The sequence below is a fragment of the Phyllobates terribilis genome, unplaced genomic scaffold (assembly GCF_046119375.1).
Source record: "Phyllobates terribilis strain yellow unplaced genomic scaffold, ASM4611937v1 Scaffold_9__5_contigs__length_417890890, whole genome shotgun sequence".
NCBI lineage: Eukaryota > Metazoa > Chordata > Amphibia > Anura > Dendrobatidae > Phyllobates > Phyllobates terribilis.
The window spans coordinates 114,621,718-114,765,896 of NW_027362769.1; the positions used below are offsets into that span (position 1 = coordinate 114,621,718).

Here is a 144,179-nt window from a genome sequence, read left to right on the forward strand (position 1 = left end):
ATCGGGGTGGTGAATGCGGTCTTCTCCCGGTCCGCCTCTGCTACAGGAACCTGCCAGTACCCACTAGTGAGATCCAAGGTAGAGAAGAAGTTAGCAGATCTTAAAGCAGCCAAAGACTCCTCTATCCTTGGTAAGGGATACGCATCCTTGTGTGTGATACGGTTGATTTTCCGGTAATCTACACACATCCTCATGGTGTTGTCTTTCTTTTTGACTAAGACTAGTGGAGCTGCCCAGGGGCTACAGCTATCCCTGATCACCCCAGCCTCCTTCATGTCTCTAAGCATCCCCTTGGCGTGTTGGTAGTGTGCAGGGGGTACGGGTCGATACCTCTCTTTTATGGGAGGATGGTCTCCCGTGGGGATGTGGTGTTCTACCCCCTTGACTCGCCCGAAGTCTAACGGGTGTTTACTAAACACTCTCTCGTACTCTTGAACCACCCGATAGACTCCCTGTTTCTGGTGTGAGGGAGTGGAGTCAGTACCCAAATGTAGTTGCTGACACCAGTCCTCCATTGTTTTCTTAGAGCCGTTACCTTCCTCCGGGTGAGATGGAGGCAAGGGTTCCACAGATTGTATAGCATTTTGGTTAATGGTATATAATTTGGCTAGCGTGGCATACCGGGGCAGGTACACTTCCCTCTTCCCGATATTGATTATGCGAACGGGCACCCTCCCATGGCGTACATTAACCACCCCCCGTGCTGTCAAGATGGTGGGCCTACTGTCTGAGTAAACTGGTTCTACCATTGCCTGGTAATCTCTACCTCTCAGACCAATAGCTGCCCGGCACCAAATCATCATTTCACTTTTTGGGGGCATGGCAATAGGGAAAGGGTCACACATTCTCACGCTACCAATATCACCGCCGGAGAGTTCCACCTGTTGCCGTCGCATCAGTGCCCGGATCTCTTTTTGGAGCACTCGCTGCTCGCCGGAGCTGGCGTTCTTGGCAACCTGCTGTAAAAGGAAAATCACCTCTGCAAGACAATTTTCAATTACATTAGTTCCTAGAGTTATCTTTGGGTGACTCTCGTGTTTGTCAATGTCTACAATGATCAGTCCCTGTGCTGCCAGTTCGACTCTACCGATTTTAATGGTCACCTCTTTAAATCCAATCTGTGGCACGGGCTGACCATTGCTGGCGATGATACTCAAGTCGTCGTCAGGGTAGCGGGTGATATCCGAGTCATTCCAGTACTGCTTGAAGAGCACGTACGGGATGGTGGTGACCTGTGACCCGGTGTCCAGTAGGGCACTCATAGGAATGCCATCCAGTACCACGGGTAAGACTGGACGTCCTCCCACATATTTGTCGCGCCAGTTCGATGGGCCTGGTGATCTTTTTCCTGGGGGTTGGCCCTCTACCCCAGGTTGTGCCAGTTTAAAGGACAGTACCTTGCCATATGTCCGGGTTGATTGTAGCGGCGGCAGATGGGTCGTCCGTCCTCGTTGTATCGGTCGCTGGGTCTCCCTCTGGCCGGTGGGGTCCTCCTTGGTCGACGCCACGGGATGTCCTCCGGTCCGGATGCCAGCTGGATCTTCCCTGGAGTGGAAACCTGTAAAGACTGCACAGTTCGGGTTAGCGCAGCAACGCTTTTAGCTACCTCTTGGACCTGATGGTGCAGGTCTGGAGCCGGGTCATTGTTCAAAGCCTGCGCATCAGCTCCCACAGGCCCTGCCGACAAGGGTGCCGCCTCCTGGTGGTAAGTGGTAGTGGGGCGTCTGTGGGTCACAACGCCACCTGGTGCCGGTTCTCGGAGCACCCGGATGGCTCTGTCCTTGAACTGTGCAAATCCCAGATGAGGGTCCTGTAAGGCCATTGCCCGCAACTGGGTTCGGTGGGCATTGCAATATAAACCCTCTATAAATTGTTCAGTCAACAGCCTGTCCTCGTCTCCCACGCCGTCAGGGTCGGTCTGCTTAATGGCTCTCAGGGCCTCTTGTAGGTTCAGGGCATAGTCCCTTATACTCTCGTATGCTCGCTGCTTGCACCCGTAGAATCTAAGCTTGATCTCGGCTGAGGTGCGGGTATCAAAGGTGTCCCTCAGCCGGGTTAGTATCCCTGCGACAGTCCTCCCCCCAGGTGGCCAGGACTTTACCTCCCTTCGGGCTGCCCCAGTTAATTGGGCCACCAGGATGCTCACTTTTTGCTCTTCTGTGAGGGGGTACACCTGGAAGAGGCTATCCAGCTTTTCTCTAAAGTCATGCAGGGTATGTGACTCCCCTGAGTACTGGGGTAGCCAGGCTGCTCCCGGGATATAGGGCATGGTGAAAGGCATGACTGCAGCAGCGGTGGCGCTGGCGGGGGTTGAGGCAGTGAAGCTCTCCTCCGTATCCGACATCCTCCTCCCCCCTAGTGGACCGTGGCCTACCTTGCGATGATCCTCTTCCATAGGCCGCGGCTCCGCAGTAGATCGTCAGGGTTGAGGACCTTCCGTCGCGCTCCTGTGACGTCGGCGTCTGCTGGGCTCCTTCCAGGACCTTACGCGACGTCCGGACGTGAGGCGGGGCTTCAGTTCTCGCGCGCTTTCGGAGTCCACGCCCCTTTTCTTCCCACGCGACGTCTTCAAGATGGCCTCCAACGGCGGGAAAACTCCACGGAAGGCGGGAAGAAGGCTGAAAATGGCGCCGGATGGCGGGAATCTTCACCGATGGCGGGAAGAAGGCTGAAGATGGCGCCGGATGGCGGGAATCTTCACCACAGGTAAGTTTGAACAGTCTTTTTCAGGCACGCAGTACCCGGTGGTTGCGGGCACGAGATCCTGCCGACTACGCCAAAAGTTGACGCGCCCCTGGGCCTGTGTCGCGCTGCGTTGCGCACGCGGGAGCTTACCCGGAGCCGGATCTGTTGAGGGTTGTAGTCTCGTGGCGGTGACCCGGTCCGTGCCCAGGGAGTCAAACTGAGCGGCGATGTATCAGCGGTAGATGTTGGACGACTACGCCACCCGTTGAGTACAGCTAAGGAGCTGCTGCTGCAGGGCAGACCGCTGAGGCCGGTGGTAGGATTGTGCAGCGTGATAGTATAACCCCCAACGGGAGGGGTATGGCCTCAGGGCAGCCGACGTGGATGATGGGGGTAGCAGGAACCACTCGGAGACGGTACGGTGTAGTTCAGGGTCTTTACTGGTGACAAAGATAGACCCTCCCGGAGTACTGGCTAGCGATTGGGGCCTGGTCAGTCCTTGAGCAGATGGGATCTCCCCTGGCCAGGCGGAGTTGTAGGCCTCCCAAACTAACTGTACTCTTCTGGCTACCTTGCTAGAGGCGGGTATAAGTAGCCCACGTCCCTCAGTGTACCGTGTGGTGCTCACCCGTATGGCCGGTGACTCGGGGCCTTCTAGTAGCTTCCGCTCCATGACGGCGGTGCTGGTCCCATGCGTGTGACCGTGCCTTCGGGTTTCTTGGCCAGAGGACCTGGAATCCCCTGCCTGACGGATTCTGCTGCTGGGTAGGAGTTAGTCCCCACAGCCTCGGACTCCGGGTCCGGTAAGAAATCTTCTCAGTCAGGGCGAGCTCTGCAGCTGCCAGCCCCTGACTCCTTGTAACACTGCTCCCACAGAGCTCCTGATGTTCTGTTCCTATATTTGCTTCTTTTCTCTGTCTCTACTTCTTCTCTACTCACTAACCCTGCCTCAGCCCCAGTTTTATATAGGGGAAGTTCTTCCCCTCCCAGGACTGTGCAGGAGGTGTGGCATGCATAGGATTCCTGACCAAGAGACCTCCCACCTGCTTTCAGACGTAATATCTCTATCACTGTGGCAACCAGACCCCTGGGGTGTCACACAGCCCCATATCATCAATGACTGTGGAAATTTGCATGTTCTCTTCATGCAGTCATCTTTATAAATCTCATTGGAATGGCACCAAACAAAAGTTCCAGCATCATCATCTTGCCCAATGCAGATTCGCGATTCATCACTGAATATGACTTTCATCCAGTCATCCACAGTCCACGATTGCTTTTCCTTAGCCCATTGTAACCTTGTTTTTTTATGTTTAGGTGTTAATGATGGCTTATGTTTAGCTTTTCTGTATGTAAATTCCATTTCCTTTAGGCGGTTTCTTACAGTTCGGTCACAGACATTGACTCCAGTTTCCTCCCATTCGTTCCTCATTTGTTTTGTTGTGCATTTCCTGTTTTGCAGACATATTGCTTTAAGTTTCCGGTCTTGACGCTTTGATGTCTTCCTTGGTCTACCAGTATGTTTGCCTTTAACAACCTGACTGTGAACAACCAGCATCTTTTGCAACATTGTGTGATGATTTACCTTCTTTTAAGAGTTTGATAATCCTCTCCTTTGTTTCAATTGACATCTCTCAAGTTGGAGCCAAGATTCATGTCAGTCCACTTGGTGCAACAGCTCTCCAAGGTGTGATCACTCCTTTTTAGATGCAGACTAACGAGCAGATCTAATTTGATGCAGGTTTTAGTTTTGGAGATGAAAATTTACAGGGTGATTCCATATTTTTTTCCTCAGAATTGAGTGATTCTATAATTTTTTCCCTTTGCTTGGTCTGAAAAAAATTACCCTTACTGAGTACCACATTTTTAATCTTGATTTCTTTTAGTGTTTCTTAAAGCCCTAAAGTTGGCATTTGAAATGACTTTAGTTTTGTGCCATGTCTGTGATCTGCTTTTTTTCAACAACATTAAACAACTGAATGAACATACTCCGAGCCCGGTGATTCCATAATTTTTGCCAGGGGTTGTACTTGTAGGCTTATATTTATTCTGTGTTGAGCCACCTACATTTTCCATGTGTATACTCGGGCATTATATTAGGTTATTGTACTTTGATTCTTATACACATTTTTCTGGTGTAAGTTCCTTGATTTCTTGCTTTATTTGTCTCAGCAGTTAATAGTAGGCTTTATGGTGGGATTAAGTCTAAAACCTATATCGATGGGTTCTGCTGACAGTCTAATGTATATGGAGGCGCGGGCCAACTGATGGTTGGGAAAAATGTTGACCAAAATTTTGGACTGCTGATCGCATTATTGTTAGTCATTGGCTTTGTCATAGAGAACACAGGTGCACTGGGCCGAACAAGCGCTCCTGTGTTTAGAGCAAATGGCTGAAGCATCGTTCAGCCAACACCCATCTACGGAATGTGTATGGCCAGCCTAAAGGCAGATGGTTGAGATCTGTCCAATAATGGGATCACTGCAAGCAGTAGGGTGAGAAAGTCAAATTCTGTATGTATCCAATGTTTCCATTTGACTTGTAGATGCCAATCAATAACTCTGGTAAGATGACTGGCCAAGGTGTAGGTCTGATAGTCCCAAGACATGTCTATTTTCCTGGTCATCCAGGAGAAGGGTCAGAGATTGTATTTGGGTTCTGGAGATTTGAGACTCCCTTTCCAACATGGAGATCTGATCTGCTAGGGAGGTTGTGGAAATGTAATTAATTAACTGTTCTGGTAGAACGTTGGTCTATTATCTGATGTTCAGCTCCTAAGGCTTGCGGCTGAGAATGTCCCAGGTGTTGTATGGTTGGACTTCCTGAATGAATTCTCTGAGGAGCGGTAACTCAGTATGCAGTGGCGGCATCGACAAAGATGGCAATGGGGAGGATACCTCACTAGCCTGTAAGGAAGATTCATAAAGGCCTCTGGAAATCGACTCCATACTGTTCAGAAGAATTAGATCAGGAGGTATTGAGCCGGCTTCAGTTGAGACACTAGGATTTGAGGTCACGTGTGTCTGAAGCAATGCTGAAGGCATAGCATCATCTCCTCCATGTTGAAGGACCTCTAAATTTGTGCCCACGATGCAGAAATGCTCCGTAATTTTTCCTGAGCGTTTCTGCATCTCCCTGGCAGAAAAAAACGCATTCGGATTGTACATGCGGATTGTACATGCGGGTTGTACATGCGGATTGTACATGCGTTTTTCCTGCCAGGGACAAGCGGATGTGAAGTGTTCTTCACATGCATTTCCGCATGCGGGTTGACAAGCGCTTTATAAAGCGATTTTAGCATCACTTGGAAAGTGCTTGACAACTTGGTCACACTATATAAATCCATGCAAACCGTATGGATTTATATAGTATGACTGAAAGAATGGTAAAAAATAAATATTATACTTACTTTCTGATGGCCCCTGGAGCCTTTATTCGATGCGTCTCGGCTTGCCGGCAGCTCGCGGTACACTGAAAGGACCTGCCCACGTTAGCGTTCGCGTGACCCGTCACATGACTAAATTATGTCATGGCAGGTCCTTGAGTCCACCGCGATCTGCTGGCAAGCCAGGAAAAAGACACCGGGGGCCATCAGAAGGTAAGTATAATGCTTATTTTTTTATTTTATTCTTTTTTTTTTACAGGTTCTATGGTACCCGGGTCCGGAGGAGAGTCTCCTCTTCTCCAGACCCAGGTACCATCCACACATTGAAACGCATGTAATCTGCATATACAGATCCAGTGAAGCGGATTACATGCATTCCAATGCAAGTCAATGGCGATGAAAACGCAGCGCTTCCGCAAAATAATTGGTAGTGCTGCGTTTTTTTCCGCAATGATAATCCGCAGCGGAAATTTCCGCAGCATGTGCACAGCACATGCGGATTATCATTGCCGCTGCGGAAACACTTAAAAAACGCATCGTGGGCACACAGCCTACATTTGTTCCTGACTTGAGTTGGGCATTGTGGCAAAAGGAGCTAGTAGAAAGTTGTTACCTGGGGCGGACATACAGTGCCTACAAGTAGTATTCAACCCCCTGCAGATTTAGCTGGTTTGATAAGATGCAAATAAGTTAGAGCCTTCAAACTGCAAACGAGAGTAGGATTTATGAACAGAAGCATAAATCTTACAAACCAAAAAGTTATGTTGCTCAGTTGAATTTTATTAAATTTTAAACATAAAAGTGTGGGTCAATTATTATACAACCCCTATGTTTAATATTTTGTGGAATAACCCTTGTTTGCAATTACAGCTAATAATCATCTTTTATAAGACCTGATCAGGCCGGCACAGGTCTGTGGAGTTATCTTGGCCCACTCCTCCATGCAGATCTTCTCCAAGTTATCTAGATTCTTTGGGTGTCTCATGTGGACTTTATTCTTGAGCTCCTTCCACAAGTTTTCAATTGGGTTAAGGTCAGGAGACTGACTAGGCCACTCCAACACCTTGACTTTTTCCCTCTTGAACCAGGCCTTGGTTTTCTTGGCTGTGTGCTTTGGGTCGTTTTCTTGTTGGAAGATGAAATTACGACCCATCTTAAGATCCTTGATGGAGGAGCGGAGGTTCTTGGCCAAAATCTCCAGGTAGGCCGTGCTATCCATCTTCCCATGGATGCGGACCAGATGGCCAGGCCCCTTGGCTGAGAAACAGCCCCACAGCATGATGCTGCCACCACCATGCTTGACTGTAGGGATGGTATTCTTGGGGTCGTATGCAGTGCCATCCAGTCTCCAAACGTCACGTGTGTGGTTGGCACCAAAGATCTCGATCTTGGTCTCATCAGACCATAGAACCTTGAACCAGTCTGTCTCAGAGTCCTCCAAGTGATCATGAGCAAACTGTAGACGAGCCTTGACATGACACTTTGAAAGTAAAGGTACCTTACGGGCTCGTCTGGAACGGAGACCATTGCGGTGGAGTACATTACTTATGGTATTGACTGAAACCAATGTCCCCACTTCCATGAGATCTTCCCGGAGCTCCTTCCTTGTTGTCCTTGGGTTAGCCTTGACTCTTCGGACAAGCCTGGCCTCGGCACGGGAGGACACTTTCAAAGGCTGTCCAGGCCGTGGAAGGCTAACAGTAGTTCCATAAGCCTTCCACTTACGGATGATGCTCCCAACAGTGGAGACAGGTAGGCCCAACTCCTTGGAAAGGGTTTTGTACCCCTTGCCAGCCTTGTGACCCTCCACGATCTTGTCTCTGATGGGCTTGGAATGCTCCTTTGTCTTTCCCATGTTGACCATGTCTGAGTGCTGTTCACAAGTTTGGGGAGGGTCTTAAATAGTCAGAAAAGGCTGGCAAAAGAGATCTTTAATCCACACATGTGAAGCTCATTATTCTTGGTGCCTGAACTACTTCTTAATACTTTAGGGGGACCAAACAGAATTCTTGTGGTTTGAGGGGTTGAATAATAAATGACACTCTGAATTAACTTTTAACGTTTTAAAAAACAAAACAAAAAAAACCCAAAAACAATATTTGCTGCAGTGCATTTCCCACTTCCAGGCTGATCTACAGTACAAATGTCACAATGCCAAGTTAATTCCGCATGTGTCAACCAGCTAAATCTGCAGGGGGTTGAATACTACTTGTAGGCACTGTACCATTGGTTCAACCTGTGCAGTCATACAAGGGTCCAAGAGGTAAGGGGGCTCAGTTCCATTTCCAGTGCGTCAATCAGCTTCTGTCACAGACATGATATTGGACTGCAAAGGGTCCCGTGTACTCTTCTGTCTGTGTCCACCCCTGGTTCTCACGTCCATTTTTGTCAGGAGCAATAGCGCTTTATAAACTGTTTAAACTGTGACTGGTAACTTTACAAAAATTGCAGCAAACAATGCAACAAAAATATAATGTGTGAGAAGTATGCACTAATAATGGAGTAAGAAAATATATTTTTGTATCCATAACATATCTCCAGGAATAAAGACTTTAATCAAGATGAATACTTTCACAAAACAGATCTCTTACATCTTCCATTGATCATTTAACAACACAGATGGTAAGAAGAAGTGTTGAAGCAGACACATCAGTTTTGTTAATGTCCTTCTAATGAAACGCTGAGATATTGTATTGATGGAACATCTTTTGAAAAATTCCATTCCGTCTTCATCGCTTCACTTAACTCATGAAAGATTGTCAATAGGCTTTAATTATCTTACAAAAAATACACACAAGAGCAGAGCTGATACTATTTCTTTGACCTGCTACAATTATTGGGTGGTTATCATAGTTTATTATTGATTTTCTTTAAATGGAACAACGCTTTCCAGAAAGATCATTAATAACTAATAGTAAACAGAGATGGACCAATATTAGGATCTGTCTCACTTTGTGTGTCTAGGCCATTTTTAGTCTAAACAAGATAGAACTCCAAGCCACGGGTCCACAACCCTCAATAGGTTGATCACTATTGAGTCCAGAATGGTTCCCCAGCCAAGGGTCACTTTCTCCTGAGGACAGAGGAGTACTTGAAAACTGCTAGTGATCCCATGAGCCATTGAGTCCGTTCCCCACCACATATCCAAGCTCCATCTTACTCCAAAGCTGCAAGATACCTTCGGCAGAGGCTTATATCCCCTGAAAACAAAAGGATCAGCCATTGAAATTCCAATGATCTGATGCTTCTGTTACATGAAATAATTTGTTGTGGGAGATTCGGGAGGCCCCCATACAAACCAGATAGTTGACTGCCCCCACCACATGGGCGGGTTTGGTCAGCTTTCATTTAATGTTTAATGCCTTTACACTCACATACCAACTATTAGGCCACTTCTCCTTTAATAGGCAGATAATGATGGCCTTTATAAGACACCTGGCTACCATGATAACCCATAGGCACTCTGCAATTGCATAGTGGGGGGGAATAGGATTAGTGTCAAATGCCTTGAAGTGAAATACTATTATGACCAGGGCTCTGGAGTTGGTAAGTCAAACTACCGACTCCGACTCCTCAATTTCCCTGTCTTCCGACTCCAACTCTGACTCCACGACTCTTTCAACTAAAAAGTTGAGATCTTTAGATCAGGAATAGAACAGACATTTATAGGACATTTCATAACTTTCCCAAATTGGTAGGAAAACATTTACAGCACATCCTGCATTGTACTACTGTACCGAAATTATTAGATATTTTAGGAGTCTGAGTCGGTCCATTTTCTACCGACTCCAACTCCGAATCCACCAAAATGGACACCGACTCCGACACTATGATTCCGACTACTCAGCCCTAATTAGGACATTGTTCCTTCAAGAGTACTTATCACCAATCTAAGGCTACCCTTTTTAACTCTTTAATAAAAGAGTGGGCAGCCCCAGATTGGTGATTTTTCTAAATATAATCTATTAACGAATGCTCAGAAGGATCCCTAATGTCCTCTGAAAGAGCTTGAATTTCTAGCTAAAATTGGGCCCGAATTTCCGCTTGTGAGATCCCGACATGCAGAGCGAGATCCCACCACTCTCTGCGGCTACTCTAATTGTGAAAGAGTGAGATTTCCCTCTTTGCACTAACAGAGCGCTGCCATGTACTTTTCTTAGCTGTTACCGAATGACATCATTAGAGCAGATCACGTTCGGCAACAGCTTGGTAAAGTGTATGGAAGCTCTGGGTTAGTGCAAAGAACGAGATATCTCTCTTTCTCTGTGAATGTGGCCATGTAGGGTTGTGGAATCAAATTCTACTTGCTGGGATCCTGCAACCTGGAAGTTCAGGCATGACTTTTGGTAGAATTTCGGCCCTTTTGGGGACATTAGGGACCATTCTGAGCGTTTTTGTTTTGTCAGGGGAGAAGGTAGTATATCTGTCACTATAGATGAGCGAACCTGAAAGTCCGCTTTACAGTTTGGGAGTCCGAGTAGGGTATAGAGAGACAGAGAAAGATTTTCCAGCTCCGACGTTTGGGTTCCCATTGTTTTCAATGGAGTTCAGGTTCAGGTTCAAGTTTGGGTACAGTTATGGTACCCGAACCGAACTTTGGACTAAAGTTTGGTTGGTGCCAGAACCCGAACTTCCACGGGTCTGCTCATCCCTAGCTGTCACACCTGGACCTAGAGTATCAACTTCACTTAAAAGCTACTTTACCAACATTAAAGAAAGGGTTGAAAGTACAAAAATAGATAATAGAGGCATCTGACTCTTCTTTCATAATTGTGCTACATAAAGGCCAAAACAGAATGACACAGTCTGCGATTTTAAAGTAGATTTTATTGAAAAATTAAAACTGCGTTGCATATCATCTTTAATAGTTAAACATCTCTTATAAGTCACAGGATAGCAAGAGTCCATTGATCACACCACACTAGATCGCTCACGTTCACACATACTGTGCCCTGACAAATCCAAATTTGGCAGTGTGACTATTGCAACAATCCCTGACATTCCTCCTGAGACAACATGGAGTCCTTTCATTTATCAGTCTGGAAACAAATAAAGTTTTCATATATGGATTTACTAATCAATGGGAACGTGTCCAATGTACTTCTGATATTGGCTTATTTAGTAATGGAAATGTCAGAAGTTATGTTTCTGGGCCTAAATATCAGTGCTAGCTGCCTAATTATAATGGAAAATAGCACTGTGAGATTTAAAGGGATCTTGCTTTAAGGGTTTTTTCTTTAAGAAGCAGAGCCACTCTACATCATGGCCTGTACCTGGTATTATATTTCATACCAGTCAAAATTGAGTAAAAAGATTCACAGGATGCTGATCCATCGGCCATGTCCATAGTCCGTGACTGCCAGACCATCGCCATGCAAACCTTCTGTTCCCTGCCGTCACCTCTTCTGACTAGTAGGCCCGGTGCAACTTGATGCGTGTATCACGTGTGCAACAATGACATCGCGCCAGACCTACTGATCAGAACAGGTGCCGGCAGGTAGGAGAGTTGGCCCGCTGGATTAACAATGTGGCCACTAGACTAGGGTCCTGAGAATCTATTTTGCTCAACTCCAATCCTATTCAAGTGAATGGGGCAGAGCTGTAAAAAAAAAACAAGAGTGATGCGTTTTCAAAAGTACTTTTAAATAACATCTAAAAGAAAAAAAACAAACATTTTTGTTGCCCATAGCAGCCAATTACATTGCTTCTTTCATTTTTCAGCAGCAGGAAGTTGCTGCATGTTTACTTCCTGCACTGGTTGCTATGCAGCAGGCTGCCTAACGACCTGTGTTGTTGTTAGGCTCTGCTTCCCTAGTAACCAGTCTGTCTGTTTTTCCAATATCTATATTAACTTTATTAAATATTCCAGACTGATAACTCCACTGCAATGAGTCCTGCTGTGTTTTCTGTACATTGGCACTTAATCTTTTATAAGTTTTATGTTTTTGTTTTTTTATATATATAATGTTTCACTTATGACATCACTATGTGCTTTCACCTAATAGGATGAGGAAAGCGAACATGTTATGACAGTAGGACAAAGCCTTTTGACAGACACTACAGGGTGGAACACAAGATTGTCACAACCAGTTAAACTTTAGGAGACATGTTGGCACACAACATTATGGGAGATGAGTACGGGTGTAGAAATCTACTATTTTAGACCAAGTTATATAGCTATAAAATGGAAGTGGAGAATTTTCATACTTGATTGATGTCCAATAATATATGGTACAGCTACCAATCCCAGGATGTTGGTAAAATGAGGGCCCTTGGAAATAGGTGGACGGTATGGCTACTATAAGTTTCTTACACAAGCTGCCTATACCAAAGTGACCCTTGTCTCTCAGTGGGGTGCTAGTAATCCCTATGTATCTCTACTTCTTTGATCAAGTTCGAAGATACGGTATATAAAGTGGACCTGTCACCAGGCCAAATATTGCCAGACTTTGCTCTTATTTTATTCCTGCTGTTCCCCTGAATATTCCATTTTATTCTTTATTAAACTCCACCATATGATTCCCGAGATATGGACCTTTTTATTTACTGTATTTTTTTTTGGTCTTTAGTAATCGTATGGGGCTCATAGGGAAATAATGCAGAGCAGTCTAAAGACACGCCCCAGAGGATCCTGCCAGCCACGCCTGCTTGGTAAAGACCATAAAAATTAGCTTTTAATTTTCTGGAACCATAAAAAAGAAAAATTAGTAATACTAAGGGTAACAAAAAGAACAAAAACTGGTCACTTTTGATTTGGTGACAGGTTTTCTTTAAGTATAGTGATATTATAGTCCTGTGACAGATGATGGACAGCCGACGACTTCTAGCCACATGAGATGTTAGGCCTAAGTGATTAACCTAAGATGCTGTACAAAAAGATAAGAATAAGTAAGTGGCAAAAATAATATACCAAAAGAAAAAAGTTATTGCATTATTTGATTACATGTCTTATAAATAAAAAAAACTATATTAAAGGGGATTTCGCCATTACTCTATCTGAGAGCTGCACTTGATAGAGCGGAATACGTCATATATACTATTCTATGATTTGATTCAATATTTTTTCTATAAAAGCTGAAAATGATATCAGGACTCATAGCCTGTGAGTCCTCACTCTCCCCGCCCACAGAGAGTGATTGACAGCTTTTCCTGTATATGTTTGTATATCTGTAGAGCTATCAATCAATACGTGTGGGCGGAGGAAAGCAGGACTCTCAGGCTTTCTCTTTAAGCAGCTTTTTTATATGAAACTACTGAATCAAACCATAGAAAAGTATATATCTCCGAGCTCAGCATCCACTGTTCTATCCAATACTGTCTAATCCACTTTAAGCTCTGGGTCACTTTTTATTATGAAGTCCAGTTGCCAGTGCATTTATTAATTAAACTAATTAAAGCCTGGTTTAATTTCTGTCCTTTTATTTTAGATCTGCAGCTTTTAACAAAGAAGGGTTGACATTGTCGATGGAGTATTGACCAACAATAAGGAAAACTCGATGGCTTCAAAATGGATGTAAATAAATGATCAACGAAAAGAATGTTGTGTTCGTCCAGCATATTGGAATGAATTAAATGTATAAATTCAATGCTGATGAATAAAGTGCTAGAATTTTAATTTTTATGAGCCTACATACTAGATTTTTCAAAGGGGGACACCATTTAACATTACTTATACCCCTTTTCATGCAAATGAGTATTAATAGAAGCTAAATCTTAGTACCCCTTGATAAACCTAGACATATATTTCATACTTCTGAACTACATTTGAGGGCACTATAGTATAGATACAGGTTCCACTATATATTATTTTTGATTTCTTTGGCTCACAAAGACACTAAATTACAATAAACATTGTTTAGAACTTACCTCAATAATATATACTATGTATATTCATATATATAAATAGAATACAATACAAATGGAGGAAAATACAAGACACCTCTTTAACATGGTAAATCTCTGCATATAAATAAGCAAGTATTTTTATATACCTATATTTTAACAGTTAAACTGCTTTAAAACTATGACATTTAATCCCAGTACACAAAGTTTTTGGACAATAATGTACACAATCTACACAAAATAATCCCTAGAAATACAGCAAGAGTATACCTGTTACAACGACTGTGCTACTATAACCCCCAAGATACTAAGACGGGGATGCACAACTATTTACTAGTTTAATGCTTTTCCAACTAGTTTTGTCATGTAGAAAAGAAAATCGGAAAAAGATCTATATTGAATGCAGGATTCTATCTCATCGGCATAAGGATTTCTCGTCTGGCAAATCGAGATCAATGACGAAAGAGAAGGCAAACGTCTGTAACATTTTTCATTTAACTCTTTTTTTTCATGTATTTTTAGGTCTCTACAAATCTTTATCACATCTTCTCGTGCTTTTATGTTGACTCAGTGGGAAAGACCTAAACATGTTTGTGCATGATGAAGAGGCAGTCTAATGTATAGCAGATGGCACTTCTTGTGATCACTTTATACCTGGAAAGGAAGTCAGGTGCTCTCTCTGCAAGCTTGCACAATACTTAAGGAGGAGGGTTTTAAGAAGGGAAAATCTAAAAGTCGAACACGACCATAAATGCTAAAACACATTTCTGCCAGGTCCTTCACTAGGTGCTTACAAGACTTTTTGGTGGTGGCCATGGTACTCTTGACTTTAGCCTATCTTTAGAAGTTTACAAACTAAATAAGACATCCTGAACTCCATCTTAAGACAATGTAGCCATTGCCTTCATATATTTAAATCAGTGAGTTTTTGTGCATCATTGATCAAAATGGTGTTGTAAAATGTTGGAGGTTTTTACTATGTGCACGCAATATTACACTAGAGAATGAATATATATGCAAGTGCATTGATGTCTCATAAGTTTCAATTTGCCGAACAAGTAAAACCTTGGCTTAGGGAGCCATTTTGTATAACCCTGGTTATCAGGTCTGGCACGATGCATTTCTTACTTATTAGAATTCCTGCTCTATTAGCATGTACTGCTTTATGCAATGGCCTACACTACATATGTCAAGGGCCGGCCCTGTACATAAATATTCACACAGACGTACATGTGGATACATATTACAACACTCATGTTACCTTGGATTTTGTACATATCTGACAACCTTAACAAACACAATTAATGCCAGTTGTCACTGTATACGTTAGATAATATTTTCGGTTATACACTTCAGCAACCTATGTTTGTTAAGGTGCCAGTATTGAGGGAGGGGGTTCCTTAAAAATGTTTCCTTTCTTTCACCAAAAAAACAAAATACTATTCAACCATTTGGGCGATGGAGTGGGTATTTGGTACATTTATTACAACTCTTGACCCAATCTCTCAATTTCTTCCACCAAGAAGTCAATGTCTGATTTGGTGGCTGCAGGGTTGGAGATGACCATCCGGAAGAAATTTGCCTTGTCTCCCTGGGGTTGATATCCCACCATTGTTGTTCCAGATTCCATCATTAGAGCTTTTATCTTTGGAGCAACCTTGAAGAAAACAGATCCATATTTCAATAATTGTGACTGGCCAAAGGATCCGCTGGGGAAATTCAAGTCTTTGCTATCAATGGAGTTGCTGGAGTTTATATAGTTGCCCAAGAGATCAGTAAATACATTTACATTTAACCACAAGGTATATACTGTACATAAATTGTTATGTGTTTTAGTTAAAGAAAATCATCAGCACTTACTTCTTGCAGGAAATGTATATTCCAAAAATTAGCCAAATGTCAGGATTGTAGAAGGAAAAATTTACCATATGATGATAACATACATTTTCTGCAAGAAGTTAGTACCCAGGGTTCAAAGCATTGAATTTTCATACTCCAGAAGGCTTCCTCCAGACTAAAGGTGGGCAATTAATTTTGCTGAGGGGCCACATGAGAGCATGTGACTGTTGTGGAGGGCCGAACCAATTGGCTGAAATTAATGCTGCTCAATATTAATATTACCATATTAAATATAATTATTTTATATTAATATTAATTATATAACTTAATTTTGAGCAGAATTAACATTGATATCCCCTTATATACCATATGAGCCTGCACACAGCCCCCCTATATAACGTATGAGCCTACACACAGCCCCCCTTATTAATGTATGAGCCTACACACAGCCCCCTATATACTGTACCGTAAGAGCCCCCACATAGCCCCTATATAACGTAAGAGCCCCCACATAGCCTCCTATACATAGTATGAGGCTCGATATAGCCTTCTATACACAGCTTGAACCCCACATAGCCTCCTTATACACAGCGTGAGCCTCACATAGCCTCCCTAACTACAGCATTAGCCCCACATAGCCTCCAATGTACAGAATGAGCCCCACATAGCCTCCCATATACAGTGTGAGCCCCACATAGCCTTTCTATGTGCAGCGTGAGCCCCATGTATCCTCCCAAATATATAGTATGAGTCCCACATAGCCTCCCTAAATACAACATAAGCCCTACATAGCCTCCCTAAATAAAGCATAAGCCCCACATAGCTTCCAATGTACAGAATGAGCCCCACATAGCCTCCCATATACAGCGTGAGCCCGACATAGCTTCCCTATATAGAGCGTAAGCCCCACATAGCCTCCCAAATATATAGTGTGAGCCCCACATAGCCTCCCATATACAGTATGAGCCCCACATGGCCTACATATATACATTGTGAGCCCCACATAGCCTCCTATGAAATTACATAATCGAGTCCGCTGTCTCACAAGGTGAATGGTGGAAGAGGGGGCCGACGGCCCCTCCTCCACCAATGTAATCACCTCTGTCTGCATGCAGTGGATCCGGAGAGCGGTGACAGTGAGTGGCAGATAGACAGCAGGTGGGCGGGGGAGAGCATGGTGTGGCCCGTGGGCCACTATTTCAGCCCTTCGCCTAACTCAATCCATGGGCCTGACTGGAACAGCCAGAGGACTGGATGTGGCCCGCAGGCTGCACTTTGGCCAGGTCTGCTCCAGACCATTGGTGCAGCCTGTGCCGTCACATAGGGTACCCAGAGATAAGGGGGCCACTACCACCTCCAAAGTCGGTGGAAAATTCCATTATGGTGAGCACTTATAATCTTCACGGAAGACAGAGATTAATATGGGTTAAACATCCTCTATAATATACAGCATAATATGTTGTATCTGTAAATAGAATTTCATACATTTTAACTAGAGGATGTATAGAATATATTATTTAATACATCAGTCCAAATTTATTGTGCCTGCAGCAAGTGGTCAAAACCATGGCACTTAATTCAAGCTTTTCCAGAATTGTAGTATAGATGTGCGGCGTTTTCCACAATTCTGAAAAATTGTAGCAAAAAATACGATGTGGCTGAAACCTGTAGCTCAGCTCCAATACTAGACACAGCCAATAGACAAGAGTGGCGCTGGGTTTGAAAATAAAAATTAAAGCAGACTCTTGGGGTTGAGCAACATCAGAGACAACCATTGGACTAGAATGGTGTTTTTTATTACAGAAACCTCCACTCTTATCCAGAATATTATCTACATATGCATCAAATCTCAGTATAAAGGAAATATTTCATAAGCTGATTGATATAATTAATTGATAACATTCAGAAACCTTACCTTATGAAGTTTTTCTTGTCTTTCCTCACTTGGAGGTACGTCTCTGAGACTTGGGGGGATGTACCAGAAACAGACATTTGTATGTTCAGGCTGGAAAAATATATATGTCTAATTCAATAATTTAATAATTGACAACATAGCAAATGTTCTTATGTCCCCAGATCATGATAAGTATAGAATTTAATAAGATTGAATAAAACATAGCAAGAAACACAATAGGTCAACATTTCTAGGGACAGTCACCAAGTGGCCAGTGTTTGCTCTTATTTTATTCCCGCTGCTCACCTGAGTATTCCAGGTTTTTTGTTTTTTATTTTTTTTTAATCCACCATACGGTTCCATAGATACAAGCCTTTTTATTTAGTGCTAATTTTTATTGTCTTTACCAAAGGGGCTTGTCTTTAGGCTGTTCTGCTTTATTACCCTGCGAGTAATGCCCCCTTGGTAGACACTATACAAATTAACATGAAATAAATTCAAATAAAAAAAGACCAAAAAAAACAAACTTCAAAATAAAATAAGAGCAAAAACATGGTCACTTTTGATTTTGTGACAGGTCCATTAAAGGCACACAAACCCGCCCCTTTTGACATCCCCCTACTCCTCCCATGAACCACCTTCCAGGAATGACGTCAGACCACCTGACATCAATGATGCCTCTTTTGCATGGGTTGGTGTTAGGAGGGGCAAACACAGCAATAGCCCAAGGCCCCTATCCCCAAAAGTGCCCTCAGCCTTTACAAGCTAGAAATTGCATTGATAATGCCAGTCTTACATTATCAGTGCAGTTTTAGAGTTTAGAAGTGTAAAAGGAACAGTGATGACATTGATGACATTGAAGGAACTGAAGAGGAGGAGAGAGACTGGTGAGTCCTCTACATTGCGTATGTGTTTTATGCAATGTGTGTATGTAGCATATTGTGTGGGTAGCATTGAGTGTGTGTAACATGCCGTGTGTTTTTAGCATGGTGTGTGTAGTATGCAGTGTATGCGTAACATACAGTGTGTGCAGCATGAAGTATGCGTTTGCAATATGCAGTGTGTGTAGCATGAAGTGTTTGTGTAACAAAGTTTGTGTGCGCATGGAGTATTTGTGTATGTAACATAAGTTGTGTGCATGTTTTGAGTGTGTAGCATACATTGTATATTTGTGTGTAGAATGGAGTGTGTGTGTAACATGCAGTTTTTGTGTAACATACAGTGTGTGTATCATGGAGAGTGTGTTTATGTAACAGTGTGTGTATCATGGAGAGTGTGTTTATGTAACATAGAGTGTGTGTATCATGGAGAGTGTGTTTATGTAACATACAGTGTGTGTATCATGGAGAGTGTGTTTATGTAACATACAGTGTGTATAATGGAGAGTGTGTTTATGTAACATACAGTGTGTGTATAATGGAGAGTGTGTTTATGTAACACACAGTGTGTGTATAATGGAGAGTGTGTTTATGTAACATACAGTGTGTGTATCATGGAGAGTGTGTTTATGTAACATACAGTGTGTGTATCATGGAGAGTGTGTTTATGTAACATACAGTGTGTGTATAATGGAGAGTGTGTTTATGTAACACACAGTGTGTGTATAATGGAGAGTGTGTTTATGTAACATACAGTGTGTGTATAATGGAGAGTTTGTTTATGTAACATACAGTGTGTGTATAATGGAGAGTTTGTTTATGTAACATACAGTGTGTGTATCATGGAGAGTGTGTTTATGTAACATACAGTGTGTGTATCATGGAGAGTGTGTTTATGTAACATACAGTGTGTGTATAATGGAGAGTGTGTTTATGTAACATACAGTGTGTGTATAATGGAGAATGTGTTTATGTAACATACAGTGTGTGTATAATGGAGAGTGTGTTTATGTAACACACAGTGTGTGTATCATGGAGAGTGTGTTTATGTAACATACAGTGTGTGTATAATGGAGAGTGTGTTTATGTAACATACAGTGTGTGTATAATGGAGAATGTGTTTATGTAACATACAGTGTGTGTATAATGGAGAGTGTGTTTATGTAACACACAGTGTGTGTATCATGGAGAGTGTGTTTATGTAACATACAGTGTGTGTATAATGGAGAGTTTGTTTATGTAACATACAGTGTGTGTATCATGGAGAATGTGTTTATGTAACACACAGTGTGTGTATAATGGAGAGTGTGTTTATGTAACATACAGTGTGTGTATAATGGAGAGTGTGTTTATGTAACATACAGTGTGTGTATAATGGAGAATGTGTTTATGTAACATACAGTGTGTGTATAATGGAGAGTGTGTTTATGTAACATACAGTGTGTGTATAATGGAGAGTGTGTTTATGTAACATACAGTGTGTGTATAATGGAGAATGTGTTTATGTAACATACAGTGTGTGTATAATGGAGAGTGTGTTTATGTAACATACAGTGTGTGTATAATGGAGAGTTTGTTTATGTAACATACAGTGTGTGTATAATGGAGATTGTGTTTATGTAACACACAGTGTGTGTATAATGGAGAGTGTGTTTATGTAACACATAGTGTGTTTTTTGCATTCACGTTTAAAAATATCAGCAACACAGATGAGCCTTTGGAGGTGTAAACGTATCGGCAATCAACCAACGAATGAGCAGAACGCTCATTCATTAGGCGATTGAATCAATTATGACAAATCAACAATCATTGTTCTCAGCAGCACATTGCCCAGTGTAAACAGTATGTGCTGCAGATTGCATGATACTGTATGGAGACAGATTGATCTATTACTGATTGTTCTGTCCCCAAGCCTGTGTAAACAGGCCGATAAGCAAACACCGAACGATTTGAATATAGTCGATCGGCGCTCAATTAACAATCTAAAATCAGCTTGTGTAAATGTAACCTATATATTTCTGTATGATGTCACAATGTATTAAAATTTGGGATCCTGCTGTAAAGTTTAGCCCAAGGTGAGCACTTTGTCTAAAACTGTCTTACTCTTTTAGACCAGCTGGCAATTATGACCATTGAAACCCAAAAAGTTTTTATTTGTGGCAGATCAGAAACTGAATGAAGGTACCAATATATTTACCATAAGGAGCTCTTCCATGGTTGTCTGCAATAGTCGTAATATTTACTTCTAATGTGTGAGGACTTACCTCTCCTTTGAAGACCATCTCAAAATCTTCCCGATTGCAGATCTTCGAATATAAATATTCTGACAGCTCCAAGCATTTGTTGATCTGCTGTTCGAATCCTACAGTGCCCTGTTGGGAAGGAAACAATCGAGAATAGACTTAGACATAGCGTAAGACGAATGAATGAATGAATGAATATACATCTTATATCTATCTAGATTAATGTCACTGGACCCTTTTGAAGTCATAAAAGCAACGATTATAATGGATAAATTGCTTTGTAACTTGATAACACAGTTACAGAAAGGTCATTCTTTTATGCAGGTAGACATAATTTATACAGCACAGTGGTTCAATATTGGAAACATGGGTTCCAAATTGTCCCAGTTAAAGGGATCCTGTCACATTGTACATGCAGTCCGATCTGTGGTCAGCATGGTAGGAGAAGCTGAGCAGAATGATATATAGGTTTGTCGGAAAAGCTCCAGTATAATTTGCATTTTATTCATTGAGGGCGGTCCTAATCATTGATTGACAGCTATCTCTGCATGCACAATCACCCAGGGAAGACTGTCAATCATTGCCTATGACCGCCCACTGGACTCAAATACATACAAACAAAATGAATTTCCATACAAGTTATACTGAAACTTTTCCCTTAACAATATATATCAATCTGACCAGCTCCTCCTGCTTTACAACCTCCTGCCTGCAGATCAGATACCATTGTCAACATAATAGGTTCCTTTAATATCTATGTTTATATTTGTCCTTATGTTTGTGGAGTTGTCTATCTATACTCTAGATTCCTGAAAAAGAAGAAGGATGGGCACTGCTACAAATATGTGTAATGGGGTGCTACAGTAGCCTAATAGGACTACAACAAAATAATAGGAAGAGAAAGCACAGGCTATAGAAACTATGCACACCCACAATGTTCTATAAAAAATCACAAATCTTTATTGAAATTTTTATACAAGACCATCTACCACAGTACATGAAATAAAAACTTTTAAAAATAGGCAAAACATTGCTCTATGCAATATCACAAGTATGGGGAAGAGATATCAATATATTCATTCAAAGCAATAACCCCCTTGAACCCGCAAGTAAATAAAGTACTACTTATCAAATCCCAAAGTATAAAGCATGGTCACTGAAATACAGTACAGACCAAAAGTTTGGACACACCTTCTCATTTAAAGATTTTTCTGTATTTTCATGACTTTGAAAATTGTACATTCACACTGAAGGCATCAAAACTATGAATTAACACATGTGGAATTATATACTTAACAAAAAAGTGTGAAACAACTGAAAATATGTCTTATATTCTAGGTTCTTCAAAGTAGCCACCTTTTGCTTTGATGACTGCTTTGCACACTCTTGGCATTCTCTTGATGAGCTTCAAGAGGTAGTCACCGGAAATGGTTTTCACTTCACAGGTGTGCCCTGTCAGGTTTAATAAGTGGGATTTCTTGCCTTATAAATGGGGTTGAGACTATCAGTTGTGTTGTGCAGAAGTCAGGTGGATACACAGCTAATAGTCCTACTGAATAGACTCTTAGAATTTGTATTATGGCAAGAAAAAAGCAGCTAAGTAAAAAAAAACGAGTGGCCATCATTACTTTAAGAAATGAAGGTCAGTCAGTCCGAAAAATTGGCAAACTTTGAATGTGTCCCCAAATGCAGTTGTTAAAACCATCAAGCGCTACAAAGAAACTGGCTCACCTGAGGACCGCCCCAGGAAAGGAAGACCAAGAGTCACCTCTGCTTCTGAGGATAAGTTTATCCGAGTCACCAGCCTCAGAAATCGCAGGTCAACAGCAGCTCAGATTAGAGACCAGGTCAATGCCACACAGAGTTCTAGCAGCAGACACATCTCTTCAACAACTGTTAAGAGGAGACTTTGTGCAGCAGGCCTTCATGGTAAAATAGCTGCTAGGAAACCACTGCTAAGGACAGGCAACAAGCAGAAGAGACTTGTTTGGGCTAAAGAACACAAGGAATGGACATTAGACCAGTGGAAATCTGTGCTTTGGTCTCATGAGTCCAAATTTGAGATCTTTGGTTCCAACCACCGTGTCTTTGTGTAACGCAGAAAAGGTGAACGGATGGACTCTACATGCCTGGTTCCCACCGTGAAGCATGGAGGAGGAGGTGTGATGGTGTGGGGGTGCTTTGCTGGTGACACTGTTGGGGATTTATTCAAAATTGAAGGCATACTGAACCAGCATGGCTACCACAGCATCTTGCAGCGGCATGCTATTCCATCCGGTTTGTGTTTAGTTGGACCATCATTTATTTTTCAACAGGACAATGACCCCAAACACACCTCCAGGCTGTGTAAGGGCTATTTGACCAAGAAGGAGAGTGATGGGGTGCTACGCCAGATGACCTGGCCTCCACAGTCACCAGACCTGAACCCAATCGAGATGGTTTGGGGTGAGCTGGACCGCAGAGTGAAGGCAAAAGGGCCAACAAGTGCTAAGCATCTCTGGGAACTCCTTCAAGATTGTTGGAAGATCATTTCCGGTGACTACCTCTTGAAGCTCATCAAGAGAATGCCAAGAGTGTGCAAAGCAGTCATCAAAGCAAAAGGTGGCTACTTTGAAGAACCTAGAATATAAGACATATTTTCAGTTGTTTCACACTTTTTTGTTAAGTATATAATTCCACATGTGTTAATTCATAGTTTTGATGCCTTCAGTGTGAATGTACAATTTTCAAAGTCATGAAAATACAGAAAAATCTTTAAATGAGAAGGTGTGTCCAAACTTTTGGTCTGTACTGTATATCATAATAGCATACCACATAATTTAATTTATCAATGGCAGAAAGTACATGCATGTATGATATAAAGCATGATCATTAAGTATATCACAATAGCATACCACATAATTCAATTTACAAATTAATAAATTATTTACAAATAACTTAAATTATGTGGTATGCTATTATGATATATTTCAATGACCATGCTTTATACTTTGGGATTTGATAAGTAGTACTTTATTTACCTGCGGGTTCAAGGGGGTTATTGCTTTGAACGAATATATTGATATCTCTTCCCCCTACTTGTGATATTGCATAGAGCAATGTTTTGCCTATTTTTAAATGTTTTTATTTCATGTACTGTGGTAGATGGTCTTGTATAAAGATTTGTGATTTTTTATAGAACATTGTGGGTGTGCATAGTTTCTATAGCCTGTGCTTTCTCTTCCTATTATTTTACTCTAGATTCCTCCCACGCCTAAAATATATTACTTAATTCGAACAGTGGATATTCCTAAAAATTACAGGAAAGCTAAAAAGAAAAAAAAATTAAAGGCAATTAAAAATAATCCTATTAAATTTGAAAACCAAAATAGAGTCTTAGAGCCTTATTTTATATGATCAGGGGTAAAGGAAATCCCTGAAGGTCTATAACAAAACTTATAAAGGAAAGCTAGAGTAAGTGGACTTCAAGTGCGCTGCTGATTCGGAAAAGAATCATAGAACAAATTAATAAAACGTGGTTTATTTGTCAACGCGTTTCGGAGTCAAATCCGACTCCTTCCTCAGGACAACCACATGTGAAAGTGGCAACACTGATTACACTGAATCTTGTGGTCAGTGTAATCAAAGAAGGACTGTGTGGCAAAGAGACATATATTATATACACATACAAATACTAATTAAATGTATGTAAATTTTTGACTTTGCAGTATGTAATAAAAATGCCTTAAAACATTCTCTCTCATTATTCTGGCATTTGGCAAATATTAAAAATTATGGTAATCCTAATTGACCTAGAATGGGAAAGATTTATTCTGATTTCCTGTCAGATATTGAGAAAAACATGCAGATGTGTCTTTTTATATAGTGTATGTAAACTTCTGGTTTCAATTGTATATACATACAGTACAGACCAAAAGTTTGGACACACCTCATTTAAAGATTTTTCTGTATTTTCATGACTGTGAAAATTGTACATTCACACTGAAGGCATCAAAGCTATGAATTAACACATGTGGAATTATATACTTAACAAAAAAGTGTGAAACAACTAAGAATATGTCTTATATTCTAGGTTCTTCAAAGTAGCCACCTTTTGCTTTGATGACTGCTTTGCACACTCTTGGCATTCTCTTCATGAGCTCAATTTTTTTCACTTTTTTTTTTTTTTGCCAGGCCGCGCCCCCCCCCCAAAAAAATATGAAGGCTGCAGCCGATCACTGGGCACTGATTGGCTGCATCACTTGATGCCACCCGGACAGAGGTTTATTCTGGCGGGGAAAGATTTCGGAGGAACAGCACCAATTCGGGTGGTGAGTATTAATTCTTCTTTTTCTCATCTCCCTGGGCCCATTAAAGGGGTTTTCCCGTGAACAAAGTTCATTTTAAAGTTGATTTTAATCAATAGATCTTATAATAATAATAACTTCCACAATTGGATTTGTTTTAAAAAAATGTTCCTGTACTGAGATAATCTTATAAATGTGCCCCTGCTGTGTACTGTGTGATGGTTGTGTCTTACCATACAGGGACATGGTCTGATCATACCACAGCTCCTGGGCAGGGGGGAAGCAAACGAGGGTATACGGATGACTGAGCATGGAATGGCAGGTGATTCTTTTTATGAGATAAAGCATTTCCCTGCCTTTTTCCAATAACGTTTTACCTTAAAGAAAGAATTATTTGTATCCCCTGCTGTAATGTCTGTATACTTTTTTGTTTCCTCCCCTGCCCAGGAGCTGTGGTATGATCAGACCATGTTTCTGTATGGTCAGACACGGACATTACACAGTACACAGCAGGGGCACATTTATAAGATTATCTCAGCACAGGAACATTTTATTTAAACACATCCAGTTGTGGAAATTATTATTATCCCAAGATCTATTGATTAAAAGGAATTTTGTTAGTGGGACAGGTGGTCTAATTGTGAACAACCCCTTTAATGAGAGATCGGCAATCTAGCCTGGGGGCATAGAAACTGCTATGTTTGCTGCTCTGTAAATTACCACTATGTAGATGATGATTTATTATAATATATTATCGGTTTTATGAATACAATATTGCTAATGTAATCATATTTTTTTACCTTTGCTTTCCACATCAACCAGAATTTGAATATATCCACATGGCGGCCACATTGTATTGCTTTGTCTCCAGTGTCGTATGATATGTCATATTGCTTGTCTTGCTGGAATAGGTATCCTGCACACATTTGATTGCATCCTTGTAGTATACCCTGGGGAATAAAAAAAATTATATCATACAAAATAATTCTAACCATTGAAAAAGTGCTAACTATAATATTTTCTATGAGCAAACATACATTAAAAATAATAAAACCTGAAAATACATTTGTCAACATAATATTTTTGGTTGCCTGTCTCACTGTATTTTCTTTATATTTCCCTTATTAGTAAAAACCTCTTAATTCTGTATTAGCATTTACTAGAGCTAACGCATTTCACAATCATCTTATATAAATTCCTACCTTTTCCCTTAAGAGAATTGCAGAACATTGGAGTAAAACACCCATCATCTTGTGGGGATTCCAAGTTACCGAGTCAGCTCTGTAAAAGAAATAGAACAGCAATTCTAATCTCTGACCACACAGTACATGAAATCTATCGTTCTCATAATTATTGAAAATCTCTGTCACAACATTCTTTAAAAACAAATTGACTTTATCATTTTTTAAGATTAAGTCAGTAGCAACCTGAAAAAAAAAATCTCTAAATCAAGTTTAAGGGGCTTAGGTTTTCAATTAAATTTGTTTTATTATATATAAGATTATTTTGTATGGGTTCTGTCCAAAATGACTTTGCCCAAGATTCCCCAGATCTCAATCTGATGGACATCTGACCCATTTCTAAGGACATTTTAAGAAGACCTGTCACCAGTTCACAGGTGGCCAGTTTATGCTTTTATTTTATACCCGTTGCTCCCTTGAATAATTTTTTTTTTTTTTTAATCTGCCACACAGATCCATATAATGCTAATTATTATGGGTTTTACTCTGGTGTTGTGTCTTTAGGTTGCTCTGGATAATGAACTTGTGAGCACCGTCCCATTAGTAAAAATTAGCATACTGGGTGCACTAAATAAAATGCCCCATATCTCTCGAACCATATGGTGGATTTAAAAATATATAAATAAATCAAAAACAGATTACTCAGGTGAGCAGCGGTAATAAAAATAAGGGCCAAAACCGGCCACTTATAACCTGATGATAGCAGGTCCTCTTTAATGGATGATTCAAAGAAACTGTATGATATATATAAACTTAAAGAAGACCTTTCACAATTTTTTTTGCGTTGAACTGAACACACAATGTAATGGTGACTGCAGAGCGGAATAAAACTTTAGGTTTTTTTAAAGCGCTTCTCTCCATTGAAGAGATATTAGCAATAAAAGTATTTGGCACCTAATGAGTTAACGTCTTTAAGTCCAAGTGGGCGTTATCAGACAGCTTTCACTGGGGGCGTGTTCTTCTTCACCTGTATGATGCTGACCAATCATAAGCAGGTAGTAACACTCAAAGGAAAGAAGAACACGCCCCCCCCACCATAGCTCAGAGAAAATGTGTGAGATGTATAATGACAGATAGCGTTAGTTGGAGAGTAGCTTTTCTGACGAGGAGCATGAAGGAGCACGCTACTGGTAAGATGCGGCAAATTCATTAAGTGGCCTCTTCGTACTCCAGCAAGCCCTTGATTAAGACTGGGGCGCGCAATGCCAAACTTAATGAATTTTTTCCCTTATAAGTTTAATATTAGGCCTAATGGCCCATATGAAAATTGCAAGATTTCAGATTTTTTTTAATTTTAGTGGTAGGGAAAATAATAATAAAAAAAATAATTTGTTTTAAATAAATCTAACATAAAAACCTGATTTAAACAATAGATAATTTTCTGATTTTTAATTGCTTACACCACCTCTTGGTCAGGTTACTTTACACCAGAATTTTGTGCCATTAATGAATCTGGTGCATTTTAAGACTTCGCTTAGCTCTTCAACTCTTTTTGAAACTATCGAGGAGGATGCAAAAAGTGTTTATAACACATAATTAATTTCTTCTAAATTTGTGGGAAAATTTAGCAGAAACGTTGGAGTACATTCAAAACGCGACGCTCTCTATCTCATCTGTCTTTTAATTTTTTATATGGAATAATGAAATCATTTTTTTTTACCAGGGGCTGGAATTCATCCTATATGTTTTTCCATAATTGGTTTATGCCATGCTTATCCCTATAGACATTTCTATACTATGTGAGCAGAATATATGGGTTATAGTCTTTCTTAAGGCTAGTGAAGAAAAGTAAGCTGTGATCTTTTTTCTATGTAATTCATGTGCGCTGGTTCACTAAGCTTTCCTACATATTCACTGACTTTTCTTTTTATAGCTTGAGGCTTCCATATCCGAAAAACATTCTTCATAAATGAATATACAATGTGCATCCCTTATATAACACACAGCAGCAACGTGTTCAGATTGTGCCTTGCCGACAGCGCTTCCACTCTCATAGAACAGACCGCTTGATGTTTATAGCAATAGATTGTGTCTCAGCTATTATCTCAGCAACCTTATTCTTACTGACATTTTTTGTCAAGTTTCAGTGGGGCAAATAAAGAGGTCATGTCGCGGTTGATTTTCCCCAGGCAATGGAAAAAAAAAAGGCAAGGGAGTAAGTTTGGCAAGTCAGCTGCTGTCCCATCAATACATGCTAATGAGAAGAGTGATATCAAGCATGTCACTTTGTATCTCATGATAATAAAGATACATTATGGCAATGTCTGCACTCTGCGCTTGTTATCTCTATCGAAGATGCAAAATTTGACTTTTTCTCACTTTTGAAAATAAATTCTATTCAAAGGTCATCGATGACGGTCAGTTCAAAGGCCGATCATGTGTCTGCTTATGCATTTGATTGCAACTGCTTTCCTCTTTGTGCATATACTGAATGCAATCACTGCAAGCGTCAGATAGATAATAGAACCTTTATTAAATAGTTAAATATTTTTACTCTGCTGATCAATATTTTTGTAGAATCATTTACATCATTTTCACAAATAAACTGCCTTCGATAAAGATATTTTAAATTGACAAACAAAAGCTGTTTGGTTAAAGGGAATCTGTCAGCAAGTTTTTCCCTGATTCCAGTGATGTGTCACTTAGTTTCCTGGGTGCAGCAGTTGTGATATAATTACTGTTACAGGCTATTAAGTGACATATCACTGGAACCAGGCTCTCTGCCTCTACATCATGCTGCTCTCTGATTACATAGTGAAAACCTGCTGACAGATTACCTTTAAGTTGATGACATAGCAAAGAGCAGGCAGGGGAGACAGTCATCCCTCCCTAGGGAGGCACAATGTAAGACACAGATGGGTAACTGAAAGCTCCTAGGCCTCAGTGTCAAATCCATTACAATACCCATGACTAGTCCATGTTATTTATAGTATTGGTCAACTCATATGGTATAAAATACAATCTAGGGCCCAAATGTGACCACAACCTCTGCACTCTCTTTGGTTAGAACTCTCATAAAGACTTGCTTCCTAACGCAATCAGGTGGAAGGTATAATGCTGGCCATACTCTTTAGCTGTCAGCCTAAAAATCCTTTGGTAAACTCAACGGCTATCTCTCCAAACTCCCCCATACATAGGAGTTCTAGACTCGGCCGAGTGCTCTTGTGTCCTCTATGAGAGGGCCATTTTCAGAGGAGTCTCTATCGAACAAAAGGTTCGGAATCTTCTCTCCATTTGTCAGAGGAAAGTCTACATTAAATTGTGGACCGATCCAGCTGAAATTGGCACGTTTAGTTCATTTCATTAAATGTGTATGGGGACATTAAGTCTGGACTCTTGGAAATCATACAGATAGATGTAATTGTCAAAGAATAGATAAAACCAACTGGCCCATTCCTAGAGTCCTACATTGATTATAGAAATCAGTGCAATGGGAAATTACATGTCCGAAGTCTTTGGTTGTTCAGGGGTAACTTTCTTCTGGCCAGCAGAAGAGAGCGGCGTAAAACTATGGTAGGTATTTGCCGTAAAACCACTTTATATAGACATTGGGATTATCACTTTTATGAGTGCTGTGGTTAATACATTTTGTAAAGTTTTTGCTTGTTTTTTTGTAACATTTTTGTAAACTTTTGGCACTGCTTTCTTACTTTCCAACAGTCCTGATAAGTATGGCATTATAGGTACCATTCCTAAAGGGGAGTGCTCACGTTGCACGACTTTTATATTGGCACCATGGTTATCACTTCTCTGTAGCAGGCAATATCTGCAGGCAATATATTGAGTCTCACTTGCATTGGAAATGTATATATGCAACTAACTGTATCATGAATAGCTAATTTCTTTATCTGTTGGAATTGTGTGGTGGAAGGAAACTCCAGAAAAAAAGAAATTAACACACATAGTCAAGAGTCAAGCAATAATTCACTATACAATATATCTGAGCTATTGTGTGTCATATGAACTAGTTCAGATTCTTTGCCACATGATTAATAAATTTCCAATTTTCTATTTACTTGCCTTTCTATCCCGTTCAGCTTATGACGATGCTTCCTGGACATGAGCAGTCCACCTCCCCACGCAGCCTGCGCCAAGAAAATACGATTAGTCACATTACACGGACTCAGAAACAGTCACATTACACAGGCTCAGAAACAGTCACATTACACAGGCTCAGAAACAGTCACATTACACAGACTCAGAAACAGTCACATTACACAAACTCAGAAACAGTCACATTACACAGGCTCAGAAACAGTCACATTACACAGACTCAGAAACAGTCACATTACACAAACTCAGAAACAGTGACATTACACAGACTCAGAAACAGTCACATTACACGGGCTCAGAAACAGTCACATTACACGGACTCAGAAACAGTCACATTACACAGGCTCAGAAACAGTCACATTACACAGGCTCAGAAACAGTCACATTACACAGACTCAGAAACAGTCACATTACACAAACTCAGAAACAGTCACATTACACAGGCTCAGAAACAGTCACATTACACAGGCTCAGAAACAGTCACATTACACAGGCTCAGAAACAGTCACATTACACAAACTCAGAAACAGTGACATTACACAGACTCAGAAACAGTCACATTACACGGGCTCAGAAACAGTCACATTACACGGACTCAGAAACAGTCACATTACACGGACTCAGAAACAGTCACATTACACGGACTCAGAAACAGTCACATTACACGGACTCAGAAACTTGTTTTACATCTGAAAAATGATGATTACTTACATCTACATGGAGCCATAAATTGTACTTTTCACATATATCTGCTATTTCATCAATGGGATCAAATGCTCCATATACTGTGGTCCCAGCAGTAGCATTCACATAAAGTGGAACATGACCCTGCAAGGAACACAATAATATTGTAAGTATGTACAGCACTCGGATTAAATCCAGAAAGTCATCTACTTAATTTAAGAATCAAACAGCCACAAAATTACTGCACTTTCGGAACTCGCTCAATATTGGTTTTACGGGATTCTAAAGCGTAATCATCATGTATTGAAAAATGATGCGTATTTATATAGAGTAGTTGTATGAAATAAGAAAACAGTATCTGCTTATTTTCCAGGAACAGCGCCACTCTGGTCCTTAAGCCACGTTCACACGTTCAGTATCTGGTAAGTATTTTAGATCAGTATTTATAAACCAAAATCAGGAGGCAAAGTATAATAGAAACACGTCACTACTTCTGTATTTATCACCCACTCCTGGTTTTGGTTTACAAATACTGATGTAAGATACTGACCAAATATTGAATGTGTGAACATGGCCTTACATTGTGCCTGGTATTGCAGTTTAGCTTTATTTAAGTGAATGGAGCGGAGCTGCAATACCAGGCACAGCCCATGGTTTAGATCTAGTAAACCCAGATCATTGTCTTCATATATAAAAATGCTTTCGCTAGTCATACAGAGATAATTAGCGACATATAAAGATTACAGAGGATACATACCTTTTGTTTAGATTCAATGATTTTGGCCTCCAGGTCTTCAGGAATGATCTTCCCTCTGAAATTAGTATAGTAATTGATGAGCATGTAATAAAACAGTCTTCTCATGAGACTTTTAGAACTCTCTTATTGGCCAATATACTTAAAAAAAACTTTGCATTAATCAATAGTACAAGCTGATATAAGAAACTTTGTAATATATCTTTATCAGAGCAATATGCTGCTTTCTCCACTTATGAGCCACGTCTCCCCCTCCTTCCTGACTCTTGAACTCATTCACTCTAATAAACAGTTCAACTCCAACTTGCTCTAGATAAAACAGGCTGCCAGCTGACAGAGGTAACAAGTTACAGATCATATTAAAGTCTATGGAAAGAGGAGGGAGAAGATGAGAAGAGAAACAGAGGGACAGAGATGGTGCTGCTGTCTCATTTAGCTTATCCCAGTGCAGGGTTCACATCTACACAGCTCAGTACTTGTGTATAATGTATCCCATGCCTATGCTGCTTCTGTCTGTATGTGTTACATAAGAAAAGAAGAACAAAAGTCCTTCTGACAGTGTGCACAGTGTAAGGGAGACATCAAAGCTGCTATTCTCCTCCCACCAGCACAGAGTCAACTGAAAATTAAAGACAAAGCCCGTTAAGGGGAAAACTGATCAATAAGCTTATTCTGAAAAGTTATATACTGTAGGTATCCTTTAAATACTTGTGAATAGCAATGTAACTACACTATATGTTACATTTTCAATATAAAGTCATTATTTACCTCTCATTGGATTTTACCAGGATCACGTTCTCGGTCCCAAATCCTAACGCTGCTCCAGCCTTCTTCATTGAATAATGACTCTGAAAAAGTGCAATTAATATATAGGGTATAAGAGAATGGAGCCTGGACTTAGTAGAAGGACAATTTGGGGTAACTTCAAGTATTTGTTTTTATTTAGGTTCCAGTTCAATATATATATATATATATATATATATATATATATATATATATATACAAATCTAAATTAATTTGTTAGCAAAAGATAAATCACTTTTTAAAAGCTGAGAATCTTATTTTTGGGTTACTATGACATACTATACATCATATGTTTGTAAAGAATAATCGAAATAATCTACATAGGGAACTTCTTTAAAGGGAACTCGTCATCAAACAGAGTTTTAGGCCCTGATTCATCAATTTGTTAGAATTTTGACAACTTTGAAAACTTGGCATTTTCATGCCAGTTTCTCCCAGCTTCGCAAAAATTGGCGGGGCTGTAGTGGGGCTGGGGTGGGGCAGGGGTTGGCCGTGGCATAACGACACAGCTCATCTAGTTCATTATGAGCTATGATGTTCCTTATGGCAGAAATCTTACTCCAGTCAGAGACTAGAGTGAAATGTGTGTCAGGGTGCATGGAGTCGCATGCCACTTGTCAGACTCTCCTAGTTGTGACTGTCTGACACCAACATGCCCTTTCATCAAGACTGGCGAGAAAATCATCGGTCTTGATGAATCGGGGCTTTATTGTTATTCAGAATAGATTTCTAGAGAAGTCACTCTCTGATATCGGCATTAGAACAGGAAGGAAAAAAATAAAATTGTAAAGTACTACACTATCTGGGTCCTGATCTTCTCTCGCGTTATGTACAGTAGATCTGGCATCAGCTCCAGTGGTATCCAGCCCATGATCAGTGTCCATATGAAGCCGAGGCAGGTATAATTTATTGCCCATGCACTGCCCCGGATATTACACTGTGTTACAAATTATTATGCAAACAATATTTTCTCAGATTTTCCCAAATTACCTATATTAATTGCAGTCATTGTAATTTTCCAGTCAAATAACTATTAGAGTACAATTGAAAGGTTTTTGTACAAACTGCCTATGATAACAGTATATTTTTAAAAAAATAAAAACTCAGACTGCACTCAAAATGCATGTTCCAAATTATTATGCACAGCAGAGTTTTCAACCTTTTCATTTTAATAAAGAACAAAAAAATGGTCATTTTTGAAATTATAAGCATTAGCAGGTTATTACAAACTGAAATCAAACAGTTTTCAACTCAAAACTTTATTCTAGGTGATGTTACATTTGCACATAGGACCCCTTGTTCGAAAGGAGCTTCTGAACTCTCTCATTCATTGAATTTGTCAGGTTTTGGATGGTTTCTGCTTCAATTGTTTTGCATGAGGACAGAATGCCCTCCCAGAGCTGTTGCTTAGATGTGAACTGCCTCCCGCCATCATAGACACTCCTTTTGATGATGCTCCAGAGGTTCTCAATGGGGTTGAGGTCAGGGGAGCATGGGTGCCACACCATAAGTTTGTCCCCTTTTATGCCCATAGCAGCCAGAGATGCAGATGTGTTATGTGCAGCATGAGACGGGGCATATCATGCATGAAAATGATCTTGCTGTGGAATGCACGGTTCTTCTTCTTGAACCATGGCAGGAAGTGCTGTTTGAGAAACTCAACATACATTATGGAGTTCATCTTTACCCCTTCAGGGATCCTAAAAGGACCGACAATCTCTCTCCCCATGATTCCAGCCCAAAACATTACTCCACCTCCTCCTTGTTAGCGCCATAGCCGTGTTTGCATGGGGTGTCCATCAACCAGCCATCCTCCACTCCATCCATCTGGACCATCGAGATCATTTCATGCATGATAATGCCCCGTCTCATGCTGCACATAACACATCTGCATCTCTGGCTGCTATGGGCATAAAAGGGGACAAACTTATGGTGTGGCACCCATGCTCCCTTGACCTCAACCCCATTGAGAACCTCTGGAGCATCATCAAAAGGAGTGTCTATGATGGCGGGAGGCAGTTCACATCTAAGCAACAGCTCTGGGAGGGTATTCTGTCCTCATGCAAAACAATTAAAGCAGAAACCATCCAAAACCTGACAAATTCAATGGACGAGAGAGTTCAGAAGCTCCTTTCGAACAAGCGGTCCTATGTGCAAATGTAACATCACCTAGAATAAAGTTTTGAGTTGAAAACTGTTTGATTTCAGTTTGTAATAACCTGCTAATGCTTATAATTTCAAAAATGACCATTTTTTTGTTCTTTATTAAAATGAAAAGGTTGAAAACTCTGCTGTGCATAATAATTTGGAACATGCATTTTGAGTGCAGTCTGAGTTTTTTATTTTTTAAAAAATATACTGTTATCATAGGCAGTTTGTACAAAAACCTTTCAATTGTACTCTAATAGTTATTTGACTGGAAAATTACGATGACTGCAATTCATATAGGTAATTTGGGAAAATCTGAGAAAATATTGTTTGCATAATAATTTGAAACACAGTGTATTGGACTTGACATATAATGCCCGGACTGCAAGACATCAGAGGAGACTGGCCACCTCTTAACTCTTTACAAGCATTGCACCCTATTTTATAACTTTGTTTCCTTCATACACCATGACATAATTAAAGGGAGTCTGTCAGCACAAAATGACTGTTAGGCTGTGTGCCCACGATGCATTTTTAATGCGTTTCCGCAGCGTTTTTGCAGCTGCGGAAACGCATTTAAAACGCATGGTAGAAGGGCAGCAATGTTCCCCAATGATAATCCGCATGTGCTGTGCACATGCTGCGGAAATTTCCGCTGCGGATTATCATTGCGGAAAAAAACGCAGCACTACCAATTATTTTGCAGAAGTGCTGCGTCTTCGCCGCCATTGACTTACATTAGACCGCATGGATTACGCATCACTGTATATGTAGATGCGTAATCCAAGCGTTCTAATGTGCGGATGGTACCCGGGTGTAGATGAGAGGAGACTCTCCTCCACACCCAGGTACCATTAAAAAATCTGTAAAAAAAGAATAAAATAAAAAATAAATGTATGCTTACCTTCTGTCGGCCCGCGCTACGCTCCTACTTGCTTCCGGGCACTTTGCAGTGAGTTGAAGGACCTGCGCTGACGTCAGAGTCATGTGACGGGTCACGTGACGCTGACGTCGGCAGGTCTTTCAATGCACTGTTGCCGTCAAGGGATAACGGAGTGAGCGGGACACCGGGGGCCATCGGAAGGTAAGTATATATTTATTTTTTTATTTTTACCACTCTCTCGGGTCACACTATATAAATCCATGCCGGTTGCATGGATTTATATAGTGTGACCTAGTTGTCACAAGCACTTTCCAAGTGATACTAATCGCTTGGAAAGCGCTTGTCAATCCACATGCGGAAATGTCAGTGGGTAACCGCTCCATTTCCGCATGTCCCTGGCAGGAAAACGCATGTACAATCCGCATGCGTTTTTTTCTGCCAGGGAGATACAGAAATGCTCAGGAAAAATCCGGAGCATTTCTGCATTGTGGGCACATAGCCTAAGGCTTAGTGCCCACAATGCAGAAATGATTCAGAAATTTTCATGAGCATTTCTGCATCTCCTTGTCAGAAAAATGCATGCGGTTTTTACATGTTTTTTTTATGCGTTTTTGCATGCGGATTTGCCATGCGTTTTTCCAATGCATTGTATAGGCAAATCCGCATGCAGAAACGCACAAGAATTGGTCATGTCTGGATTTTTTCTGCAAGTAAAATACGCGCAGAAAAAATCCTGATCATGTGCACGGAACTTGCAGAATGTCATAGGAAGTCATGGGATAAGGTATGTGTGGCACCCCAGGAGTCCGGTTTGCCACAGTGGCATTGCCTCCCTCACAAGGGGGTGATGCCATGCCTGGAAGCAAGGAGGGGTCCCCTAATCAGGTTTTACTAGCATGCAACACGTTCCTGGCTCCAGACCAGCAAGGGGTGCTCCTCCTCTTAGCAACTGGGATCTGGAGGCGGGGTTAGTTAGTGTGAGGAGAGCAGAGAGGAGTTGAAGTCAGGACAGCGACGAGGAAAGACCTGGGGAGTGGAGCTGCACGGCAGTTCACCCCAGAGAGGAGCGTAGAAGAACCGGACACCGGAGTCCGAGGTTGTGGGGCACTGAAGGCCCAGCAGCAGAAACCGGAGGGCAGGAGACTGCAGCTCTCCTAGCCCCATCAGACACCCGGAGGCTCAGCAGCACAATAGGGCCCAGCACCGCCACGTGGGAGCGACACTCCAGGAAGGCCCGAGCTACCAGCTATACGAGTGAGGAAAAAGACGTTTTACTCAGGGACGAGGGCCACAGCATAGCTGCAAGCAGCAGAGCCAAAGACATTAGCGCAGAGGGAAGGCATACAACTCCACCTGGCGAGGTGGATTCCCAACTTGCTTCCAGGCCGCCCGGACCTCTACTACCAGCTGGTACCCATGCCCCGGTCTGCCTAACCACCGCAAGTAAAGATAAGAGGAAACCGCCATTAAGTTGTGGACTGATTATTAACTGCACCATCCTCTGCACTACACCGCACAGCAACATCTATAAAATCACTACTTCCTGCCCTGGAGCTTAGCTCTGCCTGTGGAGAGCTGAACCAACTCTGCTGCGTCACCACTAGCTCCAGAGGTTCTGCACCGCAGTGGCGGCTCCATAGAGCCGCATACCACAGGTGGCGTCACAAACATTATATAAAAACTATAATCCCCTTTCCCAAATTCCCCTTTTATTGACCGCCCTGGGTCACGGACCGTGTCACCGCCACTGTGACATCTCCCCTAGCAACAACTGGCCCGGCTACCGAGAACCCCACGGCCCAGGGGGCGCGTCATATGCAATGTGTTTCTGGAGAGTTTCCACGCTGCAAATCCGCACCATAAAAACGCACCAAAAACGCATTGTGGGCACACAGCCTTAAAATAAAGCACAGATTCTCGGTGCACCCTTGGTGGGTCCGATCAGTTCAGTGCAGCCTTACCATCAACTTGTTTTCCATCTACATCTGCATTTTCTTTCTTGATTGACAATTCAGGTTTTACAGGGGCCAAAGGATGGTGGAGATAGGTGAAAAACCAATAGATAGGAAGGTGCACTGAACTGTTGACCACGCCAAGGGTGCTCTGAGCACCTGTGCTCGGTTTCAACAGTCAATTTGTGTTGACAGCCTCCTTTTAAAGGGGTGGTCCGGCACCTAAAATGTATTTTCTAAATATCAATCCTTAAACCCTAACCACTTTTGTAATGAGCTTTTTTTACACAATACCCTACACTTCTTCTTAGCTATCTAATCCCTAAATATTTTTTTTTCTACTGTGCTTCCAGTGAAGTTTTGTTTGAGAAGAGTCTCAAACATGATGTCACAGGAGGCTGGGGCTGCACTCATTCCTTGCCATGTCCATCGCCGCTCCTGGAACAGGACGTAACAGGTCAGCGCTGCAGTTGCTCATACTCTATGACTAAGGGCGCATTGTTTGCCAGAAACATGTCAGAGTGATCTCTGTTACCTTACCACTGAATTCCCATGTGGATTTTTAATTGTATGCATCTTTAATAAAGTATGAAGATTTTTTTATATTTGGATATTCCGATCCATTTTTTCTTTTTTTCGTTTGGACATTTCTGTTGGGTCAGCAGTATCAGAATGGCACTCCTGAGGATAAAGATAGGTGTTTCTTCAATGTGAGCAAGATTAGATGTTTTTTCCTTTTCTATGCTGCAATTACTCAGCAGTTCCTTGCATCACTGCCCCCTTTGAAGACATCTTGGATCCTGCGTTATGGATACTGTGGCAGATGTGAGTGCAGTGCTGGCACTCTGCTTCTATCTCCACCACTGCCGTAGCTTCTAACTGAAAGAAGATGACGTCAGGGGGCAGTGATAGAAGTAGAGTGCTGGCGCTGCACTCACATCTGCCACAGCGTCCATCACCCAGGATCCAGAACATCTTCAGAGAGGGCAGAAATGCTAGAAACTAGTGAGTGACTGCAGCATTGCCCCCTGTGACATCTTCTTCCAGGAGGGGCGATGGACGATGTGGGGAATGAGTGCAGCCTCAGCCTCCTGTGATGTCATATTTGAGACTCCTATCAAGCAAAACAACACAGGAAGCACAGTAAAAAAAAACTAATTTAGGGATTATATATATAGGGAGAAGTGTAAGGTGTTGTGTAATAAAGTAAATTACAAAAGTGGTTAAGGTGTAAAGATAGATAGTTAGAAAATAGGTTTTAGGTGCCGGAGCACCCCTATAAGACAAACCTCTTCAGAAAGATATTGTTGTCCTGTGTTACACTATGGCAGCAGTTTAGTGATGTCTTATATGTTGCCAGGTTCCCTTTAAATGTGTTGCTACATGGTTACGATTGTGCAATACCTCTGTGTATGTGCTAGATTAATATTGACTGCTGCCATGTTGATACTGTATGTCCGGGACAAAACTGCACGGTTATTGTATTTCATGAAAGAGGAATTTTATCAACATTTTTCTAAAATTCTCTCATATTTGTTGTTCCCCTGCACAACTTTTAAAGGGAATGCATGTATATCACAATATATCAACTTACATGTTCTGAGGTAAAGATGATTAGTTTGGGGACAGCAGCCATGCCTTTGGTTTTCACATCAGGGAAGTACTTGTATCGGGCAGCCATGATACTGTACATATTGGATATTGCTCCTCCTAATAATGGAACATAGTAATGGAAGCAATCAGAAACGCAATTGATTTGCTTTATTATTATTGTCATTTCCATGGCTTGTCTAATGATCTTAGGGTCAAGGTGGAAGGCACAGATAAATACTTAAGATATATGGCACATAGTAAGGTATACTGGAATGCCAGCTATGGCAGCTACTACAAGGCTCATGTGGAGAAAGGAAGCAGGTGAGTTTGTCAGACTTCTTCTTACTAAGGGGCTAACTTTTATCAGACTACACCTCTGAACAAATCCTGCAATATTACTAAAGAAAGGACAGACTTCCTGGCCAAACGGTGAAGCAGCACTGCTGTCCTGCAAAGAGGGAGAATGACCCTGGGGTGTACCTGCCATAGAGACAGCGCATATGATTACTATGGGATGCATTGAGATACTGAATGGCTTCCCACAGTTACCTGCAGCCACCACTAGAAGGGGCTCACTGCATACAGAATTATACATAGGTGCAATACTAGATATATAAATGTGTATGCAGCAAAACTTCCCCTATTGGTGGCTGAATGGAGTCAAAATTCTATAATGTATTAAAGAAAACCTGTCATCAGAATTTTGTTAAGTAAAGTACAGGCATTGTCAGGTTGGCACTTTTACACTGATTAAAATGATACCTGGGTTGAAGAAATCCGTCTTTTGGTTCTCGTTCTGTGTTTGCAGTTTTGAATTAATGAGATGCTTGTGCTCCGGGGCAGGACTGTGGACAGGGCTTTTTTATGATGTGGCCTCATCATCATCATTCTAGGCTTAAAGGACAGGTAACTGAACCTTCAGTGATCTGTATCCTATCTTAAATACTGTGCCTGCACATTTAATATTGTGGTCATAAAAAAAAAATTTGGCTCCAACAAAATGGCACCAGCAGCGCATGCACAGTAACATCTATCGACAAGCAATGCTAACAATCTGTGCAAGCGCCACTCACCAGTGGGCAGCACTTGTGCAGATTGAGAACATCGCTTGCCGACAGATTGTACTACTGCGCATACGCAGCCGCCGGCGCCATTTATCAGAGCCTAATTTTTTTCCTCCAGCAAAATGACGGCAGCGCATGTGCAGTAGCATCTATCGGCAAGCGATGTTCTTAATCTGCGCAAGTGCCACCCAGATTGTGAGCATCACTTGCCGATAGATGCTACTGCGCATGCGCTGCCATCATTTTGCTGGAGGAAAAAAAATTTGTGGGAGCCATGTATATATATATATATATTTATTTATTTATTTTTTTTTTTAAGATCACAATATTAAATGCACAGGCACAGTATTTAAAATAGGAGGCAGGTCACTGAATGTTCATTTACCTGTCATTTAAGCCCACAAAGATGACGATAATGCCAGAACACCAAAAAAAGACCCACCCACAGGCCGCCCCAAAGCACGAGCATATCATTAACTCAAAACTGCAAACACAGATTAAACAAGAACCACAACACAGATTTCTTCAACCCAGGTATCATTTTAATCAGTGTAACAGCCCCAACTTGGCACTGCCTGGAGTTTACTTAGAAAAATCCTGCTGACAGGTTTCCTTTAAAGGGTTATTCCCAAGATTGTAAGTGATCCCCTATCCACAATCAGTGATCCCAAGAATGACTTTCTCTGGTAGTCACATAGACAATAAGGAAAGTGGAGGTCCTATGAATAGGGGATAACTTACTAACTTGGGAATAAAGCTTTAAATCAGAAAAAGAGCTAAGGATTTTGATTCCTGTGTACCCCCCTGGTGAAAACATCCTGCCCTGGGATAGTAGCTGTGCTGGTGAACTATTGTCATTTTCAATTCATAGTATTCTTAAAAATACACTTTTTAGGTTGTTTTAGATGAATGTAATCCAATGAATTAAAGGGTAATTAGCAACACTATAAATCACAGGGTAGGTGATAACTAGCTGATCGCGGTGGGTCTGACTGCAGGGACCCCCCACTGAACCCAAAGCTCTGAAATGCCATTAGAAGAGATACTGTATGCCCACTGCTCTATTCATTGTTTATGGGACTGCTCCATTATAACAGTGCATTTCTAATCCCCATTCTCATGAACGGTTGGGGTCTTTGTGATTGAAGCCTCAGCAATCAGCAAGTAATCACTTATTGTTTAGATAGGTAATATGATAATTTGCTAAATTGGGAATAAAGCAGATCTGTATCCAGATTTTACAATGCAAACTGCATACATTATTTAATAGATCTCTTGGAACTGATTGACAGTTTCTCAGTGTCCCTCCTCCCTGCTGCTGAGCTCTGCTCAGTAAAAGCTGCAGCTGTCAGACAGGCTGGGTTGGCGGAGACTGAATACACTTGGATTCTTGAGCTATATCATTCTATAGCTATAAAATGCTCATCTTAAAAGGAATCTGTCAGCAGTTTTTTTCTATAATCTGAGAGCACCATGATGTAGTGGCACAGATCCTGATTCCTAGTGGCATAACTTGAAGCTCATAGGCCCCAGTGCAAAAGCTCCAACGAGACCCAATTATTGCAAGTCTTTAATACCATTGGTCATTTCATATAGGCCAATGGGATTTTTGGGGCCCCTTAGGCTCCAGAGCCTGGCTGCGAATGCAACCCCTGCACCAATTGTAGTTATGCCACTGCTGATCTCAGTGACGTGTCACCTACTGGGCTGTGTTTTCCTGTTTCAATAAAATGAGTGTTTTGTCAGCAGGAGATTATCACTGCAGGACTACATCTCTTGTACCTCCTGGTCCAACCACACCCCCTTCACTGATTAGCTGCAGGAGATTATCACTGCAGGACTAGGTGTCGCATGCAAGACAGCCAGGCTAATCTGTGTAACATCCCTCCCCTCCACTGATTAGCAGCTTGCTGTCAATATACAGTGTACACAGAAAGCAGTCAATCAGTGGTGTGGGTGGGGTTATACAGGACTCAACATTCCGAGCTCTGCTAGATCTGCCACAAAGAAAACTGTGATTCTATCACAATAGCTGCACCAAGTAAACTAAGTGACACATAGCTTGAATCAGGATCTCTGACCCTACATCATGCTGCTGTCAGATTACATAGCAAAAACCTCCTGACAGATTCCTTTAATATCAGGAATATTGAGTAATTCTGATATGGATTTTCAAAGTAAGTGCACCGGCCTCATCAGGTCTTAGAGATCTATTTAATCATGTATGCAATTTGCATTGTGAAATCTAGTGATGGCTCTGTCTTAAATAACAAGGAGTTTACATATAGATATAAACAGAAGTGGACATTAGCAGTGCTGAACTCTATGTCCCCGTCACTTATCCCTTTGAACTCTCAATGATCCATGTGTCCGTGTCTGCAGGATCGGCTGCTTCATCTCGCCGTTATTTATTTTGCAGTCTTGGCGTTAGGCTGAAATCATGCCTTTTAGCCTCTGTTTTATTACTAGTACATTCTCTGCTTCAGAGCTTTCTGGTTTGCAGTACAGATTGGAAATAAACTCCCCATTACTTTGCAAGCAGTAAAGTCACTCGGGAAACCTACCAGGTGAAAAAATGCCATCTCCATCCTTTCCATTCCAACCAATTATTTCCCTCATTTTCCGGAGTGTTATTTGTTCCATCAGGACAAAAACTGGAGCAATTTCATATGTAAACCTTCATAAAGCAAATATAGATGTATCAGGCAAGTCGAGATCTATATCATTTAATGGAAATGGTTTGTACAAGCAAATGAAATTGGATCTTGGAAATTGGAATATTTGGTGCTGAATCCGAAAAAAAAAGGGACATGTCTTATACAATGCTGAACCTAAACACAACTGAGAAATAATACTAATAGGGAAAAAGGGTTAAGCTTTACAAAACACACAAACCTAATTAAAATTATTGAATGCAGTTTTAAAAATCCAAATGTAATTATTTATGTCGTACCCACCGCCCGGCCACCCCCAAGGACAACTCTGTCTCTACAACACAGGGAAGTCAATATCTGTCTGGAGTAATTATAGACAACAACTTTTTTTTTAATTACCCATGACAAAAACAAAAAGATGTTCCGCCAGCTGGAATGTCCATGTAATAGGCGAGGGGGCCGTGTGTGGTGTGCAGCCGCTTGTCATGTACCACTTTCCCATGATGGAGGGGTCTCATGGATCTAATGTAATCAAACTCTACAGTACATTTACAACCCTTCATTAATACTAAGGGGAAGGATCAATACAAGTGAGTAATACCTTCATTTAAATTTATAAGAAAGAGTATCCAGGGACTGGAAAAGTGTAAAAGTATCACAAGATGGCATTGATTGATGTATAGTGTACAGAAATATAATAGATAGATTGATAGGTAAATAGATAGATAGATATGAGATAAATAGATATTGGATAGCTAGATATGAGATAGATATTGGATAGAAAGATATTGAATAGATAGATATTGGATAGATAGATAAATAGATAGATAGATAGATAGATATTGGATAGATAGATAGATAGATAGATAGATAGATAGATAAATATCAAAAAATTGAAGACTGCACTCCTATGGAAATTCAAGTGATTTTCGACGTTGCGACGTTTCGGCTTTGTGTTTGAGCCTTTCTCAAGCCTTGTCTATCTATTGGTTTGGTCTATGCCAGGAGGACGTGCACCCGCTTGAAGTTAATGTGTTTGCTGGTGCTGTTTGGATTCTATTTTTTTCTAGATAGATAGATAAATTGATATTGTATAGATAGATAGATAGCTAGATAGACACAAGGGCAGACATATCTTTTGTGCAACTTGTGTGGCCGCAAAGGGGCCCAAGAGGTCAGGGGGCCCATTACCAACTCCAAAACTTGTGGAACTGTGTATTATGATGAGCTATTGGACTGCAAAGGGTCCTCTACTGTCTCTATCCGCCAGTTGAACTTTGTTGAACAATATCAACAATCTCAAGGTTACAAGTTCATATCCAGAGATCTTGATAGGATCTTGACAGGATAGTCCGGATGGTGGATAAGCAGCCCCAATCAAGTTCCAAAGAAATTCAAGCTGTCCTGCAGGCTCAGGGTGCATCAGTGTCAGCGCAAACTATCCGTCCACACTTGAATGAAATGAAATGCTATGGCAGAAGACCCAGGAGGACCCCACTGCTGACACAGAAATATAAAAAAGCTACACTGCAGTTTGCTAAAATGTATGTGAGTAAGCCAAAATCCTTCTGGGAAAGCATCTTGTGGACCGATGAGAGCATGATAAAGATTTTTGGTAAAGCACATGATTCTACTGTTTACTGAAAACGGAATGAGGCCTACAAAGAAAAGAGCACAGTACCTACAGTCAAATATGGTGGAGGTTCAAAGATGTTTTGGGATTGTTTTGCTGCCTCTGGCACTGGGTGCCTTGACTGTGTGCAAGGCATCATGAAATCTGAAGATTACCAAAGGATTTTGGGTCTTAATATCGTGCCCAGTGTCTGAAAGCTGAGTTGGCGTCCTAGGTTATGGGTTTTCCAGCAGGACAATGACCCCAAACATACTTCAAGAAGCCCCCAGAAATGGATGGAAACAAAGTTCTGGAGAGTTCTGAAGTGGCAGCAATGAGTCCGGATCTAAATCCCATTGAACACCTGTGGAGAGAACTTAAAATTGATGTTGGGAGAAGGACCCTTCAAATATGAGAGACCTGGAGCAGTTTGCAAAAAAAGAGTGGTCCAAAATTCCAGTTGAGAGGTGTAAGAAGCTTGTTGATGGTTATAGGTAGCGATTGATTGCAGTTTTTTATTCAAAAGGGTGTGCAACCAAATATTAAGTTGAGGGTGCCAACAATTTTGTCCGGCCCATTTTTGGTGTTTTGTGTCAAATTATGTCCAATTTGCATTTTTCCTCTTTTTTTTCTGTTGCTCCAATACACACAAAGGAAATAAATGTGTATAGTAAAAAGTGTAATTGTAATAATTTTCTGGGAGAAATACTTCATTTTCTGGAACAATTTCAAGGGTGCTAACACTTTTGGCCATGACTGTATAAATAGATAAATCAATAGATAGATAATTACATAGATGTACACACAGCTAATGGACAGATATTCTAGCTAGATAGAGGTAAGGCTGCTATACCATCATTCAGCAGCTAAATGCACCAATAAAGTATATTGGAGATAATTCATCAGCAGGTAGACATTATTAATTTCATGTGAAGGTCCCTTTAAATGTTAAACAGATTGCTGCAGTTAGCATTACCTGGTTATGCATTTTTTTTCTATAAAACTGTGTCAGAGATAAAGTTATAATGGTAAATGAGAGCCTTATATTTCTATCAGATCCACTTTATTTGCAGACTGTACAGAAATCAATACACAATTTAAAAATGCCGACAGCTGAATTGTGCGAATGACTGCGCTGACCCTCAACTTATATACATAGAAGTATATAGTAATTTGCACATATCTAGAATGTACAGTAGATGCCCATTTACAATTGTCCATAAAACAACGCAAAGTTTGTGGCTACCTGATTTGTAATTTCTTGAATTCTAAATGATCGATATACCATGGCATTGTTAGATCCATTCTTCTTTGCTGATTCATTTTTAATATGTCATTATATCAATATAAATACTGAGCTTCATTTCCCTGCATAGTTATAAGATAACTTTGTAGCTGCCTGCAGCCACCACTGGGGGGAGCTTATGAGTTCCATGAATACAGTGACTGATGAACATTAGGAAATGAGCTCCTTAGCTCCCTCTAGTGGTTTCTGCAGGTGAACAAAATGTTAATATTCATGCAGTGGAACAGATTAAAATTGCTGTATTATAGTGATTAAACTTTAGCCTCCACAATGACATACTAAAATGGTAATCAGAATGGAATTTTGGATCTATTCATGTAGAAATTAATATGTTTTTAAAAAGTGAACTAAAAAGTGCCCCATACAGTCAGATCTGGCACTATATTTATTACAAAACCTCATGTTTAGTACATATATGACCAAAATTCAGGAACATCTGACCACAGCATATTGTTTTTAATCCATCATTTCAGCTGAAACTCTGCTGCAGTGTAAATTCCCTACTCCATCAATGATTTTTATGGTCCAGTTATGGGATATGCAGGAAAGGGGGTTTAAAGGAGTTGTACGGCAGCATGATATTGATGACTTAAAAATTTCTATAGGTCATCAATATGAGATCAGCGGGGGTCCTATTCCTGTCGCCCCCACTGATCAGCTGCTATAAGCTCCGCTCAGTACTGCAGAACAACGCCTATTCTTTTTAATTGGAGCTGATCTGCAGCACTCAGCAGAGCTGCTACACATTAAATGGAGCTGTGCAGTACAGCTCTAATCAATGTGTACAAGGCTGCCGGAGATACTATTGGATCCCCACTGATCTTATAATGATTCATTGTGTCTATATTAGCAAATAAAAGCAAAAACAAAATTCAAAATGCTCTTATTAAAGCTTAATTAAGTATTCATGAAATCAATAAAAAAACCAAAGTAAATGTAATTGAGGTAACTTACATGTTTGTATTTGCTGTTGAAGTTAACCATTCCCCAGCCAAACCGATCACATCCAATCCAGTAGACAGCTGGTTGAAGAAACGGGGATGACCTATAAAGTGAGTAATAATATATTATAAATGTAATTATTTATAATCACAGCCACTTAAGGGGAACCTGTCATGTTGAAAATGAAGTCTGATCTGCAGGTAAAATATTATAGAGCACGAGGAAATGAGCAGATTGATAGACATTCTAGTGGGAAAGATTCAGTATAACTTGTATTTTAGTCATTGAAATCACTGGTGTTTGTATGTATATGAGTCCAGTGGGCGGTCCTACCCAATGACTGCCGCCTACTGGACTCATATGCAGACAAACGCCAGGGATTTCAATGAATAAAATAAAATACATAACAAACCTATATATCATTCTGCTCGACTTCTCCTTCTTATGCTGTCCACAGATCAGACTTATGGCATAAACGCTCAAAGGAAGCCATAAATGTGATATGAGCACTGCCTTTTGGGCATCAGTAGTGGGCCGTTAACCCCACATTGAACTTCATGAAGCCACAGTTGGATGAGATGAAATCTAACATTATTATGATTATGATGCCAGGGTTCACCAGTTAACCAAGAAGGCCCGTGTTTAGTTGTCCTCATCTACCAATCCCATGACCTTTGGGCCATTTTCCTCACCCGGTTGTTGGGTTGAGGTTGTCATTGCACAATAGCAAAGGGAATGGGACCAATGTGGGTCAGAACCTTTTTCCATACAGGTTTGATTGCAGCCACATGGACTGCCTATATGGTATGTACATCGTTAAAGGGGTTGTCCACCTTTAGGAAACACCATTTTTTTTTGTATATATGTAATAATTTTTGCAATTGGGTTTAATTAAAAATGTTGCACTGTTTGCCTTCTATAGCCGTTGTTTATTGCTGGATGCAGAATGAGTTAACTGTGAATCTGTCAGTGAGCTCATTCTGATGGTCCAATTGGAAAGTTTCTAACTTTTATTTGTCTTTTTTTATTATTTATGAGCACAGGCCAAATCAATCTAGAACGTGCAAGGAAAACAAAGAGCCTGTAAAAGGCAAACGATGCAAAAATTTTAATGAAACTGAACTGCAAAAATGATTTTTAGACCCAAAGACATGTATTTAAGTAAAGCAAAAAAATTGTCCCCTTTATAAATGATGATAATTAATATATAGCGACAACCTATTCCGTAGTATGATATGTAACAATAGGAGCAGTGAAACAGAAGGGGAGCGATGGCTTTTTCTGATCATATTCCACAGGTCTGAAAAGTTTCATATTTATTGGGGAGAGTGAGCGGCAATGTTATGGAAGGACCTAATATCTGGGAAAATAAAATGTATTTAGCAAAAGGGAAAAAAAAGAAAAAAAATTCCATAAAATGCGAAATGTTAAAACCCATTCAGGCCATATACTCCTCCATAAATCAGACGGCCGGGTCATGAACAGCTTGTGCAACATTATCAGCAACCTAATCTGCCTCCACTGACATGGCAGCCGCTGAAAATCTCACTCCAACTCCGGCTTTGAAAAGCTTTTCAGGTTATTAATGCTAATGACGGCAAAGATTACTTAGGAGTGAGTACTAGAAGCACGGCCATTAGCCGAGACTCAACTGCTTTAATTAGCTGCACATTCTGATTACACTTAATGATGTGCAGAGAGAAAATGGTGCAGCTCTGTGGATATTACCGCCATATAGACATCACTAAGACCGCAGTCACATTGTGTTCCTGCTCATCGGTAAATACACCTGGATGAGGAAGGTCAGACTATAATGGGAACATCTGCCGGGGATTCCTGTGTTTACCTGCAGCAGGTGCACTCCGACTATTGTTACTGTGCAGCCGCACCCAGACATTACACGGTGAGTCATATAGGCCTGGTATATGGCGAACAATGAGGCGGGATGTTTGCCCTATTATGTTTTACTAATAAAACGTCTGATATGTACATGGCGGGGCTGTGACAGCCACCTGCCGCAGCTACAGAGACCAGGGAACACCCACACTGCGCAGAAAAAGTATCGGGACACATGTCTTAATCATTGGATTTTGTATATTAATTCAGTACCATTGCCCCCGGTGTATATCATCCTGCTCCTTGCCCCCAGCGTATATCAATCGGCCCATCGCCCCCAGTGTATTTTAGTCGGCCCCTCTCCCCCGGTGTATATCATCCGGGCCCTCGCCCCCGGTGTATATCATCCAGCCCCTCATCAGCAGTGTATAACCTCTTGCCCCTCGCCCCCAGTGTATAGCATCCAGCCCCTCACCAGCGGTGCATAACCTCTGGCCCCTCGCCCCCAGTATATAACATCCGGCCCCTCACCAGGGGTGTATAACCTCTGGCCTTTCAACCCCCCTGGACAACATCCGACCGGCCCCCTCGCCCCCGGTATATAATATCCGGCCCCTCGTCCCCAGTGTATAACATCTGGCCCCTCATCCACTGTGTATATCACCCGGCCCCTTGGCCCTATTACATATCATCTGGCTCCTTGTCCCCGGGGTATAACATCCGGCCCCTCGCCCCCAGTATATAACATCCGGCCCCTCACCAGCGGTGTATAACCTTTAGACCCTTGCTACCAGTGTATAACATCTGCCCCCTCGACCCCGGTGTATAACATCCAGCCCCTCGCCCCCAATATATAACATCTGGTCCCCCATCATGTCATCTGCATATACTAATATTCGACAGAATGGGCGGTGGTGCAGAACTCACTGATACTGACGCGCCCCCTGGGCTGTGGGGTACTCGGTAGCCGGGCCGGTCGATGCTGGGAGATGTCATGGTGGCAGTGACCCGGTCCGTGACCCAGGGCGGTCAATAAAAGGGGAAAAGTAATAGGGGAATGAAGTTTTTATAGAGATAATGTTCTGACGCCACCTGTGGTGTGCAGCTATATGGGGCCTCCGCTGCGGTGCAGATCCTCTGGAGCTGGTGGTGACGCAGCAGAGTTGGTTCAGCTCTCCACAGGCAGAGCTTAGCTCCAGGGCAGGATATAGTGATGCTATGAGATAAATGTTGCTGTGCAGTGTAATGCAGGTGATGGCGCAGATAATGACCAGTCCACAACTTAATGGTGGTTTCCTCTTATCTTTACTTGCGGTTGTTAAGCAGACCGGCGAATGGGTACTAGCTGGTAGTAGAGGTCCGGGTGGCCTGGGAGCAAGTTGGAGATCCACCTCGCCAGGTGAAGTTGTAGCCCTTCCCTTTGCGCTAATCTCTTTGGCCCTGCTGCTTGTAGCTATGGTGCTGCCGTCATCCCTGAGTAAAACGTCTGCTCCTCACCCGTATGGCAGGCAGCTCGAGCCTTCCTTATGTGTCGCTCCCACGTGGCAGTGCTGGGCCCTATGGTGCTGCTGTGTTGCCGGGCGTCTGATGGGGCCAGGAGACCTGCAGTCTCCTGCTCTCCGGTTTCTGCTGCTGGGCCTTCAGTGCCCCACAACCTCAGTCTCCTGTGTCCGGTTCTTCTGCGCTCCTCTCTTCTGGGGTGAGCTCCTGTCTTCAACTCCTCTCAACTCACTCTTACTAACCCCGCCTTCAGATCCCAGTTGCTAAGGGGAGGAGCTCCCCTTTCTGGTCTGGAGCCAGGAAAGTGTTGTATGCTAGTATACCTGATTAAGGGACCCCTCCTTTGCTTCCAGGCATGGCATCACCCCTTGTGAGGGAGGCAATGCCACTGTGGCAACCAGACTCCTGGGGTGCCACATTCCCCCCTAGTTAAATTCAGTACTCCCGGACTGAGGACACCTTTAGAGTTAACAATTAACAACAATAACAATTCACATTACAAATAGTTTACAAAATCTCAAAAAGCAAAAATCACAAAAACCAAACTAGAATTGAGAGCAGTCATTGAGGCGCTTAGTCATACTCTACAATCCGGGAATTGTCTTTTTCCAGGCTCTTGAAGGTTGGTTGGTGGGAACTGCCTCAACCCACTTTGTGTATCGTCCCTAGGCGTGGCTTCAGGGCACTCTATTGGTGGGCCTGGTTTTCGGCCACACCTGCAGTTTATTTTCAAGGCCAACCATTAACTTTATTCAACATTGTCCTGACCACACCTAGTCCTGTGGTTCATTTGTCCATCAATATAATAACTATATATATCCATAATTACTTAACGGTTGCAACTATATAACATATACTATTATTTTATTACTTTTTAGTCCCTATAACGGGCAGGGAGCTGACCTATGGTACTACTGTGTAACATACCTGGCGGCGTCCTTGCATAGTGGTCCATCTCCCACTGTGCAAGAGCGCGCACTTGATCTCCTGTCCAGAATGTCTCTCTGGCTTCCCTCCATGCTGTCTGTTTGTGTCTGTTTCTGCTGCTTAAGGGCGGCGCCCGATCACTTCCTGCTTTTTGTACCTGCTGTGGGTCACACCCCTTGTGCGTCCTCAGCCTATTGCTGTCTGTCACCTGGTATATAGCTCAGCTGCTCCCATCTATCCCTGCCTGAGCATAGTGTTTCATTCAGTGTGTACTTGCACTCTGAAGGTGCCAGGTCCCGTTCTGTGTTCTCTTGTCTGCCTATCCTGGAGGCTGTATTTCCAGGCCTGTCTGAACACGCTCCTAGCCTGTTCCTCCTGCCTTCTAGGGGCCGATTACCTAGACCCGTTCCTGTATCTTGTCTGACCTGTCTGAACACGCTTCTAGCCTGTTCCTCCCGCCTTCTAGGGGCCGATTACCTAGACCCGCTCCTGTATCTTGTCTGTCCTGTCTGAACACGCTCCTTGCCTGTTTGTCCTGCCTCTCTGGGGGCCGTATTCCCAGACCCGCTCCTGTATTCCGCTGCAGTGTCGGTCTCCTCCGTACACTCAGTTCCAGTCTGAACTTTCTCCTATCCTTTACCTGTTTTGCCTCTATGTCCGTTCCCTTCCTTTTTCTGCAGAGTCTGAACTCGTACCTAACTCCTGCTTGTTGTCTCTGTACTCCCGTTTGTGAGTTTGTGGTCCACTCGCTACTTCTCTGCAAGTACTCTGTGAGTATCTGGCTCTGCCTTTCCCTTCCTGTCTGTTCCGTGTGAACAGAGCCCTGTCCCCCCTGCTCAGCCTTGCCAGCTCTGACTCCTTTGCTCACCGCTCCGGCGGTTCTAGCCTGCTCTTACTCCTTTGCTCACCGCTCCGGCGGTTCTAGCCTGCTCTGACTCCTTTGCTCACCGCTCCGGCGGTTCTAGCCTGCTCTGACTCCATGGCTCACCGCTCCGGCGGTTCTAGCCTGCTCTGACTCCATCGCTCACCGCTCCGGCGGTTCTAGCCTGCTCTGACTCCATTGCTCACTACTCCGGCGGTTCTAGCCTGCTCTGACTCCTTTGCTCACCGCTCCGGCGGTTCTAGCCTGCTCTGACTCCTTTGCTCGCTGCTCCGGCAGCCTTGCTCCGCTCTGACCCTTTTGCTCACTGCTCCGGCAGTCTCGCTCCGCTCTTATCCTTTTGCTCACTGCTCCGGCAGTCTTGCTCCACTCTTGCTCACCGCTCCAGGCGGTCTCGTCCTGCTTTACTCTTGCTCACTGCTCCGGCAGTCTCGCTCAGCTCTGATCCTTTGCTCACCGCTCCAGGCGGCCTTGTCCTGCTCTACTCTTGCTCACCGCTCCAGGCGGCCTTGTCCTGCCCTGTTCTCGCTCACCTCTCTGGGCGGCCTCACTCTGCTGTGTTTGTCCGCCACATCTGTGGTTCTGTTCCTGAGTCCCAGTGTGTACTGGGTCCTGTCCCGCCAGTGTCCCTACCTGCTAGTGCCTCCCTGTCTGCACTCTAGCTGTGCTTGCCTGTACCCCTCTGCCTGTATTGTTCCTGAGTCCCAGTGTGTACTGGGTCCTAACCCGCCTGTGTTCCTACCTGCTAGTGCCTCCCTGTCTGCACTCTAGCTGTGCTTGCCTGTACCCCCCGGCCTGCATACCCGCCTGCCTGCATACCAGTCGTGCCTGCCTATACCCACCAGTCTGTGCGCCAGCCTAACCAGCCTGTTCCTGTATTCCCCTGTGTGGGTCAACAGCCGTGTCCGGGGTCTGTCCTGGAGTAGCACCTGGTCCCTCTGCTCGGTTCCTCCTTGGTGCACTGGCGTCGTATGCCGTCGTGCGACCCTGGTCGGATCGGGTGAATACCTAGTTACGCCCCTCCAGGCATTCACTCTCCGGCACGGTCCAGTGGAATCACACGCACACGCCGCTCAGCCCGGGCGTGTGCATTACAGCATGCTCAGGCCATGGTTCCCGTTGAGCCCCACGGCCTTCGCTCTCTGAGAAGTTTTCCAGCGAATACATGCATTAAAATAAATAAATAATTTTTTTTTTTCCCTTTAGCTGAGTTTCAGGCGAATTACGCACCCGTCCAGATGGATCTATCTGCTCTCTTTCCTGCGGATCCGCTACGTTATTATGGGGATCCAAGACAAAGTCGTGCATTTGTGGAGCAATGCTTGCTACACTTCAAGTTCTACCCTCTATGTTTTCCCACCGATCGGGTTAAGGTGGCATTCATTATGTCTTACCTGGCGGGTGATGCCTTGGAATGGATCAACCCCCTATATGAAACACAGGATCCGATCCTCCTGGACCTAATGGCCTTCCTGGTGGCCTTTCTAATGGTCTTCGATGATCCTAACCCGGAGGCTCCTGCTGAAGCTTCACTTCCCAATATCCCGGAGCAGCCCCAATGGGTAATGTGTGTGGGTAGCGCAATAGTCCTCCAGCCTAATGAGACTACTGCCCACCCAGAATCCTCTCAGGGTGACTACGCTTTCCGGAATACTTCTCCCAACCTCAAGAGGCAGTCCAGACGTGCTAGGCGTAGAGGCAAGCCGTCACGCCAGGGTCTGTCCTCCCTGAGACCTCCTGACCCCAACCTTGAAGTCCCTACTGAAGCTTCATCTCCCTGTATCCCGGAGAAGCCCCAACGGGTAATGTGCGTGGGTAATGCACCAGTTCTCCTGCCCGAAGAGACTTCTGCCCATCCAGACTCCACACAGGGGAACTTCCTGCACCCGGCATCAGATGCTTCACCCACTTTAACCGGTGTGCATGTCCAAGGATGCTCCAAAGCTGTGGTTACCTCAGAGTCTGTGCACCTCTACTACCTGGCGGAGGACCCCCTGTTGCCTCCTGAATCCTCCGGGATACCACTCGATGACAAATGGAGAGAGACTTCTCTACACCCGGTACTCGATACTTTGTCCGCTTCGTCCTGTGAGCCTGACAATGGGTACTCCGAAGCAGAGGTTACTCCCGAGTCTCTACACCCCTCCGACCAGGCGGGGGACCTCCAGTTGTCTCCAGAACCCTTCGGGGTGCTACCTGGAAGCGAAAGGACAGAGACTCTCCTATACTCTGTACCTGATACCTCGCTCGCTTCGTCCACTGAGTCCATCCTAGTGTACTCTGAAGCAGAGGTTACCCGTGAGTCTCTACACCCCTCTGACCAGGCAGAGGACCGCCAGTTGTCTCCAGAACCCTTCGAGCTGCCACCTGGTGGTGAAAGGACAGAGACTCTCCTATACTCTGTACCTGATATCTCGCTCGCTTCGTCCACTGAGTCCAACCTAGTGTACTCTGAAGCAGAGGTTACCCATGAGTCTCTACACCCCTCTGACCAGGCGGAGGACCTCCAGTTGTCTCCAGAACCCTTCGGGGTGCCACCTGGTGGTGAATGGACAGAGACTTTCCTATACTCGGTACCTGATACCTCGCCTGCTTTGTCCAGTGAGTCCGACCTAGTGTACTCTGAAGCAGATGTTTTCTCTGAGCCTCTGCACTCTTCTGACCCGGCGGAGGACCTCCAGTTGTTTCCTGAATCCTCTGGGGTACCACCAGATAACAAAGAGACAGTGACTTTTCCTCATTATGTACCTGATAACCCGTCTATTTCTTCCTGTGAGTTTGACAAGATGTACCTCGAAGCAGAGATTACCCCCAAGTCTCTGTCCCCCTCCAACCCGGTGGAGGACTTCCAGTTGTCTCCTGTACCCTCTGGGGTGCCAACTGAAAATATGTGGAGAGAGACTTCCTTGTGTGCTGTTCCTGGTACTCCACCCGTTTCATCTGTTGCTAAGGGTGGCTGGATGGGAGGTAGCATCCTAGCTACCCAGAGGAGACCAGTTTTTCCGGTGGACAGTGGAAGTGATCTCTTCGAAGTGAAGAATTGGCCCTCGAATTCCCTGCGGAAGATTCTGGCAGGCCTGAAGAAGAGGGGGCGTAAGGGGGGGGGTACTGTAACATACTTGGCGGCGTCCTTGCATAGTGGTCCATCTCCCACTGTGCAAGAGCGCGCACTTGATCTCCTGTCCAGAATGTCTCTCTGGCTTCCCTCCATGCTGTCTGTTTGTGTCTGTTTCTGCTGCTTAAGGGCGGCGCCCGATCACTTCCTGCTTTTTGTACCTGCTGTGGGTCACACCCCTTGTGTGTCCTCAGCCTATTGCTGTCTGTCACCTGGTATATAGCTCAGCTGCTCCCATCTATCCCTGCCTGAGCATAGTGTTTCATTCAGTGTGTGCTTGCACTCTGAAGGTGCCAGGTCCCGTTCTGTGTTCTCTTGTCTGCCTATCCTGGAGGCTGTATTTCCAGGCCTGTCTGAACACGCTCCTAGCCTGTTCCTCCTGCCTTCTAGGGGCCGATTACCTAGACCCGTTCCTGTATCTTGTCTGACCTGTCTGAACACGCTCCTAGCCTGTTCCTCCCGCCTTCTAGGGGCCGATTACCTAGACCCGCTCCTGTATCTTGTCTGTCCTGTCTGAACACGCTCCTTGCCTGTTCGTCCTGCCTCTCTGGGGGCCGTATTCCCAGACCCGCTCCTGTATTACGCTGCAGTGTCGGTCTCCTCCGTACACTCAGTTCCAGTCTGAACTCTCTCCTATCCTTTACCTGTTTTGCCTCTATGTCCGTTCCCTTCCTTTTTCTGCAGAGTCTGAACTCGTACCTAACTCCTGCTTGTTGTCTCTGTACTCCCGTTTGTGAGTTTGTGGTCCACTCGCTACTTCTCTGCAAGTACTCTGTGAGTATCTGGCTCTGCCTTTCCCTTCCTGTCTGTTCCGTGTGAACAGAGCCCTGTCCCCCCTGCTCAGCCTTGCCAGCTCTGACTCCTTTGCTCACCGCTCCGGCGGTTCTAGCCTGCTCTTACTCCTTTGCTCACCGCTCCGGCAGTTCTAGCCTGCTCTGACTCCTTTGCTCACCGCTCCGGCGGTTCTAGCCTGCTCTGACTCCTTTGCTCACCGCTCCGGCGGTTCTAGCCTGCTCTGACTCCATTGCTCACCGCTCCGGCGGTTCTAGCCTGCTCTGACTCCATTGCTCACCGCTCCGGCGGTTCTAGCCTGCTCTGACTCCATTGCTCACCGCTCCGGCGGTTCTAGCCTGCTCTGACTCCTTTGCTCACCGCTCCGGCGGTTCTAGCCTGCTCTGACTCCTTTGCTCGCTGCTCCGGCAGCCTTGCTCCGCTTTGACCCTTTTGCTCACTGCTCCGGCAGTCTCGCTCCGCTCTTATCCTTTTGCTCACTGCTCCGGCAGTCTTGCTCCACTCTTGCTCACCGCTCTAGGCGGTCTCGTCCTGCTTTACTCTTGCTCACTGCTCCGGCAGTCTCGCTCAGCTCTGATCCTTTGCTCACCGCTCCTGGCGGCCTTGTCCTGCTCTACTCTTGCTCACCGCTCCAGGCGGCCTTGTCCTGCCCTGTTCTCGCTCACCTCTCTGGGCGGCCTCACTCTGCTGTGTTTGTCCGCCACATCTGTGGTTCTGTTCCTGAGTCCCAGTGTGTACTGGGTCCTATCCCGCCAGTGTCCCTACCTGCTAGTGCCTCCCTGTCTGCACTCTAGCTGTGCTTGCCTGTACCCCTCTGCCTGTATTGTTCCTGAGTCCCAGTGTGTACTGGGTCCTATCCCGCCTGTGTTCCTACCTGCTAGTGCCTCCCTGTCTGCACTCTAGCTGTGCTTGCCTGTACCCCCCAGCCTGCATACCCGCCTGCCTGCATACCAGTCGTGCCTGCCTATACCCACCAGTCTGTGCGCCAGCCTAACCAGCCTGTTCCTGTATTCCCCTGTGTGGGTCAACAGCCGTGTCCGGGGTCTGTCCTGGAGTAGCACCTGGTCCCTCTGCTCGGTTCCTCCTTGGTGCACTGGCGTCGTATGCCGTCGTGCGACCCTGGTCGGATCGGGTGAATACCTAGTTACGCCCCTCCAGGCATTCACTCTCCGGCACGGTCCAGTGGAATCACACGCACACGCCGCTCAGCCCGGGCGTGTGCATTACATACTGGTTGATCTATGCAGTACATTTGTTGCCAATGACCTACCCGGGTCTCTAGTGTCTACCGCTGGTGTAGTGGGCTCAGTGTGAACTACACTACGGTTAGTTTGAGGTAACACCGGTAGGTTTGGTAGTCTTCTACGAACTCTTTGGCTCACTATGGGTATGACAGATTCACCGCTAGCAGAGGGTAGATTCTCCTGATCAGCTGCTGATGAAGCATCTGTTTCTGGGGCCGTTTGGTCTCTCTGCTGTTCTAGAGTCTCTGCGGCTTCCGGTGAGGCTACTTGGGGAAAGGTCAGGACAGGTACCATGATTGCTTGGTTCACCTGCGTCCAAGACCGGGGAAATTCTCCAAGGATGGTTTGAACCGTCTCTTCCACCTTTTCTGTGTGCTGGAGGCTGTTTTGGTCTTCTTTGTGTCTCAATTGATCAGGGCATATCTTCAGGTGGTCTCTTGAGACTGCTGCTGAAGTCTCTCCTCCATCTTTACTGATGAGGCATACCTTGGTGTTGTCGAAATTTGAAGGTAAGATAATGTATGGCTCAACCTCCCACTGATCATCTAATTTATGGACTCGCCTCTTCCTTTTGAGTACTTGTTCTCCAGGTGACAAGGGAACTGCAGGTGCGTGCTGATTATAAGTTCTCTCCTGCCTCTGTCTCGCCTGGGACAAACTTCTCTCTACACATTCTTGCACCTTGCGGTACTGTTGCTGCTGCTCCGTATCCCAATCTGCATCTGGTGATGTTGTATCCCATGTCTAAGTCAATGGGTATCTTGCCAGGTCTTGCTCTCATCAGGTAGGCAGGTGTACAGTTGGTGGAGTTCAACGGGATGTGGTTATATAGGTCTACCAAATCTGGTAACTTCTCTGGCCACAGGTTACGTTCTTCAAGTGGCAACGTCTTCAACAGGTCTATAACCACCTGGTTCATTTTCTCGCACAACCCGTTGGTCTGAGGATGATACGGCGTCGTCCTTATTTTCTTGCAACCGTACAAGTTACAGAATTCTTGAAACACTTCGGCTTCGAAGGCTGGGCATTGGTCGGTCAGCACTCGTTCAGGGTAACTGTGCGGGTGACAAAAGTGTTGTTGAAACGCTTTGGCTGCCGTCTGAGTTAGCTTGTGTCAGCAACTCCTTGACTAGGTGGACAGCCGGGTCACTATCCTGCGTCTCTGCCCATCCATGGTGGGGAAATGGGTTAAACGTGGCCTCTCTGTTGGTGGAGTGCTTGTTCCTCACACAGTGGGAGCACTGGGTCACCCCGTGATGATGGAAAGCAGGTATCTCTATCTCCTCCAGTTCTTCCGGGTCTTCTCCCCCATCTGGCAAGTTGGGCATCCTGGACAGTGCCTCAGCATTAGTGTTTTTATGCCCCGCCCGATACTTGATGGTAAACTCGTAGTTGGACAATCGGGCCATCCATCGTTGTTCTAGGGCACCAAGCTTCGCAGTCTCCAGGTGCATCAGAGGGTTGTTGTCCGTGAAGACTGTAAATCTGGAGGAGGCGAGGTAGTGTTTGAAGAGCTCTGTTACAGCCCTGACTATGGCTAAAAACTCCAATTTGAAGGAACTATAGTTGTCGGGGTTCCTTTCCGTAGGACGGAGCTTCCTGCTGGCGTAGGCAATCACTCTCTCTCTGCCCTGCTGTACCTGGGACAGCACCACTCCCAATCCCACGTTGCTGGCATCCGTATGGAGTATAAAGGGTTGGCCATAGTCGGGGTAGGCCAGGACTTCGTCTCCCGTAAGAGCCACTTTCAGTCGAGAGAAGGATTCTTCTTCTGTTTTACTCCACTTGAACGGAGGATTTGGGTTCTTGGCCTTCTTGGACTGGCCTACTAAGAGTTCCTGCATGGGTGCCGCTATCTTGGTGAAACCCTTGATGAATCTCCTGTAGTAGCCTACCAGCCCGAGGAACTGCCGCACTTCTTTGATAGTGGAGGGTCTTGGCCAGTCCTTGATCACGGTGACTTTTTCAGGGTCTGGTGCTACACCTTCGGCGCTTACCACATGACCTAGGTACTGCACCTTGGGCTTCAACAGTTGGCACTTGGACAGCTTTACTTTCAGGCCATAACCAGATAGGGCTTCGAACACCTCGGCAAGGTACTCCAGGTGGTCTTCGTACATCTTGGAGTAGACGATTATGTCGTTTAGGTACAGCAGAACGGTTTCGAAGTTTTTGTGTCCTAGGCAACACTCCATTAACCGCTGGAAAGTTCCCGGGGCGTTGCAGAGCCCGAATGGCATGCAATTGAACTCGCAGAGGCCCATTGGTGTCGTAAACGTGGTCTTTTCTCCGTCTGCCTCTGCCACGGGAACCTGCCAGTACCCACTGGTGAGATCCAAAGTGGAGAAGTAGTTAGCGGATCTTAGTGTAGCTAATGATTCCTCAATTCTGGGTAATGGGTAGGCGTCCTTATGTGTAATGCGGTTAATCTGCCTGTAATCAACACACATCATCATCGTACCATCTTTCTTTCTAACGAGAACTAATGGAGCTGCCCAGGGGCTACAACTATCTCTGATCACCCCAGCCTCCTTCATCTCCCGTAACATTCCTTTGGCACATTGATAGTGAGCTGGGGGTACAGGCCGGTACCTCTCTTTAATGGGCGGAAGATCTCCTGTGGGGATATGATGTTGGACCCTTTTTACCTGCCCAAAGTCTAGTGGATGTTTGCTAAAGACTCGCTCATATTCTGGGACCACCCGGTATACTCCATGCTTTTGGTGCAAAGGGGTGGAGTCAGTGCCTACTTGTAACTTCTGACACCAATCCTCCATCTGCCCCTTGGAGCCATTATCATCCACCTGTTTGGATGGAGGCAAGGGTTCCACTGCCTTTATTGCATTGTTACTGACAGTGAACAACTTAGCAAGGGTAGCATACTGGGGTAAATGGACCTCTTTCTCCCCACAATTCAGGATGCGTATCGGTACTCTCCCCTTGCGGACATCGACTACACCCCTGGCTGTCAAGATGGTGGGCCTACTATCAGAATACACAGGTTCTACCAGGGCCTGATAATCTTGACCCCTGAGACCTATTGCTGCCCGACACCATATTAACATTTCACTCCTAGGGGGCATTGCAATGGGGAACGGATCACTCATTCTGACACTGCCAACTTCTCCAGACAGCTCTACCAGTTGTCTCTGCATCAGGGATCTGATCTCATTCTGCAGAACTCGCTGCTGACTGGAACTGGCAGTCTCTGCGACCTGCTGCAACAAAACAATAATTTCCCCAAGACAATTCTCTATCACATTGGTGCCTATAGTTATCTCAGGATGACTTTCTCGGCGATCAATATCAACAATAATCATTCCTTGTGATGGCAATTCTACTCGGCCAACTTTTATGGTTACCTCTTTATACCCCACCTGAGGCAAGGGCTGACCATTGCTGGCATAGATGTTAAGATGTTCATCTGGACTGCGGGTAATGTCTGAATCAGTTCAGTATCGTTTGAAAAGGATATATGGCATCGTTGTCACCTGGGAACCAGTGTCTAGCAATGCGTTCATCGGGATGCCATCAAGCACGACAGGTAGGACCGTTGTCCTGCCACGTACTTGTCTCGCCAGCTTTGTGGGCCTGGTTGTCTTACTCCTGCGGGTTGGCCCTCTGCTCCAGGGGGTTGATCGTTTAAATTACAGAATCTTGCGAAGTGCCCCGCCTTTTGACGGCGGCGGCAGATGGGTTGTCCGTCCTGGTCGTAGCGATCGCTGTTTCTCCCTCTGGTGGGTGGAATTCTCTGTCGTCGCCAGGGGACGTCATCTGGACTGGAAGCCAGCTGGATTCTTTCCTTTGAAGACACTTGCATGGCCTGCACGGTTTTGGTTAGCGTAGCCACACTTTTGGTCAGCTCCTGGACCTGAAGGCGTAGGTCTTCAGAGGGGTCATTATCTAGGGTCTGCACGTCAGCCCCCACAGGTGCCGGGGAAAAGGACGCCACTTCCTGGTGGTATGTGATAGCTGGGCGCCGGAGGGGTGCAGTGCCACTTGGGGTTGATTCTTGCAGCACCCGGATGGCTCGGTCTTTAAATTGCGCAAAGTCCAGATCAGGGTTTTGCAGAGCCATAATGCGCAGCTGTGTCCGGTGAGCGTTAGACAGGAGCCCCTCAATAAACTTCTCAGTAGGTAATTTGTCCTCATCTCGCACACTGCCGGGGTCTACCTGTTTAATGGCCCGCAGTGCCTCCTGCAGGTTTAGAGCATAGTCCCGTACACTGTCCTGCACCCTTTGTTTGCACTCGTAAAAGTTCATTTTAATCTCTGCTGCTGTGCGGGTGTCAAAGGTATCCTTTAACCGGGCCAGTATTTCCTTAACAGTGCTTGTGTCCCTGCCCGGCCAGGACTTCACCTCCCTCTGGGCTGCACCGATTAGCTGGCCTATGAGGATGCTGACTTTCTGCTCCTCAACAGGGGGTACACTTTAAACAAACTGCGCAGTCTCTCCTCAAAGTCTCTCAGGGTGTGCGACTCCCCTGAGTACTGGGGCAACCACGCCACCCCCGGTATATACGGCATGGATAGTGGCATTACAGTGGCGGCGGCCGTGCCCATGGCTGAATCCTCTCCCAGGTTGAGCATCTTCCTCCCCCCTAGTGAACCTTAGCCAGGTCCTGGGTTTCTGCTGACGTACCAGTATGCTGCTCTGCAGGTGGGAGGGAGGGATCTCTTACCCGGCGGTTCCGGATCGGGGCCTCCTGCTTCCCCTCGGCTGACGGAAAATGACGTGATAACACAGTTCAGTAAAGTCTATGGCACACAGTGTGATGCCTCTACTCGAAAAGCCCTTTGTTTTACCCTGGGAGATGGGGGACTCGGAGTCGGATCCTATGATGTAGAGATGGGGTGCAGCCGTGGCCCGGACCGGACCCGTGCTCAGGGCCGTCACATTAAAAAGAGGATGGTGTGGGCTTATCTGGTTTGAGTGGCTGATTTACGACTACGCCACCTGTGGCATCTGGTGAGGGCCACCAGCGCCGCTGCAGTCCGCTGAGGCATGGTGTTATGTCGGCCAAAGTTATTACTACTCCCCACAGGCGGAGCAAGGCCTCAGGGCAGAGGGACAGGATGGAGGGAGGGTAGTAGTAGAGGAGAACGGATGCCGCGTCGCGCGGTGTGGCGCAGAATAAACAGTCCGGAGGCCATAGGGGTGAACTTCCAAGGCTTTACTCACTTTAGGCAGAAGGAAGGCGACTTCCTGCTCCCTGCGGAGTCCTGCGGTCACCAGGGACGGGGGTCCGACAACCTCCGAGTAAGTCCAGCATTCAGTCGGGACCCTACATCAGAGTGTTCCTGAACTACAGACCGAATCCTTTCCTGTCCGTGTGTGTGCGAATAGGCCAGGTCTCCCTCTGAGCTCCTCTCAGAACAAGGGTACGGGTGGCAGCTCTGCTCCGTCGATACCTGGTGGGATCCTCAGGGCCTACCGGGCTTTCCCGACCAGGACATGGAGTAGCAAGGTCGGGTGTCGGGGGCCGGTACCCCTCTTGCAGCCGGACTCCCTCTGAATATATCAGCATGGCGAGTACAGGTGGTGTACACCGCTCCGTCTGCATCCTGCCTGGAATCCATTTGCTATGGAGCCACACTCTTAAGCTCCGGGCCTTCTTGGTCCTGGTCCTTGACCGGGTCGAGACATTCCTTGTCTACAACCTACCCCTCGTCCCAAGGTCGGGGCACGAGGGCTGTGTCTCCATCCGATGCAGGCCCACACAGCACACAGGATCCGCGTTAGGGTAGGAGATCACAGTCACTCAGCAATTGACAGCATAGAGACAGTCAAAGAGCGATTGAAGACAGTCAAAGAACCATCAAAAGACCAAGAACCAAAAATGGCTTTCTATTAAATCTAAAATTTAAAGTGTAACTAAATTGTAAGTCCTCCACCCTCACCCACTAACTGGTTCCCCTCACTCTTGGTTCCCCAGTCTCCCTGTAACCAGGAGGGCAGCACCTAGTGCGTTCTAGCCCCCTCTGGTGGAGAAATGTGGTGTTGGATGCAAAGGTTGGGTCACAACTATCACACTGTTCTTACCTCAGAGGAGGAACACTACACCCCATTAAAGAAGTGCAGCATCCCTGTGGCGGTTGAACCCTCAGGGACGCCACAACAATACCCGGTTATACCGGGCTTCGAATCCTGTTCGTGATGCCAAGTTGACGCGCCCCCTGGGCCGTAGGGTACTCGGTAGCCGGGCTGGTTGATGCTGGGGGATGTCCATGACCCAGGGCGGTCAATAAAAGGGGAAAAGTAAAAGGGAAATGAAGTTTTTATAGAGATAATGTTCGTGACGCCACCTGTGGTATGCGGCTATATGGGGCCGCCACTGCGGTGCAGATCCTCTGGAGCTGGTGGTGACGCAGCAGAGTTGCTTCAGCTCTCCACAGGCAGAGTTTAGCCCCGGGGCAGGATATAGTGATGCTATGAGATAAATGGTGCGGTGTAGTGCAGGTGATGGCGCAGATAATGACCAGTCCACAACTTAATGGCGGTTTCCTCTTATCTTTACTTGCGGTTGTTAAGCAGACTGGGGCACGGGTACTAGCTGGTAATAGAGGTCTGGGCAGCCTGGAAGCAAGTTGGGAATCCACCTCGCCAGATGAAGTTGTAGGCCTTCCCTCTGCACTAATCTCTTTGGCCCTGCTGCTTGTAGCTGTGCTGCGGCCCTCATCCCTGAGTAAAACGTCTGTTCCTCACCCGTGTGGCAGGCAGCTTGGGCTTTCCTTATGTGTTGCTCCCATGTGGCGGTGCTGGGCCCTATGGTGCTGCTGTGTTGCCGGGTGTCTGATGGGGCCAGGAGACCTGCAGTCTCCTGCCTTCCAGATTCTGCTGCTGGGCCTTCAGTGCCCCACAACCTCGGACTCTGGTGTCCGGTTCTTCTGCGCTTCCCTCTGGGGTGAGCTGGCTTACAGCTCCTTTCCCCAGGTCCTTCCTCGTCGCTGTCCGGTCTTCAACTCCTCTCAACTCACTCTTACTAACCCCACCTCCAGATCCCAGTTGTTAAGGGGAGGATCTCCCCTTTCTGGTCTGGAGCCAGGAAAATGTTGTATGCTGGTAAATCTGATTCGGGGACCCCTCCTTGCTTCCAGGCATGGCATCACCCTTTGTTAGGGAGGCAATGCCACTGTGGCAACTGGACTCCTGGGGTGCCACAATACCAGCGTGGTTCTGTAATAGGAGCCACCGGGGTAACAAGTCTGTTCATGACATTTCTTCTCTCCTGAATCTTCCCCCATCACCTGTGAGTGATATTATTGAGAAATGGAAGGAACTGGAGCAACTCAGCCTTGAAGTGGAGACCATGTAACGTTACAGAGCGGGGGGCTAAATGCTGAGGAGCAGAGGGCCGAAAAGTCACCAACACTCTGCTGACTCCACAACTGCAGAGTCCAGACCTCCTCTGGTATTAACATCAGTATACTGCGACCACTCGAGCTTCATGGCTGAGCAGCTGGATGTAGCCATACATCACCAACCACAATGCCGAGCATCGGATGGAGTGGTGTAAAGCCTCCACCACTAGACTCTGGAGGAAACATGTTCTGTGCAGTGATGGATCGCACTTCTCTATCTGACGCCTGATGGACGAGTCTGGGTTTAGTAAATCCCAGGAGAACATTACCTGCTTGACTGCATTGTGCCCACTGTACAAATGGTGGAGGAGGATATTACTATGGGATTGTTTTAAATGCCTTGACCTCGGCCTTTCAGTTCCAGTGAAGATAAATCTCAATGGTTCAGCAAATGACATTTTGGACAATTATAGCTTCCAACCTTGTGGGGACAGTTTGGGGAAGGCTCTTTTCTATTCCTCATGACTGTCCCAATGCACAAAGCAAGGTCCATAAAGACATGAATGGGGGAGTTTGGTGGAAGAACATGACCATCACAGTGCCCAGACCTCAACGCCATCCAACACCTTTGGGATGAACTAGAACGGAGAATTTGATCTTGGCATCTCCTCAAACATCAATGTCTGACCTCACGAATGTTCTTCTGGATGAAGGGGCAAAAATTCCCGCCGAAACCTCCAAAATCTTGTAGAAAATGTTCCAAGAAGAATGGAAGCTGTGTATGCTTTCCCATATAGTGTACATTATACAGATTCACTATTTGATTGTTTTAATAATCTTTTTTATCTGAGAACCTTGCAACCCCGAGAACCCTAGCGACATGTGATCAACTGCTCATTTCCCCCACTGTGGCCATTATACCCCAAGACCAGACAACCCCTTAAGGTAATATATGAGTTTTCATTCTAAAATTCACATTTTTGAACCACAGCCTGTTGATGGGCACTGAGGTTGTTTTTTGGACATTTTAGAGGGGAAAGTATTGATGGGTACAGGATTAAGATTGTGGGTTCAAAATTTGAAAAGGACAATCTGGTTGTGGATTTTGTATGTTCTCTTCATGCTAGCGAGGTTTTCTTACTATGCTCTAACATATAGATACATTGACCCTCATAACTTGAGTACGCCTTAAAAAAATGGAAATTAGATTGTGACCCCATTGGCGATATAGGGGTGTGCTACAGAATATGCCAGCGCTATATAAATAACCTGAACTAAATAAGTAAATTCAATAGGGTCTTGTCTGTCATTTCCAGCCTCCTATGGGTAATCTTGCAGAAAATTGAAATGTGCCATGAAATACCCTCCGCTGTACAAATACGGACATTTTTCATTTTTTCTCTGTAATAAATTCATACTTATCGCTATAGTTAAGCAGCTTTAGACCAAGAAACGCCTAGTGCAGATATAATTACTTTATATTCGATCTGTCAAAAGCAAACAAAAAACACATCGGGAAATGCATCAACTCCGGATTTTAGGAGCATTTTGATTCCTTTAAGGAACGTTAACCATGCAATGATTTGTCATTTTGAACTTGACGTATTAAAACTATTCTCGTTGAAGATTTAGACTGCACATTACCTGAATAGCTTCATCTGATTATCTATAAAGAGGATAATGAACGCGGAGCTGTCTCTTCACAATGAGAGTATATGCTTCACATCCCACAGAGGGTCTATATATCCAGGCCCCTAGTGTACAGGATAGCGCCATCCATTCACATGTGATGCCATTTAGCTTAATGAGATGTTTCCCTTGGTGTATCTTAAGTATGCTTTTGATGAGGATTATACTCTTCTTAGTAAAGTGTTACCAAAGGGAGAGGCCTGCGTTTCTGAAGAACATAGATTGCTTCTACAGCAAATTTTAGAAAGACTCAGCAGATGTTCCAGGATGTTGGTTCAAAAGGCCAAACTGATCCCATAATGGCCAAGTGATTAGCGCTGCCAGAACTACCGGCAGCATAAACCTGGGACAGGCTTCATCATTGCAGACATCTAGTTTATAAGGAGCTGGGAGCGGGAAGAAGGGTCCACTGGGCAGGTTCCTACTGGCTTCTCCCTGCCTGACTCTGCTTCTTTGACAGGTCTGTAAATATATACTAAAAAAGGAGTGACCTGTCCAAGTCCAATGGGGAGAAGCTGACAGTGGCTGGTCCAGATGACTGTTCTCAACTCTCCTGGCTCCTTTTTATATCACAGTGTTTCCGAGTGAAACCTAGATGCTTGTAATGAGTGAGCCTGACTCGAATTAATGCAACCTATGGTTCATGCAATATGAATCACCTGGCAGCACAGCCAGAAGAGCAGCCCATGGGTTATCATGTGGTCTTCCCATCTAACCAGGGGCATAATGACTGCAGACTGCAGTCGCAGATGCTGTGATCGCAACCGGGTCTATGCAGGTAGGGGCCAGCCTATGCCAGTGCAAACTTCAACTGGGTGTGTGTCATCGGAAACACATTCAGCTGAAGTGTATTGCAGCGCAGAGACTTGTCGGGTCCGTGTGCTGCAATACACACTGCCGGCCAATCAGAGGCCAATAGCTGACATTCGCATGCATATGACTGGGGGTGCATGGCAGGGACATCATGTGCTCTTGTCACATGCACATTGAAGTCAGCTGCCGGCTTCAGAAGAGGACACTGCGTGGGGGAGTGAAGAGAAGGTGATATAATTGTTTGTTTTTTTCTATGCATTAAAGAACAGCTGCAGAATGGGGGACATATATACCAGGATGGGGGAAATATATACCAGGATGGGGGATATATATACCAGGATGTGGGACATATATACCAGGATGGGGGACATATATACCAGGATGGGGGATATATATACCAGGATGGGGGACATATATACCAGGATGAGGGACATATATACCAGGATGGGGGATATGTATATCAGTATGGGGCCCAGGATAAGGGACATATATACCAGGATGGGGGATATATATACCAAGATGAGGCCCAGAATAAGGGACATATATACCAGGATGGGGGATATATATACCAGGATGGGGCCCAGGATAAGGGACATAGAAAGGAGGGCATAATATATTCATATATATATATATATATATATATATATATATATATATATATACACATACATATATACATATACAGTACAGACCAAAAGTTTGGACACACCTTCTCATTCAGAGATTTTTCTGTATTTTCATGACTTTGAAAATTGTACATTCACACTGAAGGCATCAACACTATGAATTAACACATGTGGATTTATATACTTAACAAAAAACTGTGAAACAACTGAAAATATGTCTTATATTCTAGGTTCTTCAAAGTAGCCTCCTTTTGCTTTGATGACTGCTTTGCACACTCTTGGCATTCTCTTGATGAGCTTCAAGAGGTAGTCACCGGAAATGGTTTTCACTTCACAGGTGTGCCCTGTCAGGTTTAATAAGTGGGATTTATTGCCTTATAAATGGGGTTGGGACCATCAGTTGTGTTGTGCAGAAGTCAGATGGATACACAGCTGATAGTCCTACTGAATAGACTGTTAGAATTTGTATTATGGCAAGAAAAAAGCAGCTAAGTAAAGAAAAATGAGTGGCCATCATTACTTTAAGAAATGAAGGTCAGTCAGTCCGAAAAATTGGGCAAACTTTGAATGTGTCCCCAAGTGCAGTTGCAAAAATCATCAAGCGCTACAAAGAAACTGGCTCACATGAGGACCGCCCCAGGAAAGGAAGACCAAGAGTCACCTCTGCTTCTGAGGATAAGTTTATCCGAGTCAACAGCCACAGAAATTGCAGGTTAACAGCAGCTCAGATTAGAGACCAGGTCAATGCCACACAAAGTTCTAGCAGCAAACACATCTCTACAAAAACTGTTAAGAGGAGACTTTGTGCAGCAGGCCTTCACGGTACAATAGCTGCTAGGAAACCACTGCTAAGGACAGGCAACAAGCAGAAAGATACTTGTTTGGGCTAAAGAACACAAGGAATGGACATTAGACCAGTGGAAATCTGTGCTTTGGTCTGATAAGTCCAAATTTGAGATCTTTGGTTCAACCACCATGTCTTTGTGCGACGCAGAAAAGGTGAATGGATGGACGCTACATGCCTAGTTCCCACCGTGGAGCATGGAGGAGGAGGTGTGATGGTGTGGGGGTGCTTTGCTGGTGACACTGTTGGGGATTTATTCAAAACTGAAGGCATACTGAACCAGCATGGCTACCACAGCATCTTGCAGCGGCATGCTATTCCATCCGGTTTGCGTTTAGTTGGACCATCATTTACAGGACAATGACCTCAAACACACCTCCAGGCTGTGTAAGGGCTATTTGACCAAGAAGGAGAGTGATGGGGTGCTACGCCAGATGACCTGGCCTCCACAGTCACCAGACCTGAACCCAATCGAGATGGTTTGGGGTGAGCTGGACCGCAGAGTGAAGGCAAAAGGGCCAACAAGTGCTAAGCATCTCTGGGAACTCCTTCAAGATTGTTGGAAGACCATTTCCGGTGACTACCACTTGAAGCTCATCAAGAGAATTCCAAGAGTGTGCAAAGCAGTCATCAAAGCAAAAGGTGGCTACTTTGAAGAACCTATAATATAATACATATTTTCAGTTGTTTGACACTTTTTTGTTAAGTATATAATTCCACATGTGTTAATTCATAGTTTTGATGCCTTCAGTGTGAATGTACAATTTTCAAAGTCATGAAAATACAGAAAAATCTTTAAATGAGAAGGTGTGTCCAAACTTTTGGTCTGTACTGTATATATATACATACATATATATACATATATATATATACACACATACATACATACACACATACATACACACACACACACACACACGCCAGGATGAGGGACATATATACTAGGATGGAGGACATATATATACCAGGATGGGGGGGGCCTTGGTCCAAATCTTGCACTGGGGCCCATTGGACTCTAGTTATGCCACTGCATCTAACTCTAAGGCAACTTCATTCTTTAAGCAGTTGCTATTGTCTTCCGATAGCTCTTCAGTTGAATTGTTTCTACCAGGTGGGACAGGGCTTTCTGAGTATATCTCCCCTGCGTAAGTCTATGTCTTTTTAGGCACAAAGGGCTAAATCTATTTTCTACAAATAAAAAATTTACTTTTTTAAAATTTTGGTTAAATGAAATAAAAAAAGGCATTTGTAAAAAAAAATCTATACATTAATAGATTTTGCATTGTCGTTTTATATATAAAAGACAATGCAAAATCGATTACGGTAATTTATAGGAATTTTTTTTACAAAAGACTTTTTTTTATTTAATTTAACCAAAATTTAAAAAAAAGTAACTTTTTTTTTCCCAGAAAATAGATTTTGCCCTTTGTGCCTAAAAAACAAAACCACAATCATAAAGATTAGAATAATTTAGTTTACAACTTTAACATTATTTATTTTACTTCCTTATATAGCGCCATCACATTCCACAGCACTTTACAGACCTTATTTTATTGTTTCTCTCTATTATGATGTCCATTGTATTTCCCGGATGCCACTTCTCCTATGCTACAGTTTATTAATTACAGATTTGTGACCAATTTTACAGATGATAAAATTGGTCTGCATTGCATTGTTACACTCACGGTTAGGATAGAACTAATTTTCCAGTTCTGCTACAAATGTCCTAAAGTAAAACCTTTCCATTTCCTATAGTGGAGTTGTCTCTCAGATATCTTTCAGATGATGTTTTTACATGCTACAATCATTGTGATTGGCAAACAGATTTTTATGCACAACAGATTGGATTTCTGGCAGTTCAGACGGATTTCAATCAGATCGACTGCCCATTTTCTTAGTAATTTAGATTATTAAAGACCTGATTGGACTGAAATTGGTCTGATATCTCAATGTATAAAAGCACTTTTAAACCTGGCTTAAAAAATAAGTAGTCGTTAGATGGCTGTTGGCCAAAAGACCTTTCTGCCGAAAGCCATCTCAGTCGACACCCCCGAACATAGAAGCGCTCGTTCGGCTGAGCTCTCATGTGTTCTCTACAAGAAAGCCACCATCTGACATGTCGGCTGGCGGATTATCCAAGGGAAAACAACACGATCGGCAGTCCGCAATCGGACATACCCAATCATCATCTCTCCTGACCTTTCACATTAGACTGTCGGCCAAACCTGTCGATATTGGCGGGTCTATATTGGCGAGTCTAATATGTATGACCTGCTTTAAGGACTCCATACACATTAGAATAAAGTCGTCCGAACCTGCTGATATTGGTGTACTCTACTGACAGTCTAATTTTTATGGGGTGCCCAACAGATGATGTTGGAGGAGATAAGGATCCGGCATGTCCAATTTGGTACTGTCGATCCTTTTGTTCTCGGTGACATGAGCCACCACCAGAGGAGTTTAGAGGAGGCTCTCTTGTAGAGAACACAAGAGCGCTCAGCAGAGTGAGCACTCCTGTGTATGGAGGAGTCGGGAGATATTGCTGCAGGCGGAACGATCATCTGAAGTATCGTTTGGCTGACAGTCATCCAATTTGTATTTGGCCCCTTAGAGTGCTTGTGTTCATTTGGTCATTGGGGAATACAACGAAATTACCATGAACCTGATACCGAAATCAATATTAAAGAATGCAATACATATATAATCATGTATAACAGTTCAACAAATAACGTACCTGTCCTGACTCCATACTTCAAAGTATCTCTGCAGTCCACCAGGATCTGCTCAAGTGACTCAGGGTTGTCCGAAAGCTCCAAGTTGAAACCCTCTATTCCTTCCAGAAGCTGGTGTGGATGGTGAAAGTCTAGGACTTTGGTGGATCTATCAAAGGTTTTCCTTACATAGTTCATGAGAATTTCAACCACCTCCAGAAGGAACTGCATGGTGGGTTCTTCTCCATTCTTGGCAGGCAGTAAATCTGCAGAACAAACAAGCTATTAGCGGGCTGGCCTTTAAATCTGCAGAAGCAGAAGATGGATCACCACGTGGCGGGTGTCAGCTAGGTGCTGGGATCTTTATATATGACTTGGGCTAGGGGAATACAAATTGTCTGCACAAAATACTAAGTGCGCGGTCACCCATCACCCTGACAGTTGTAGCCCTTTCTCATTTGGAATTAGCCATATTTCTCCGTCTAATCTCCTCTCACTACCTGTCATCTCTGTGCTACCGTCATTAAGTATTGAAGACTTATGCAGACATTTTGGGTTTACAAATATAGAATGTATTTTTTCAGAGGCAGGATTGCAATTTGATATAAAATTTCTTCAAGGCAAAATGATGCAAAATACTTGCCAAATGGGACATAATATTTCACAACAGAAATGTAGAAGAATATATTCAGAAATAGCATTGGCTCCAGTATTGCAAGGCTAAGAGGAGTCATATCTGCCTATCCTACCTGAAAAGTAATGTACTGATAGTAAAAAGCTGTCAGGACTATGGTTAGTATACAGAATAATGTACAAGGAAATTTGAGGACATTGTTACTAACTAGAAGAATTACCAACCTACCCAAACTTAAGCCTTCGAATAAGTGCAGCACTGTGTGCAATATACATATCACAATGATAAATTCTACAAACATTGCACATCAATGATAAAGGTGAAATAGAAACTTTATTATTATAATACATAGATAACATGCATAAAAAAACAGGATAATATGTAGGGCATATTCACACAGGAGCATGAGCTGCAAACTACATGGATAAATATTAATATACAGTTGTGAATAGGTGGTTAATTTAGTTATTTCTTTATTTTAGTTACTTATATAGCACCATCATCACTGTTCCCATTGGGGCTCACAATCTAAATTCCCTATTATTATGTCATTAGAATGTGGGAAGAAAGCAGAGCCCCCTGTGGAAACCCAATCAAACACGGGGAGAACATAGAAACTCCTTGCAGATGTTGTCCTTGGTGGGATCTACACAGACACGGGTAGAAGGGCAATGTGAAGTAAAATCTAGCAAAAAGCAGAAAGTGTAGTAGCAATGTCAAGAGTATACGTTGAATAGCTAGTAAGCATAAAAAGCAATGCACAAAAATAATGTGATGCATCACAATCCCAAAGTATGTTTCGCCTATAGCTTCCTCATGGGGGAAAATCTACCTAAACTTTTGTATTGGGGAAGTTCTCCCATGAGGAAGCAATAGGAAACGTAAATCAGGGTTGTGCTGATTACTGTCTTGTATTTACTTTTGTGCACTTTTGCATCCTGATGTATATTTTGCCTATAGCATCCTCATGGTGGAGTTTCCCCTATGAGTAAGCTATAAAAGAAACATACATCAAAGTTGTGATACATCTCATGGTTTGTATTAACTTATGTGCACTTTTGCATCCTGACTTACAGTGTAATCATGGTCGGAGTTTCTCCTATGAGTAAGCTTTAAGCGAAACGTACGTCGAAGTTGTGCAGCATCTCTTGATTTGTATTTACCTTTTTGCGCTGGTTTATTTTTTTTGCTTACTGGCTATTAAATGTATGATTTGGTTGTTTCTATTCTCCTTGTAGTTTTCAGGGATTTACTTCATGCTTCCCTTCTACAATATATTACAATTATATATTACATAATAGATTAACCACATTATTCACAGTGTATTACTAAATTATCCATGTAGTTTGTAGCTTATTTTTCAGTAGGTTGCCCTCCATATTATTCTTTTTTTGTGTATTATGATAATAAAATATTTTACATTTACTACTGTATATTGTGCAATATTTGCAGGAGTTTAACGATGCATTAATAAAGTATTAAAAGTTCAGCAGATAATGGTTAATGTTTTTGCATAATGAATACGTTCTGCAATTTTTCAATATAGTTTTTAATTAGTTACAATTTTCAAGACCTCTGCTTGTTGGAACCATAAATGTATAATTATAGTAGATAAAAAGAATGATGGAATAGCTTATTTGCTATATCCGTAATAGCCCTTTAAATGATCACAACAATAAGATACTCTTAGGCTACGTTCTCACGATGAGCTTTTGGGGAGTTTTTGATGTTGCAGATTTTCTGCACCCATTAAGTGAAATAGGTTACGTACATTTTTTTTTTTTTAAATACGCAGCGTGAAAAACTCACCAAAAACTTACAGTGAGAACTTAGCCCTATAAGAAAATTAATGACGTCTTAAAATAATTATATGTAAACAGTCCATCATTTATAAAACCACGATTGTATGAGTAACCAGCAGAAAAACGATAAAAAAGTTTACTAATTGAGTGAAAAAAACACATTTAGAATTTACTTTTTTTGTTTTTATGAAAATGAGCAAAAAAAGTTATAATGTTGAACAAATATGTAAAACTAATATAATAGTTTTAATAGTCACTCAATATAGACACAGAATAAAAAATACACCATATTTTGAACAGGAAAGGACCAGTTTAAAAATTTTTGTTAAGGATTTAAAAAATTGTCCATCATTATTGAGAAGCGTTAGCATCCAATGAGTGGAAGAAGAGTTGAGTCTTACCTCTGGCATACAGGTTGGAGAAATCGGTCTCGGTACGCTTGAACCTAGATTCTTTCTCAATATTCTCGCAGACCAAGAGATTTTTGGATGACTGTCTCTCCTTGAAGGAGCTGACGATTCTGCTCCTGTCCTCCAAGCTGTTATTCCTCTGCAGGAAGCCTACATTATTACAAACAGAACAAGTCACGGGCAGGCTCTTGTCATCCCTCAGCATGGTGACACAGGGATGGACACAAATTCTGGCTTTGGAACAGGAGATCAAATGTGAGGTTACCCCCGCGAACTCCTAACCAGGCCTATAGAAAGGGCTATTTATGGGCTTATCGGATAATAGGAGGCTGATCTACAAGTGACATCAGCCGACATTGAAAAAAAAAAAAAATCCAGTCATGCAAAGGACAAATGAATTCTCCATCATTTGGCGCAGAGGTAAATTCTTATTAAGTTGATCAGACAGATTCCACTTCACTAATCAGCCACTGGGAAGCGGTTCAGGATGAGTCAATGCTATTACAGCCTGCAGGCAAAGTTTATGGACTGAGCAGACAGATAGAGGGGCTAGCGATGTGTGATTAATAGCCGGACCACTTTCACTCACCCTCCTGTTGCTGGTTCCTAAAGAAAGGATAATAAAATCCTTATCTTCTTCCCATAACACGCAATCATTTGGTATATATCCGTACACTCCAGATTAATATTTGTGACAAGGCCAATTAGGGACATAGTGGGAATTGGAATCCAAGTAGAGGTTTCGGGTCATGTTTTCTAGTCGATTCTAGTTTTAAAGGACAGGACCATGGTAAATGAAATGTAATTAATTGCCATGCCTTGTATTATCCGGTTGACTGAGGGGAAATACCAGTATTTCATTTTGGAAGTAGGGATGGCAAGAAGAACGAACAAATCAATTTTTGAACAAATCAAGCCAGACATGTCACTCGAAGCAAGAACCACCAAGCTACGACTTGCCTACTTTGGACACATCATACAAAGAGAGCAATCACTGGAGAAGGACATCATGGATGGAAGAATAAAAGGAACAAGGCAAAGAGGAAGACCAGCGACCCGATGGCTTGATACTATCAAGATAACGACAGAGAAGACCCTGGTGGACCTATCTAGGTTTGTACAAGATCGATCTTCCTACAGATCGTTCATCCATCGGGTCATCATGGCCCGGAAACAAGCTGAAGGCCGTTAAATAATAATAGTAATAATAGTTTTGAGCTGCAATTTTAGAGAATGAATTACAGAATTTTGGGAGCTGTGGATAAAATGTAGAATACCTTGCCCCATTTGGGACTTCACAAAGCATTTCTTTTTGTAATATGTGTAGGTTTTGGGGCAGATTTATTAATATTGTCTAAAATAAAGGTGCAATTGACCCCATAACTATAGTAAGTCTGCCCCAGATTTGGGAAAAGTCATCAAATAACATATTAGTGATACACTATATCCAGGAAAAAATAACAAGACAACTACAAGATTATCACAATAGCATCTAATATATTGGCCCCTATGGCAGAGATGGTAACCACAGTGTCCACGTTCACTATCACATAATGTGCAAAGTGCTTCCAATAACCAAAATATTTATTAGAAGGGCTTATACAAAACAATGGCCACATGGCAGGGATGAAAACTGGTAATTTAATTGTGTTAAGCAATGTCCTGCAGGACAGAAGGTCATGGTGCTTGTTTTCGGTCTTGATCCCCTTTCCATTACCCTTGTGTTCATTTACCTCTCCCTTGTTTTTTTTACTTTGTAGTGCCTATAGGAAGGGAATTCTTTAGAGGTTTCTAGCACCTATCAAACCTTGAAGCCTTTGTCCATGAGCCTCCTAGCTGATTATGGTATGGATCATCTATTCGATACTGTTATTGTCCTGCTCTTGTATTTTATAAAAATACAAGATTCTGGATCTCATGGTACATTTGGCAGTAAAGTAGTGAAATATTTCAAATAAAATGTTAATTTGAATATGGTGCATTGGATTCCCTGATGACCAATGCCGCCTCTGCTTTAATGGATTTGTGCACTGAATTCTTAACACATGCGCCTTCAATTAACTTTGATTTTTTTAACCACAACCCAAATGCATTTTTTTACCTTTAGAGACAGTATAGTGTTTCAAATTAGACAGTTATGTAAAATCATTTACAATTTATGTCTAGTGCAACCCTTTCCGCAAGACTAGTTTACATCTTAAAATGGTCTCTGTAGTTTTAGACAACTTGATCTCATTTGATAGATAATGATTATGTGATCAATTGGACAATCTGCAAATCACTTTATTTAAAAATGAAAGCAATGACTTTCTTTCAACTGCCTGTTGTCAAGTATAATCCATCAGCAGAGATGGCGAGAAGGATTACAGGAATAGGGGAGGGTCTTTGTATCTCTGCTTCTGCTCTCCTGTCTATCAGACTGCACACAAGAAAGACAGAAATTTTAGGTCAGGGCAAGCAAATATTGGACAATGGCAGAAACAAAGCATATTGGGAAGTCAAGGAAAAGTTCCAGCACCGGTAGTGCTGTTGGAATGTTGTCAGTTACTGGACATATGAGACTGGTATGTGCACCAAAAACAATTTTATCTTGTTATGGAGAATGAGGGAAATTATTCTACAGGTTTTGTATTAAAGGACAGGTCCACTTTAAAGCTAACCAACTGGTGATGTGATTCTGTACCAGGGTCCCCCACCACAACATTTTTTTTAAAAAAAGAGGTGCAGTGTTTAGACTTCATGTGTGCGGCCGAAAATCCCGCATTCTGCCTGCCATCTCTCCTCTGCTCCGTTCTGCCTTTCTGTGGGCGCTGTCTCCAATTTTGATGTGCGCAGGCGCCGGACAGCCACTGTAACTTCCGATCCCAGTGATCTCCGGCGCACAGTGAAGGTGAATTCCCTACAGTGCAGAGAAGAGACGGCAGGCAGAATGTGCAGGCACGGGATTTCCAGCCGCGCACCTGACATCAATGGGACATCTGAAGAGAAGGGGAGGAGAAATCTTGTATAATGAAGACCGGAGGCAGTCTTATCTTCCGGGCAGCCTACGCCCCATAGCCTTGAAGATCGAAGCTATAAAAGATGATTTTTAATAAACAAGTCATCATCCAGGAGGTACACAGGTGACTAATTTCAGCTGTATACAACCTGTATGCCCATATTAACTTAAAAAGCTCAAAAGGGCGACAGATTCCCTTTAACCTCCTCAAGGTTTCTGAATCCTGAAGTGGTCAAAAGAAGTGACCTAAGACAGAACATGTGCACAGCAATGTTATTTTGACATTGCTGTGCATTATGTTCATTTTTTGCTGCACTTTTTACGCAGTCTCCAGATATAATCTACCTGAAATCCTGAAAAAGATGCCATGTGTGCATAGTCTTACAAGTGCTAAATTCTGGATTTGCAGCTTTTCGTCACAAAATCTTGAAGATCATGGTGTGTAGAACTAAGGACAATGTAGGATAACAAGCTGACCTTTACATTTCCAAAATATCTCCTCTCCTTAATTTGCTGCCATTATGGTGGACCATGAGAAGTCATTCTTTTCCATTCCTACTGTATTTTGGCTTTGTTGGTTTTCCGCCCCTTCGGACAAGTAATTGCATCCTTTCACTGCCTCAGATTTAGTCACATCTCCAGCAAGGGCATTCATTTATTACTGCCTATTGCTCTTCAACACCATCCAGATAGCGGGACTGGATCTGTTGCCAGGCAACAGGATTTTTTCTTTTTGCATATTAAAGCTACATGCAGCGACAGGGTAATTTGCATTAACAAAATTAGCTCAACCGCACATTAAAACAATAAGTTCATTTACTTTGCATCGTGCCAGCAGATAAGCGCAGCTACGTTTTTTTTTTCTTCTGGTTCCCATGTTTTTGCTACTTATGAGACTTTGGGTTATGAGCTGAATTCTATAATGTGTATGAATAGTTACATTAATGCTCACAGCTGTTATTACATCTGAAAGCCACGTATCCAAAAATTATCCCCTTCCCAATTTTCATTTTTTGCTTTTTTAATTTCTTCCTTTCCCTTCTTGCAAACAAGCTAAAGGGCTTATTTGATATGAGAGCTTTTTTTTGCAGGACAAGTTGTAGTTTTTAAAGACACCAATAATCTACAAAAAAATGGAAAAACATTCCCAAGTTGGTGAAAAAAAATGCAATTCTGCCATTGTTTTTTTGGGGGTGTTCATTCTGCAGTAACATTATTCTTCAGGTCAGTATAATTACTTCTATCTATCTATTATCTATATGTCTATCTATCTATCTATACATTATCTATATAGTATCTATCTATCATCTATACATTATCTATCTATCTATCTGTCTGTCTATCTATCATCTATCCCATATCTATCTATGGGAGGTGATTCAATAAAGGGGTAAACAGCAGCGATTGGAGTCAGCTGCGCTTTGTTGGTTTTCTGAACACTGAGACGAGTAAATGCATTTTTTCACTGCTTCAGATTTATTCTTATCTCCAGCAATGGCTTAGCTCTGATTGCTGCTGTTAGGCCACGGTTTCACTATCAGTATTTGGTCAGTATTCGGTCAGTATTTTTTCTCAGGAGTGGGAGACAAAACCAGGTGAGGAACAATCAGAGAAAAGGAATAATAGAAACAAGTCACCAATTCTGCATTTATCACCCACTCCTGGTTTTGGCTCCCACTCCTGAGAAAAAATACTGACCGAATACTGACCAAATACTGATAGTGGGGCCATAGCCTTAGAAGTAAATGCAGGCTGTATAAGAAAGCTCCTAATCAGATCCATTCATACACAGTCAACACGTGCCCTACATGTATGATGGATGTCAGGAAGGGGCTAAGGAACACTTAGCTTTGTGATAGGTGTACATACAAGTAAACTGGGGTCAACTGCAGTTCCTTGAGTGGCCAGATGTCTCAGAGAGATGCTGTGCAGGACACAGAAGGGGATGATGCACTCCACAAGAAGCCGTTATAGGCGTTGTCCACCTTTTGGGATATTTTGTTTTACTTAAATACATGTATTTCGGGCCAAAAATAATTTTTCAATTGTAATTCACTTTTGACTTTTACAGGCTCTTTGTTTCCTCAAATATTCAACTTTGATGTGGTCGGTGGGTCATACATCTGTGGCGCCCTGCTGCGCATTGGTGCCACAGATCCCAGAGGGGTGCATGGATGGACTTCTCCACAAGAGGCCCTCATAGCATTCACACACCTCCACCCTACCACCTCAGACCACCAGAGGGAGCCCAGATAGGGATATATATACTGGAGGGTGGAGCTAGGCAGTCAGTCTGTTGAGAGGAGCTCCTGCAGAAGCTAGCCTGCAGTGGAGCTCAGTCAGTTCAATCCAGACTCAGAGAGCTCGAGTTAGTGAGCCTAGGGCTTGCCGATGCCAAAAGAGCGGCGAAGCGCAGCGTGCCTGCTGCAGTGTGAAGCCTAGTGAGGGCCCCGAGCGTGGCCGAAGGCGAGTGGAAGGACAGTAACATAGGGGGCAAAGGAGCTTTACCCACTCACCGCAAGAACATATACCGGACACCGGGTCCGCGTCTGCAGGGATTACTTACACCCAGCAGAAACAACTGGAACCCCTGGCGAACTATATGTCCCAGGAACACCAAAAGCAGATTACGTACCAGGGTCAGGAGTCACGGAGGCCCCAGAGACCAGGGAGTGTGAACTCCAACAGAAGGCCCTACCACCAGGTCAGCAGGTGCAAGACAGAGACCAAGTTAGGCCTAGCTCCAGGCAGGTCAGAAACTTATCAAGGAAAGGCAAGGAACAGGAGGCCCCACACCCGCTCACTGGGGAGAGTCCTGATATGCACCCTTCACCCTAAAGTGCCCTGGATCGTGCCTGAAACACCACCAGTAAAGGTACTGAAGTGAACTGTCGTGTGTGTGCCTATGTGGCGCCGCTGAGGGTTCAATCGCCACTGGAATGCTGCACTTCTTCAATGGAGTGTGGTGTTCCTCCTCTGAGGTAAGGCCGGTGTGATGGTAGTGACCTAGCCTTTTGCATCCAACACCACATTTCCACCAGAGGGAGCTAGTATGCACTATGGGCTGCTCCCCTGGTTACAGGGAGACTGGGGAACACAAAGTGGTAGGAACCAGTTAGTGGGTGTGGGTGGAGGAACAGTTAGTCAGTGACACTTCTAATTTCATATTTAATAGTATGCCATCTTTGATCTTGGTTCTGTCCTGCTCTATTGGTCGTACTGTGCTGTCAAAATACTGTGTGTAATGTGACTTCCCTCCGGGAGCGCAGATCCTTTGGGGGCCTGCACCGGCATGGGACACAGCCCTCGTACCCCGATCTATGGGACGAGAGGTAGGTTGCAGACAAGGAATGTCTCAACCCGGCCGAGGACCAGGATCAAGAAGGCCCGGGAGCTTTAGAGTGTGGCTCCCTAGCAAATGAGTCCCGGGGAGGATGCAGACGGAGCGGAGCACGCCACCTGTCCTCGCCTACCTGATCTATTCAGAGGGATTCCGGCTGCAAGAGGGGTACCGGCCCCCCGACACCCGACCTTGCACTCCAAGTCCAGGACGGGAAAGTCCGGTTAGGCCCTGAGGATCCCGCCGGGCGTCGGATGAAGAGGAATTGCCACCCGAGCCCTACACCTGAGAGGAGCTCAGAGGGAGACCTGGCCTATCTACACACGCACAGACGGGAAAGGGTGAAGTCTGTAGTGCAGGAACACTCTGGTGTAGGGTCGCTACCGAACACTGGACTTCCTCGGAGGTAGTCGGACCCCCGTCCCTGGTGGCCGCTGGACTCCGCGAGGAGCAGGCAGTCGCCTTCCCGCTAATATTTCTGAGTAAAGCCTTGGAAGTTCACCCCTATGGCCTCCGGACTGTTCATTATGCGCCATACCACGCGACGCGGTGCCCGTACTCCCCGCGCTACTGCTACCCCCCTTCGTCCTGTTTGACTGCCCTGGGGCCTTGCTCCGCCTGTGGGGAGCAGTAAGAACTAAAGCCGCCATGACTCCAGGCCTCAGCGGACTGTAGCGGCGCTGGTGGCCCCCTTCAGACACCACAGGTGGCGTAGTCGTTAATCAGCCACTCAACCCGGACTAGCCCACACCATCTCTTTCTAATGTGACAGCCCTGAGCACGGGTCGGGCCCGGGCCACGGCTGCATCCCATCTCTTCAACGCAGGGCCCGACACTGAGTCCCCCAACACCCAGGGTAAAACACGGGCTTTCTGAGTAGAGGCGTCACAACCTGGCAGGATATCGTGCCCGCAGCAACGGAGAAGAGTGCCCATTGCTCACGGGTACTGTGTGCCGTACACCTTGAACTGTTGTTTTACACTTAAAATGGCGCCCGCCCAAGAAGAACAGGCGCCATAACGCTGTAAAAAGACTGACTTTGAACGCCTCCCATCGTGGGCTGGGCTCCCGCTTGGCGCCAAAAATGTGGACTGCCCCTTCCATCAGAGACTGTCCGCGGGGTAATGCCCGTCAAACTGGATGGGCTGAACGAAGGCGGGCCTGTCAGCATTCTGCCCAGGAACCGCCTCGAAAGAGGAGGAAGAAGAAGAAAAGCAACAAGGTGCGGCCATGTCAGTCGGAGCTTGGCAGTCAAAGGAGGCAGACATGGATGTCTCTGGGGAGCAAGACCATGCAACTACTGAACCCGGTTCAGGCCCTTCACCCGGCAGATAGCAAGGCGGCGGCGTGTTAACTCCGGGAGATATTGAGTTTCTCCACTTGGAAGCTCCGGGACTCGCTAGGAGACAGAAAGAGGCCCAGGAGGCGGCCACGGCAGCGTGGAAAGAGGAGATGCTGCAGCGTATCCGAGATCGCCGCCGAGGAGTAGAGGTTCCAGGACCAGATGACTCGGAGACAGAGGTCGAGGGTGACCTCGCGGCGGGTGAGTGTGCAACCCCTGCCCCGGCTGCAGAGCCAACAGAGACTATCCTGGACCTCATGGCGGAGTACATAGTCCCCCACGCGGTCACCTGGGAGCAAGCGCTAGCTCCTGAGCTGCAATCGGCAGCCGTCGGTGGGGACCTGCGGTGCCGCCCAAGCTCCGAAATGGAGGTGCCTGAAGCGGAGGAGGAGGCTACCGGCTCCAACCCGGACTGGTCCGCGTCAATCGAGGACTCGCAGCAACCCATCGTCACCCCGCTACCCGCACCAGCAGTAACCTGGCCCGAGGCTGAGGAGTGGGCCTGGGAAAACCAGGGGGAAGACCTAATGGGCTTCCCTCGGGAGACCCGATCTGAAGCGCGAAGGAGGAGCCAGTGGTGCAGTGATCAGATCTTCCAGCTAGCACGGGAGCGACGTCGGCGGGAGCAGCGCTGCGAGCGCCTCGAGGTCAGGACCAAGGCTGCAAAGACTCGGGCGCGTCAGGAGGAGGCCACCCGTCCCAGTCCCCGGTACGAAGGCAAAGTTGTCCGCTTTCATCATGAGGCGGGGTGGGGGTTCATCCGGTGTCCCCTGTTCCAGGACGATGTGTTCGTCAGCCGGCGGGACGTCGAGCCGCTCCTCAAGAAGGGACACCCCGGTCGGAACCTCTGCCCGGGCGACACAGTGACTTTCACTCGCCACCAGGGGGAGCGTGGGTGGTACGCCCTGGATGTCCACAAAGTGTCTGGGAGCGACGCCACCCCGCCCTCAGCCTCAGGTGACCGGCTAGCCTCCGTCGGGAGGAATGAGCCTTTCCCTCGACGAGAGCCCCAAGTCTAAAGCAGCCCCCGGCTGCTGCTGCTGTTGTTAAAGTTTAAGTTCTATGCTGCTATTTTTGTGCTTTTCCCTATTTACAGAGACTTTGGTCCCTGCGGACTATGGCAGGCGGCGGACTGTGTGTGTATATAGTTATGCATCTATTTAGGTGCTTCCTATTGGTTTTATACAAAAACCGTGTCCCTTTTTCTACCTCCGACCTCAGAAGCAAAACCTGTCTGGAGTGGCACGTTTGGAGGTCCAACTCCAGTTCTTCATGCCCTGCAGCCACCCCAGGGCCCACGTAGAGGGTTTAGGGCAGGTCCCTCTTGCTACTGAACTGACCGTCGCCACTTTTAACCAGTCTGCTGCCATTGTCAAAAGTCTCTTGTCTTAATTTATGTTTTATACTTTTATAATTTTGTACTCTTGCACTTTTATATTTTTGTACTTTTATATTATGTACCTTGTTATGCAACGTTACAAGAAATGTGCCTCCCATAAAGGGATGATAGTTTTACTTGTTATATAAAAAGAAATTTTCCTGGGTGTTACTTCCTTTGCAGCCCGCGGACGTGCTGTGTTTTACCAGGGGGGAATGTGGTGCCCCTGAGGGTTCAACCGCCACAGGAATGCTGCACTTCTTCAATGGAGTGTGGTGTTCCTCCTCTGAGGTAAGGCCGGTGTGATGGTAGTGACCTAGCCTTTTGCATCCAACACCACATTTCCACCAGAGGGAGCTAGTATGCACTATGTGCTGCTCCCCTGGTTACAGGGAGACTGGGGAACACAAAGTGGTAGGAACCAGTTAGTGGGTGTGGGTGGAGGAACAGTTAGTCAGTGACACTTCTAATTTCATATTTAATAGAATGCCATCTTTGATCTTGGTTCTGTCCTGTTCTAGTGGCCGTACTGTGCTGTCAAAATACTGTGTGTAATGTGACTTCCCTCCGGGAGCGCAGATCCTGTGTGGGCCTGCACCGGCATGGGACACAGCCCTCATACCCCGATCTATGGGACGAGAGGTAGGTTGCAGACAAGGAATGTCTCAACCCGGCCGAAGACCAGGATCAAGAAGGCCCGGGAGCTTTAGAGTGTGGCTCCCTAGCAAATGGGTCCCGGGGAGGATGCAGACGGAGCGGAGCACGCCACCTGTCCTCGCCTACATGATCTATTCAGAGGGATTCCGGCTGCAAGAGGGGTACCGGCCCCCCGACACCCGACCTTGCACTCCAAGTCCTGGACGGGAAAGTCCGGTTAGGCCCTGAGAATCCCGCCGGCCGTCGGATGGAGAGGAATTGCCACCCGAGCCCTACACCTGAGAGGAGCTCAGAGGGAGACCTGGCCTATCTACACATGCACAGACGGGAAAGGGTGAAGTCTGTAGTGCAGGAACACTCTGGTGTAGGGTCGCTACTGAACACTGGACTTGCTCGGAGGTAGTCGGACCCCCATCCCTGGTGGCCACAGGACTCCGCGAGGAGCAGGGAGTCGCCTTCCCGCTAATATCTCTGAGTGAGTAAAGCCTTGGAAGTTCACCCCTATGGCCTCCGGACTGTTCATTACGCGCCATACCATGCGACGCGGTGCCCGTACTCCCCGCGCTACTGCTACCCCCCTTCGTCCTGTTTGACTGCCCTGGGGCCTTGCTCTGCCTGTGGGGAGCAGTAAGAACTAAAGCCGTCATGACACCAGGCCTCAGCGGACTGTAGCGGCGCTGGTGGCCCCCTTCACCAGACACCACAGGTGGCGTAGTTGTTAATCAGCCACTCAACCCGGACTAGCCCACACCATCTCTTTCTAATGTGACGGCCCTGAGCACGGGTCGGGCCCGGGCCACGGCTGCATCCCATCTCTTCAACGCAGGGCCCGACACCGAGTCCCCCAACACCCAGGGTAAAACACGGGCTTTCTGAGTAGAGGGGTCACACCTATTCTTCCTCTGACCCGGCTGGGTCCCCTCTGTCCTGCATCCCCTACACTTACGCTGCCCTGAGGCCCCGCTCCACCTGTCGGGAGCCGCACCAACTAAGCTGCCTAAACACCGGCCTCAGAGGACTGTCACAGTGCTGGTGATCCTCACCAGACACCACAGGTGGCGTCACGAACATTCCCCTATCCCATATAACTTCCCCTTCTTTTAAGAGTGACCCCAGGGTACAGGCCCGGGAGCCGACCACCGCGACATCTCCCAGAGTCAGGCAACAAGGCCCGGGCGCCGAGTCGTCCCCATCCCCTGGGCGCGTCACATCAGCCGAAAGGAGCTCAGGAAAAGACAGATAAAGAGTTACGAACTCTCCTTTCTGACCAGAATGAGCTCACTGATGGATCCTCAGTTAACTCATTCTGCAGCCATCAATAAACAGTATAAGACACAGTGTCAATAAAACTCAAATCCAAAATATTTTGAATATACATGCAAGTATTGATGGACATCAATCTAGCTGGACTGGAGGCAGTTTATGGATGACAAAGAAGTTAAAAATATTGCAGGTTTTATGCAAAATATCCTTAGCAATCAGATTGTCAGACATGACGCGTTGGTTTAATTCCAAGCTGAATGGCACAGTGGAGAAAGCACAATTGGGAAGTTAAAGAGTCAACCTGGCAGCAGTGTTTGGCATATTACCAATGCAAATTGCCTGTTCAGAGAAGAAGAGGACGTGAACTCTAGCGCCACCTATTGGAAGTAGCAATTCTAAAAGACACTATCGACCCTTTAACAAGCCTTGACATATGACTTAGGATAAAAGCCAAACTCGAATTTTAATTTTCAGACATGTGTTTCGCGCTATTGCCCCTCCTCAGTGCAAAGCACGAGATCTGATTTTGATGTATGAGAGGCTATGAACTGGGGTCTAAGATGTAGCCAAATAACCTCTTCTTTACCCTTCAGTGTGGATAATTATGCAGGGGTACATCCCCTGCCACTGCCTTGCCCGCAGATGGCATTGCTAGTTAGTCATTGTTTTTTAAGGCCACTCTTGTATATAGAATTCAACTATTTTAGGAGAGTCTGGTCCTGCAGCTTGCGCTCCATTCACACTGTGCTTATCAGTCTTGTTTGCCAACTGGAGTCCAATAAAAAAATGTATGCTGTTCATTACATTGAGAGTATATAGGCCTACAGAATTGAAGATTCTTGCAAACATACCTCTGAGAAGCACTGCAAAACAGAAAGGGTATGTGTCATTATTACCTAGATTACTGTCCACCTCTGTAGCCTATCAGCGGTTTCCTAGGCAAGGAACATGCCCTTGCAAGCTCTTTGCTACCAATGGATCAGGCCAGCTCATGTACTCGTCCGATGGTGCAGAGGAGAGCGGGGGCGCTTATATACGAGCATCAGAGAGCATACGGTTTGGGTCAGTGGTGCAACAGTGCTAAAGCTCCGAACTGTCAATCATTCATGAGTGCACCACCCCCAGGCAAGGAAATAAAGGAGCAATGTGATCATGAGAACAATCCTTTTATAGGGAATGTGTTATCAGAAAATGACATATCAGGGTATTTTTTGTTAAATGTAACTTTTATTTTTTGTTTTTTACAAGATTTTGAGGTTTTATTATTTTTTTTTTTACATTTCCACTTCACTATTTTTATTTAAAAAAAAAAATCACACTGGAAAATAAGTCTAAAAGTAGACTCTGTTCTTTACAGATGTCTTTTCACCAGTCTCATTATCATTACTGTCAAGATTACAAAGAAAGCTAACAAAGGATCCACCATTTACAATAGGTGATGTCACAGCTCACCTCCTCTCCCTCCCTGCCCAGATCATAGAGAATGCCTAGAAAACTCTTCCACAAAGCCTGTCTAGTGCCAATTATATCTACATGGCTCCTAAAAAGAAGTATGAAGGATGCATGATCCTGATATTAGGTCTCGTCACCAGTGGGAAAACTGAAATATTTCAGATTTGTTTACGATACTCTAACCACATTTTGCACGTTATTCCTATTTCCTATCTATTTTTGAGACTGGACTGGTCAGGACACTGAAGCCAGGGTTTAGTGCCCTAAGTGCGCTGACCACCTGGATTCCCTTGTGGCCTCTCAATGGTTCAGTTCACACTAAACCAGTAATATATTTTTAAAGGGTTTCGAAAGAGAAAAAATAAAAAACAGCAGCAAAAAACAAACAGAAAAACTCTGGCATTATGATTGATTGCTAAGTGATGATGTCAAAGGTACAGCACGTGACTGTTGTGCCCACTGGTTGTCATATTTTGGCAGCTTGTAAAAGACCAGTCACCGCTGTAGCATCTGTGCTAGATAAGAGGGAGGTAGGAGAGGTCACCAGTGCATTTTTTTTTAAAACAACAGATAATCCCTTTAAGTCACTTTTTCAGTCTGGCCCTACACATAAAGCAGCTATACATTATGCCCACTCCTTCTTTCACCAAACGACGGACATTGTGGACAGTCCACCTAATCTGAAAGCAGCATAATGTAGGGACAGAGACCCTGATTCCAGTGATGTGTCACTTACTGGGCTGCTTGTTATAGTTTTAATAAAATCATTATTTTATCAGCAGGAGATTATCACTAGAGAACTAGTAAACCTGCTGCCACGTAGTTCTCCATATTCATGAGCTCTGAATAACCACGCCCCCACCACAGATTGGGAGCTTTCTGCCTATGCACAGTGTATACAGAAAGACGGCAATCAGTGGTGTGGACAGGGTTAAACAGAGCTCAACATTTAGAGAACTGTTAGATCTGCAGCAGAGAAAATAGAAATTTTATCAAAACCACAGCAAGCAGCCCAGGAAGGGACAAATTGTTGGAATCAGGTTCTCTGCCCCTACATTATGCTGCTCTCAAATGGGATAGCAAAAACCTGGCGACCGGTTCCCTTTAAATTGTTCACTTGCCAAAATCGCTGGGTTTAGGTGACATTTATCGAATGTGTATGGCCATGGTGAAGGGGCTGTCTCACGAAAATATCTTGTCTACAAAAAAAAGGTATTTTTCTTATCCCCAGTGATGAATTGTTCTCAGGAGAAGCCACCTGCAGCGTCAGTCTGTGTAAGGGCTCGTGCACAAGACCGATTTTCTCATACAAGTTCTATCCGTGGCTTTTACAGAGAGCACTCGTACCTATCATATTCTATGGGGCTGTGCACATGCCTGATATTTTCCTCGAACTGGGTGGTCCTTGGGAAAAAAAATCGGATGCATTTCCAATTTTGATCTGAATGTCGGCAATTCAGGTCTATGGGTTTGTGAAAATATAATCCTAGTGCGGTCCGATTTTCATGGACTAAGAATGGAGAAGGTGGAGAATTTTTTTTTCTCTTCACATCTGAGAAAAACTGATGGAACTCTTATCAAACTCTGATCAAAGTCCGATCAAAATAATCGGACCATTTTTTTCGGATGTGGAGAAAACGGTCGTGTGACCCTACCCTAACATATATATTGCCATTGCCCCCCAATTCTGCATAAGTGGATTCATTTTCTGGCACATACAGAGAAGCTGCAAGCAGTGTTCCCCCCTTTTTTGACAATCAGGGATAGGGACCAGCAGGCTTTGGCAAGTATCAAGTGGGGCAAGAGTTGATACATCTTTTTACAGGATGCTCTAGTTAGCGTGTTACAATGTTTCTGGTCGTGTTTTCATGTCCTGTTCCCTTTCTCTGACAGCTGCAAGACTTAAAAAAAAAAAAAAAGAAATGCAAAATGATTTAATCTCTTCCAAATTAAAGGCTGTGATGTGTGCACGGGGCCCGCTAACTCAGATGTCAACCCCAGCGATGGCAGGCAAGATTTTATCCAAAGCGTTGTTCTCTGCCATCGTCTCCCGGATCAGCATGATAAGTGTGAATTTTTGTTTCTAATACAGAATCCGTTTTCTAATTCCTTATCCAGGATGTCACGTCAAGGACTTGGCACAAAGTCTGATGCCAACGAGAGAACCTGTGTATTTGTCTTGATAAGCAGACATTTTAATACCTGCTGGCAGATGTGGAGTATGATAATAATAGAGAGAGATATTCGCATTAAATTGGCACAGGCAATACACGGTTAGTAGTCATTTACATCTCAATAACATTTACAGGGGAAGGGAAATATATCTTCGCCAAAACTGTTATTCCAAATACACGAGATCCAGGCATCCACAAGACGTTCTCAGTCTCTAGAAGATGGTCATCAGGGCTCCCCGCGTCACCGCTGTGGCAGCCATCGGGGAGAAGAAAACGGGGCGCCAAGCTGACAAACGGAGAACCTGGTGTGTTGATATTTAATGTCAAGGGTCACATTAAACATTTCATTTGTTCCTTAGTTTTGCCTAATATTGCCACGACTACAGCTTCCAATGCACCATCTCCTGTCATAAAAAATCCTCAATGGCCTTTTCTGAACAAAGTGATGCAATGGTGAACACAGAAAGCCAGAGAGACCCCTGTGCCAGAATATTACATGAGCCCCTTTCACATGAGTAACTCAACATAAGGCATCCATCTTTTGTGTTATTAGAAAATTACCTATTGTTTATATGCTCAATGTACTTTTAAACATTTTTGATATTTTTTTTGTTGCAATTTTCAATATCACTTTGTATATTAAAAAAGGAATAACAACACAAGAAATCTTGCCATTTTCGCAATGGTCACGGAGCCTAATACTAGATTAACATTTCCTGTTCTGTACAGAAGACATTTCAGCAGTTTCATTACCATCACAGGCAGGATTACAATGAGAAATAACACCTCTATATACAGTAGATAACACAGGATCCACCATTCACAATAGGTGATGTCACAGCTCACCATCTCTTCCTCCTGTACAATGACTGATAACACCTCTATATACAGTAGATAACACGGGATCCACCATTCACAATAGGTTATGTCACAGCTCACATTCTCCCCTCCTATACTATGACTGACAACACCTCAATATACAGAAGATAACACAGGATCCACCATTCACAATAGGTGATGTCACAGCTCACCTCCTCCTCCTCTTGAACAATGATTGATAACACCTCTATATACAGTAGATAACACAGGATCCTCCATTCACAATAGGTGATGTCACAGCTCACCTCCTCCTCCTATACAATGACTGATAACACCTCTATATACAGAAGATAACACAGAATCCATTGTTCACAATAGGTGATGTCACAGCTCTCCCCCTCCTCCTATATAATGACTGATACCTTGTCTATACACAGTAGAGAATACACGACCCACCATTCACAATAGGTGATGTCACAGCTCACCTCCTCCTGTACAATAACACAGGATCCACAATTCACAATAGTTGATATCACTGCTCACCTTCGCCCCCTCCTGTACAATGATTGATAACACCTCTATACACAGTAGATAACACAGGATCCACCATTCACAATAGGTGATGTCACAGCTCATCTCTTCCTCATCTACAATGACTAATAACATCTCTATATACTGCAGATAACACAGGACCCACCATTCACAATAGTTGATATCACAGCTCACCTCCTCCCTCTCCTATACAATGACTGACAAGACCTCCATATACAGCAGATAATACAGGATCCTCCATTCACAATATGTGATGTCGCAGCTCAACTCCTCCTCTACAATGACTCATAACATCTCTATATACTGAAGCTAACACAGGATCCACCATACACAATAGGTGATGTTACAGCTTACCTCCCCCTCTACAATGACTGATAACACCTCTATATACAGAAGATAACACAGGATCCACCATTCACAATAGGTGATGTCACAGCTCACCCCCTCCTCCTGCACAATGACTGATTACGCCTCTATATACAGAAGATAACACAGGATCCACCATTCACAATAAGTGATGTCACAGCTCACCTCCTCCTCCTGTACAATAACTGATAACACCTCTATATACAGAAGATAACACAGGATCCACCATTCACAGTAGGTGATGTTACAGCTCACCTCCTCCTCCTGTACAATAACTGATAACGCCTCTATATACAGAAGATAACACAGGATCCACCATTCACAATAGGTGATGTCACAGCTCACCTCCTCCTCCTGTACAATAACTGATAACGCCTCTATATACAGAAGATAACACAGGATCCACCATTCACAATAGGTGATGTCACAGCTCACCCCCTCCTCCTGTACAATGACTGATTACGCTTCTATATACAAAAGATAACACAGGATCCACCATTCACAATAGGTGATGTCACAGCTCACCTCCCTTCACAAAGACCCAGATCAGAGCATGCCCAGAAGAAAACTTCTATACCAGTGAATAGATTCAGAGCTAGTCTATAGCTGCTAAAGTCCATGTGGTTGCTGAAAGGAACAGGGCGTATGAGTCTAATAAAATACCTGATGGTCAGTATGAAAATTGGAAGTTTTTTTATTTATTTTTTTATATATAGATTGTGATATGAAAAATATATATTGTGTATTATACTGTGGAGTTTTGAAGGAAAAACATCTTTTTTTTTTATTTTACCATTTTTACAAATTCTGATTTAAACATTAGATAATTTTCTGTTGACATTTTCTCATTAACAATGAAGCCCTGAAAGTCATTATCTCATTTTCATGTGGAAGCTGAAAGTTGGATCCCTTACCTTCTAGGCCCCTATGCTGTATATATGGCATGCTGCCCACCGCTTTAGTGATGCATTCCTTGCACTGTATAGCTAAGCAGAAATGTGGAAAAGCTAATACTAATTTCCAACTACCTTACTGAATAGGACTCATCAGCTCCATCATTCTAGCCGGACTCATTGTAATAATAAGCAGAGATAAAAAAAAATACTTTACAACTACTGTTTCAAGGATTTTCCAAGTAAGTACACCAGCCTCATCATATCTATGACATCGATCTAATAAACTCTGAAATTTGTATTGTGAAATCTGGTGACAGCTTTTCTAGATGGAACTGGTCTAGATTTTTATAAGTCTCAAAATACCTTTATAAAAGAAATACATATTGGGGACTCTATCAGGGAGAGTCCATACATATTGGGGACTCTATCAGAAAGAGTCCATACACATTGGGGATCTAATCTGTGAGAGTCCATACATATTGGGGATCTGATCTGTGAGAGTCCATGACGCCCCCATTGAAGAAGCACATGGCGAAACGGCGTCGTCGGGGCAGATTTCCTCAAACACCTCTACAGGCTGTATACTGTCATCAATAGTCCACATGTTTTTACATACCACCGGGTAATTGTATCAATGTACTCATACTTATAAGTATAGTTGATTTTCTTGAATATAGGGAGAAATTTTTTTTTCTTATGCACTTGCACTTTACATTTGGATTAGAGTGGATTGGATTTAATTATTTATAGCACCTTATGGCCATGGACGGAATGCAATATAGGCACCATGTATTTGTAGGCATGTCTTTATGATGTATTGTTGCATGCAATTGTAGCCAGTATTGAGGTTTGTATTGATGAAATCTGAAGGCACCTGTTTTTTAAATAAATTTTTAAAAAAATATTTTTTTTTAAATAAAAATAATTGATTTTAATGAACTTGTATTCAATCTTCCTTTAAGCCGGGTCGATGCAACCCGTGCTTTGTGTGGTAAATATCCTATTGGGAGGTGTAATTATTGACCTTTTTTGATATACAGAGTCGATACATATTAGTGACTTTATCGGCGAAAGTCCATACATATTGGGGACTCTATCGGGGAAAGTGCATACATATTGGGGACTCTATTGGCGAAAGTCCATACATATTGGGAACTCTATCGGGGATAGACCATACATATTGGGGCTCTATCAGGGAGAGTCCATACATATTGGGGCTCAATTGGGGAGAGTCCATACATATTGGCGACTCTATCGGGGAGAGTCCATACATATTGGCGACTCTATCGGGGAAAATCCATACATATTGGAGACTATCGGCGAAAGTCCATACATATTGGGGACTCTATCAGGGAGACTCCATACATATTGATGACTCTATCGGGGAGAGTCAATACATATTGGAGACCCTATCAGGGAGAGCCCACACATATTGGAGACACTAATGGGGAGAGTCCATACATATGGGAGACTCTATCGAGGAGAGTCCATATACATTGGAGACGCTTTTGGGTAGAGTCCATACATATTGGTGAGTCTATCAGGGAAAGTACATACATATTGGGGATTCTATTAGGGAGAGTCCATACATATTGGCGACTCTATTGGGGGAGAGTCCATACATATTGGAGATTCTATCAGGGAGAGTCCATGCATATTGGAGTCTATTGGGGAGAGTCCATACATATTGAGGACTCTATCGGGGAGAGTCCATACATATTGGAAACTCTAATGGGGAGAGTCCATACACATTGGAGACTCTATTGGGGAGAGTCCATACATATTGAGGACTCTATCAGGGAGAGTCCATACATATTGGGGACTCTATTGGGGGAAATCCATACATATTGGAGACTATCGGCGAAAGTCCATGCATATTGGGGACTCTATCAGGTAGAGTCTATACATATTGGTGACGCTATTGGGGAGAGTCCATACATATTGGGGACCCTATCAGGGAGAGCCCACACATATTGGAGACTCTAATGGGGAGAGTCCATACATATTGGAGACTCTATCGGGGAGAGTCCATACATATTGGTGAGTCTATCAGGGAGAGTACATACATATTGGGGAGTCTATCAGGGAAAGTCCATACATATTGGGGACTATATCGGCAAAAGTCTATACATATTGGGGACTCTATCGGGGGACAGTCCATACGTATTGGGGACTCTATTGGCGAAAGTTCATACATATTGGGGACTCTATTGTGGGAGTCCATACATATTGGGGACTCTATCGGGGAGAGTCCATGCATATTGGGAACTCTATCGGGGAGTCCATACATATTGGCAACTCTATCGGGGAAAATCCATACATATTGGAGACTATCTGCGAAAGTCCATAGATATTGGGGACTCTATCAGGGAGAGTCTATACATATTGGTGACTCTATCGGGGAGAGTCCATACATATTGGGGACCCTATCAGGGAGAGCCCACACATATTGGAGACTCTATCGGTGAGAGTCCATACATATTGGTGAGTCTATCAGGCAGAGTCCATACATATTGGGGACCCTATCAGGGAGAGTCCATACACATTGGAGACTCTATTGGGGGAAAGTCCATACATATTGGTGAGTCTGTCAGGGAGAGTACATACATATTGGGGACCCTATCAGGGAGAACCCACACATATTGGAGACTCTATCGGTGAGAGTCCATACATATTGGTGAGTCTATCAGGCAGAGTCCATACATATTGGGGACCCTATCAGAGAAAGTCCATACACATTGGAGACTCTATTGGGGGAGAGTCCATACACATTGGAGACTCTATTTGGGGAGAGTCCATACACATTGGAGACTCTATTGGGGGAGAGTCCATACATATTGGTAAGTCTATCGGGGAGAGTCCATACACATTGGAGACTCTATCGGGGTAGATGTTTTGTCGGATTGCACTTGGAACGATAATACGGTGGTGTGAACGAGCCCTTATAGTTACTTTTGGCTGCTGATGGGTATTTGAGACGAGCGCAAGGAACATTATATTAGGAGAATTGCTCTTCTCATACTGTAGACACCTAATAACCCTGAAGCACGCCCACATTGTGCTGCACCTGATCCAGGAGGGCGGCACAAGGACTGGGTGAGAGTATCTGGCAGCACGCATGCTTACCGGAGCGTTACTGTATCAGCTCTGCTTGCCTTACTAAATTAAAAAGATGATGGAAGGAGTCCCCTCTCCAGACACTGCACGAGCTGCTAACAAAATGCTCCATTAAATCCGCACCAGCTGCTATTTATAGACCAAAATTCTCTCTAAAAAAAAATCTCTTCTTTCTCTTCCAGAAAGTCTGCCTTGTACTTAATATGCTGAATTTACACTTACTTCAAGCCCCGGATAACATGTGTGCTGATAGCAGCACAACACATAAATTCTGTTTTTTCGAAGATAATATTTCCAGGATGTGCAATGGGGGCAAGAATGGCCTTTCCGTGATTTGCCACAAAGATAACCGCAATAAATATTAAACAAACAGATATAAAATATATTATCATGTAAACCTCCATTGCTGGAAGGAATGAACAGGATAGATTAATTGTATTCAAGGGGTCCCACGAAAAGCCTATCTCTCCCAAACAGGGCTGACTGCTGCCTGTCTAATGTGCCTCTCATTAATCTTTCCTCCCAGGAGACCAGTATTTTGTTGGAAGATAAGCATGAGAAATTTTCAGCACTCTATGATCCCATAGCTGCCACCATTACCAGATCCCCCCCAGGGGTCTCCAAATCATTTACAACATTAACCCATGGCAGTGCTGAGATTGCAGGCTTGTATTATCTAACTGATTAACGTCAAATCATTAAGTGCCCATAATGAAGTGGCTGCTGGATCACAATCACCGAATTCAATCATCGTTCAAACTGATTTGACTTTCTACAATAGCACGGAAGGAAAATATGTTCTGTAACATTCCCCTGTTCTACCTTATATTTCATGTAACTGTTTTGAATTTAAAATTATTGAAAAATTCAATAAAAATAATCTGATGAAAATATGTTCTGTGGCTGTTCTGCTGTTTTCTTTGAGTTATTTGTTTACTTTCTATAATCATTGTATTCCGCAGATTTTAGGCAACACTTTTCTGGCAGAAAAAAGAAGATTTCAATCAGATCAAATTGCCATTTAAACACCAATTTTGGTCTGATAGTATAGAAATTAGATATCTGAACATGTAAATACCCGCTTACTTTCTGTTTTTTTAAAAAATAGTATCACTGTGAGGATTGTAAAATAATAGTATCACTGTGAGGATAGTAATATAATAGTATCACTGTGAGGATTGTAATATAATAGTATCACTGTGAGGATTGTAATATAATAGTATCACTGTGAGGATTGTAATATAATAGTATCACTGTGAGGATTGCAATATAATAGTATCACTGTGAGGATAGTAACATAATAGTATCACTGTGAGGATTGTAATATAATAGTATCACTCTGAGGATTGTAATATAATAGTATCACTGTGAGGATTATAAAATAATAGTATCACTGAGAATTGTAATATGATAGTATCACTGTGAGGATAGTAATATAATAGTATCACTGTGAGGATTGTAGTATAATAGTATCACTGTGAGGATTGTAATATAATAGTATCACTGTGAGGATTTTTGTATAATAGTATCACTGTGAGGACTGTAATATAATAGCATCACTGTGAGGATTATAAAATAATAGTATCACTGGGAGGATAGTAATATATTAGTATCACTGTGAGGATTGTAAAATAATAGTATCACTGGGAGGATAGTAATATAATAGTATCACTGTGAGCATTATAAAATAATAGTATCCCTGTGAGGATTGTAATATAATAGTATCACTGTGAGGATTGTAATATAATAGTATCACTGTGAGGATAGTAATATAATAGTATCACTGTGAGGATTGTAATATAATAGTATCACTGTGAGGATTGCAATATAATAGTATCACTGTGAGGATTGTAATATAATAGTATCACTGTGAGGATAGTAATATAATAGTATCACTGTGAGGATAGTAATATAATAGTATCACTGTGAGGATTGTAATATAATAGTATCACTGTGAGGATAGTAATATAATAGTATCACTGTGAGGATTGTAATATAATAGCATCACTGTGAGGATTGTAAAATAATAGTATCACTGTGAGGATTGTAATATAATAGTATCACTGTGAGGATTGTAATATAATAGCATCACTGTGAGGATTGTAATATAATAGTATCACTGTGAGGATAGTAATATAATAGTATCACTGTGAGGATTGTAATATAATAGTATCACTGTGAGGATTGCAATATAATAGTATCACTGTGAGGATAGTAATATAATAGTATCACTGTGAGGATTGTAATATAATAGCATCACTGTGAGGATTGTAAAATAATAGTATCACTGTGAGGATTGTAATATAATAGTATCACTGTGAGGATTGTAATATAATAGTATCACTGTGAGGATAGTAATATAATAGTATCACTGTGAGGATTGTAATATAATAGTATCACTGTGAGGATAGTAATATAATAGTATCACTGTGAGGATTGTAATATAATAGTATCACTGTGAGGATTGTAAAATAATAGTATCACTGTGAGGATTGTAATATAATAGTATCACTGTGAGGATTGTAATATAATAGTATCACTGTGAGGATTGTAAAATAATAGTATCACTGTGAGGATTGTAAAATAATAGTATCACTGTGAGGATTGTAATATAATAGTATCACTGTGAGGATTGTAAAATAATAGTATCACTGTGAGGATTGTAATATAATAGTATCACTGTGAGGATTGTAATATAATAGTATCACTGTGAGGATTGTAAAATAATAGTATCACTGTGAGGATTGTAAAATAATAGTATCACTGTGAGGATAGTAATATAATAGTATCACTGTGAGGATTGTAATATAATAGTATCACTGGAGGATAGTAATATAATAGCATCACTGTGAGGATTGTAAAATAGTAGTATCCCTGTGAGGATTGTAATATAATAGTATCACTGTGAGGATTGTAAAATAATAGTATCACTGGGAGGATAGTAATATAATAGCATGACTGTGAGGATTGTAAAATAGTAGTATCACTGGGAGGATTGTAATATAATAGTATCACTGTGAGGATTGTAATATAATAGTATCACTGGGAGGATAGTAATATAATAGTATCACTGTGAGCATTATAAAATAATAGTATCACTGTGAGGATTGTAAAATAATAGTATCACTGGGAAGATAGTAATATAATAGCATGACTGTGAGGATTGTAAAATAGTAGTATCCCTGTGAGGATTGTAATATAATAGTATCACTGTGAGGATTGTAATATAATAGTATCACTGTGAGGATTGTAAAATAATAGTATCACTGTGAGGATAGTAATATAATTGTATCACTTTGATCCATTCCCGCATTTATCACAAGAAAACAAAATAAATATGCATTGCTTTTTCTCCAAAATAAACCAATTATTTACCAGTAAACACATAAACTCTCATTGTTTCCTTTCTAAATCATCATGTTTTTCCAGTCTGATGTCTGCATCCAGTGAAATGAATTCAGCCATTCTATATGTTACCACTAGGGGGAACTCAGGGATTGTGATAATTTTCAGACAGGCTGTCAGTCAGCTGAATGATGGATCTAGTGGACTTGATTTATTTCAATAAATGAGATTAATGACATTATTAACACAAACAGACATTTCTTTTGTGTCTCGATATTTCAGCCTCACACTGCTGCTTTCACACCATATTTCCCTCTTTAATACACATATAACACTAAATGTTTATACAAAGCCACACAAGGATGTAGCAGAGCTGAGTTTGCTACTTGACACAACTGCTGGTACAACTGTACTGATGTGTTATTTTTGGGGGCTTTTGCTTAGGACTGCTGCAGGTAGGCTTAATAGGTTATTTTTTTTAATCTAATAGTGAATTATCAAGTTGTAAAGATAAAAAATAGCAGATTGCATAATACAAACTCAACTCTGCTACATCAGTACACAAATATTTCGTCAGTAAACAAAGACCTACCACATATCTTTAGTCCCAGCTTTTTTGTGCATCCATGTGCCACCCCACACCAGGTGTCATAGGCTGCAAATGGAATACAGAATAGAAATAAAATGCAAATGTTGTAGCAAGATCATTGGACAAAAGACAAGTCACTGATAAATCGTTCCCATCACTCTGTGTTCACACGGTGCGGAATGGTGCTAAATACATTCTTGCTGCGATTATAAGATCATAATCATAGGAGATCCTATGGCAGCATGTTTTACAGTCTGCTGCTGTAGGAACTGTAAGTACACCCGACACACTCGACTCACGTGTACATAAGGAATACATCAGTATTATTTCGTTAACTAGATACAATATGATCATTTCCTCCATAATGGCTCATTATATCCTGAATTCCTGAAAATAAATGATTTAATTTAAATATGTAAATATTTTGAATGATAAAGTTGTGTATCAGCTGATGTGACTGTAATAAGCGGCTGCGGATCGCACTGTGAGAACAATGTCTGCAATGAGTACAGGGGCTGTGGAGGTTATCTGTGCAGATGCAGGCACAATGCAAATCACTGCCTGTCTCAGATAATAGAGGATAATTCCTGTTCCATCAATGTATCTCATCTGTGTCCTGGACGGTTAAGATCCCTTGGTTCAGCTCCAGCCAAGTAAACTGCCATGAAATGGGGGTCAGAGAACAGAGCAGGAATTAATTGGCTGAAAAATAGTATTTGACTGCTGATCAGGCTGACTGCTTATGTAGGATGCAGAGGAAGACTGCACTCAGCTCAGATTAAAGAAGCCCTGACCATCAACATACACAGTCTGCCTCACTATCTGCACATACAGCTCAGGCTCAGCTGGATACAAGGAAAACAATAAGTGCATGCGACTTTCTAGTTTTTCTTTATTTTTTTACAGGGTCCCCTACAGGTGATGACAGAGAAATCCTGAGCTCAGACCTCTGTACACACACGTCGGGTTTTTGCTCTTTGTTGGTCTCCTGCTGTTTTTACTGTTTATGTTGCTATTATTACTGAATGGTTTATAAAGGGGAGATTGGAAGATAATAATCGTTTTCATTCTCAAAGTACCAGGTATCTGTGGCCACAACAGTTCTATCAGCTAAGAATAATGTAGATAACAATGCAATCTCAGACCCCTTAGTATTAGAAGTTCCTTTAGGTCTATCTATCTATCTATCTATCTATCTATCTATCTATCTATCTATCTATCATCTACCTATCTATCTATCTATCTATCTATCCATATCTATCTATCTATCTATCTATCTATCTATCTATCCATATCTATCTATCTACCTATCTATCTATCTATCTATCTATCTATCTATCATCTATCTATCTATCTATCATCTACCTATCTATCTATCTATCTATCCATATCTATCTATCTATCTATCCATATCTATCTATCTATCTACCTATCTATCTATCTATCTATCTATCTATCTATCTATCTATCTATCCATTTATCTATCTATCTATCCATATCTATCTATCTATCTATCTATCTATCTATCCATATCTATCTATCTACCTATCTATCCATATCTATCTATCTATCTATCCATTTATCTATCTATCATCTATCTGCCTATCTATCTATCTTCTATCTATCTATCTATCTATCTATATATCTATCCCATATCTATCTATCTATCTAACTATCTATCATCTATCTATCTATCTATATTCTATCTATCTATCTATATATCTATCTATCCATTTATCTATCTATCATCTATCTATCTATCTATCTATCTATCTATCTATCTATCTATCTATCTATCTATCCCCAAAAAATTGGAGGCAGCACTCAAGCATAACCTGAAAATTGTTGTTTTAGTAGCCCATGTGGCTGTGGCGATGCTTCGGTCCCAAACTGGGGACCTTTCTTGAGAAACTTTCTTGACCGAAACGTCGCCACAGCCACATGGGCTACTAAAACAACAATTTTCAGGTTATGCTTGAGTGCTGCCTCCAATTTTTTTGGATATTCTGAGGTTGGGTATATGCCTGGAGGGGTGTGTGTGTGTGTGTATATGCACCTGAATATATATTTTGTGCTGCTTTTGGATTTTTTCTTCTTATCTACTGTATCTATCTATTTATCAATCAATAATTTATCTATCTATCTATTAATCAATAATTTATCTATCTATCTATCTATCTCTCAGACATAAATCTTTTATCTAGTTTCTATAGCTGCAAGCAAACACACTTGGATTTACTGTTTGTTCTTACATTATATTGGATAAGTAAGTGCTGCAACTACATTACTTTTCTTATACATTGGGATGAATATTTGACTTTTTCTTTGTGAGAATTTTGCGCCCATTTCTGGAGACTCTCAAACTAAATACTCATTTTGGATTTTTTTGTATCTGTCTATCTATCTATCTATCTATCTATCTATCTGTCTATCTATCTCATATATATATATATATCTGTCTATCTATCTATAAAAAATAGAGGCAGCAAAAAATATTTAGAAACCCATAGTTGCCACTGCTACTAAGGTCCATAAAATATAATTTTCTATTTTTTCTACATTGGAGTGCTGCCTTTATTACTTGAATATATTGGAGGACTGGTCGTAACTGGGAGGCTTTGTACCCTGTTGTTTCCCTTATTTTTATCTATCTATCTATCTATCTATCTATCTATCTATCTATCTATCTATCTATCTATATATTCTATCTATCTATCTATCTATCTATCTATCTATTATCTATCTATCTATCTATCCAATATCTATCTATCTATCTATCTCATATCTATCTATCTATCTATCTATCTATCTATCTATCTATCTCATATCTATCTATCTATCTATCTATCTATCTCATATCTATCTATCTATCTATCTATCTATCTATCTCATATCTATCTATCTATCTATCTATCTATCTCATATCTATCTATCTATCTATCATCTAATGTCCCTTAAATATAAGTATTGTTATCTAGCCTCTTTAGCTACCTGTATTTTCTGTATGTCCTTACATTACATCTATCATTGGCTACCATTGTATACAGGGCAGTGTGAGGCGGAGGTTTTGGCCTCTTTAATAATATTCATGTCTGTGAGAAGTACAAGACAATAGATTATCTAAACTGCCCGGTTTTATTGATTCTTCTGTGTTCTCTGCTCTTCATTATCTTTTCAATTTACACTTTCTATGTCCTCAGTCTTTGTATCCAAACTCTCCCACAGTGATGGTACACACACATATGTAATAATGTAATATATATATATGTAATCTATAGAATTCCAACTATAGAAGCTAATTACTTTGAAGCAGAACTAATACAGCGGAGTTGTAAGATAAATATATATATATATATATATATAGTGTTGACTAGGTTCCAGAAATCCTTATATATTTAAGTGTAAGAAATCCTTACATATTAGCAGCACATCATTATAAAAACGAGTAAGTAAAAAAAACAACAAGGCAGTGACATCAATACAAATACCACATTTCTTCTTTGATAAGGAAAGTAAATCCTGGCTGAGAAAATAACCCTGCTCTCATATCCTACTTGAGAAGATGGTTCTACTCTTTGCATTTATCTTTTTTTATGATTTTGAAAGCGCATGAAAATCGCACTGGCTGAAAATGACGCAACAACATATGTTAGATATAATAAAAAAAAGCACTGAACTGGATGCTTCCTGCGTGCTATAAACATTGAGGTAGTCACAAAATATTTTATTTGCTTTTTATTCACTTGTGTCTATTTTTAAAATATGTTTAATAGCTAGAAGATATATTTATGAGATAGACAGAAAGGCAAGGACATAGATATTAGATAGATAGATATTAGATAGATATTAGATAGATAGATAGATAGATAGATATTAGATAGATAGATAGATGATAGATATTAGATATAAAGATAGTAGATAGATATTACATAGATATTAGATAGAAATAAATATATTAGATAGATGATAGAAATTAGATAAATATTAGATAGATTTGAGATAGATAGCTATAAGATAAATTGGATATTTCTGTTTTTTAGTTTGACAGGAAAATTCAAGGAGCGATGTTCGTTTCAGCCAATGTGTAGATCTATGTGCATCAGTGACGTCATTTTGTAATGACGTCAGACAAGTGATTACAATATATGATCAGAAGAATGGGTATCAAACTACAAATAAAGGTTTTGCGGTTCTTATTCGATCCTCTGCACACAATAATGAAATATGGACACATAAGTCAGATTTAAACAAATAGATTAATTGTCTGCTGAACGTGCAGATGTACATGGATGAGCTCTATGCCAAGGGAGGGAGTAAGGGTTTTGTTTGGGGGACAGTGATTTTAAGCATCACATGGGCAGCAAATGGTATGAAGTATCAGGGAATAATATATGACCCTATACAGGGAGAAATAGAGCGTGTCTGCTGCAAGTTCCACCAGGCAGACACACATACTGCTCAGATCTAGGTACATACTATATATAAACACATGAACACACGTTACATACATACACACACATATATGGCATATATGCACATATGACATGCATACACATAGGTAACATATACAAAGATATTACATACAATTTGCAAACACACATTAAGTACTTATAATCATACATAAATATATTACATACATAGGTATGTATTACATACACGCATGTATAAACATACAATACACAGATTACACACATACATATAAATAAAATACTACCTAAATAAATAAAATACAACTGCATATGCACACACAAGACACAGATATGGCACATATACACATACATAAATAAACACACAGATCACATTAAAATGTTTATACACACATGCTCACCAGTTATATATATGTATATATATATATATATATATATATATATATATATATATATATATATAAACAGTATATAGTCTCATGCCACACAGCCAGATTTCGATCTATTTCAAACATTACTATTATTATTATTGTTACCTTTAAATATAAAAGAAAAAGCAATAATAATTTGCAAAACTATAGAAATGATATTAAACAATCTGAGAAACATCTAAATCTATCTATCTATCTATCTATCATCTATCTATCTATTATCTATCATCTATCTATCTATCTATCTATCTATCCCATATCTATCTATGAAAGAAACCCCTCGGATGACAAGAAAACATATTTTTCTGTGCTCTTTGCCTCCATCCTCTTTGGCTCCAAAATAATCAGGATAATGATCCTGTGTTCATGCCTCACAGCCTCTGCAGCCCTGTCAGGCTATGGAGTGGCTGGCAGTCTTTTATGTCCTGTGTTCCTCCTCTTTTGTCTCTTTTCATCATGTCACATTCTGTATATGTGCACATACAATATATATATATATATATATATATATACATATTTATATATATTTTTGCAATGATTACCTATACTGACCAGATCGTATGAAACTGAATGCAACAAGCTCCTTACAGCTCCTCCAACTAAAGTATAATCCCTTAAACGCTCAACAATTTCCCCCAGAAAAGCTGCAATTATCATAAAATGCAGGTTGATTATAACAGGACTCACTAAAAGCCTAGAAGAACCAACAGGAGGGACTTCATTGAAATGCTAATAACAGTACATTTCCTTTAATCAAGCCTGAAGATGCTTAATTGTTTCAGATGGCTCCCACATATTGCAATTTCATCTATATAGTTTTGTCTTGTTACATTAAACATTTCCATAGCTGCATTCATCAAAGTGCAAATAAAATGAGTCTCCTACTTGTAGGTCGCAGGTTAGATGGGTTGGTGTCCTGATTAGCACTGGAAGAAGGTGGAGAAGAAGAAGCCATTTCTCCAGTAACAAAGTCCTTTGTTTAGTTGAGTTTAGTTGATATCAATATCTCCTTTCTGGTTGTCCAGGGGAAGCTGTAGAGATCCACCTCAAAGGAAAAAGAAAATGTACTTTATAGAGAGGAATGGGTTAGAAACGAAATCCACCTGGACTGGAACGACCTTGGAAATCTCACAGCCTGTTGACAATGACCTAAATCCAACCTAAGCTTGAAACAGTCTCATTTGATGTGAAGTGGAGGAGAAACACCAGCATGAAGGCTATAGAAGAATATTAAGGCTATGCTGGGAATGGCAACAAAAGGGCTAGCCTAAAGTCAAATATATCTCTAGTCTGTCCCTAAAATTCCTGTTCTGTGAGGACTAGAAAGGCTCAGCAGACCATGCAGTCTCCTGAAATTATATCAATGGGCACTGAGCTTCTTCAATAATGATTTGTGTCAGGTCCAACCCCAGATAACAGTGGAAATGGTGAAATGATCAAGAAAATGATTTACCCTACTGTATAGGAAACTGATGGGAGTTCTATCATCAGAATGTATCCAATGCAAACTTAATAGAATTAATCACACAAGTAATGATTATATAACATCACATACATCAAACCTATTCTAAAGAAATACCATGGTAACATTTAATTAATCTCTAATTAAGACAAGTGTGAGTTATTAGTAATGAAAACCCCAATACCAAAAACAATAAAAACAATGATCTATTTGTATGCGTTATCTGACCTTAAAATGATTCATTAACCGCTTCCTTTCTTGACAATGACGTATGAAGTAAATCTATATATTACTATATTCCTTCTCCTAATATCACAACATCTATTCGTTTTCATTAGATCCCTAATTTGCAGAGAAATGCATTTCTGTAACAAGCTAGAACAAAAAAAATCCATTGCATGCTAGCAGGCTGTGTACCTGGATGGAAGCAGAAGAGCAGATGGTGTAACAGGTTACCTGGATTTATCCTTGCGATGTCTTTAGATTGGTTTAAGTAAAAAAAAAAGCTAAAGCTCAACATCTCCAAATAATATAACAAGAAAATGATCCAATATAATGCAGATATAGAAAAGGGAATAACATGATGCTCACCTAATGATTGCCCACCTGCAGGTATCTGCTAGGAGTTCATCTAGATCCTAAATCTTGCAGTCTTGACCCCCAAATATAGATGCCTTATAAGAACTCCAGAGACAGGGAGAAGACTTGATGCGTGGAATCAGTAGGATGCAGGTAGGGATTGGGGATGCCCTGTCTTCTTCTCAAGTACTTGGCTATTCTATTTTAAAGCCAGGCAAGCAGTTAATGTCTGAGCACAGACATGACTCAATGCAACGCCTCCCCTAGTCCAGGGTGAATGTATCCACCGCATCACTTGCTCCTGCTGCTGGAAGCTATTAGTTGGCCACCCTCAACATCCAAATGGCTAACGTGACTTGTATGCAAGGTCCTTGTTGCCTGCAGGTGTTCTGGGGGCTGTTTAAGGAAATCTAACCTCCCTCTACCCTCTCAGACAAAATGAAGAATTTATTGCAATGCCTGAAATGTGCAGCTCAGCTCAGAACCTTGAATATTTTTTTTTCTTTCCATATGAAATATTATGGGAGGGGGGAACCAATTCTACACATTAGATTTTAGGGTGTTGTTCACATTCAGCCCCATTAACCCTATAGCAGTCATGGTATTTTTTTCTCCTTAAAACCGTTAAATCCTTTAGTTCTGATTTTCGAATTCTTGATATTTATACAAACAATGTAACAGTTACATAAAATAAAGGATTAGTTTCTCTCCTTCCAACAGGTTTGATCAGTATCAGCAAATGGCTTGCACCCTACCTGGTTGCCAATGTCAGCGCTGTAAAAGCTGACAGTATCATTAAAGGGACACAAGGGGGCGTCAGAATCCCACTAATAAAACACTGAGGCTTTTCATAGGAAGCAGTGCCTGGAAAATAAATCAGACTTGGCAATTAATTATAAGCAAGAGTCACATTATTTTATTTGCTTTATATGAAAGGAAAGTAACCTGACACTAGTCTGATGAGGGACAATGAGTCCCAGCAATCCCTACTTCTAGTTCCACATCCAATCTTCATCAGGGTTGCCAATTTGATTTTTGATTGTTTTTCTCAACAGCTTATCAAAAAATCATAGACAGACAACATTTTTTATGGACACATTGGAAGACCATAACAAATCAGTGAGATTATAAGTGATACATGTCTACAGCCCATAATTCTGTTATGATACATCAACTGCATTCACTGTGAATTGTAAAATGATTATAATTACAGTCATAAAATATCAGAAAAATCTTCTTTAATTTCCCAAAAATTATGGACGCATCATTTTTTTTTACGGACAGAAGAAAAAAGTGTCCTATTTTTCTTACGGACTATACAGGAATTTCTGGACGGTTGGCAACCCTGGTCTTCTGCCACATACATTACCAAATGCTTTAGATATGTTGGAAAAAAAGATATGACTCCATATATTTAGTTGAATGTATGGTCCAATGTTGATAGAAGATCTACAAATAAATGATCATATATTGTGGAGAGTGACATACCGGCCATAGGAGCATTGCACGGTGAATAAGCCTCCTTACATTGGCATGCCAGGGCCGGTATGTCACTCTCCAGAGGGAGAAACTTTACCCCAAATCCAATCTCATACTTTGCATTGATGAGGGTCAATACCCTGAAACACCGTGTCTGCAAACTGAGATTCTGATTTGGCTTTCATCCTAAGTTAAATGGCAAGACTTGTTAAAGGTTCGATAGTGACTTGTAGGATCGCTGCTTCCAATAGGTGGCGCTATAGAGTTCTACTCCTCTTCCTCTCTGAAGAGGCAATTTGCATGTTTAATTTCCCAGAGGAGCATTACACGGTGAATTAACCTCCTTATATTGACGTGCCAGAGCCGGTGTGTCACTTTCCACAAGGAGAAACGTTGCCCCTTAGACCTTAGTCCAGAGCCGCTCACCTTACCAAATCAGTTCTCATACTTTGCATAGATGAGGGACAATACCCTGAAACACCGTGTCTGAAAATTGAGATTCTGATTTGGCTGTTATCCTAAGTCATATTGCACGACTCGTTAAAGGGTCGATAGTGACTTGTAGGATCGCTGCTTCCAAAAGATGGCGCTATAGAGTTCTACTCCTCTTCCTCTCTGAAGAGCAATTCATATATATATAGATATATAGATATAAACCAGAGAAACCTGACCAGCACCTCCTAGTGTGAACTGGTGCCAGCTGCCGTAACTATAAAATATATAAAAAGAATTCAGCAGCACTCCATATAGCCAAGATACGTCTTAACAATGAAAATATTAGATCTAAACTAGGCAGAGTAGTTACCCATAAGGGGGAGGTTACCTTGCCGTGGTTGATGGGCACGCATGAATTGGCCAATTTATGCGCTAAAAACCTTCATTGTTTGTAAGTACTTGTTGCTAAGCAAAACAGTTTAGATCTAATCTTTTCATTATTTTCATTGTTAAGACATATCTTGGCCATATGGAGTGCTGCTGCATTCTTTTGATATATTTTATAGTTACGGCAGCTGGCACCAGTTCACACTAGGAGGTGCTGGTCAGGTTTCTCTGGTTTGTATTACTATAAGGGGGTGTAACTGCCTCTTGCCTGATTCTGCACTGCTCCCATTAACCAGCAGGTGTTGTATAAACAGCTCTGCTTGCCCTTTAAATGTAGGTGTTTTTAGCCCAGAAGAAGACATGTTTGTCCGTTTAGTTGTACAGTCATGGCCAAAAGTTTTGAGAATGACACCAAAATTATATTTTCACATGATCTGCTGGCCTCTGGTTTTTATTAGTGTTTGTCTGATGTTTATATCACATACAGAAATATAATTGCAATCATATTATGAGTACCAATAGGTTATATTGACAGTTAGAATGAGTTAATGCAGCAAGTCAATATTGGCAGTGTTGCCCCTTCTTCTTCAAGACCTCTGTAATTCTCCCTGGCATGCTCTCAATCAACTTTTGGACCAAATCCTGACTGATAGCAGTCCATTCTTGCATAATCAATGCTTGCATTTTGCCAGAATTTGTTGGTTTTTGTTTGTCCATCCGACTCTTGATGATTGACCACAAGTTCTCAATGGGATTAAGATCTGGGGAGTTTCCAGGCCATGGACCCAAAATCTCTATGTTTTGTTCCATGAGCCATTTAGTTATCACCTTTGCTTTATGGCAAGGTGCTCCATCATGCTGGAAAAGGCATTGTTGGGTGCCAAACTGCTCTTGGACGGTTGGGAGAAGTTGCTCTTGGAGGACATTCTGGTACCATTCTTTATTCATGGCTGTGTTTTTAGGCAAGACTGTGAGAGAGCCGATTCCCTTGGCTGAGAAGCAACCCCACACATGAATGGTTTCAGGATGCTTTACAGTTGGCATGAGACAAGACTGGTGGTAGCGCTCACCTCTTCTTCTCCGAATAAGCTGTTTTCCAGATGTCCCAAACAATCGAAAAGGGGATTCATCAGAGAAAATAACTTTGCCCCAGTCCTCAGCAGTCCACTCCCTGTACCTTTTGCAGAATATCAGTCGGTCCCTGATGTGTTTTCTGGAGAGAAGTGGCTTCTTTGCTGCCCTCCTTGAAACCAGCCCTTGCTCAAAGAGTCTCCGCCTCACAGTGCGTGCAGAAGCACTCACACCAGCCTGCTGCCATTCCTGAGCAAGCTCGGCACTGCTGGTAGTCCGATCCCGCAGCTGAAACAGTTTTAAGATACAGTCCTGGCGCTTGCTGGTCTTTCTTGGGCGCCCTGGAGCCTTTTTGACAACAATGGAAGCTCTCTCCTTGAAGTTCTTGATGATGCGATAGATTGTTGACTGAGGTGCAATCTTTGTAGCTGCGATACTCTTCCCTGTTAGGCCATTTTTGTGCAGTGCAATGATGGCTGCACGTGTTTCTTTAGAGATAACCATGGTTAACTGAAGAGAAACAATGATACCAAGAACCAGCCTCCTTTTAAACTGTCCAGTGATGTCATTCTTACTTAATCATGACTGATTGTTTGCCAGCCCTGTCCTCATCAACACCCACACCTGTGTTAATGGATCAATCACTAAAACGATGTTAGCTGCTCCTTTTAAGGCAGGACTGCAATGATGTTGAAATGTGTTTTGGGGGTTAAAGTTCATTTTCTGGGCAAATATTGACTTTGCAAGTACAGTAATTTCTGTTAAGCTGATCACTCTTTGACATTCAGGAGTATATGCAAATTGCCATTACAAAAAATGAAGCAGTAAACTTTGGAAAAATTACTATTTGTCTCATTCTCAATACTTTTGGCCATGACTGTAGGCTTGTAGCCCAAAAGTGGCATGTTAGGCAGAGTAGTTACTCATCAGGGGGAGGTTACCTTGCCGTGGTTGATGGGCACACATGAATTGGCCAATTTATGCGCTAAAAACCTTCATTGTTTGTAAGTACTTGTAGCTAAGCAAAACAGTTTAGATCTAATATTTTCATTATTTTCATTGTTAAGACATATCTTGGCCATATGGAGTGCTGCTGCATTCTTTTGATATATTTTATAGTTACGGCAGCTGGCACCAGTTCACACTAGGAGGTGCTGGTCAGGTTTCTCTGGTATATACAGTGGTGGCCAAAAGTATTGGCACCCCTGCAATTCTATCAGATAATACTCAGTTTCTTCCTGAAAATGATTGCAATCACAAATTCTTTGGTATTATTATCTTCATTTAATTTGCTTGCAAGGAAAAAACACAAAAGAGAATGAAGCAAAAATCAAATCATTGATCATTTCACACAAAACTCCAAAAATGGGCCAGACAAAAGTATTGGCACCCTCAGCCTAATACTGGGTTGCACAACCTTTAGCCAAAATAACTGCGAATAACCATCAATGAGTTTCTTACAATGCTCTGCTGGAATTGTAGACCATTCTTCTTTGGCAAACTGCTCCAGGTCCCTGATATTAGAAGGGTGCCTTCTCCAAACTGCCATTTTGAGATCTCTCCACATGTGTTCTATGGGATTCAGGTCTGGACTCATTGCTGGCCACATTAGAAGTCTCCAGTGCTTTCTCTCAAACCATTTTATAGTGCTTTTGGAAGTGTGTTTGGGGTCATTGTCCTGCTGTAAGACCCATGACCTCTGAGGGAGACCCAGCTTTCTCACACTGGGCCCTACATTATGCTGCAAAATTTGTTGGTAGTCTTCAGACTTCATAATGCCATGCACATGGGCAAGCAGTCCAGTGCCAGAGGCAGCAAAGCAACCCCAAAACATCAGGGAACCTCCACCATGTTTGACTGTAGGGACCGTGTTCTTTTCTTTGAATGCCTCTTTTTTTTCCTGTACACTCTATGTTGATGCTTTTTCCCAAAAAGCTCGACTTTTGTCTCATCTGACCAGAGAACATTCTTCCAAAACGTTTTAGGCTTTCTCAGGTAAGTTTTGGCAAACTCCAGCCTGGCTTTTTTATGTCTCGGGGTAAGAAGTGGGGTCTTCCTGGGTATCCTACCATACAGTCCCTATTCATTCAGACGCCGACGGATAGTACGGGTTGACACTGTTGTACCCTCGGACTGCAGGGCACCTTGAACTTGTTTGGATGTTAGTTGAGGTTCTTTATCCACCATCCGCACAATCTTGCGTTGAAATCTCTCGTCAATTTTTCTTTTCCGTCCACATCTAGGGAGGTTAGCCACAGTGCCATGGGCTTTAAACTTCTTGATGACACTGCGCACGGAAGACACAGGAACATTCAGGTCTTTGGAGATGGACTTGTAGCCTTGAGATTGCTCATGCTTCCTCACAATTTGGTTTCTCAAGTCCTCAGACAGTTCTTTGGTCTTCTTTCTTTTCTCTATGCTCAATGTGGTACACACAAGGACACAGGACAGAGGTTGAGTCAACTTTAATCCATGTTAACTGGCTGCAAGTGTGATTTAGTTATTGCCAACACCTGTTAGGTGCCACAGGTAAGTTACAGGTGCTGTTAATTACACGAATTAGAGAAGCATCACATGATTTTTCAAACAGTGCCAATACTTTTGTCCTCCCCCTTTTTTAGGTTTGGTGTGGAATTATATCCAATTTGGCTTTAGGACAATTCTTTTTGTGCTTTTTCATTGAAGACAAATTAAATGAAGATAATAATACCAAAGAATTTGTGATTGCAATCATTTTCAGGAAGAAACTGAGTATTATCTGACAGAATTGCAGGGGTGCCAATACTTTTGGCCACCACTGTATATGTATGTATATATATATGTATATACAGCTCTGGCAAAAATTAAGAGACCACTGCACAGTCCCCATGTCTACATGTCTGACAGCCATTCCATTCCAGTGTCAGTTGAATTCCAACCACCATCCACCTCATTCTACTTAATGTGCTTCTGATTAGGTGATCACCTGAACCAAATCTTATGTAACCAGGGAAAGTATAAGAAACACTGCTGTGGTCTTCACAATCCTCTTGCAATAGGACAAGCTGGATGGCAAAACAAGTGCTAGGAATAGCCAAAAAGTAATTAGAATGAAATAAATAACTTTTCACCATGCCAAAGGAGTTGAAAAGAAAAGTCTTGAGTGAGGAAAAGAAGGGCTCAGTTCTGGCTTTACTAGCAGAGGGATACAGTGAGCGTCATGTTGCCTCCATCCTTAAAATTTCGAAGACGGCAGTACATTACAACAAGGTGAAGCAGCGGACATTGGGGACAACAAAGCTACAGACTGGCAGAGGGTGAAAGCGACTCTCCACTGACCGGGATGACCGTCATCTTATTCCAATGTCACTCAGCAACCACAGGATGACATCAAGTGACCTACAAAAGGAATGGGAAATGGCAGCTGGGGTGAAGTGCACGGCAAGAACAGTTCATAACAGGCTCCTAGAGGGCTCAAGTCATGTAAAGCTAGAAAAAAGCCTTTCATCAATGAGAAGCAAAGGAGAGCCAGGCTGAAGACCATAAGGATTGGACCATAGAGGACTGGAGTAAGGTAATCTTCTCTGATGAGTCTAATTTTCAGCTTTGCCCAACACCTGGTCATCTAATGGTTAGACGGAGTCCTGGAGAGGCATACAAGCCACAGTGTCTTGCACCCACTGTGAAATTTGGTGGAGGATCGGTGATGATCTGAGGATGCTTCAGCAAGGCTGGAATTGGGCAGGTTAATCTTTGTGAAGGACGTATGAATCAAGCCGCATACAAGGTTATCCTTGAAAAACACTTGCTTCCTTCTGCTTAGGCAATGTTCCCCAACTCTGAGGACTGTTTTTTCCAGCAGGACAATGGCCCATGCCACACAGCTAGGTCAATCAATGTGTGGATGAAGGAGCACCACATCAAGACCCCATCATGGCCAGCCCAACCTCCAGACCTGAACCCCATTGAAAATCTCTGGAATGTAATCAAGAGGAAGATGGATAGTCACAAGCCATCAAACAAAGAAGAACGGCGCACATTATTGTGCCAGGAGTGGCGTAAGGTCACCCAAAAGCAGTGTGAAAGACTGGTGGAAAGCAGCCAAGACGCATGAAAGCTGGGATTAACAATCATGGTTATTCCACCAAATATTGATTTCTGAACTCTTCCTGAGTTAAAACATGAATATTGTTGTTTCTAAATGAATAAGAAGTTGTTTTCTTTGCATTATTTGAGGTCTGAAAGCACTGTTTCTTTTTTATTATTTTGACGATTTCTCATTTGAGGCAAATAAATACAAAAATTGTAGCTTTGAATTTCGGAGACATGTCAGTAGTTTATAGAATAAAACAACAATGTACATTTTACTCAAAAATACCTATAAAGAGAAAAATCTGAGAAAGTGAAAATTTTGCAGTGGTCTCTTAATTTTTGCCAGAGCTGTATATATTGTCATTATTCTTATAGAACTATCTAAGGTTTATAAGCATTGGCATTATTTCTTTGTAGATTCATAACATTTATCTATGGGAAATGCATACCATTTTTTTTAGCAAAGAGTTAACTATTAGTATAATCTAATATATATTATTAAGAACAGGAATATCTGATTTGTGCCTGGTACTATAGATGGGAGAATGAGCAGGTTCAGCACCATGGACAGTGATCCTGACTGCATTATCCAGCCAGTCCTCTACCAGCTGCTCTGCTTTATTACTTGCTCAACAATCCATAGCACCAAAAATAGGAAGAAATTCATCAGATTTATTTCTATGTATATAGAGTAAAGATAGCAGTTAACCCACTGATACCATTCATTGGCCCGGGGAATATTTCAATGAGTTCAGTTCTAAGACCTATTCCTGTATGTCCTATATCATGGATCACTTCAACAATAGTAGGGCTGAAATTGTACGTCAGCATTACAATAGAATGTGCCTGGCTATGGATTAGGGGATATAATAAGATTTCAATAATAAGACTTCAATGAAGTCATCCTAAGGATGTGGATTGCTTCTATCTTGGCTACAGGGATATAATTCTAGAAACTGCTGGAAAAGAATTGGATGGGACATAGCATTGGTGCAAGCTGGGGCCCAAGAGGCAAAGAAGCTCATTCCCACCTCCAAAGCAGGTGGAATTGTACATTATGATGAGCTTTTGGTCTGCAAAGGGCCCATATATTGTTCTTGTACAGATGCCCTTTAATGTCTGTGTCTGCCAGTGGGGCGGACATAGCATTGGTGCAAACTGTACAGCGGGACTCAAGAGGTAAGAGGACCCACATCTACCTCCAACGCAGAAAGCAGCTTCTATCACTGACACATGAAGGGGAGCATTATGATGAGCTTTTGGACTGTCCATATGCAGTTCTTTCTCAGGGGCCCTCTTATTTCTGTGTCCGTCCCGGGGAAACAGAACTGGTAAATGGATGTTTTATAGGAGTCACCGGAAGTGAAACCGTAGAGGGTGCAGGGGTTGTAGTCGCACGTTAGCCCCGGAGTATATGGGGTTGGTCACTTTGGCCAATATGAGAAAATCAGGACCACTAAAGATCTGTGATAGTTGAGGGCCCTGTTGGAGATTTTGCATTTGGGCTCACAAGCTTAACGTCATGCTATTCATCAACAGGAGTGGTGAAGATTAAAGGCATGATATTGTTCAACATACTGGGTCCGGGCTGAGGGAAACACCAACCAAACGTTGTTTTTGCACATGGTGCAAGACTGGGGTAACACGGTTAATCTGAGCTTCAGAGGAGGACGCTTAGCAGAGATCCGAGGCAGCAAGAAGGATTATTGCCCTTCACTTCTAAAGGAAATGTCTTTTAAGAAGTAACTTGAGGCTCTTAGGCTATGTGGCCATGATCAGGCTATAGCAGCGCTTTGGAAGCAGTGTATTTTAGCTGCGTCCGATCATGCTGGTAAATCCGCATGTGCTCATTGAACACATATGAAGTTACCGCACCCTATACATTCTATTGTGGAAATCTCTGTTGTGGAGACTAGCATCTCCTCTGCAGATAATTGACATGCTGTGGCTCGTAAAACCGCGCCACCGGTGAGTTTATGCAGCGTCAAATAGAAGCACAGTGGGCATGGGATTTCTATAAATTCATCCACTGTGCTTGTAATTATTATTTATTTTACTCACTTATACTGTATGTAATGTGGAATGCAGCGTTTAGGACGCAGCGCAGGTGAGCCCTGTCCAAAACGCTGCTATTATGGTTCGTGGGCACGTACCCTTAGATCACACTGCAAACTCTGTAACATGTCCCCCAGATGGCAACTACGTGTTATTGTAATATCTCCTTAAAGGGGTTGTCCATGACTATTACATTGATAGCCTATCCTTAGGCTAGGTCATCAATATCTGATCAGTGGAGGTGGGACATTCAGCAATTATCAGATCAGCTGTTCCCAATGCTGAAGGTGGCCAGAAGTGCTCTGTTGTGGAGCTGCACAGCTCCATCAATGGTACAGCGGCCGTGGCCGGGTACTGCACTCCACCCCGTGTTCTGATGTGCAGTATCGGGCTGCAGCCACAATGCCGTTGAAGGAGCTGTTCTTTGCAGCTCCGCAACTGAGTACTTCCAGTCCACCGCCGGTACCAGGACATACATGGACCCTGCCAAGTGCATTATACCGAAATTGATCCAAAACACAGTTAAAATAGAGGTTTAAATACAATGCAACTCACCTTTGGGGATTTTTTTTTGCATAAATGTATGTATTTTGGCCTAAAAATAATTTTATCGATTGGGTTTCATTAAAGATTTTGCACTGTTTGCCTTCTCTAGACTTTCTAGTGTTGCAGTGTCTATTGCTAGCTGCAGAATGAGTTAACTGAGGAGCCATCAGTGAGCTTGTTTTGACATTCTGATAGAAGACTTTGCAACTCTTTTATTTGTCTTTTTCTCGCTCTTCTCAATGAATGTGCAGGGAATCAAGAAGCATGTCAAAGTCAAACAATACAAAATTCTTAATAAAACTCAATTGCAAGAATGATTTTTAGCCGAAATACATGCATTTGTGGAGAAAAAAAAACCATGTTCCCAGAGAGTGTACAGAAGGCTACACTTATGTAGACCAATATGATCATTGTAGACTGGCCCTGTCTACTAGACATGATAGAATCAGAGAAAATTTGCCTGATCTGTGCTTCAATAAACTTTAATGACACATTCAAACTTCTCATCCTATATGCAAGAAATGAGTGACTTTATACCTTGTCTTTGGGTGAATGATAAGGATAAGTGGTGGAACGCAATGAGAGCTTTCCTAGGAGAAAGTATTGCCTAAATCAATGCGAATATAACACCTTCCGATGACACTGGGCAAAGTGAGCACCGCATCATCAATGGGATACAGCCATAACACATACATGTGCGGTGGCTGCTGAAGATAAAGACAGTTTTTGCAAGCGACTCTCAGCTTTGGCTCAAAGTTCCAAAATCTGGAGACTAAAGGCAGCAACCTGCAAACTCATACTGTACATGGGTCAAAGTATTTCCCTTCTATAATCCTTAAAGTGGCTTCAAGATGGAGCTGATTTTCCAGTGACTAAACTGAAGGGTTACAATTACTTACCAAGAAGTGTCCTTAGACCCAACTTCTTTCATCAAATGGTGCAAAGGAAACAAAGCTCTGCAGCCAATTTTAAGTTCTGCATTTTTTAGGGAACCAATGGGCACAAAAAATTTTGTGATGTCACCAGAACAGGACCCTGCATGCCGAATATGCATTTTTGTACATGTTTAATTGCATCTGTCTTAAAGCTGACATTTTCCAGGTTGAAGCAGCATTCCTGAGAATCCAGGCTAAAAAAGGCCATAGAAGACAATGACCTCCCACCATCAGATATGCCGCTGTCATCTGATCTAGAGTTAGGCTTCATTATTACAGGCTTTAGTTTAGCCTAAAACATAGCAGTGTAGACAATAGTACCACATGGAAACCACTGTGACAAAGGTTTTACAGTTGATAATATTGGAGGTCTGTCCTTAGGAAAGGTTATCAATATAAGACCGGTGGGAATCTGAAGGGGGTGCGCCACTTGGTGAGCAATGAACACTCATGTGCTCTGTAACTGCATGCTGTCTATATATTAGTGACTAGATAATGCCTTGTTCCATTTACTTCAATGGGGCAACACTGCAATTCCAGCACAACCTCCATTATGTAGACAGCGTGCAGCTAATCAGAGTTGTCCAGAACTGCCGGCCCATCGTAAAGCTGACCAGCGGGTTGTCAAGAATTGCACCACCTTTGCACCTACCTTATTTATTGCTCCAACGAATATACAAACTTAATCTACTTACTTGACTAAATATATGCAGACCTGTGTGTTTGGATGACTACATAATGCAAACACTGTTCCATCCAAGCAGTGGCCCCAATGCAAAATCTCCAACATGGCCCCCAACTATGGCAAGTCTTTAATAGGAATAGTCATTTTATGAGGGCCAAAAAGACCTTTTGGGCCCCCCTAAGGATCCAAACCCCTGGTTCGATTGCAACCCCTGCTCCTATTATAGTTCCCTGCCTTCAAGCTACGTGCTCTGGAAAGGAGATGTCAACACGTTTTGGAGACACTCCGATTCCTTCTTCAGGACAAACCAAAAATGAAGAAGGAGTTGGAGTGATTCCGAAACGCGTCACTCCATCGCCCTTGGCACATTGTATATATTTCCTTAGGCTGTGATTTATGCATTTCTAAGTGTTGTGCCTCACACAACCCCTTAAGGTGAGCAACCCCTACCCTTTGGTTTCCCTTTAATACCTGGATAAGACCCTATTGCGATTTTGCATTGTTTATCTAGTATTTTCAAGTTTGGGAGTAGAGATGAGCGTTGTTCGACTCGAACTGTTCGCCAATCTCAAATTCGAGCTGTTTTGGGCGGTATTCGAGCCGTTCGGCGAACACGAACGATTTGAGAAAAATTCGGCTGTTCGAGGTTATGTTCGATAACTGTTCGTGCACCAAAATCATAACTGGATTTTTTCTCAGTAATGATGAAAATTAATGTTAATATGCAGTTTGAGTGTACAGCGGGGCGGGGGGAGGGGCAGGGGATGGATCTCTGCAGGAATAATGAAGATCTCCATTTTTTTTTCTCTTTCCCGCATTTACAGTGGGGAGGTGCAATCTGTCAGCCTATCAGCTGCGCACACACGGAGCGAAGTGCTTTTTTTCACACAAGCAAGGGCATGTGTCATTGGCAGTGTATGTCACATGTCCTTGCCCTATAAGACCCAGCCATTTTCCCCGTCGCCACCATTTTCTCACTGCTGCAGCTGCGTGTTAGACGGCACCGCTGTTGCTGTGTGCGCTATACCTTGTTAATTTCAAGCCAATTTTCGCACAAATCTACAGATAGCTTGGGAGTAGGGAATAGTTGTGATTGCAGTCCTTTTAAGGACTAGGTTACAGCATTTCCTACGACTTTTATCAAGCAGGTCTGTGCTCTTAAATAGATAGGTTGTGGGAGTAAAGACTAATTGTAATTGCAGTCCTTTTCAGGACTAGGTTACATCAGTTCCTATCAGTTTTTGCCAGGCAGGTCTGTGCCAGTGCTGTGCAAGTTTTTTTCACAGCATTTGGCTGAATCTAGCAAAGCTAATCCTTTTTGGCCTATTGCAGAGTGTGTTAGTCAGTGGAGTAGCCTATCTGTGTTGCAAGATATACCACCTGTGTATAGAATACCAATTTTTTTACTGCACCTAGTGAAGTAAAATCTTTTGGGCATAGCATCATTCTATTAGTCCATCTATACTGACTTCCATCAGGTTGCAAATTGAATATAATTTTTTTCTGCATCTAGCTCTGAAAAAATATTTGGCCTTCTAGCAGTGTGTGGGACTTTCTCTATTAGTCCATCTATACTGACCTCCATCAGGTTGCAAATTGAATATAATTTTTTTCTGCATCTAGCTCTGAAAAAATATTTGGCCTTCTAGCAGTGTGTGGGACTTTCTCTATTAGTCCATCTATACTGACCTCCATCAGGTTGCAAATTAAAAATAATTTTTATCTGCATCTACCTCTGAAAAAATATTTGGCCTTCTAGCTGTGTGTGGGACTTGTTCTATTAGTCCATCTATACTGACCTCCATCAGGTTGCAAACTGAATATAATTTTTTTCTGCATCTAGCTCTGAAAAAATATTTGGCCTTCTAGCAGTGTGTGGGACTTTCTCTATTAGTCCATCTATACTGACCTCCATCAGGTTGCAAATTAAAAATAATTTTTATCTGCATCTAGCTCTGAAAAAATATTTGGCCTTCTAGCAGTGTGTGGGACTTTCTCTATTAGTCCATCTATACTGACCTCCATCAGGTTGCAAATTCAAAATAATTTTTTGTCTGCATCTAGCTCTGAAAAAATATTTGGCCTTCTAGCAGTGTGTGGGACTTTCTCTATTAGTCCATCTATACTGACCTCCATCAGGCTGCAAATTAAAAATAATTTTTATCTGCATCTACCTCTGAAAAAATATTTGGCCTTCTAGCTGTGTGTGGGACTTGTTCTATTAGTCCATCTATACTGACCTCCATCAGGTTGCAAACTGAATATAATTTTTTTCTGCATCTAGCTCTGAAAAAATATTTGGCCTTCTAGCAGTGTGTGGGACTTTCTCTATTAGTCCATCTATACTGACCTCCATCAGGTTGCAAATTAAAAATAATTTATATCTGCATCTAGCTGTGAAAAAATATTTGGCCTTCTAGCAGTGTGTGGGACTTTCTCTATTAGTCCATCTATACTGACCTCCATCAGGTTGCAAATTCAAAATAATTTTTTGTCTGCATCTAGCTCTGAAAAAATATTTGGCCTTCTAGCAGTGTGTGGGACTTTCTCTATTAGTCCATCTATACTGACCTCCATCAGGTTGCAAACTGAATATATTTTTTTTCTGCATCTACCTCTGAAAAAATATTGGGCTTCTAGCTGTGTGTGGGACTTGTTCTATTAATCCATCTATACAGACCTCCATCAGGTTGCAAACTGAATATAATTTTTTTCTGCATCTACCTCTGAAAAAATATTTGGCCTTCTAGCAGTGTGTGGGACTTGTTCTATTAGTCCATCTATACTGACCTCCATCAGGTTGCAAACTGAATATAATTTTTTTCTGCATCTAGCTCTGAAAAAATATTTGGCCTTCTAGCAGTGTGTGGGACTTTCTCTATTAGTCCATCTATACTGACCTCCATCAGGTTGCAAATTAAAAATAATTTATATCTGCATCTAGCTCTGAAAAAATATTTGGCCTTCTAGCAGTGTGTGGGACTTTCTCTATTAGTCCATCTATACTGACCTCCATCAGGTTGCAAATTAAAAATAATTTTTTGTCTGCATCTAGCTCTGAAAAAATATTTGGCCTTCTAGCAGTGTGTGGGACTTTCTCTACTAGTCCATCTATACTGACCTCCATCAGGTTGCAAATTAAAAATAATTTTTATCTGCATCTACCTCTGAAAAAATATTTGGCCTTCTAACTGTGTGTGGGACTTGTTCTATTAGTCCATCTATACTGACCTCCATCAGGTTGCAAAGTGAATATAATTTTTTTCTGCATCTACCTCTGAAAAAATATTTGGCCTTCTAGCAGTGTGTGGGACTTTCTCTATTAGTCCATCTATACTGACCTCCATCAGGTTGCAAATTAAAAATAATTTATATCTGCATCTAGCTCTGAAAAAATATTTGGCCTTCTAGCAGTGTGTGGGACTTTCTCTATTAGTCCATCTATACTGACCTCCATCAGGTTGCAAACTGAATATATTTTTTTTCTGCATCTACCTCTGAAAAAATATTGGGCTTCTAGCTGTGTGTGGGACTTGTTCTATTAATCCATCTATACAGACCTCCATCAGGTTGCAAAGTGAATATAATTTTTTTCTGCATCTACCTCTGAAAAAATATTTGGCCTTCTAGCAGTGTGTGGGACTTTCTCTATTAGTCCATCTATACTGACCTCCATCAGGTTGCAAATTCAAAATAATTTTTTGTCTGCATCTAGCTCTGAAAAAATATTTGGCCTTCTAGCAGTGTGTGGGACTTTCTCTATTAGTCCATCTATACTGACCTCCATCAGGTTGCAAACTGAATATAATTTATATCTGCATCTAGCTCTGAAAAAATATTTGGCCTTCTAGCAGTGTGTGGGACTTTCTCTATTAGTCCATCTATACTGACCTCCATCAGGTTGCAAATTAAAAATAATTTTTTGTCTGCATCTAGCTCTGAAAAAATATTTGGCCTTCTAGCAGTGTGTGGGACTTTCTCTATTAGTCCATCTATACTGACCTCCATCAGGTTGCAAACTGAATATATTTTTTTTCTGCATCTACCTCTGAAAAAATATTGGGCTTCTAGCTGTGTGTGGGACTTGTTCTATTAATCCATCTATACAGACCTCCATCAGGTTGCAAACTGAATATAATTTTTATCTGCATCTACCTCTGAAAAAATATTTGGGCTTCTAGCTGTGTGTGGGACTTGTTCTATTAATCCATCTATACTGACCTCCATCAAGTTGCAAACTGAATATAATTTTTTTCTGCATCTACCTCTGAAAAAATATTTGGGCTTCTAGCTGTGTGTGGGACTTGTTCTATTAGTCCATCTATACTGACCTCCATCAGGTTGCAAACTGAATATAATTTTTTTCTGCATCTAGCTCTGAAAAAATATTTGGCCTTCTAGCAGTGTGTGGGACTTTCTCTATTAGTCCATCTATACTGACCTCCATCAGGTTGCAAATTCAAAATAATTTTTTGTCTGCATCTAGCTCTGAAAAAATATTTGGCCTTCTAGCAGTGTGTGGGACTTTCTCTATTAGTCCATCTATACTGACCTCCATCAGGCTGCAAATTAAAAATAATTTTTATCTGCATCTACCTCTGAAAAAATATTTGGCCTTCTAGCTGTGTGTGGGACTTGGTCTATTAGTCCATCTATACTGACCTCCATCAGGTTGCAAACTGAATATAATTTTTTTCTGCATCTAGCTCTGAAAAAATATTTGGCCTTCTAGCAGTGTGTGGGACTTTCTCTATTAGTCCATCTATACTGACCTCCATCAGGTTGCAAATTAAAAATAATTTATATCTGCATCTAGCTCTGAAAAAATATTTGGCCTTCTAGCAGTGTGTGGGACTTTCTCTATTAGTCCATCTATACTGACCTCCATCAGGTTGCAAATTAAAAATAATTTTTTGTCTGCATCTAGCTCTGAAAAAATATTTGGCCTTCTAGCAGTGTGTGGGACTTTCTCTATTAATCCATCTATACTGACCTCCATCAGGCTGCAAATTAAAAATAATTTTTATCTGCATCTACCTCTGAAAAAATATTTGGCCTTCTAGCTGTGTGTGGGACTTGTTCTATTAGTCCATCTATACTGACCTCCATCAGGTTGCAAACTGAATATAATTTTTTTCTGCATCTAGCTCTGAAAAAATATTTGGCCTTCTAGCAGTGTGTGGGACTTTCTCTATTAGTCCATCTATTCTGACCTCCATCAGGTTGCAAATTAAAAATAATTTATATCTGCATCTAGCTCTGAAAAAATATTTGACCTTCTAGCAGTGTGTGGGACTTTCTCTATTAGTCCATCTATACTGACCTCCATCAGGTTGCAAATTAAAAATAATTTTTTGTCTGCATCTAGCTCTGAAAAAATATTTGGCCTTCTAGCAGTGTGTGGGACTTTCTCTATTAGTCCATCTATACTGACCTCCATCAGGTTGCAAACTGAATATATTTTTTTTCTGCATCTACCTCTGAAAAAATATTTGGGCTTCTAGCTGTGTGTAGAACTTGTTCTATTAGTCCATCTATACTGACCTCCATCAGGTTGCAAACTGAATACAATTTTTTTCTGCATCTACCTCTGAAAAAATATTTCGGCTTCTAGCTGTGTGTGGGACTTGTTCTATTAGTCCATCTATACTGACCTCCATCAGGTTGCAAATTGAATATAATTTTTTTCTGCATCTAACCCAGCCAATAGTTTTGGCCTAATACCACAGTTTGGCCACTCAGCTCTGCTCGGTTCCCATCCATTGTTTTTTTGTGCAAACAACTCCAGAGTTGTGAATTAGTTAACCACCAAAATGAGTGGAAAAAGGCCTGCTGCTGGTGGAAAGGGGAATAGGCGTGTTGGGAAGGGGAAAAAAGGTTGTGTCCGTGGGGTAGGTGTTAAAGCAACAGTAACATCTGCAGAAGAAAGACCATCTTCCAGCCAAACTAAAATGTCTACTTCTTTTAGCGGACAATGTGATAAGATCCCTTTCTTACGGCCACGCCAATCGCTACAAATTCCAGATGAGGCACAAAAACAGCAGGTGCTTCAACGGATATCAAGTGCTCCTTTAAGTGGGCTCTCCTCCACATCAACTTCAACATCACAAATACTCCAGTCCTCAAAGGTGTCACCCCAATCGCACTTGCTTCCTCACAGCTCCCAAATCTCCAGCTGCCCGTCTGAGTATGAGGTAGAACAGATGGTTGAGTCTGCAGAGCTGTTTACTCATACTATAGCCTGGGAATCAGAGGTCGACTCCAGCGCTTCTGTGAATCCAGACGAGGAAATGATCTGCACTGATGCCCAGAATCTTTATGAGTCGGATCCAGGACCAGACGCAGAAGGTTCTGACCATAATGTAGACCCTCATTCCCAAACTGTAACTCCTGTTGGTGGAGACAATGAGGAAGACGATGATGAGACTCAAATACCTGATTGGAGCGACAACTTTAGTTTTTTGTCAGGGCAGGAACAGGTTGGCTCTGAGGACGACGGGTGTGATAACGCACAGGGTGATGATGATGAGGTTGGAGATCCCACTTACTGTCAACCCACAGTCAGCCAAGAGATGAGGTCAGCAGAGGAGGTGGAGGAAGATGCTAGTGACGACGAGGTCAGGTTGCGCCTTCCTGGACAGAGACGTAGTATTGGAAGCCCGTCAACAACTACATCCTCAAACACAACTCTGCCTCTCACCACAAGTCGTGGTGGCTCTTCAGGTCGCATGGGTGCTAAGCCTTGCATAGCCTGGGCATTTTTTCAGATCGATAAAGATGACCCAACTCGTGTTATCTGTAACATTTGTCAGCAAAAGCTAAGTAGAGGCCAAAAAATACATAGTTTGAGTACTTCATGCCTCCTCTCGATCTTCCACCTGCACCCAAAGCCTGTCTGGTCATGCCACAAGCTTTCTAACTGCGCAGAAGGGATCCTGCACACCTCCTTACTATGCTGGCAGTAGGGCTCAACGTCATCAGGCGGTTTTTACTTTGAAATGTCTGGGAAATGTGAGTCACACAGCTGAGTTGTGGTCAGCTCTGGAGAACCAATTTCATGAATGGTTGTCTCCACTGGACCTGGAACCAGGGAAGGCCGTGTGCGACAATGCTGCAAACCTGGGTGCGGCCCTTCGCCGGGGCAATGTCACACACGTGCCTTGTATGGCTCACGTGTTGAACCTGGTTGTCCAGCAATTTTTAGCCCACTATCCCAGACTAGATGGCCTTCTGCAGAGGGCACGGTCGCTGTGTGCTCACTTCCGCCGTTCGCATCCCGCAGCTCAGCGACTTACATCTCTACAGAAGTCGTTGGGCCTGCCACTTCACCGGCTAAAATGCGATGTGCGTACCCGGTGGAATTCAACTCTGCACATGTTGCAGCGACTGTGGCAGCACCGACAAGCCCTGGTGCAATACGTTCTGACGTATAGCCTGGGCCAACGAGATCCAGAGGTGGGGCAAATCACGCTGGAGGAGTGGTCTCAGATCAGGGACCTATGCACCCTTCTGCACAGTTTTGAAATGGCGACGAAGATGTTTAGTGCTGACGATGCCATTATCAGCATGACTATTCCGGTGATTTACATGCTGGAGCACATGTTAAACAGAATTCGGAGTCAGGTGGTGGCACAAGAGGAGGTGGAGGAAGTAGAGGAGGAGGAGTTGTATGCGGAAGGGCTAACATCTGCAAGGTCCAGACGGTCGGCAGCACCAAGGCGGCAGGCATGTGAGGGTGGGGGAGATGGTTTTACCAGGGCGCATGGTAGCAGCCAAACTAGTGAGGAAGGTGCAGGAGCCCAGGAAGAAGTGGAGGACGAACTGATGGAAGACTCATCAGATGAGGGAGACCTTGATCACATTTCTGTTGTGCGAGGTTGGGGGGAGAGGACAGAGGAAGGAAGCATGATTGTTACCTCGCCACCAACACAACAGGGACTTGGTGCTCCTGGATGCGCAACACACATGAGTGCCTTCTTGCTGCACTACCTGCAACATGGCCCTCGAATTGTGAGAATTAGAAATAATCCTGACTACTGGGTTGCCACACTGTTAGATCCCCGGTACAAAAGTAAATTTGCAGAAATTATTCCTGCCATAGAAAGGGATGCACGCATGCAGGAGTATCAGCAGAGACTGTTGCAGAATCTTACATGTGCTTTTCCACAAAACACCAGTGGTGCACGTAGTGAATCTCACAGTTCCAACTTGCCAACCGTGGGACCGTCAAGTGTTCAGCACTCAAACCGTAACAGAACCACAGTATCTGCTGGTAACATCAATTTTGCGGAATCATTTCACCACTTTTTTAGCCCATCCTTTGCAAGGCCACAGGAGACAAGAAGTCTGACACATAGTCAACGCCTAGAGACGATGCTACAGGAGTATCTCCAAGTAAACATTGAAGCCATGACTGTGTCACTGAACCCTTGCTCTTTTTGGGCTTCCAATCTGGATAAATGGCCGGAGCTAGCCACTTACGCCTTGGAGATCTTGTCATGCCCCGCAGCCAGCGTTCTGTCTGAACGTGTGTTCAGCGCTGCTGGTGGTGTGCTGACAGATAAGCGCACGCGGCTCTCCACTGATAATGTAGACAGACTCACGTTCATAAAGATGAACAAATCATGGATCCGAAACGACTTTTCTACCCCTGTGTCATCCTGGGGAGAGTAAAAGCTTGATGATTGGTTAAAATCACCCTACCAACCGTTTTAAGCTTTCAAATTACTAATCATGTTTATCTGTATCTTGGCTGGAAAATAATTTGGGCTTTGTAGCAGTGTGCAGCACTGATTCTATTAGGCCATCTATAATAAGCTCCACCAGATTTAAAATTACTAATCATGTTTATCTGTATCTTGACTGGAAAATAATTTGGGCTTTGTAGCAGTGTGCAGCACTGATCCTATTAGGCCATCTATACTAAGCTCCACCAGATTTAAAATTAATAATAATTTTTAGCTGCATCTAGCCCGGAAAATAATTTTGGGGCTCCGAGATGCGCAAGACACATAAGTGCCTTCTTGCTGCACTACCTGCAACATGACCCTCATATTGTCAGAATTCGAAGTAATCATGACTACTGGGTTGCCACACTCTTAGATCCCCCAAACTTTTCGATCAACCTTTTCATTTTAATAAAGACCAAAAAAATGGTCATTTTTGAAATTATAAGCATTAGCAGGTTATTAGAAACTGAAATCAAACAGTTTTCAACTCAAAACTTTATTCTAGGTGATGTTACATTTTCACATAGGACCCCTTGTTCGAAAGGAGCTTCTGAACTCTCTCGTCCTTTGAATTTGTCAGGTTTTGGATGGTTTCTGCTTCAATTGTTTTGCATGAGGACAGAATACCCTCCCAGAGCTGTTGCTTAGATGTGAACTGCCTCCCGCCATCATAGACACTCCTTTTGATGATGCTCCAGAGGTTCTGAATGGGGTAGAGGTCAGGGGAGCATGGGGGTCACACCATAAGTTTGTCCCCTTTTATGCCCATATCAGCCAGAGATGCAGATGTTTTATGTGCAGCATGAGATGGTGCATTATCATGCAAAAAAATGATCTTGCTGTGAAATACACGGTTCTTCTTCTTGAACCATGGCAGGAAGTGCTGTTTGAGAAAATCCACATACATTATGGAGTTCATCTTTAGCGCCTTCAGGGATCCTAAAGGGGCCGACAATCTCTCTCCCCATGATTCCAGCCCAAAACATTACTCCACCTCCTCCTTGTTGGCGCTGTAGCCGTGTTTGCGTGGGGTGTCCATCAACCAGCCATCCTCCACTCCATCCATCTGGACCATCGAGCGCTGCACGGCACTCATCAGTGAACAAAACAGTTTTGAAATCAGTCTTCATGTAATGTTTGGCCCACTGGAGCCGTTTCTGCTTGTGTGAAGTGGATAGAGGAGGTCGACAGGATGGCGTATGCACAGCTGCAAACCTCTGAAGGACCCTGCATCTTGTTGTTCGGGGGACGTTGGAGGCACCAGCAGCTTCAAAAACTTGTCTGCTGCTATGACAAGGCTTTTTTGCCGCTGCTCTTTTAACCTGACGTAATTGCCTGTAGGAAAGAGTCCTCAATTTGCCCTTATCAGCACGCACACGTGTGTACTGTGAATCAGCTACATACTTCTTGATTGCCAAGACACTTCATCCTGATCATCGCACAATGTTGATTGTAGTCATGCCTTGACCTAAACACTCCACAATTTGTTGCTTCTCAGCAGCCGACACATCCTTTTTCTTTCCCATTTTGGCAGAAAATGTAGGCTGCTTAATAATGTGAGACAGCCTTCTTAAGTAGTCTTGCCTTTCATTGGACACACCTGCCAAACTAATTAGCACAGGTGTCTGCAATTGCTTACAGTGATATAAAGAGCCCTGACACACATCACCATCAATGAGTTTAACTGACAAACAAACAAATTCTTCCCTTATCACTCCTAAACACTTTTTGCATAATAATTTGGAACACAGTGTACATGTGCTTTTCCACAAAACACCAGTGGTTCACGTAGTGAATCTTACAGTTCTAACTTGCCAACCGTGGTCTGTATGGAGTTGTTCAATAAAGGGCCCAAAATTAAGATAACATAGATGGGAGAGGTCTCTATGAATAGGAATTCCTAAGTATTTGATACCCTGTGAGGGCCAGGCAAAGGGAAAGTTGGACTGGATGGAATCCTATATGGATTTGGGGAGGGAGACATCGAGGGCCTCAGACTTCGCTGCATTGATTTTAAAATTTGACCATGTAACAAAGTGATCTATTTCAGCCATAACAGCATGGATGGATATATGTGATTGAGTGATATATACTAGGACATCATCAGCAAATAGAGAGCACTTGTACTCGGTGCCTCCCACCTCAATCCACCTAATATTGGGGTTATGGCGAATTGATGAGAGCAGGTGCTCCGTCACTAGGATGTATAAGAGAGGGGACAGAGGACATCCCTGCCTTGTCCCATTGGTGATTGTGAAAGGTGATGAAAATGTTCTGATGCACCCCCTGGGCCTTGGGACACGACCCGGTTCCGTGGCTCAGGGTGGTCAAACCAGTGGCGGAACTATTTATGTGGTTTTGATGTTTAAATGTCCGACTACGCCACCCGTGGATTGCGGTCAGAGTGAACCGCCGCTGCAGGGCAGACCGCTGAGGCTGGTGTTGTGGGTGCAGCAGAGCGTAGCATAACTTCCCACGGGAGGAGTATAGCCTCAGGGCAGTGTATGCGGAGGATGGGGGTGATGGTGCAGGGCAGCAGCAGTAACGACACGGAGTCAGTGATGCAGTCCAGGGCCTTTACTCACAGTTCTTATTATCCAGACCACGTCTGCAGGTAACGGCTGCCCACGTCGTACTGTGCTCACCAGGTGAGGGGCTCAGACAACTCCCAGATAACTTTGGAGCGCTTCACAGGACCCCCTTTGTGTGTCCTTTGTCTGGCCTTTCTTACCAACCCTTCTGTCCGGCTGCCTCGGGCCTCCTCTTGGTAAACTTGGCGCCAGTTTCCCTGACCCTATGTGGTGCCTTCCTAGCGGGTGTAGCGAGGGGCTGCGCCACATAAAATGTCACAGCCTCCGGTTTCTAGCTGAGGGTCGTTTCCTGCCTCCACTAGTTTCGGGGACCGGTCTCCCCCTTTGGCCTGACCCCTCCACGCAGGTGGATTCGGGCGTGCGGTGGCGACTCGCCCGTCCGCACCCCTGGGATCCCTTCATTCCTCGTTCCTGGAGCCTTCTCCGCTCCTCTTCCTTCCTTCTCCCTCTTCCAGGCCTGGGCCTCTGTTACTAGGCCCGCCTCCGGAGCAGAGCTCATGCAGAGCCCCTGCTCCCTGCCACTTCTGCTCAGACTTCTCTGCACTGAACTAAGATGGTGCCCACCTTTTATACTCCCTTCTCAATGCACCCAGGAACTGTTTCCTCCCTGCTCCTGCACTACAGGGTTCCCCTTCCTCAGTGTTCCCTCCCCCCACTCCAGCCAGGGACAGGGACTGTCATGCCCATCTCAGAGGCATATTGGTCGCCCTGCCCCACGGCAATGTGGTGTAATGCATGCAGGTGTCGGGTCCTGATCCACACTCCATCCTTACCTGAGAGTGAGATATCACACCTCTGGGTGAGGTGCAATACCTCTGTAGCAACCGAGCCCTCAGGGTGCTACAGTTCCATTTATCTTCAGCCTAGGTGACGTATTGTGATACAGGGCCGTGATTTTGGCTATAAAAGGGTCCCCTAGACCCCTACCCCAAGCTTTTTAAGAGAATCATATATGGCGTGCCAGGAGACTCTATGGAATGCTTTCTCAGCATCCAACGAGAGTATCTAATTACAAATTTTTAACTGCATCTAGCCCAGGAAATACTTTGTGCCTAGTAGCAGTGTCTGCTAGTCAGCGGATTATCCCGGCTGTTAAGCAAGCTACACCACCTGTAGTTTGGACACTTAATTTTTTCAAAGGAAATGCTTCGGGACCACGGGATACTCAGTGAAGAGCATCAGGAGGCACCCCAAGGCATAGGGGCTGGGACTGGCAGTAGGATGCCTTGCGGTGGACAGCCGAGCTCGATCCTTATAAAAGCTTTTTAACTGCAGCAGCTTTAGTGGACGCTACTGGAGCTGGAATTACGCGGCTGCTGGCATGAGACTTGCCCTCCAAAAGATCCTTGTAAATGGATTTAAAGTGTATTCATTCAAATTAGAGGGACAATTTAAATTAAAAAGCTTAGAGCTGCCTCCACCACAGGGGGGCTCGCTCGACCCACCAGCGGACAGGCACCAGTATTGGGAGAGGGGGGCTGGCCGTCATGGTTCACCGCGGCTCTGGCACAAACCCGGCGACACGGAGGTGGCACGGGCAGGAGCGGACTGAACGTGTCGGCTTCTCACTTTTTGGATTTTAGAAGGGCATGACATGCCTATATCTGTGTCTCCCCCTCCTTTTACTCCTCCACCTCTTTTCTTTTCGCATGACTATATGTACTTGTCACTTTTCCATGTGTTAGTTGTGTCTTCTGAGCAGTTTGTCAGCTTTTGGACACCTTTGAAGGTGTTTTCTATGTGTTTCTATGTGTTTTTGTTTGCCTGCCATTGGTTTTAACGGTGTTCGAAGGTGTTCGACGAACAGTTCGGCGAACACACGGGTGTTCGACAAACCGAACCGAACTCGAACACTACGGGGGTGGCTCAACACTATTTGGGAGTTGTCCTCCATCCATGGGATAGGGAATAACTTCCCGATCGCTGGGGGTCTGATCACCGGTACCCCACCGATCTCAAGACTGGAGGAATGAAGAGCCCTGTGACAATGGAGTGATGATCGATCATGAACACTGCATTCATTCTTAATGGGACCGTGAGGAGGTGCGCTCAGCTGATCTTCGGCACTCCCATAAGAATGATTGGAGAAGCAGACGCATGATCGAAAACCAATCCATTCACACACAGCTCTTCAGAGCCCCATTTCTCGGGATCACTGAGGGTTACAGAGGCCGGACCCCAGCGATTGTGAATATATAACCTTTCCATGGGAAAGGGGATAACTTCCAAACTTGACAATACCTTTTTGAGAAAATATGTCAATCACTCAGCGATTATGGCACCTCTGAAATAAATCAAAATGAAACTTTATGGCACTACCCAGGCTTTGCAGTCTGTCACCATGTAGGTACAAAAGTCTGTGGACACAAAACAGTAGGATATTTTAAATGAATGCTAGATGTACAGTCGCTTTATTTTTTCTTAGGGTGCACTGAAACAATGCAAAATCCGGTTGTTCATACGCTTTAAAATAAATACATGAAATAACCAATTTGCGGAGAATTGTATAATGCTCCACACAGTTATCACAAACTCATCAGTTATAAATCTTATACAAGATTCATTAAAATCCCGCTGCTTTAACCTGTCACTCAAACGCCGCACATTTGATGGAGTTTATTTATCAAACGGCCGATATTATCACATATGAGATAATATCGCATCATGGTGGGGTGTGCTGAAGGACCGGTTCATCAATCAGACAGTAATGTAAGACACCGTGATGAATGGGTCCTATAATAATGGAGCAATGGGTGATACCATCACACTTGACGTTACTGCTTTAATAAATAAGATACATTTGGCTGACACAAGCGGAATTAGGAAACATTTACAATTATTTGCTCTAATAGGAGGATATCTTCTGTTACCCCGTCCTCCCCCGTTATAATGTATACTATGCTTTATTAGCAGAGGATGGATTTATAACAATCATATGTATAAAAACAATGAAGAAAATACAACAACAATCATTCTGTAACAATGCAGAAACTACAACAATCATTCTGTAACAATGCAGAAACTACAACAATCATTCTGTAACAAAGCAGAAAATACAACAGCAATTATTCTGTAACAATGCAGAAAATACAACAATCTTACTGTAACAATGCAGAAACTACAACAATCATACTGTAACAATGCAGAAAATACAACAGCAATCATTATGTAACAATGCAGAAACTACAACAACAATCATACTGTAACAATGCAGAAAATACAACAATCATTCTGTAACAATGCAGAAACTACAACAATCATTCTGTAACAATGCAGAAAATACAACAACAATCATACTGTAACAATGCAGAAACTACAACAATCATTTTGCAACAATGCAGAAACTACAACAACAATCTTACTGTAACAATGCAGAAACTACAACAATCATACTGTAACAATTCAGAAAATACAACAATCATACTGTAACAATGCAGAAAATACAACAATCATTCTGTAACAATGCAGAAAATACAACAATCATTCTGTAACAATGCAGAAAATACAACAATCATTCTGTAACAATGCAGAAACTACAACAATCATTCTGTAACAATGCAGAAAATACAACAACAATCATACTGTAACAATGCAGAAAATACAACAATCATACTGTAACAATGCAGAAAATACAAAAACAATCTTACTGTAACAATGCAGAAAATACAACAACAATCATTCTATAACAATGCAGAAAATACATCAATCATTCTGTAATGATGCAGAAAATAGTTCACAGCTGATCAACCATAGGATCGGTCTGCTAGAAAATCATGGCATAAAGAGAAAAATGAGTCCCTAACTTTGCTCCTCTTGCTGTTGGGAAGCTACAATTTCCAGCATGTCCACTGCCACTCTCAGCCCAATATCGAAATGCTCTAAGGCTATAATAACACAGCAAGTTTGGACTGGCGGCAGCAAGTCTCGGACAAGGCATTGAAATTTATTTTTTTTTGTAGTAATTTTAGTTGTGTGAATAGGTGCAGGATCCTGGCAGGTACAGTGCTGGCCAAAAGTATTGGCACCCCTGCAATTCTGTCAGATAATACTCAGTTTCTTCCTGAAAATGATTGCAATCACAAATTCTTTGGTATTATTCTCTTCATTTAATTTGTCTTCAATGAAAAAACACAAAAAGAATTGTCCTAAAGCCAAATTGGATATAATTCCACACCAAACCTAAAAAAAGGGGGTGGACAAAAGTATTGGCACCCTTTGAAAAATCATGTGATGCTTCTCTAATTCGTGTAATTAACAGCACCTGTAACTTACCTGTGGCACCTAACAGGTGTTGGCAATAACTAAATCACACTTGCAGCCAGTTAACATGGATTAAAGTTGACTCAACCTCTGTCCTGTGTCCTTGTGTGTACCACATTGAGCATGGAGAAAAGAAAGAAGACCAAAGAACTGTCTGAGGACTTGAGAAACCAAATTGTGAGGAAGCATGAGCAATCTCAAGGCTACAAGTCCATCTCCAAAGACCTGAATGTTCCTGTGTCTTCCGTGCGCAGTGTCATCAAGAAGTTTAAAGCCCATGGCACTGTGGCTAACCTCCCTAGATGTGGACGGAAAAGAAAAATTGACGAGAGATTTCAACGCAAGATTGTGCGGATGGTGGATAAAGAACCTCGACTAACATCCAAACAAGTTCAAGCTGCCCTGCAGTCCGAGGGTACAACAGAGTCAACCCGTACTATCCGTCGGCGTCTGAATGAAAAGGGACTGTATGGTAGGATACCCAGGAAGACCCCACATCTTACCCCGAGACATAAAAAAGCCAGGCTGGAGTTTGCCAAAACTTACCTGAGAAAGCCTAAAACGTTTTGGAAGAATGTTCTCTGGTCAGATGAGACAAAAGTAGAGCTTTTTGGGAAAAAGCATCAACATAGAGTGTTACAGGAAAAAAAAGAGGCATTCAAAGAAAAGAACATGGTCCCTACAGTCAAACATGGCGGAGGTTCCCTGATGTTTTGGGGTTGCTTTGCTGCCTCTTGCACTGGACTGCTTGACCATGTGCATGGCATTATGAAGTCTGAAGACTACGAACAAATTTGGCAGCATAATGTAGGGCCCAGTGTGAGAAAGCTGGGTCTCCCTCAGAGGTCATGGGTCTTCCAGCAGGACAATGACCCCAAACACACTTCCAAAAGCACTATAAAATGGTTTGAGAGAAAGCACTGGAGACTTCTAAGGTGGCCAGCAATGAGTCCAGACCTGAATCCCATAGAACAGCTGTGGAGAGATCTCAAAATGGCAGTTTGGAGAAGGCACTCTTCAAATATCAGGGACCTGGAGCAGTTTGCCAAAGAAGAATGGTCTACAATTCCAGCAGAGCATTGTAAGAAACTCAATGATTTGATTTTTGCTTCATTCTCTTTTGTGTTTTTTCCTTGCAAGCAAATTAAATGAAGAGAATAATACCAAAGAATTTGTGATTGCAATCATTTTCAGGAAGAAACTGAGTATTATCTGACAGAATTGCAGGGGTGCCAATACTTTTGGCCAGCACTGTATGCGTGCAAATACAAGGTCATCAGCATCACACACCCACTGGTGCAGAAGTGGGCCGTGCCAGGCAAATCTTTTAATGTCCCGTAGAAAATAACTGCTTGAAGAGGTTAATAGTCTGACTTAGGCTTTAGTCACTCTTTATTAGCTATACTTACCTAGTACTTTGGTGTTTCCATTGTATTGTTTCTTTCCCCTGTTGGATTTTGTTGCTTTGTGCAATTTATGTGTCTGTTATTCTGATATTTAATAAATCATGTATTATTCAAGTAATTTTGCTGTGTAATTGTTTGTAGGTCAGTGGCATCCATATGGTTATGCAGCAGTTTGTACATTTCTATTTAGTTTTGAAAATATTAGTGTGCAGAATTAATGGGCAACTAAATGAAAAATTTAAATTTTTTCTCTCAGTTGTTTATTTTTATCTGTTAAAGTGAGAAGAATAACCAAACACCTCAAAGGCTGTGTGCCCACGATGCGTTTTTTAAGCGTTTCCGCAGCGGCAAAAACGCTGCAGAAATGCTTAAAAAACGCTTGGTAGAAGGCCTGCAATGTTCCCCAATGATAATCCGCATGTGCTGTGCACATGCTGCGGAAATTTCCGCTGCGGATTATCATTGCGGAAAAAAACGCAGCACTACCAATTATTTTGCGGAAGCGCTGCGTTTTCGCCGCCATTGACTTGCATTGAATCGCTTGGATTCCGCATCACTGCATCTGCACATGCGGAATGCATGCGTTTCAATGTGCGGTTGGTACCCGGGTGTGGAGAAGAGGAGACTCTCCTCCGGACCTGGGTACCATAGAACCTGTAAAAAAAGAATAAAATAAAAAATAAATGTCATATTTACCTTCTGATGGCCCCTGGTGACCTTGTCTTCGCTTGCTGGCAGATCGCGGTGGACTGAAGGACCTGCGCTGACGTCATTTAATCATGTGACGGCAGGTCCTTCAGTGTAGTGTACCGCGAGCTGCCGGCAAGTCAGGACGGAGTGAAGCAAGACTGCGGGGGCCATCAGAAGGTAAGTATAGATTTTTTTTTACTTTTAAACATTCTTTAACGTCACACTATATAAATCCATGCCGTTTGCATGGATTTATATAGTGTGACCAAGTTGTCAAGCACTTTCTAAGTGATGGTAAAATCGCTTGGAAAGCGCTTGTCAACCCGCATGCGGAAATGCATGTGAAGAACGCTTCACATCCGCATGTCCCTGGCAGGAAAAACGCATGTACAATCCGCATGCGTTTTTTCTGCCAGGGAGATGCAGAAACGCTCAGGAAAAATTCCGGAGCATTTCTGCATCGTGGGCACATAGCCAAAATGTACATTTAAAAAATATCAGTGATCAATATAGTAATATATAGTAATATAGCCGCCCTTCTTTTCAATAACAGTCATAAGCTCCATCCATGGAGTCTGTGAGTTTCTTAATCTGTTGACGATCAACTTTTTGGGCAGCACCAATCCCAGCCTCCCAGACACTGATCAGAGTGGTGACTGTTTTCCTTCACAGTATATTGCCCATTTAAGAAGAGCCCACAAGTTCTCAATAGGGTGTAGATTGGGTGAGGAAGGGGCCATGCCATTATTCCTTCATCTTTAAGATCTTTACTGGCACCGAGCAGTGGAGACTTCAATGCTGTGATGGAACATTGTCCTACATACAAATCCTGGTTTTCTTCAAAGATGCAGCCTTTTTCCTGTACCACTACTGGAAGGAAGGGTCTTCTAAAAACACTAAGTAGGTTTGGGAGTTGATTTTGATCCATCTTCAATTCTAAAAGGTCCAACTAGCTCATCTATAATAATACTAGCCCATAGCAGTGCCCACCTAAACCACGCTGGCGTCTGAGTGGAAGTGAAGGTCTGCGCCCATTACTGATCCAACCATGGACCCATCCATCTGGTCTGTCAGGAATCACTCTCTTCTCATCAGTCCATAAAACCTTTGAATAATCTGCCTTCAGATGTTTCTTGGCCCAGTCTTGACGTTTCTGTGTCTTGCTCGGTGGTGGTTAGATTTCAGCCTTCCTTACCTCAGCCGTGTCTCTGAGCTCTGAACATCTTGTACTTCCGGGTCTTGCTCACTGGTGGTCGGGCTCAGCCTCCACACCTCGGCCATGTCTCTGAGCACCGAACACCTTGTACCTCTGGGCCTCCAGAGAGGTTGCAGCTCTGGAATATGACAGCACTGGAGGATAAAGGCTTCCTGGTCGCTCCACGTTTATGTCCTCTCAAATCTTTTACCAGTTAATGTGCGGCTTTTTTTCTCCGCCTTTTTGCAACCGTGTTGACTATTTGCCACAAAACTTTGGATGGTTCTGTGATTGCCCAAATATTTTAGCAATTTGAGGAGTGTTGCCTCCCTCCATAAGACTTTTCACAATTTTTGACTTTTTTCTTTACCTATTTTGCCTGAGGAAAACAAGCTACCTAATAATTCTGCACACCTTGATAAAGGGCGTTGCATCCTGAGGCTGCACCCTCCTCATTACAGAAGTACACATCACCTGATCTGCTTCATCCAATCAGCATTCAAGTTTACACAGCTCGGAAGCTGAAAATCTGCAGAAAAATTATGATATGTTCCAAATACTCAATAATTATACATACCGTGTATATCTACATACACTCTTCAACATTGGTCACCTTCAGAGAAGAAAATGAATTTAACCCCTTTCTGATGTCGGGCGTAATAATACGTACCTGCGCCATGAGCCTTAATGACCAGGTACGTATTATTACGCCATATGTTTAATGCGGCACCGCAACCGGTGTCACTGTGATCGCATTAAATTTTGTGCACTATCTTACCTCATGGCGTCGTCATCCTGGGGGGTGTCGCTGCCCCCCCACAACCATGATCGCTGTGATTGGCTGTTCAATTCTGACACCACCGGCCTCACAGAAACAGACTTTTTCAAAGTCTTTTTCTCTGAGGATTTTGTAAACCTCATGGTGGGCCAAACTAATTTGTAACCTCAACAATTTTTGGCAGAAAACCCCTCTTCATCATTTTGTAACTGGTCTCCTGTAGACGCAGTAGAAATGATGAAGTTCTTGGGCCTGGTCCTTCACATGGGGAAACTGAAGAAGCCAGAAGCTCGGCAATATTGGAGTGTTGATGTTTTGTATAACACTCCAGTGTTCTGAATGGTTGTGACCTGGACACGTTTTGAGGCCATCCACAAGTTCTTGCATTACAACGATAATGCACGGTGTCCTGCACGAGATGACCCAAACTTTGATTGTCTTTTCAAAGTTTGGCTGGTCATCAAGCACTTCAACAACAAGTTTGCTGAAGTGTACGTGCCCCAAAGGGACATTTGCGTGGATGAATCCCTAATTCATTTTAAGGGGAGGCTTGCATTCCGGCAGCACCTTCCCAGTAAGAGGACCAGGTACGGAATCAAGCTGTATAAACTGTGTGAGAGTACTTCAGGGTACATTCACAAGTTTAGAGTTTATGAAGGGAAGGGCTCCCGGATGGAACCCCCTGAATGCCCCCCTGTCCTGGGAGTGAGTGGGAAAATTGTGTGGGATTTGGTGCACCCACTGCTCTGTACAAGGTTTCTCTACACAGGTCGTCAATCCAGACTGTGTACTGGGGTACAACAAGTACATGGGGGGAGTTGACCTTCCCTTCTGAGCCATGCCGTGTGCCCAAACAGTGGCTTTCCCCCACATATGGGGTATCAGCATACTTGTGAGAAATTGCTCAATAACTGTTGGGGTCCAGTTTCTCCTGTTACCTTTTTGTAAATAAAGAAATTGGGGTCTAAAGTAAAGTTGTAGTGAAAAAAAGTTAAATGTTAATTTTTTCCTTTCACATTCGACTAACTGCTGTGAAGCACATGAAGGGTTAATAAACGTCTTGAATGTGGTTTTGAGCACCTTGAGGGGTGACATTTTTAGAATGGTGTCACTTTTGAGTATTTTCTGTCATATAGACCCCTCAAAGTGACTTCAAATGTGATGTGGTCCCTAAAAAAATGTGATGTGGTGCCCTCAAACACCACGCTGGTGTTTGAGGGCAAGTGGAGTTCTGTGCCCGTTACTGATCCAACCATGGACCCATCCATCTGCTCCATCAAGAGTCGCTGTCATCTCATCAGTCCATAAAACCTTTGAATAATCCGTCTTCAGATGTTTCTTGCTTCAGCCTTGACATTTCTGTGTCTTGCTCAGTGGTGGTCGGGTTTAAGCTTCCCTCACCTTGGCCATGTCTGAGGCGCAGTAGTGTAGTTACCTGGGGGGCAGAGGGGGCGGTGGCCCCGCGCTCTGAGGGGGCCCACCTGGAGCTATGCCAGTGTAACTGTATCGGCGTGCGCAGCACGCCGACACAGTTACACTCCGGGGCAGAGCAGGGAGACTCTATGTCCCTGCAATGCCCGGCGGCTGCTATTTGGTCCTTGAGCAGGAGGGGGGGGCCCCCGGTGCCAGCATCGGTCTGCCCCGCCCATCACGGCAAGTTAAGCCATGAGAGAGCGAGCGCGACGCTCCCTCTCCCATCAGTCCCCTCTGCGACTGACGTCATCACTTGGTGCCTGGCCCGTTGATCTGAAGTTGTGTGGGTCGGGCACTCAGAGCAGCGGGGGAACAAGGAGGAGAGGTGAGTATTGTGTTTATTAATTTTTTGCTGGGGAGGGGGGAGCATTATACTACAGACTCTGCCTATGTGGGGGTGAGCATTATACTACAGACTCTGCCTATGGGGGAGAGCATTATACTACAGACTTTGCCTACAGGGGAGGGGGGACATTATACTACAGACTCTGCCTATTGGGTGGGAGCATTATACTACAGACTCTGCCTATTGGGTGGGAGCATTATACTACTGACTCTGCCTATTGGGGGCATTATACTAAAGACTCTGCCTATGGAGGGGAGCATTATACTACAGACTCTGCCTATGGGGGGGGGGATTATACTACAGACTCTTCCTATGGGGGGTGAGCATTATTCTACAGACTCTGCCTATGGGGGGAGCATTATACTACAGACTCTGCCTATGGGGGGAGAATTATACTACAGACTCTTCCTATGAGGGGGGAGCATTATGCTACAGACTCTGTCTATCCGGGGTGCATTATACTATATGAAGGACTATGGGGATGCATTATACTATCTGAAGGACTATCTGGTGCATTATACTATATGTAGGCTATTTATATAGTGTGGGGATTACAGTTAGGGTCATACAGTGTGGGAGATAATGTGGGGTCTTTGCACAGTGTGGGGGCCATCATACAGTGTGGGAGATAATGTGGGGTCTTTGCACAGTGTGTGGGCCATCATACATTGTAGGAGCTATCAGTTTGGAGGCTACTAAGGGGTCAGTAAACTGTGTGGGGGGTACTATACAGTGAGGGAGAATTATACTGTGTATAAGAGAGCATCATACTGTGTAGAGCAGAGCAGTCTAGGGGGGGGGGGAGACATGGGACATCATATGTGGGCACTTATTGTTATAGGGGAACTCAGGTTATTATGACTGTCAGAGGGGCACACAGAGGGCACTATTACTTTCTAGGGGGCAAAATGTGGGCTCTGTTTTCTATGGCACTTACACACAGCATCATTATATTCTAGAGGTTTGTTTTACCATCTAGAGGGCACACAGTACCACACAGTAGGTGCAGTAATAGGGACACATACGGCAGCAGCGGCTCAGTATTGGATTATCACCAGGATGAGTAGTTTGTGCAGGTTGGAAATAGATGGGGACGATGACTGAAATGTAAGGAGTCAAATGAATCTTTGCTGTGATCTATGCAGACCTGAGACTGGCTGGAGAAGTCGTCGTGTCGGTCTGGGCCAGATGAAAAAGACAGGAAAAGAGAACAATTTAATCAGAAACAACGTCAGCTGTAAGTTACTATATATACCTGTGCTGTGATCTCTTATATGTTCTGCAGGACTGGCACCTATCAATATATGTCACCATATGGCGGTAATATCAGTGCTGGTCTTTGTATAGAGATTATTTTCAGTAACAGCGCGGTCATCTGCTGAGGTTCTCCTACATCCACTATCTGGGTGCGCCACCATAGTTGTAATCAGGGTTACCTGGTTAGGGGCTCAGAAGTTTCGCCCCGCCCGAACCAAAACCCTAGCTATGCCTCTGCTGAGCACTGAACACCTTGTACCTCTGGGCCTCCAGAGAGGTTGCAGCTCTGGAATATGACAGCGCTGAAGGATAATGGCTTCCTGGTCGCTCCACGTTTATGTCCTCTCAAATCTTTTACCAGTTAATGTGCGGCTTTTTTTCTCTTCCTCTTTTTGCAACCTTGTTGACTATTTGCAACCATTCTTTTGATGGCTCTGTGATCACCCTAATATTTTAGCAATTTGAGGAGTGTTGCCTCCCTCCATAAGACTTTTCACAATTTCTGACTTTTTTTTGACCCATTTTGCCTGAGGAAAACAAGCTGCCTAATAATTCTGCACACCTTGATAAAGGGCGTTGTATCCTGAGGCTGCACCCTCCTCATTACAGAAGTACACATCACCTGATCTGCTTCATCCAATCAGCATTCAAGTTTACACAGCTTGGAAGTGGAAAATCTGCAGAAAAATTATGATATGTTCCAAATACTCAATAATTATGCACACCGTGTATATCTACATGCACTCTTCAACATTGGTCACCTTCAGAGAAGAAAATGAATTTAACTTTGAGAAAAGTAGCCATCTAGAATCCATTCCCTCCCTCCCCCCTTTCATCAGATTTTTCTTAGACCTGGTGTACTTACTTTGAAAATCCGTGTCAAAATGACTGCTAAATCCTGTAATTAAATTGAGTTTTCTTGTCTAAGTAGAACTAGACTTGTAATATGCTCATTTTATATATAAGGAAGGGGACAAAGGATTACACTGGGATTCTGACTTGGATTTTCAAAGTGAATACACCAGTCTCATCAGGTTAAATAGATCTATTTAATAATGTCTGCAGATTATATTATGAAATCTGATGACAGATCCATCTTAACAGATCACCACTTGAGATCTTATGACTGATATATGCTTGACTTGTTTGCACTGTCACAAAAATGGGGGGCAGGGGGAAATCAAAGAATTAAAAACTTTCTACAAGTTTTATTGGTGTAATAGAATATAAAGACAGCTCAGCACAAAACAGAGCAATTCCTGGATGAGTCGCCCATGACATACTCTTCCTGCTGTCTCCAAATAGCCAACCTTAAAATTTTGTGCTTTAAGCCATTGTACACATACAATTAGTCAGCTGACAGTTGTATAATGAGCCTTTATGGTTCCTGATCATTCCATTAAAATGCATGCTATTATTTGTATATACCTGGAGAATACAAGAAGTGCACATAAGAAAATAATACAAAAAAAACCTTAATATATATATATATATATATATATATATATATATATATATATATTTTTTAACAAAATTACATCTCTCCTCCACTAGGGGGCAGTGTATCTTAATTTTCTAATAAATCTTATTTTATATTTTCCAGTATTTTCCAATATCTCAGATAGGTTTATGCAGTCGCTTTTACATAATATGACTGGTTGACATTTAATAAAGAGATTCAATTGTCATTTTACTCTGCTCACATTTTATAACACACGACTGACAAACTCTAGTCAATTGCCCATTAAATACAGAACAATGATGTGCCTGCTCCCTCCATAATGTATCGCTCTATCATGTCCTGTACTGCTGCCCTCCCGCACATTGAATAATTACTTTGATCCTCTTTCTGCATCTACAGCAGTGGTTTCCAAACATGACTCCTACCTCTTTTCATTTAATTTAGTACATTATAAAATGTTTCAATAAAAAGAACAATCCATTCATTCAACGAATCATATACAGTTAGGTCCATATATATTTGGACAGAGACAACATTTTTCTAATTTTGGTTCTAGACATTACCACAATGAATTTTAAACAAAACAATTCAGATGCAGTTGAAGTTCAGACTTTCAGCTTTCATTTGAGGGTATCCACATTAAAATTGGATGAAGGGTTTAGGAGTTTCAGCTCCTTAACATGTGCCACCCTGTTTTTAAAGGGACCAAAAGTAATTGGACAATTGACTCCAAGGCTATTTCACGGACAGGTGTGGGCAATCCCTTCGTTATGTCATTCTCAGTTAAGCAGATAAAAGGCCTGGAGTTGATTTGAGGTGTGGTGCTTGAATTTGGAAGGTTTTGCTGTGAAGTAAACATGCGGTCCAAGGAGCTCTCCATGCAGGTGAAACAAGCCATCCTTAAGCTGCAAAAACAGAAAAAACCCATCTGAGAAATTGCTACAATATTAGGAGTGGCAAAATCTACAGTTTGGTAAATCCTGATAAAGACAGAAAGCACTGGTGAACTCATCAATGCAAAAAGACCTGGGCGCCCACGGAAGACAACAGTGGTGGATGATCACAGAATAATCTCCATGGTGAAGAGAAACCCCTTCACAACAGCCAACCAAGTGAACAACACTCTCCAGGAGGTAGGCGTATCAATATCCAAATCTACCATAAAGAGAAGACTGCATGAAAGTAAATACAGAGGGTTCACTGCACAGTGCAAGCCACTCATAAGCATCAAGAATAAAAAGGCTAGACTGGACTTTGCTAAAAAACATCTAAAAAAGCCAGCACAGTTCTGGAAGAACATTCTTTGGACAGATGAAACCAAGATCAACCTCTACCAGAATGATAGAAAGAGAAAAGTATGGTGAAGGCGTGGTACAGCTCATGATCCAAAGCATACCACATCATCTGTAAAACACTGCTGAGGCAGTGTGATGGCTTGGGCATGCATGGCTGCCAGTGGCACTGGGTCACTAGTGTTTATTGATGATGTGACACAGGACAGAAGCAGCCGAGTGAATTCTGATGTATTCAGAGCCATACTGTGTGCTCAGATCCAGCCAAATGCAGCCAAACTGATTGGTCGTCGTTTCATACTACAGATGGACAATGACCCAAAACATAAAGCCAAAGCAACCCAGGAGTTTATTAAAGCAAAGAAGTGGAATATTCTTGAATGGCCAAGTCAGTCACCTGATCTCAACCCAATTGAGCATGCATTTCACTTGTTAAAGACTAAACTTCAGACAGAAAGGCCCACAAACAAACAGCAACTGAAAACCACTGCAGTGAAGGCCTGGCAGAGCATCAAAAAGGAGGAAACACAGCGTCTGGTGATGTCCATGAGTTCAAGACTTCAGGCAGTCATTGCCAACAAAGGGTTTTCAACCAAGTACTAGAAATGAACATTTTATTTAAATTATTTAATCTGTCCAATTACTTTTGGTCCCTTTAAAAACAGGGTGGCACATGTTAAGGAGCTGAAACTCCTAAACCCTTCATCCAATTTTAATGTGGATACCCTCAAATGAAAGCTGAAAGTCTGAACTTCAACTGCATCTGAATTGTTTTGTTTAAAATTCATTGTGGTAATGTCTAGAATCAAAATTAGAAAAATGTTGTCTCTGTCCAAATATATATGGACCTAAATGTATATGTGGATGGGGATTCTCACAGTTAACACTGACTTGATTAACCTTTAACAGTATGAATGTATGAGAAAGATCCAGGATGGGGCTGCAGGTTTGAAGTAGGACCCATCACTTGCTATAAATACGTAATTTTTTACCTGGTGTAAATGCCGCTGTTCTCCTGAATCGTTGTTTATTTTTTACTTCTGCGCCTGTCCATTCCTGATTTATGTCTCCCACTTCCCTAGTCTTGTTAGCCAAGTAGGCGTATTCCTAAAGGAAACACCCAAAGTGGACAGTTGAGGACAACACCCACTTAGTTAAAAAGACTTTGATTTAAATAAAAGTTAGAGGGAGTCATATTTCAGGAATGGAAAAATAAAATCAGTGCCAGATTCAGGCAAAAGTGACATTAACACAAATTAAGAAAATGTAAATATTAATCATCCGGCCTTTTTTAAAAGCTTTCCTAGTGCCGGCCATCACTACCTCTTGTGGTCGGCATTGACCTGACTGCTCTGACTGTAAAGAACCCTTTCCTGTTTAGGTGCCGGAATCACCTTTCTTCCACCCGTAATGAGTGCCCCCTGGTCCTTAGTATGGTCTTTGGAAGGAATAAGTCATGTGCTGTCCTTTGTACTGACCACACATGTATTTATACATGTAAATGAGATCTCCTCAGAGGTGTCGCTTTTCTAAGCTAAACAAGCCCAACTTTTTCAACCTCTCATCATATGAGAGGTCTCCATCCGTTTGAACTGACTCTAATTTCTGAATATCCTTTTTAAAATGTGGAGCCCAAAACTGGATCCCATATTCCAGATGTGGTCTCACCATTGATTTACAAAGGGGTAACAATACGTTGGGATCGCAGGATTTTATTTCTCTTTTTATACGTCCTAAAATCTTGTTTGCTTTTGCGGCTGCTGCTTGACATTGAGTGCTGCTGCTCAGCTTACCTGTAACCAGAATACCCAAGTCCTTCTCCTGTTCTGTAGTCCCGAGTATACTCCCATCTAATGTATATGCAGTAATAGGATTACTCCGTCCTAGGTGCAATACTCTACATTTATCTACATTAATCCTCATCCGCCAAGTTTTTGTCCATTCAGTCATCTTATCCAGATCGTTCTGCAATATCGTAATGT

The 144,179-nt window shown here is 42.9% G+C and overlaps 1 protein-coding gene across 3 annotated transcripts; it reads right to left on the reverse strand.

Moving 5' to 3' along the window:
* Positions 1-10,877: 10,877 nt before the first annotated feature.
* Positions 10,878-105,534, reverse strand: GAD1 (glutamate decarboxylase 1). Of its 3 annotated transcripts, none has more exons than XM_073646973.1 (17): positions 105,082-105,534; positions 103,899-104,058; positions 98,159-98,221; positions 73,859-74,017; positions 71,045-71,287; positions 46,755-46,845; positions 42,793-42,905; positions 39,166-39,281; positions 32,553-32,632; positions 31,788-31,842; positions 31,058-31,174; positions 30,314-30,378; positions 26,255-26,333; positions 25,853-26,002; positions 20,788-20,895; positions 17,667-17,756; positions 10,878-15,569 (listed from the first exon to the last, which is right to left on the reverse strand). In XM_073646973.1, the coding sequence occupies exons 2-17, from the start codon at positions 103,966-103,968 to the stop codon at positions 15,396-15,398; spliced, it is 1,773 nt and encodes a 590-aa protein (XP_073503074.1). In that variant the 5' UTR covers positions 103,969-104,058; positions 105,082-105,534; the 3' UTR covers positions 10,878-15,395. The 3 variants fall into 3 exon arrangements, with proteins under 3 accessions (XP_073503074.1, XP_073503073.1, XP_073503075.1); XM_073646972.1 differs by having other exon boundaries at positions 105,067-105,534; XM_073646974.1 differs by lacking the exon at positions 98,159-98,221 and having other exon boundaries at positions 105,067-105,534.
* Between the last annotated feature and the right edge of the window lie 38,645 nt (positions 105,535-144,179).

Coding starts and splice junctions, on each gene's coding strand:
- GAD1 (XM_073646973.1), bottom strand. CDS start 103,968: ATGGCTTCTTCTTCTCCACCTTCTTCCAGTGCTAATCAGGACACCAAC. Junction 74,018..98,158: donor GCTGGGACTAAAGATATGTG/GTAGGTCTTTGT, acceptor GTAATAATGTAG/GCTTCCTGCAGAGGAATAAC. Junction 15,570..17,666: donor GACAAGAAAAACTTCATAAG/GTAAGGTTTCTG, acceptor GTTTTCTTCAAG/GTTGCTCCAAAGATAAAAGC.